Raw genomic sequence first — 142063 nt, forward strand, 5'->3', positions numbered from 1 at the left:
TGTTATTCAAAGTTCACTCTTTCTACAGTTAGAGTCGAACTGCTATAACATTCTTTTTCTACGAGCAAGAGAATAACACAAATTCAATTCTCTTTGACGGTTAAAGATCGAACTATTACAATAACTTGATCTAGGGATTACGTGTCAATTTTTGATTGGCTGGAATTAAAAAATTGACCTAAATATTATTATTTTAAAATAAAATGAATTATCTCAAAAATAATAAATAAATAAATAAGTCAATGTGTTGAAGTATAATTTGTTCGAATAGAATATTATTACTTTTTCAATAAAAGCTTTTGACCGTTGCTTCTTTTTATTACTATTAAATTCGTTTTATCTTTTTATTATTTAAATGGTGACATGTCCTCATGTTATCCAACCATGCATTGCCACGTCATTAAATTGAATTATTTCACTGTTAGCTTTTTATTTTAGTTTTTGGAGTTTTTTCGGAAAAAAACAAACAAACTATTTTACACACCATAGAACAAAACCACTTAAATACAAAAATTATCACACTTGATTTTCATGAAATTTAAATATTTTGTGAATGTTCTATTTTGACAAACTTTCTTAATTTTTTAACCAATTTAAATTTTAAAAAAATCTTATTAAAATTATTTTCAAAATTTGACTTTGACTTAGTTTTTGTTTGTTTATTATTCTTTTCGTTGATATACATTCATTAAATGCATGATATTTCAAATTAATGTTTTTTTTTTCCAATAAAATTTCGGTTATTTTTTTCGCCTTCCAAGTTGAAAATCCATTACATCTCCATTGAGATCTCAAGTATATATATATATATATATGATAATATTTGTAATATTTTTAAAAAGGTAAAAAAAAGGTATCATATTTCATGGTTTGTTCTTTTGAAAAATACTCAATTGCTCATTTCAAGAAACACGTATTTTTATGCATATATCTCACCAAATTGTCTAATCATAATTTGTCGCAAAACAAATTCTTCTTACTTCTTTATTAAAACATTTTATTCATTTATTTTAATTTATATGTGTGTAATGAGAGTGATATATAAAGATTCCATGCAAAGTATTGATGTCTTTACAAATATACACTTGAAAATGAAAATTAACACGACATATATTTTATGGTGTCTAAGACAACATATTGTACAAATTATCATGTTCGTGCACTTGTATGGTATCAAACATACCTTGTTTTCTTTTTTGAATGAGCCCTTTTTCGATTCTTGCTTTCATCTATGAGAGGAAGAAGTTTGATTTTTTGTATAATAGCATGTATAAAATTATTCAAGATAATGTTGAACTCTTCTTCATCAACAACATTCTCCATCAACAACTTCACGATAGGAATATAATAGCATGTATAAAATTATTTATTATATGTTAAGAAATTACTATTTAGAAAAGAACTCGAAACGAAATTACACTCTTCTCTCAACTAGTTTAAGTAAAACGTCTGGAAAGTCATACTATATATATTTATAGTGAGATGTCACACAAATAAACCATTGGAAAATTCTCACCAATAGCCAAAACTTCCATACTTTATATACAAAACCAAATGTATGTACATTCCAATTGGATCAATGATTTTTAAAAGAATGTGACTATTATAATTAAAGGAAAAGCTTTCGAATCTACGTTGTCATCTTCACACAATTTTAAATTTAAGACAAACCAAAAGAGCAATAGAGAAATTACCTTGAGTCCCATAGAAAGGAGGAAGCACAAATTACAAGGATGATTTGGAGGAAACAGGCTGAGATGTATCAGATTGCAATGATACTTGAGAGCTTGTGTTGGTTGAGTAAGTATAGGAAACAGGGTTTTCATTGGGAGCTGTGAGAGCATAGTACATAGGCACAGGCATTTGTGTTGGGAGTTTAGGCAAAGGGGCCTCGAAGTTCAGCACTTGAATTGCTTGCCTTATGGAAGCTCTTAGGTTATGATTTGGGTGTGCACACCATAGCCCCACAGTCATTAAACGCACCATTTCTTCTTGATTGAATTCTCCATTCAATGCCTTATCAACTCCTTCAAGAAGTCTTCCTTGTCCATACAATCCCCAAACCCAACTCACCAAACTAATCTTTTCTTCTTCTTCTTCATTGTGTTCCACTGCTTTTCTCCCACAGGCTATCTCCAATGCCACCACCCCAAAACTAAACACATCTGATTCCTTACTCGCTTTGTTCATGAGGAGGGACTCTGGAGCTAGGTAGCCCATCGTGCCTGCTACAATTGTTGTTGGCGAGCGGAGACCATGGTCAACAAGTCTGGCTAAACCGAAATCGCCAACTTTCGCGTTGAAGTTTGAGTCTAACATCACATTGCTTGATTTGATATCTCTGTGGACAACGCATTGTTCCCATTCCTCGTGGAGGTAGAGCAAGGCAGAGGCTATTCCTTGGGCTATCCTATATCTTACAGGCCAAGAGAGGCGTAATTTCTTCCCAAACAAATGGGAATCTAAGCTTCCATTCTGCATGTACTCATAAACGAGTACGAAATGGCCGCGTTCGTGACTGTATCCGACAAGTTGAACAAGATTTCGATGTCGCAAACGGCTTATAATGTTGACTTCAGAGATGTACTCCTTTTTTCCTTGCTTGGAAGTGCTTGATATCTTCTTTGCTGCTATTTCCATGTTTAGTTCTGTCACAAAGCCTTTGTAAACACCACCAAAACCCCCTTGTCCAAGCTTTCCATCTTGAGAAAAATTGTTGGTTGCTTTGACAAGTTCCTTATAAGCAAATCTCTTTGGTCCTGTTCCTTTGATGAACTCTTCTTCATCAACAACATTCTCCACCATGCTAATTTCCTCATCACCAAAATCATCATCATCATCACCACCATCTCCGTCTTCTTTTTCTCTCTGTTTCCTCTTTGTTCTTCTCCACCAAACAACAAATAAGAATCCAGACAGAAAAGTCAAGCCAACCAATCCAATAACCAGACCCACAATCCACAATTTGGATTTACCCTCAACAATTCCAGTTACAACAATCAAATCCAAACTCGATGTGAAGTTCCAACTTCTAATTGCTTGAATTGGGATTGACTGACCTGTTGATGCAGAAAAGCCAACGATCACTCTAGCCGGAAGAAATTCCTTCAAATCAATCGGAACATCAGTAAGATTCAACGTAATCGACTCATTTGGAACCTGAGGATCTTTCAGCGTAACATCCAATCTCCCCAATGTTCCATTGTAAGTGATTCGAGCACCCAAAATATCTCCAGAAACCATTGTATTACTCCAAGTACGATTAGCGATGGAGACGATGGAATTCACGTCCACACCAACATGATTATCGCTAGGATCCCATGGATCTTTAAAGATATCGAACTCAATGGCGACGACCTGATTCGACGGATCTCCGTCGTTGGATTGATTGAACAACCCTAGCCATCCGCCGCTGGAATTCAAAGGAGGCGATGCGGAATCCTCGGAAGCTATGAAGAAGGCAATTCCACCGGCAGAGGCGTTCGAGATCCGCCCGTTAGGAAACGAGATCACAAACTCAAAATAAGTAGTGAAATCAGAAGATATGTTAGTAACTGGATCCCATAGTTGAATCGGCTCAGAGAAGTACGCTCTTCCCGTGCTGTTGAAGACGCTGCCGCCAATCTGGTTGTCCGTTAGCCGGAGAGAAGGATGATCGAAAACTACGCTTCTTGAGGCACTGTTGACGAAACTGATATTGGAGGAATCGGGGAAAGAAGAGAAGGAGAAATTGGTGGAGCTGCAACAATGGAAGGAAGTGAAAAGAAAGTAGAACAACAAGAAACAAAAACTAAAACGGGAATTTGAAGATTCAGAACACATATTATGGAACCTGAAACAAACAAAAATGGGAAGAAAGGGTAGATGAAGTAGAATTTTACCAGAAGAGGGTGTTGGATTTGTAGATTTACGCATGTTCTTGACAGCAACCTACCGGATTTGTCCATGGCCTATTGAGAACACCAAAAGCGACCCAGTCAAGAAGATTGATTGAATCGTCAAGACGTCAAAGATTTGGACCTTTTTGAATTTTCTTCGGCCTTTTGAGTTTCGTCATTCATATTTCATTCTTTGCAGCTTTGGCGCGTCTTTATGAGCGCGACAGTCCCTAAGTTCTAAGTATGGAAGTTGGCTGGACGGTTTTGGATAAAGGAAAACCGACCATGGATGTCAGTGGATCGGCGGTTTGGTTTTCTCGGTTCATTTTGGTCGGTTCAGTTTATTTAATATTTAAATAATATTTCTATTACATATATATATATATATATATATATATATCTTATTATTATTTTTAGGTTCGGTCAAGTTTAGTTGGTTTTGATCGGTTTTTTGAAACTTTTTAATTAAACCACCGACCGTATTTTTAATAAAATCGATCATCGAGTGTCGGCTTGGTCGATTTCGATCGCTTGAATCAGTTTTTTAGGTGTTGATACTCATCCTTAGGTGTAAATAAAGGGATCGAAAATGATAGTAAATACCATGATTTAAGAAAATAAATTAAAAATATAAGACCACCATAAAATATTTGTAATAATAGTAAATGTTGATTAAGCAACTAATAAAATTTTTTAAAATGCCAAATTTGTTATGTTGTGGTTATCATTGATAAAAGTTATTCTAAGGTACTAAAATCTAAATTTTGTAATTCTAATGTTTAAAATAGATTACATTGGTGATATCAATATTATTACTTGGGGAGATATCAACGAAATCAGTAATAAATCTAATGATATCAATTATATTTGTATATGAGTTAAATAACTTAGGTAGATATTAGTGATATCCGTGTATTAGTAATATCATTTATTTTTTACATTCTTGATAAAACTTAGCTAGATATCAATAATATAAGTTAGGTAGCTATCAACGAATATTTGTATATTAACAATATTGATGATAAAACTTATAGACATAATAGACTTATATCATTAATAAGACTCGAAGATAGAATTTCATACCTAAGATGTGTATTTAATTAATTTCCATCCATTCAAGTTAAACTTTGAGTTTTGACTTGGTTACTTATTTTAGATTAATTTTGGCAGATTGAAGTTTTATTATTGGAGTTGGTTAGGTGTTGTTTTCCATCGATTTGAAATTTCTAGATTTCTAAATGAGTTATATTGAAGTTAATTTGATCGTTTGTGGTTAATTTTCAATTTTGGATGAATATAATTAAGAAAGTTTGGAACAACGAGGGCTCGAAAAGAGTTTGTTCGTAGGGAACGTAAAATATTTAGTTGCTTGAAATTATCGATGTTCAACATTCTTAGATAACCATATTTATTTTGTAGGTATGTTTTGAAAAATATCTAAGAATATTAGGATATATGTGTTTTTTTTTTTTTTTTTTTCTGAAAAGGTTTTTACTTGAGGGTTTATTAAATTTACATAAATTTTCAAGAATATTTTTACGACTTTGTCAAATATCCAACACCCTACATTTTCGACTATGATTGTTAAGGCCACGAACTTTTGTCACTACCCAATAATTTTGATATGGACTTTTGCAAAAATAGCAAAAAAAACTTTATGAAAATAGAGTCCATGTTACTACATTTTTTAAATTACAAAAGTAACAAATTTAAAAATGGATAAACCTATGATAACCCTCCGACAATCTAAATTGTCATCATATTTGTCATGTTCGCAATAAGCAAAAAAGAGGTGCTATGAGTTATTTTTTTCTAAATTTTTTTGTCATCTTATGCAATTTCCCTTATGTATTATGTTGAGGAATGTCGTTCCTCTAAAGAGTATTAACTTGTTAGGTCATTCCCACCTTTGAGAAAGTGTGAATATAAAATGACGGTTGATAATCCACTATCGTATGTATATATATGATGTCATTTCATAACCGATATTCAAAGCTAAAATTGTTGTAGTGGTATCGTTCATGCACAATTTGATCATCACTCAACAGATTATTCATCTAAAAAAACAAAAGGAGAATAATACTTTGATGATATAAATAAATATTTTGAAGATGCTTAAGTCTCGGTGTATTTTTAAAATGAAAAATATTCCAATCTCTACAAACAAAGATATGTCATTATCATTTAGTTAAACTCATTTTTAGCCTGACGAACCCACCTTACTCCTCTTCAATCGTATCGAACCTCTCTAATCTAAACGATAACCAATGAGCTTCATCATTGGAAGTTGGATTAATTAGTCCCAACAATGCTGAGTCATGTCCTTGTAAGCATACACCCAATTCTATTTGTTAGAGATTCTCTTTTAGGTTAAAGGATATAACATTAATTTAAATATTATGTTTTTTCTTTATTGAAATATTAATTTGTTAATCATTTCTGTTTTTCCATTTTTTTATTGTTCTCTCTCAATATTTTTTCCTATAGATTTCAATTTTTCTTTTTTATTGATACATGTTAATTCTTAAGAAGTTTCAAAATAGAAAAACTTAATTTGTGAGTTTAAATAGACTTAAAAGAAACCAATAATATTTATAAAATCAATTTTTAAAAACTAAAAATTAAAAATCTATCAAACTTATAAATACTTTTTATGATTTAAAATAACAAAATTTTGGAAATTAAACAAATCAACTTTTACTAGTATTCTTACTTTAATTTAACTAATAGTTCACATAATCCATCCATTTAAAATCAATTTTAATATATAAAAAATTATATCTAAAAGGGTAGAAAATAAATGTGAAATAAATTTACATCATCACTTAAAAAGTAACTTTAACAATTTTAAAATTACTTTCGATATAAACAATTAGGATAAAATTTAAAAACCTAATTAATAGCTAATTATACAAATTATCGTAAATTTTTGTAAATTTTCTTGTTTGAGAAATTTTATGATTTAAAATAAATTTTCTAATTATAATCAAGGAGAATAGTAAAAAAAATAAAAAATTTGATAATAGAATATAAATTTTTTTATTATATTTTTAAATATTTTAATTTATTTTATTATATTTGAAAATTTCATCTTATCAAATCCTCAAATTCTTTATTTATTTATTTAGCAAAGCTCACCAAACAACAAAAGCACGCTACTTAATAATTATCCAATAATAACACTAATATAAAGTTTCCACCGTTAGATCCCTCAAAACTTACATCATCAACCAGATCAAAACCATCCAACGGATCAAAATGAAATGGGACCCACCGCTCGTGTTTAACCAAAACATTGTCCAGTCCAGCTTTTGCTTCTAAACAGTCAAATCTCTCCGTAGCGCTTTGTGTAAGAGTGTGATCATCTTCTTCAATCGGCGCCGGAGAAAAATGTTGCAGTCTTCGATTTGGCGAGGTAAGATTCTTTGATTGTGTAGATTTTTGTTTTCTTATTTCTGAATATTTTTTTTTCAATGGAAGTTGCTTGTTGATTATGTTCTGATCATGTTGCAGTGAAAAAATTGAGTGTTCTGAGGCCTCAGATCTTTGCTCTTGGAAATTTTCGTTTCTCCACTTTTGCTGAACCGTCTTCAAAGCCTAATCCTCCGGTAAGGATGCGGTTGTTTGTTGGGAGACTTCATTTCGTTTTGTCAGCTAATCTTCTTTTGGCGGTTGAGCGCTTGAGAGGCTAGTGTTTTTGGATGCTAAGCACGTTGCATTATTTTTGTTTCTTTATTTCTTTAATTAGGTGATTTCTTGAGCATTTGGTTTGAACGAGGAACTCTGCTTCCGTTTTTTTGGATTCTGAGTTATGCTTTGCTTTCTACTGTCCACAACTTTGCTTACTTATTTCGTTTGTAATTAATTATTGAAGAGAATCGCATTCGCTGCTTTAATTTCTGATATCGAGGAGGAATTCTTTGGGATGGTCTTCTTAACTTGTTAGGGGGTGTTTGGCTCAACCAAGGAGTTGGGGGAACTCTACTCATTCTTTCATCCAAGGAGTTTGTGGTCCATGACTATAAAACATCAATTTTATGCCATATTAAGTTCATAACTTCATTCCTTGCCAAATGTAGTTTGTCTGTCAAGTCATCATGAAAATATTATATTTGATGCAAGTGCATGCTTGTTTTATAGAGCATTTTTACGGAAAGCTGATGTATACTTCATCTACACATGCCTTTCTTCATCTATAATCTTTAACCATCCGTTGATAGAATTCCATCTTTCATCTATTTTATCAACTTAAACGGATTCAGGATTGTCAATTGTGGCATTTTCTTATAATGTTTATCTCTAGATTGTGTATTTCCCTCTTTGATTTTATCTCTTTTATCCTTTTGTTTTGTACCAGAGGGTTCCGAATCTCATAGGAGGGACTTTTGTTGATTCTCAATCCTCAGCATTTATAGATGTCATAAACCCAGTGAGTTACCAGCTCATATGTCCTCTTTTCTATTTCCGATTTGTGAAAGTTGAGTTCCTTTTGGTATGGGTAAGAAAATGTGACTTTTGTCTTTAGGCAACGCAAGAAGTTGTTTCTCAAGTTCCATTGACCACAAAGGATGAATTTAAAGCTGCAGTGTCTGCAGCAAAGCAGGCTTTTCCTGCATGGCGTAATACTCCAGTTACAACTCGGCAACGAATTATGTTCAAGCTTCAAGAACTTATTAGGCGAGATATAGTAAGTTTTTAGGACATTTTTTTCCCATTTAATGGAATATTCTAAATTCACTATAAAAATGGATTTTCCCCATCATTTCAGGACAAACTTGCTCTAAATATTACCACGGAACAAGGAAAAACATTAAAGGACGCGCATGGAGATGTATTCCGTGGGCTAGGTTATTATCCTTTAGTTCCTTCCTCTCCCTGTCTATGTTTGTGTTTGTGAGATGGAAAATTTGTTTTATTGTTGACCTGAGCAGAATATTTATTAGCAAGTTGAAATGGCCTATCTTATGTAGAGGTTGTGGAACATGCATGTGGAATGGCATCTCTGCAAATGGGGGAGTATGTCTCTAATGTGTCACATGGAATTGATACCTATAGCATCAGAGAGCCTCTTGGTGTTTGTGCTGGGATTTGTCCGTTCAATTTTCCAGCAATGATCCCCCTTTGGGTTAGCCTGTTATCCTTCACTGTCAATCCCAGTGGTCATAATTTCAGCAGTGGAGAACTAGTTTGTTTTCTATGAAATTTTTTTATCCCCCAAAAAATTTTAGAACTCTTTTCATCTTTCCATCCAGATATTATCCCTCCAAATAGCCTTTACTTTGTTTTCTTTTCTTATGATATTAGACTGACATCTCCTTTGGATAATCCTCTGCAGATGTTCCCAATTGCTGTTACATGTGGAAATACCTTTGTTTTGAAGCCTTCAGAAAAAGATCCTGGTGATCATTGTTTTTTAATTATTCCCCAAATCACTTTAATATGAACTTGTTTATTTACTGTTTCCATTTAACACAGTCACTCATACACAGAAACATATATATATATATATATATATAGGATTTATTAGTATTGAGTTTTTTTTATATATACTGAATAGTAAATAGCTTTAACCTAGTGGGGATCTCTTTGAGATTTATGGTTGGCTTGGGGACACGCTCGCACACATTGACTGAATAGTGAATAGCTGCCTTAAGTTTAAATGTAATTTTGCTAGTTAATTGAAGCATATCATAGTGGAGATCATCTCCATTTCTACAGTTTTGTTATATTTGAAAGATGTAAATTATTCCTGTCATTTCAGTGATGTTTAAACTTCAAACTTTCCTGCTTTTTCAGGGGCTTCTATAATCCTTGCAGAGTTAGCAATGGAGGCTGGATTGCCTAATGGTGTCCTAAATGTGGTTCATGGTACTAATGTGAGTTCTTTATCTATCTTCTTGTAGGGTTGTTGGGTGGCAAGGCTAATATTGACACCTTGATTGATCTATCTACTAATAAATCCTAGATGTGCAAGTGAAATCAAGGAAAATATATATTTATTCTGCTATTGTTTTTAGCATTTTTATTTTCTCACGTGGTATTCTAAAGTGTTTGCAAGCTTACAACTCTATTGCTAGATGCGGGAACATACCCATTAGATTTAATTGCTATCTTAAATGTGTTGGCTGTCAGTTGATCTGCTTGCAGCTTCAATAAAATGTTATTTTAATTGTTGTGATTTTTCTTCAGGATGTTGTTAATGCCATCTGTGATGATGAAGATATAAAAGCAATATCATTCGTCGGTTCAAACATTGTAAGTTATTTTAAATTCTTAACTGAAATAACTTATACTTCACAGAGTGAGAAATTTCAATACATTCCAGACTCATTTCTACAACTGGTTCTTGCTGCAACATACTAAGATTCCATCATAGGATAGTAAGGGCCTTTTCCCTTTCTGTTTTGAGAACCAGAATTATTAATTTGGACATTTCTTCATGTTGTCTGGAGTTTTTCAAGATATTTATTTGATGGAACATCCTACTACAGTTGAACCTCACCATTCTTTTACCTTCTGCCGTGGTTCAAAGTGCTTTGACTTTAGGTTTGTGGTTCTAGCTTATTGGTTGCAGTATTAAGTTTAGATTTGGACAGTGTTGAGCAATTGCGTCTATTGATTTTCTTTCTTGTCCTTTGGGAAGTTCTCTTTGGAAAAAATATAGAACCGTTGCTATTGAGCACAAACCAGAGACTGGCCGGCTTTCATCCCTAGGTTTTTTAGTTTTTTTTACTATTTCTCCTATTTTTTATTCTGAACTTCTTGGTGTAGTATATAATTTTTACTTTGTTTTGTAATGGATTCTTTTCAACTAATGCCAATTGGAGCAGTTTATATAATCATTTTTGGTATGGGATTTTCCCTTTATCTTATTTAATCTTCACTTATAAGCAAAAAATGTTTGTTCCTTTCAAAAAAGGAAAAGAAAAATTGCCAACTTGCGCATAACTCCGTCGATTTTGGCATATACCTTCGACCAACAGGTCAAGGTTGGATTCTCTTAACTCCGCATGTTCTTGAGCTAAAAGGAAAGTAAGAATAAGTAAATAAGTAAATAAAAGGAATTGCAACATGTTTGGTCTGCAAGGTAAATCAACCTACCGTATTGACTGAATTTTACTTTTGTTTTTTAATCATCTTTTAATGTGAAAGGCGGGCATGCATATATATTCAAGGGGATCAGCTAAAGGAAAACGTGTTCAGGCAAGTAAATCCAAGCTCAAATTTTTGGATACTTTTACAAGTCTTCTTGTTTCTGAAACTCTTCTAATTGTTTGAGTGACTGTTTATGATTGTTTCAGTCCAATATGGGTGCAAAAAACCATGCCATTGTCTTGCCTGATGCTGGCATAGATGCTACTTTGAATGCTTTGGTTGCTGCTGGTTTTGGTGCTGCTGGACAAAGATGCATGGCACTTAGTACAGTTGTCTTTGTTGGAGACTCCAAGTTGTGGTATTCTTCCTATTCTTGGAATTTTGAAATTATTTAAGCGTACATCACCTCTATTCATATAGCTTTTATGTTCATGTTTCTATGGGTAAAGTTGAGTTCTTTTTCATTTGGAATCTTACTATTTTGAATTCATATAATGCTGTTTGTATCTTGAATGTTGTTAACTTCTTTCAGTCATGAGCGATTGCATAGACTTTTAATGGTTAGGAAAATTCTGAGGCAACTAAAATTGTTGATCTTATACAGCCTGAACGGTAGAGTTTTCTTTTGGGAAACTTCATAACTAATATTCTCTTCTTCCAATTATTAATTCAAGTTGCGAGTAATCTTTAGCATTATGAGATTCAATGGTTTGGGATCATCAAATTTGTGTTCTATGTAACCGTCATGGGTTAATCTAGTGATAAAAAGAACAGTCTCAATAAAATGTCTAAGAGGTCGATGATTCAATCCATGATGGTCACCTACCTAGGAATTAATTTCTTAAGAGTTTCCTTGACATCTAAATGTTGTAGAGTCAAACAAGTTTTCTTGTGAGATTAGTCGAGGTGCACGTAAGTTGGCTTGATACTTGTGGATATTAAAATTTTTGTGGATATTAAAAAAAATTGTGTTCAATGTGGAATTTCAACAAATGTTTATCAAAATATATGGTGAATATCATTTGGATAAGGTACAAACTTCCAGAATTGAATGTGCACACACTCTCATATCTCTTTGTACTTCTTGATATTAGCAGATACCATAGCAAATTACATGGTTTCGGTACTTTGGGATATAGTTGTCCTGTGTCTGTTCCAAAAATACTTTTAGATTGCAGCCAGCCATAGTACTTGTTTATCGCAAATGAATCATAAAACCTTTTCCAGGGAGGATAAACTTGTAGAACGTGCCAAAGCTCTAAAAGTAAACTCTGGAACAGAACCTGATGCAGATCTTGGTCCAGTAATTAGCAAGCAGGTACTTATCATTTTTTTGCCCTACATTTTAAACTTCTATTTTTCATATATCATTATGCCCTTGAATGTCCCTCGGTGGTATCTATGTGAAACTTAAAATATTTCTTTGTTTCACAGGCAAAGGATAGGATTCACAGATTGGTTCAATCTGGCATTGATAGTGGAGCCAGACTACTGCTAGATGGGAGAAATATAGTGGTATCTTGTTACTTTTCATGTTGCAGTACATTTTCCCTTTTTCCTGCAGTTACATGGTAGATGTGGCATAATGTATCTACGCTCCATATGCTCCCTGCAAGTGGCATCATAATATGCTAGCTTCTTGAGGCGTAATTGATTTTTGTTGCTATGCAAAATGTAGTCAAGTGAATAAAGAGATTTAGTAGGCAGAGATGGTAGTTCCAAAATTGAAGGTCCTAAGAAGATAAACTCCAATCTATTGTTTATCCAGGGAATAGCCGAGGGAAGAATCATAGAGCTTCCCACCTCACCTAACTCTTGAAATGCAGCTAACGTTAGGGGCTGAAAGATATGTTGAACTTCGATAATTCAGTTGAATTATCTTTCAATAGTTTCTCTACACATTCTTATCTCTTACAATTGTTCCTTTACATGCACATTATCTTTCGTAACTTCTTCACGAAAGTACACTCACTGGGGTGGTAACATTGCAATCATTGCTATATTAACATGATGAAACATAATGAAACAAAGAAGATTTTCTGGACTAATATCCCTGGGGTGGTAACATTGCAAAGAATAAAGATTTCAACAAAAATGTAGATGAACGTTCCCTAAGCATGTTGTCTCTCTTTGACACAATTCAGATTGCTGAAATAAGAACAATGGGTTTTTCTCTATGGATTTTCTGATGATATATAATCCCCTTTCGAAGTAGTGTTATAACAGACTCAATGTTATACCATATCTGCATCACGTTGATAGTTATTCATGATTGTAATTTAGGTTCCTGGATACGAGCATGGAAATTTTATTGGCCCTACTATCTTAACAGATGTGACACCGGACATGGAGTGCTACAAGGTAATTCTTATATCTTATTATGAGTGAAACATGTATTATAACCATGAATGTCAGACTAAACTTGGAAAATTTATTATCTTGCCCTTTCTAGGAAGAAATATTTGGCCCAGTTCTGCTTTGCATGCAGGTATGCTTTTCATATTATTATCATCATTATCTGTCCGATTCTTCTATCCATTCATAAAAGAGGTCGTTCCATTTAATGCTTTATTGTTCCATCAGGCTGAAAGTTTAGAAGACGCCATTAGCATCGTTAATGGAAATAGGTACTGATTATTTGTTGTTCCCTTTATTATCATAGCAACTACTCCTTTCTCCATTGCCTTACGATCTTTAGGAAAAATCATGTTTGGATAGGTATGGCAATGGAGCTTCCATATTCACCACATCTGGGATAGCCGCGAGGAAGTTTCAAACGGATATTGAAGCTGGACAGGTAACAGTAACACTTAACATTAGAAAGAAAATGATTCTTTTTCCTATACACACACACACACGTACATACAAAGGCCGAATTAAATAATTCCTAGCCAACCCCTCCCTAATCTTTCAAGAGACTTTTGCCAACCCACCCCCGAATAAATAAAATGAGTTTTCAGTAAAGTTTTTATCTAGAGCTTCAAGCCCTTTACTTTGGAGGGTATCTTCAAACATTTTAGCTCTTATCATGCATTCTTAGAGGACAAGAAAATACTATTATTTTAACATAGATTTGCATGCTAGTCATGTTCCTCGAGAATGCAAAAGAAAGTATATCCGGAGAGGATGTATGTTGGTTAACATTTTGCCTCTGTGATTATCATGTAAACTAAATAATCTCAATACTCCCATTCTATTTTAAGGAATAGAAGCCAATAGCATCTGCAATTGCTTGGCTATCTCTAATTTATATATGAAATACGTCTCAAAATTACTTTTGAATCTTTGATACGAATTAGGTTGGGATCAACGTTCCAATTCCAGTTCCCTTGCCTTTCTTCTCGTTCACGGGCTCCAAGGCATCTTTTGCTGGGGATCTCAACTTTTATGGTAAGTTTTTGGTTTAAACTCATTTCTGTTCCTGATTTTTTTACATTCTTTTCTTCTTCTTTAGTCCTTATATCACGAAATACTCGAACTTTCGTACATATTACTTCCATGCTCAATACCAAAGTGGATTCATATGGCATCAAAAGATAAAAATAGAATAGTTGAAAGAACGATAAAAAAAAAAAAAAAAAAAAAAAAATAATGAAATAAATGAGTATATGTACAAGGCTTATCGGTTAATCCATGATGGTCACTTACTTAGGACATCCAAATGATATAAGTTAGGCAACGGTGTCGTTGGATAAATGTATGGAGGGTGGCATGGCTAGATTTTTGTTTTGGTTATCGGGATTAAGAGATTGTGTGTTTGTGGAAACAGGGAAGGCAGGGGTGAACTTCTTCACACAGATAAAAACAGTGACACAACAATGGAAAGACTCAACTGGAGGGAGTGCAATCAATCTTGCAATGCCAACCTCTTTGAAGTCATAGGTCACACCCTCTTTCCTTTAACTTCTTGTAATTACTCTCAATAAATCTTTATGCGCCTTATTTTCAGTTCATATAAATAAAATTAAATACTTTTCCTTTTCTTTTGGTTCTTTCTGTTTGATTTGAGTTGAAAAGGGAGGAAGGAAGTACTCGAGTAGTTCTCCACATTTTTAAAATAATATATATCGGAAAATTGTTTTGAATGGCAAAGCTTTGGGAGAAAATTTATAAATATATAAGATGATAGATTCAAATAGATATCTGTCGTTGCCTATCACTCTTTTAGTGCTGCCAAATTTAAAAGGATAATTATATTGGGTAGCATTGTTAGGGATAATAATTAAAATGTATAACAACATTTTTAAAACCTTGCAAATATAACAAAGTCTATCTCACTCTTATGATCTATTAGTGTATTATAGTTTTTATTATTGATAGACTCTAATAGACTTTGCTATATTTGTAATTTTTTAAAAATGTTGCTATATATATGCTAATCATTTGAATCTAATTGCTATATTTACAATTGTCTCTCCGAAAAAAGTGTTAATATGAATAGCTCAACTAGTACCCGATTGGAGGTTTGAATTCTCACTTCTCGAGGTCAATAATAATAATATTATTACTATTACTATTTTAAGGAATATATTATATGTATCACATTTTTATATTGTTGATGCTAAATTTTGGTAAAAAAAATACATCTAACCTCCACGTGACAATAATGGCAATAATAGTCGGGAAAGAATTTAAATGTTTTAGTTTTTTCATACGAAGCAATAATGGTGTACATACCGAAGATTTTACTATAGGGTTTGTATTAAAATCTACTCTAGATAAGATCAAATATTATCTTATTTATTTTGATTTTTGGTTTTGTGGGTGAAGTCAAAATCCACCCATCATAACACATAGTATATATTGATTTATTTACTAATGTTTAATCACTTTTATAAAAAGATCAATAACATATTCATATATACACCTTGGATGAGGATTAAAATATTTATGAATCCAAGTTAAGTTAAGGAGTGCATTATGACCTTGCCATCATTGTCTTCTCATGTCTTTCAAACTCAACCCTTATAAATTATGAATTTCATGTTAATATAACTAAAGAGATTGAATAATTAATATTTTTAAGTATTTCTTTTTATGTGAGGAAGATGTGAGAGAGATCATCTAATTTTTCAATTAGATGAGTAATTTCTTGATTAGGTTAATCATGTCTTAATTGACTAAAAAAAAAGGACAAATTGCAAAAGGTTACCCTTGAAGTATGGTGGTAGTTACAATTACATTATTGAACTTTCAATAACAACAATTTGAATCACTAACCTCCTAAAAGTGTTAATATTGGATCCACAAAATGATGAAAATTAAATCCTCAAAAAAGTATAATTTATTAGATTTTGTAAGTTTGAGAGTTTAATTTTAGAATTTGGATAAGTTTAAAGGTTCCATTTTGAAAGTTTAAGAGTATAATTGCAAATAACATTGTGTGATATAGGAACAGTTTTTGCAATAAGTTCGATGAAAACACAAGATTCATGAGGAAAACTTATATATTGACCCATTGCCATGTTTTTTTTGTGTAAAAACATTACATGCCTTTTGATTTATAAAATAATAATAAATTTATAGACAATAAAAATCTATTGAATATATATATATATATATATAGATGGTTGAAATATATGGTTTATGACTAAAATAGTATACTTTTTTGTAGGAAAAATTTAGGTAAAGATAAACTAGTTGTTAAAGATTGATTCCTAACATTTTTCTAACTTAGACATCTTTGTTTGAATTAAATTTATTTTCTTATTTTCTCAATTTCTTACTTCTAGTTTCCATTTTTTTTAAGTGGTAAAAAGGTTTTCTGATAGAAACTTATCTGATAAATATATGTTTGTAGACTTTACCTAATCTATATCTTATATTTATTGTATAAAAGGGGCTAAGGTGGAGAAGCATTTGGTTTCCTTCTTTTTTTTTTTTTTTTTTTTTTTTTTGCCCCTTTTACTTATAAAATCATTTGGTTAGAAATTATATGTTGTAATTTTAGGTTTAAATCAAATACTAAAACAACCTTTTAAATATGTCATCATTTATATGACTAACCTTATATTATATTTTGTCATGTCAATCAATCTATCATATAGCAAATATTCGCTATATACTAATTATATATCAGTTGCATATAATTTGATATATACCGTACCCCTTGTCGAGAATTACCTACATCTACCTAACTACGCTTAGGACCCATAACAAATTTACATTTGGGAGAGAGTTTCTTGTCTCATAATGAAATTCAAACCCCGGTTAGGAAGTTGATTGGTATAAATATATAAGAACTTTATAAGGGACTTGCAAATTAGAATGCCCGCATGATTTGAGAGTCGGTTGAGGCATTTTATAAGGAGTCGTCATGTTTTGGTGTAATCTCAAATTACCACCTCATGGGCATATAGGATTACTTTAATTCTAGACATCTTCGTTCTTGTTTCGAACGATTAGTTTTCGAAATTTTCTACTATCATACATTAGTAGAATTACCGATTTTACCGATAACCCTAATTACAATATAATTTAGCCACCAAATTTATTTGTTCTTTTTTGTCTCATCACTTTTTCATAGAACTCTAGTGTGTGTATTTGTGAGCAATGTATTTTTCACATAATTCCATTTCTTACTTCTTCTCCATTTTGCATTCTCTTATACTTCACTTTTTTTTTCTACCCTTTCACAAGATGTTGTCTATGATATTTATGTTGAGATCTTCTTTGAAATTGAAGGTCTCAATTGTCTTCCCTATGAAATTCATATGGACAATATTGTGAAATTATTTACATCTAAAACATTTTCGTGTACCTACCATATCTATATTTTCTTGACATTTGTAAAATTTATATTCCTACGGAACAAATATGGTTATCCAAAGATGTTCGACTTTTCTATAAATTCAGTTATATCTATAATTCTGCCCATCCAAAAATGTTATAATATAATAATTGTTAGTGAGAGTGGTAAATCTATCTTTCAATCCTCTCTAGATCTAGGTTCGAGTCTAGATTATAACCATCCCCATTTCGATTGGTTGGAAATTCGTTGATATCAAAAAACCGTTACTATATATATACAATATATTTTCTCAACCCAAGTATTTATTTACAATATTCATTTTTAAGTTGACGGGCACACGTGCCCTACCCCTTAAACCCAAGTATCATAGATATGTCAGTAACTTAGGTAAGTTTTTGGGTTAAATTATATATAAAAAAATGCCTCTAGACTTTGTAGTTTCTGTAAATAATATTCTTAAGTTTTGGTTAGTGTAAATTTTGAAACATTGAGAGTATTTGAACATTTTTAAGTTTAATAGTATTTATGAAATTTTCAATAGTTGAGAGATTTTTTTAAAACAAAATTTTAACCGTTTTCATCCAAAACTAAAGGCAACGATATTTTTGAACTTTTTTTTTCAGTTTAAAAATATTTTTTAAACTTTTCAAAGTTTTAATAGTTTAAAAATATTTTCAGTAGTTTAGAGATTTTTTAAAATAAATTTTTAACAGTTTTCATTCAAAACTAACGATAATGATATTTTTGAACCTTTTCGACTACGTGATATTTTCTTTTTTTACAATTTAGTCTAAGTATTTGTTATGAATGTTGTTTACATGTGTTAATAAAGTATAAAATATATTAAATAAGGCACTAATTAAAAGACCAACTTTCACTATCTAACAAAAATAACTAAACAAATTACCAATTGGATGAGAACACAAAGGAGTGCAAATAAAGCTCAATTATATTATATTCTAAATAGTTTTTTTCCACTATAAAATGTCAAATATTCCAAACAACTTTGTCTTTTTTACTATTATTTTGAAAACATTTCAAATGTGAATAACATTATATCATATAACTAAAAAAAAAAAAATGAAAGACCCATTAACCTTACCTCTAATTTAACATTTTATTACATAAATGATAAAATTTTATTTTCTATTAGTGACAGATTGTAATAGCGACTTATAGAGACATTTATGACTTTAGTTTTTAAGATTATAATAAACAAAAAAGTTTAGGTAATCAATGTAATTGAATAATCTAAATAGTTTAATTAATTCGCATTGTGAATCCTATCAAGACCCCATTTTTAAAATTGCTTTTGAATTTCTTCTTTCATGTATAGTTTGGTTTGATGCACTTTTTGTTTCTTCGTATATCATTTCTTATTTTGAGGTCCAAAGGGAATATTAATCGATGGGATTCTCTATTTTTTAAAGGTATATGATGCCGACCCTTTTATTAATTCACATCCATATTTGAGTTATTGAATTCGGTTCATATTGAATAATCAAAATTATAACTAGACACGATAAAGAGTATACTGAGTGTATATATCTACTCGTAATAATTAGTTGGATCATACGAAAGTTGAATTTTTTTTAAAACTATTTCGTAGGTTAACGAAGATGTGAAGGTTAAATATTTATCATGACGAACATATTATAGGATCACTAACAAATTTTATAATAATGAATAATAATTAACATGCCTCTCCTGATGTATAACCTAAACGACGATATGATAAAATAAATATTATATTAATGTAATTTCTTAGTCAATGTCCAATTTAAATGTAAGTGTGTATTTTTACAAACAAAAACACACACATATATAATCTTTAAATGTGATGTTGAAGGCATACACATATATATAATCATAATATGTGGCCATAAATAAAGTAATTAAAAGAATAATGGATGTGTGACTCAATGTTTAATTATTAATATGACTTTTTAAAAGTGTAATCAAACATAACAATATCATTCATTATACTCAATCTTCTTGGAGTAATATTCTATGACACAAAAAGAAAAATTATGCATAGATATGTTGTATATATTTGAAAGCATGCATTATAAGACCAATCAATAAGAAAGTCTTGATTAATCTCCATGCATTTTATTTATTAAAATAGAAATTAAATCAAATTTAAAAAGCACCCAATTAAAAAGAAAATGGTATTGTTATTGCTTTTGTGAGATAGTCTCCACATTCAATAAAGTTTCAATAAGAAGTTTTATTATGTGTATACACTCCAACTTTTGTCCATTCAATGGTTGTCTCCCATTACCACAAACTTCTTGTTTCATTTCCTTAATAAAATTTAGTGATGTTGCATCCGATGATAAAAAAAATTTAGAAAAGAAACGGTTCATAGCATATCTTTTTTGCATATTGCAAATATGACAAATAATTAGATATATCATAGAGTTATTCACTTTTAAATTTGTTATTTTGCAATTTAAAAAATGTAATGACATGAGTCCTATTATCGTAAAGTTTTTTTTTTTTGCTAATTAATTAACAAGATTTAAGTTTAAGTTTCCAAAAAAAAAAAAGAAAAGAAAATTAATTGCTTTTTAGGTATACTTAATTATTTAGTCTAAATGTATAACTTTTCCTCTAAGTGTTGTTTGAGTGTGTAATTATGTCCTTAATTTTGTTAAAAGATTCATTATTTTATGGTACGTAGATATCATAATATTATTTTTGGGTCTAATATTTTAGATTTCTATGCTATTTTAATTTAATTTAAATCTTTTGAATATAGTTCATATATATTTTTATACTAAACTACAAATATAGTTCTTTTGAAAAGATTAATTTTTACCCATATATAATATTTGTTAAAATACACATATTTATTATGTGTAAGCTTAAAAGTCAAGATTATTAACATTCAATAATAATTGTTTTAAGTTAATGAAGCTCATGAAAGAAGACTTAAGGCACATTCTTTGACTCTAATATAATGGCAAAAATTAATTAATATCAAAGCCTAATCCCATCGCAGAACCAGAAATTTTGAACGACCAATCACAAATTTTTACGTTATTTAACATCAAAATACCAATAATTGAATTTGGGACTAATTAAAAGTTGACGTACATGTGTCCGAAATTGTGAAATTGAAGACATAAATTGGTCAGTTCTAATGATGTCATATGTTTTCATCATAACCGTAGGATCAAGTTAACTATTTTGGTTTAATGAAATATTATTTATTTCCTGAAATTCAATTGAGTAAAAAAATAAGCTTAATTTAGTATAAATGCTAATTATCACTCAAATCTATATGATTGAGCATAAGTCTGATATATGGACCAACAAAAGCCCAAGACTATAAGGCCATTAGAGGATTCTAGTTTTGAAAGAGACAAGATTTTTTACTCCAGGTATAGAGAGAATTCTCCTAAAAACCACTAACTTACCGTAAGATTGAGGTTCATTTGAAGATACAAGCTTTCTTCCCAGACTCAAACTTTAAAAGCATCACATGTTCCGCTTTCTCGAATCAAGCGTAGACATTCAACCGAAAGAGAGTTAGAGGATCAAATGCTAGCGAATGAACCACATCCATCATAATCAACATCAATACAAGTTCAACTTCACGAATCACATTTCTTCGGAAACCTCGTGTGAACACCCATCTCAATAAAAAAAATTAAAATGTATAATTATATTTTATTAACGCTATGATAATGAATATTCATTATGTTATATTATTAGTCATCTATTAGACTAAATTTCAAAGCTTAAACTAAGGTCACATTTACCAGTTCATAATCAAAATAAGTGTACGTAAGTAGCGTTGCAGTCACAAAACGATATTATCTTATTATTTTTTATCACGTTTACTTATATATAGTTTACCGTTTCTAATACCTTTGTCGTTAATTGATGTCCAATCCTAACGAACAGTAATGCTAACAGAAACGTCATACAATAAACATGATCATTGATTCATAATTATATTATTATAATAGTATTAGGCAGTTGATCTCATGTAATTTTCAAAAACACAATGAGATTAATCACCCCTCCAATACTCCTTAATCAATTTGCATGTTTCATAATAAATTTGAAAGTGAGTTCCATTGTATCAATACACGACAATAACCATAAATGGAATCAAACGAGATCTAATATTTTTAACGCCGAGTAGGTATAACTAAAAATAATAATATTTTTTTTTTTAAAAAAAGGAATGGAATACCCTTTGAAAACCAATAATATAAAGGAGAGGGGGAAGGATTTAAAAAGGTAAGTAGTGATGATTGAGTGTGACACAAGAAGAAAGAAAAGAAGAAGAAGAGAGATTGAGTGATTGGAAAACCAATTTGATATTGGGCAAATCGTGTAAAGCACTTTGCCAATAAAAATGGCTAACAGTTAAGGATTTGGCAAATGAAATTAGTTGTTTTTGGTGAAAAAAAAAAAAAAAGAAAGAAAAAAAGAAAGAGAGTTGTGTTGAATTACTATAAACTTAATTTTGTTAAAGATGATGAATCATATTCATCCCATGATTCAAATCTTGCCAACAATACAACCACATCCATTTTCTAACTTTTTTTTCTTCTTCAGAAAGAAGAAGAACATTATTTTTCGGTATAACGAATGATACTTGGAGACAGTTATTATAGCTTTTAGGTTTTTCTTGTTTTTAGCTGAGCATTTGAATTTTTAAATAAATTTAAAAAAACAAAGAAAGGTATTAAGTATTTTGCTCGATAATTGTTTGATTTTTTTTTAACCTTTTAGACACAAAACTTTTAATTTAAATAGCTTTGCAATCCATGGAAGACTTCATGGATATATGTTCTTAATTTCAATCATCAAATAATATATATTTTCTAATTTCACAAGGAAGAAAAATGACTTTTGTATAATTATATATTACTTAATTTAATTGTTAATCAACAATATCTTGGAGTTGAATCATCACCAAATCAATATATAAATTAAAGTTTATAAGGTCATATAGAGATATTCTTTTAAATTTTGACCATATTTCTTTTATAATCTTTTTTTTTATATATATATATATATATATAATTATTTTTGTTCATATATTTATAATTAATTTTCATGAAATTAATAAGCAAAGAAGTGAAGGAATTAAAAAGAGAAGGAAGTAAATAAATAAATAAATAAGATGTTGTGAATTATTTAACTTTAGGTTATAAATTTATTCACTTTCTTCTTATATACATACATTGTGTTAGGGGACAAATTATTACATTTAAAGCTACCCAAAAATATTATGAAAAATTAAAGTTTGTGTATATGTTATATATATATATCTATATACTTTTATGCATTAATTTCTTTTAAATACTATTTTAATGAGGGAGGAAATTAAAGTTTGTGTATATATATTTCATATAGTTTCTTTTCTTTTTAAAGGTGTGGTCGTGTGAATCTAAATTCAATTCGGTTGATAAGTTATTGGTTACCGATTCAAAAGTTAATTCATACTAGCATGTATAATTTAGAGTACTCGATAATTAAATGTACAACAACATTTATTTGCAAAATAACACTCTTCTACTTTATTGATAAACGTACTTTTATTAGACTTTTATTATTGATACTTCTGTAGTAGTGGTATAGTCTATCACTAATTGACTTCGACTTCGGTATTTACACTTTGCTATATCTATAAATTTTGATAGCTGCTATCAGTGATAACTTTTTATTTACCACCATTAACACTCTATTTTATTACTGATAATCCTAGCTGTGGTAAAGTCTATCGTTGATTGTCTTCGAATCCTGTATTTAAATTTTGCTATATATCTACAATAATTTTTCTTTTATTTATGCTATATTTATCTATACTTTTGGTTTTATTTGACCCGATCGTTATATTTGCAAATGTTTATGAATTTAATTTTTTTTTTATATAAATCAATGTGTAATACAATTTATTTTTCTTTACTATTTTTATTGAAAAGAAAGAAAAGGAAAACTATAGCCTTTTGGTAAATCCTCACCAAAAGGTGAATATTCCCAAATATAATTATTGATAGAGAGTTAACTAAACCCACTATTTAGAATCTTTCCATTCAAACCAAAGTTAGGATTCTACAAATAATATGTTTTCAAAATTATTCTTTTTCCTTATTAATTGCACTATGTGTAGGTTAGAAATTTAACCCTTTTTTTTTTAACTTAAAAGTAAATTGTCTAACAGTTTTGTTAAAAAAAAAAACCATAAATAATTAATATATATTAATGTTATGACTCAACTAAAATAACTTAAAGTTAAAACATTCATTTATTGGTTGAAATATTTATGAATTAGAAGAGTTCCGATATTGATATTAAAGATTATTTATCAACGTTTAGTACGTTTTATAAATACCCATAAAATGTATTTAAATTTTGATTAGTTACCAATATAAACTATAATTAATTTTTTCCGAATAAGAAAAACATAAATTCTTAGTGATCAACCACGTGTCTTTAACTATAATTGAGTTATGCTAAAAAATTAACATTTTCGATAATGTATAAATATTAAGAATAAGACGTTAACTTGAACATTATCTTCAATTTGTTTCATAAAATTTAGAATTATTATTGATTTGAATATTATCATTGAATTTCATTCTACGGATATAATACATATTTTAAGGTCAAGTTGGTGTGCAATCTAAAAATATTTCATTGAAAATAAATGCCAATGTATTTATTTCATATAATTTTTTTTTGTTAAAAATAGAAAAATAGCTATATATATATATATATATATATATATATATATACACACAAAAGTCTTTAAAATATCAACAAATATAACAAAATTTTATTGTTTAATCCATCGGTATTTTATCACTAATAATAGACAACAATATTTGGATATATATCTACAAATATTTTGGTTCAATAATAAAAGCGAGATACACTAATGACATAAAAAACACTCATTTATAATTTGTCCTATTTATCCTACAAAATCCAAGTAATACTTATTCAACCCAACACGACACACATTCACCTCAAAAACCCTAATTCTGGATGATCATCAACACAACACAAGATTGGAGGTTTTCTTTTCCTTTTTTTTTTTTTAAAAAAAAACTATAAACTCAAATAGATAATTACCAAGCAAATGAAAGTTGTAAATATTGAAAAAATAGCTGTGTGGGAAAAAGCAAAAAAAAAAAATAATAATAATAATAATCTCTAAATTAACAATAATAATGTGTGGCAAAATGGTAAAAACCCCAAAAACCACATGCCCTTTTGGGTAACTTCTCCATATAAAAATACAACCCTTTCTCCATTCCCACCCTTAAAGCATGCAAGAAATTTTGTAAAAAAAAACAATCCTTAAAAAACCTCTCTTTCTCTCTCTCTCTCTCTCCCTCTCTAAAATCCTAGAGAGAGAAACCTCGGCGGCCGGAAAAAATGGTGGGAAAGCGATTTGCCGTACTTCTGTGTGCGGAGGATCCAGAGTACGTCAAGAAGAAATACGGAGGGTATTTTGGGGTTTTCGCTAAAATGTTGGGTGAAGAAGGCGAAATTTGGGACTCGTATAGAGTCACCGCCGGCCATTTCCCCGACGACGCCGATATCGGGATTTACGACGGTTTCGTCGTCACCGGAAGTTGTAGCGACGCCCATTCTAACGACCCTTGGATCTGTCAGCTCCTTCTTTTGTTAAAGAAGTTGAACGCCTTGAAGAAGAAAGTCCTCGGAATTTGCTTCGGCCATCAGGTACGTCGTCGTAAAATCGTTACAACTCTATTAGCTTTTTGTGTTATGACTATAAATTCTTTGTCATTAATGATATATATTATTAAATGCTGCCTCCTCCTCCTCCTCATCATCATCATCATCATCATCATTGATGAACAATTAGTGGTTGAAAAATCGAAGATATGAATTTATTATAAGAATAAGAAGATCAAGCTGTTTTTCAATATATATTAATGTGTTTGCATGAAATTTGAGTTATACTTTCTTTGATTCTTTAATGTATAGTTCTCGTTCTTTAGTTGAAAAATAAAAAAAACAAAGAAATTGTTAGGAATTAGAATGAAAATAGAAAGGTAGAGTTTGATGAATTTGGTAATGGTTATTTTATTTATTGAAAGAAACAAAGGGAACAGAAATAAAAATGGAAAAAAGGAAATTAGTGGGCGACAAGGGAATCTTGTGGATGAAAATTATTTTATTTACTTTGAAGAAAACAAAAAAACTAAAAAAACAAAACAAAACAAAACAAAAAAAAAAAAAACCAAAAATGGATTGTGCCGTTTGTTTCCTCATATGTTTTGGTCGCACACTTTTCTCCCTTTTAATTATTATCTATATTGATTTAAATTATAATTATATTAATTTGACTTTATTTAAATAAAATATAATAGAGAATTTAAATTGATACAATTATAAAATTTTCGAATTTAAAATTTAAAAAAATATAACCTCAAATCAATTAAGTTTGAATTTATATATAACCGATATCTTCCCTACTATTTTTTAATCTTCCATGTAAAGTTGATTTGAAAATTCAATTTTAGTTTATGGGTTCATAATTACTATGGAATTAAATCAAAAGAATGTAAGAATGATTCTCAATTGACTAGAATGTTAGAAATATTGTAAGATTTAAATATTTAATTTGTTTTTGTTTGAATGGGAGAAAACTAGTATTAGTCAATATTCTTGTGAAATGAATTACAAATTTTTAAAAATATGTATATATTATGAGTGTTTTGTTGGAGTTTAGTTTCCAAATTGATCAAGTTAGAATGTTCAAAATGAAAACTATTATTATCATTATTAGTGATACTATTGAAAAATTATAAAATAAGATGGTCAATAAATAATAAATCAAAGTAATTAATTTTTTGCAACGTCATTAAATTTTTATTAATGTCATTATTAATATACTGTTTTTTACCTTATAAAAGAATTCCAATGATTTTTTTTTCTTTTTTTTCCCCACTTCTTATGTATTGTATATTACCATAATTATATTAATTTTCAAAAACTTTATATTTTAAAAATATTAGATATTATTGTTTGAGTAAAATCATGTTATTTTTAAGGAAAAAGATTTAGGGTTTGTCTATGATCATTTGCTTTTTGAAGCCTCAAATTTTCTCTTAGGTGGAAAATCAAATAAGTTTATATAAAATTACCTTTAAATTTCCAATTTGGTGCAAAATTAATTAGGTAATTTTAACAGCTTTTAAACCCTAAAAATTCTAAAGAAAAAAAAAAGGTCTGAAATAAATAATATTTTAAAATTTCATTCTTCGCTTTTTTATATTATTTCGTTTAATTTCTTATTAACATTTATTTGTCTAAGAATTTTAAAATAACTTTATTTAAAAAAAAAAGTTGCAATCTAAAATCATATAAAGTCTCAAACAATTATTACCTTACAATAATTGTAAGCTTAATCAAAAAACACTTTGGTATGATCATTCAAATTTAAAATTATTTTTTTTAAGAAGTGGAATATTTACAAAGGAAGAATGACAAATTTACACAAAACTCCATGTAAAATAAAAAAAGAGATATTGTTTGATAAAGACATTGAAAAAGAGTAGTGGAAAATTAATTGGAAAAATAGTAGAAATGAATAGACATAAACCATGTGGGTGGATCATGGGTCATTTCCCCAATGAGAGTAGGTGTACCTTTTTTTGAACACATTACATGCACAATATATATATATATATATATATATACCTAAGCTAAAATCTTCACCAATAAAAATAGAGTATTTAATTCCCTCTTTACAAAAGCATTTAATTAGGTATTTATTCATAATTTATTGTTAAATGGTCACATGCAGAAAGAGACTTTTCTCTCTTTTTTTTTTTTAGCACAAGAAAAAGTGACTTAAACTATATATATATATATAATGAATTATTCTCATGAATATATATATTGAAAAATTTTAATTGAGCTATGTATGATCTTCACTTTAAATTATTTAATTTTGTTTTTGTTTTATTTTTTATGTATCAATCGGGGTATAAAATTAAAAGATTATTTATTTATTTATTTATTTATTTTATTGTTTTTTTAAATTAAAGGATTATTATTATTACTATGTCTTTTACTTTATTTGACCATATATGAAGATTAGGGTGGTAAATCAAACATATATATCCGTTTTGAGATTGATAATATACATACATACACACACACACACATATATATATATCGATTGAGCTACATTCTAATAAATTTTTTATATTTTAAAAAATAAAAAATGAAAAAAATTACTTTGACAAAAGAAAATACCAAAATTGAAACATAAAAAGAAATAGTAACAAAAAAATAAAAGTTAAATTTATTGGATTTTATTATTATTATTTTAGGATAATAACAATTTTATTCTTTACTTCTGTAATGAATTAATTGACTGAAACTTTATGCCAAAATTGAATTTGAAGAGATAGAATTAGTATGTTTATCAATTTTGAGTTGGCTTTTTAAAAATCTTTTGAAGTTTTTTTTTTTCTTTTTGAAAATACTTATGTCATTGACTCCTTTGTTTGGTTTAAGTTAGGTGAATTTTGTACTTTATATTCCAATAGTAATAATGTAATTTTCTTTTTCTATGGTTGAATTTCAAGTTTTCAAGCATTATATTGATAACCTTTCATAAATATAAAATCTCATCCGACTAAGCACGTGCCCAAGGACACTACTTTATCCCCAAAGACAAAACATGGTGGAAATTAGTTGGCATGACGTGTTTCCTCTTGTGTATATATATTAAATTTCGTAGATAATAATCAAGTGTATAACAGTATTTTAAAAAAAAAATAACAAATATAGCAAAATCTATTCACGTTAATAGACTTCTATTATTGATAAATCTCATATCTTCGAAGTTGTTAGATATACTAATATTTTTATTCATATTTCTAACTGTTTTATAAAATAAATTTTTAAATAAGCAAGTAGAAAATTGAAGAAAAAAAATATCATAAAAGGTATTTATAGCCCAAGGGGTTTGTTTGGGTCATGCATGCTACTTCAAGGTTAGGTTATATCTATTGAAACCTTGATAACAATTTAAATTCTCTAAACCCTACTAGTGTATCGATTTATATTATTCATAACATTTCGATTGGTTAAGACATATATCGTGAAAGATTTGAGTTTTTTATGATTCCGTTTCAGGGCTTTTTAGGGTAATAAGAAAAAGAATAAAGCAAAGAAAAGCCAATTTTGGGTGCCATCCAATTTGTGTTTTCATATTCATTTCCTTGTCATCCAATATCTCTTGGTTTATATATAGTTATATTTTTTTTAAGAAGGTGTAATCCAATTCATATAAGCTTTAAGTTGTCTTATTGGTAAGTTTTGTATGTTTAGATTTGGAGGTTATTTCTCTTTTCTTAAATATATATATATATATATATATATATACACACACACACTAATGTTTAAAAGAGATTTAATCATCATAATAATTAACAATTAATGTCATTAACCATGTTTAGATTTCTTTTCCATTTTAAATTTTGTAGTAGTTCTAGATCTAGTAAAAACAACCCATTTAAAATACTTTTACGGTTAAAATATCCTTTTGATACGTTTTTAATTCACTATAATATTAGTTTATTGTTCACTTTTCATTATTTATTATTGTTATATTTGTTATCTATAACGATTTTATTGTAAAATTTTGAAAATATATTCAAAAATTTTATTTTCTTGAATGAACGCAATCATGTGTTTTTATCAAATATCATTAAACATGAAACTTAAAGAAATAAAATATTAGAAAATATAAGAATTAGTATGAAATATGAAAATACAATATGGTTACTAAAATTAATTAATCAAAGGTAATTTCATGAAACTAAAATGTAATTTTGACCACTTTTTATCTTATGTTATTTGTGTAAATTCTTAAAAAATGTAATAACGTAGAGTTGATGACTGTCGTGCGTAGGTTTTGTGTCGTGCATTAGGGGGAAAGACGGGTAGGGCAATCTCAGGATGGGACATTGGAATCAGGGCCATACACGTGTCACAATCCAACTCAAAAGCCTTATCATCGTTAAAGATCCCATCAACACTATCGATAATCGAATGTCATCGAGATGAGGTACGTATATTTGTTAAGTAAACTCGGTCGCACATTAAAATTTCTCAGCTTGATGATTCAGTACGGTGTGATGTACGAAAAATTCTACAGGTCCGGGAACTTCCGTTAAAGGCTGAAGTGATCGGATGGTCAGAAAAGACTAGAATCGAAATGTTCAAGTATGGAGACCACATGATGGGCATCCAAGGCCATCCTGAGTACACCATGGACATTCTTTTGCACCTCATTGATCGTCTTGTACAACATAATCTCATCACGGTATGTCCACGTTCCGATCGTTTTGATATAAGTTTTATAGATTTATGGATTATTGACACATATTATTATTCTAAATATTCGGTTCTTGAAGGAGCTAGTTTACCTTCTTGTTAATTACTTAGTTAGAGGAAGTGGAGTTGCCAAGTATAAAAAAGTTGGAAAACCTAGAGAAAGTTCGTTTAATTGTAAGATTGACCTAGAAATTAAAATGTTATGAAATTGAAGTTTCTTAAACCGTGGGCCACAAACTTTTCAAACAAATAAGTGAACGTAGGACTTATGAGTTTAGTTTTCAAGATTACAAGTTTAGTTTCTATTTAATTTGGTCTCTAAGTTTTAAATGGTTAGTTTTGGTTTTTAGTTTTCTAACTTTAGTCTTTAGGTTTCGAAAGATTCATCCTAGAATTGAGTTTTGTTTTCACTTGTTTTTAAGTATCAAGATTTACACTTCTAACTTCGATTCTTCGCTAAAATACTCATTTTTCTTATTTATTTAATGTTTATTTAGGTTGATCAATTTTAAATAACTACAAGAATAGTAATGAATTAAGTTATTTTTCATTTTTCACCGCTTAACTTTGAAACTCCACTTAATGGGCACAAAACACGAATTTAGAACAAACATTAATAATGAAACCTAACGATGTAATTATAAATATTGTTTTTGTATAGGAAACATATGCCAAAGAGTTGAAGGTTAAAGTGGAAGAAGGAGAACCAGAGAGAGAGGCATGGAAGAAGCTATGCATTAACTTCCTCAAAGGAACATCTCATGATATAAATAATAACAATAATAATATCATAACATTTTAGATATATTAAAGAGATCAGAAGAAGAGAGTAGAGAGTATGTATATAAGAAATATACATTAAAAGCAGATTGAATAATAGGAAGGGGCAGGCAAATAATTTATTGCACTTCAATGGATTTATATTTTTTTGTTTTTTTTCTTATTTAGGATTTAAGAATTAAATGTTGGGACTTTAATTTAAAACTTTGTTTTAGGGTTTTTATTTCCAATTATCAAACTTATCCTATGATCCACACATTTGTGAAATGGGAAGCTAAGCTTAGGTTTTTCATTTCTCAATTTTATATACTTAATTCCCTTCTTTTATCAATTGATCAAAGTTTGTTTAAATTTTCAAATTAAGAATTGCATCGTAGCAAACCAAGAGATAATGACACTAATGATGATTGAATTTCATTAATTTCTTATTCTTGTTTCTTTTATTTCTTCTACATTGTGATAGAACATCCATATAGCTTTGAATTTTCTATCACAAAGTATGGTGAGATTGAATTGTCCAAATTATATGCCCATTGGTTGTGTTCATTTCATTTCAAACTTGGCAAGTTTTCTCAATTTCAACGAGTTGGTTACTAAAATTTAGATATTGCAATTTGATTAATGTATAAGAATGTATAGTTAAGGTTACATCTTAAAAAATACTCTGAAATTAGAAAATTATTTTGATCACGCTTAAAAATTGTTGAATGACGATTGATAGGTAGAATAAAATTTGAAAAAAAAATCCATATTAGGAATACGGAGGAAGTCATATGTGATCAAATAGAAATTTTTTTTTGAAGATAATCGTATGTTTATGAAAAAGACGATGATAATAGGTTTATAAAAAAAGATAATTATATATTTATAAGAATAGTCGTAAGTATAACGATTATATTGAAAATAATTAAATATATAGTAATATTTTTTAAGAAATTGTAATATATAATAAAATCTATAAGGATAAGAAGTGATAGAAATCTATATCAATTATGTTTGGGCTCTGTGGGCTTATTAAATTAGAGTTGGGAGAAATTGGGCCTAAAGATGGGCTGAAATTTTGGTGTTTGACTCAGTCAACTCGGTTTTCTTTTTCGTCTCTGTCTCTTTCTCTCGCCCCCGTCTCCTTCCTCTTCACTCACCCCAGCGCCGCAGTAACGTCCACACCGGATAACAACTGTCGCCGGTAAGTCTACCGTCTCTTCCAGTCGTTCTCTCTCTATTTAACTGTCTAATGCCCGCCGCTGATTTTGGTTTTGTGTGAGAGTTCTGTAAGTTTCATAGAAGTTTGTTATAGCATTTTTGAGAAACTGCTACAGAAATCCCAAGTTTGTTATAGCGTTGTTGTTGAAGATCTCTGATTCCTCTTGTTGAACATTTCGTCAACATTTTCTAAGCCTTGGTAAGTTGTGAAGGTCAGTCTTTTATTCCCTTCTTCTCTTCGTTAGCGTTTCTCTTGTTCATAACTCTTAGTTCCTGATTTATTCTCGTATTTATGGTGCCCAAATCCATTGGCTTCGTGTACCCATTTCTTTCTAATCGGATCACCTCATCTTTCTTCACTATTTCTTCCCTTTTAACCTATTCAACACAACGAAATCTGAATTCTGAATCTGTTTGTGGTCGTCCTCATGATGCAGTTATCAATGCTTCTCTTCAATCTCCACAATTAGAACAATCCCTTGATAGTTTTAAACTAATGGTCCTTAAAGGTCATTCTCCGAGTTCATACTCTTTCAATAATGTATTGGATTTACTTGCTAAATCAGGGAATCTGGATAGAACTTGGTGGTTTTTCACTGAATATTTGGGGAGGACTCAGTTTGACGTGTATAGTTTCGGGATTACGATTAAAGCCTTTTGTGAAAATGGCAACGTAAGTAAAGGCTTTGAGCTTTTGGCTCAAATGGAGACGATGGGCGTGTCTCCTAATGTTTTTATATACACTATCTTGATTGAAGCTTGTTGCAAAAATGGTGATATTGATCAAGCTAAAGTAATGTTTTCTAGGATGGATGACCTTGGTTTGGCTGCTGACCAATATATTTATACAGTCATGATCAATGGATTTTTCAAGAAAGGTTACAAGAAGGATGGTTTTGAGCTTTATGAGAAGATGAAGCTCATGGGGGTACTTCCCAATTTATATACTTACAACAGTCTCATTACTGAATATTGTAGGGATGGAAAATTGAGCCTTGCATTTAAGTTGTTTGATGAAATATCTAAAAGAGGGGTGGCATGTAATGCAGTCACGTACAATATTCTAATAGGTGGGTTATGTCGCAAGGGACAAGTGTTGAAAGCTGAAGGACTGTTAGAACGTATGAAACGAGCTGATATAAATCCAACTACTAGAACATTTAACCTGTTGATGGATGGGTTGTGTAACACTGGAAAGTTGGACAAGGCCTTAAGTTATCTCGATAAACTGAAGTTGATTGGTCAATCTCCAACTCTAGTGACCTACAATATTTTAATTTCAGGTTTCTCTAAAGTAGGAAATTCTTCTGTAGTTTCAGAGTTAGTGAGGGAGATGGAGGACAGAGGTATTTCTCCCTCGAAAGTGACGTATACGATTTTGATGGATGCGTTTGTTCGATCCGATGATATAGAGAAAGCCTATGAGATGTTTCATCTCATGAAGAGAATTGGTTTGGTCCCGGATCAGCATACCTATGGTGTCCTAATCCATGGTTTGTGTATAAGAGGTAATATGGTTGAGGCATCAAAACTATACAAATCAGTGGTAGAGATGCATCTAGAGCCTAATGATGTTATCTATAATACAATGATAAATGGGTACTGCAAAGAGTGCAACTCCTACAAGGCTTTAAAGTTTCTTGAAGAGATGGTTAAAAATGGAGGAACTCCAAATGTGGCTAGTTACATTTCCACCATTCAAGTCCTCTGCAAGGATGGGAAGTCCATTGAGGCGAAACGGTTACTTAAAGAAATGACTGAAGCCGGTTTGAAGCCGCCGGAATCTCTCCGTAGTAAAGTTGGTTAAGCCAAATCTTGTGCATAAAAATTAAAAATAAGAACAAAGGCATTTTAACTGCAACAAAAGGGATGTAGAAGTTAATGATGCTACTCTAGGAAAATCGTGGTGCGTTGAATGAGAAGTTAAAAGGTTCGTTATGTGACCATTCACTTCTTTAAAATTAATTCTATTTTTTTCCATGTGAAAAGCATTTTGCTTGATGTGTTTAATGTGACCTTCGAAATTGTTGAAAAGTAATATATACTAATGATATTTAAGGTTTATACTAAAATAAATACTTCTAATACACTAAGGGGCTAAGAAAAGGACTACATTTGGGGCAAGGAACAGGGGGAAGGAATAGGTTTATTCCCCCCTATTCCTTCCTATTCCTTCTCTTTCTTCCCCTCAACCCATCTCAATCTTCCTCTTAATCTTTCTCTCCTTTCTTCCCAATCCCCCTCACTTCGTGTGCTTTCTCCTTCCTTCCACTCCATCCATTCGCTCATCTCCTTCCTTCCTCTCCATTCGGCCACTCATCTCCTTCCTTCTTCTCAATCTCCCTTCCTTTTCTCTACAACCGAACAAGCCTTTCTCCCATTTCCTCTCATGAACTCCTTGCAATTCAGCCTACACCATCTCAGCTCTCGAACACATACGTTTTGAAATCTATATACCATCTTGTGGACCATTAGCAAGTTCCCCTTATAGTAGCTCCAAATGGATCCAATCAAACTCGTCGCCTTTTTGAATGCTTTGACAATCGCCCAACGTTAGATGCTACTGTCGTTGGTGGCACTCTTGAATGTCCACAAGAAGAAGCACGACATGTAGACATTCGAGATGTTCGACCTCATTTGCGACGCTATGGATTGTGCGAATGACTAGTCCAAGGCCATTGCGAAATGACCGGATAGAGCTAGTTAGAAGGAGGACATTGTGCGGCAGGAAGTCATTACACAACTACAGCCTATTTCGGGCCTCAATGTGGAGGACCTCGCGAAATGTATGATGGTAGTGATAGAGAAAATGTCGCACATGAAAACCTTTTTGTACATACCCGATGAGCTTAAGTCCGCATACTGTAGAGTCATTCTTCACGATAACCCATTATTGTCTGTCTGCTTCCATTGCATAACCCTTTTGTGTTTTGGTATCCCTTGCTTTTTATTTTTTCTTACTTTGCATTATTATGATCTACGATGCAATTGGCGTTCATCATTTAACTGAATTCAGAAAGAAAAAAAAACATTTGTTCCTTGCATTCCATTTCATTTCAATGCTATTACGTTGGTTGCAGTTTTTTGAAATCAATTGTTAATGATACGCAATTTTTCGATATTGCATTTGTAGCATCAATTAATTTTTTGGCCCGAAAAGTTTGCGTGCAAAACGTTCAAAATTGACATCGTTTTTAAGAAAGCAAATGGAACATGTGATAAAAATTTTACAAAAAGTTATGAACACTCGACAAGGTAATTTACTTAAAGTAGTATAGGACTAGTATCTTTATTTTTTATAGATCATGTCATTGAATCTATGCACCTTCTCAAAGGTTGGGTCTATAATCTCATTTAAATGGGTAGTTTTAAACAATAAGTTGACTTATTTGGGCCAACTAGATAAATAGTTTACTTTATAAAAACAGGAAATTTTATTTTAATTATAAAAATGGCAAAAACGAAAAAATGGAATAATAAATGGTTACAAGTCCTAAATGTCACTGCTCTAGTACAAACGACATTTTCTAAAATACAATTATTGTGAAAAACATAAATAGTTTAATACAAGATTCAACTAATAAAAAGGAATAAATAGCTAAACGTTAATTAAAGATAAAAGATTCAATTAGGACATCATTTGTTTAATAAATATAAACATTTATTGGATGTAAAGGTTAGGATATAACTAATTTGGTATATGGATAGAGATTCATACAGTAAAGATTTGGTTTAATATTCTACCTCAAACAAATTTCATATTCAATAAGATCCTCGAGTTTGAAAAATATGCATATCGAGCGATTTATACATTCAAAACATAGCGAAAATCATAACATACCACATAATCAGGGACAAAACGGAAATAAAAAATCCAAGAATTTTTGCTATGAAACTTATTAATTCAGCTTTTTTTTCCCCCAAATTATGGGATTCAATCCAATTCCCTAAATCATATTAGGTTGAATTTTGTTTGGGCTCTTTGGTCATTGATATTGGGAGAAATTGGGCCTAAAGATAGCCTAAAAGTTTTGGTGTTTGACCAAGTCAACTAGGTTAAAAAAAAAACCAAAAAGTAATTAAAGTTTTCCTTGTTCAGCCGCCACCGCCACCCCCCCCCCCCCCCCCCCCGTGCGCGCTCTCTTTCTTCTTCACCGCACTCCAGCACCGCCGCAACCTCCTCTACCGGACGAAGACGACGATTGCCGCCGAACGATGCCGGTAGGTCTTCTGTCTCTTCTATTCCTTTTATCTCTCTCTCTCTGTAACTCCATGGGATAAACTAGGTGTGGAGTTTGCAATTTCCGTCTGAACTCCCTCTTTAGAGCCAAACAACCCTAGGTGATACATGTCAAATAAATGTTGGATGTACTTATGTTTGCAATTCATGTTAGATTTATCTTTAACTTAAATTATACCGAAAAAATCAAAATTTAGATACAAAAAAATTTCTCATTTTTAATAAGAGGCTAAAGTGAGAGTGTAACAAGAAGAATGGTTTTATTATACAAGTGTCCTTCAAAACTAGTGAATGATCTGGACAAATAAGTGTTCTTGTATGAAATTGAAGGATGAGTTGAGGATATGAGGTTTTCCCCCTTTTTTTGGATAAGAAACATTTCATTGCTGGATGAAATATCCAAAGCAGGAGAGAGTCATGATAGACACATAGAAACCTGAGAAAGGAGTAGAAGAAAACCCCAGTAATAATAAGAGATGAACAATAGAGGAGGGGGAGGCCATGCATAAAGGTTAGCAAGTATTCATCAATCCTGGAAACAAGAACTGACAAAAATATGAAGAGCCTATTGGATGCTACATATGATAGGGTTTAGGGTTCCCCCCCCCCCCCCCCCCCCCCCCCCCCCCCCCCCCCCCCCCCCCCCTTCAAGTTTTAGTTCTATTAGTAGCTTGATTAAGATTGGTAAGCGAGCAAGAAAGTATAGGGTTCAAGAGCCTATTTGATGTTACATATTATAGGACCAAATTAGTATGATACTGTTTTGAATTGATACAGGACATAATACTAGATTTTGATCTCATTTTTCCTCAAACTGCAAAGCTTATTACTAACTTTTTCTTTTTCATCTTTCGATTATGTATAGTTCCGTTTGTTATTTTTATGGCAAAATATTCTATAATATTCAAAGTGAGGAGTAAGAATTTAAAATATTCTATGGTTATGTGATATGTGCTATGCGATTACCATGTTCATGAAACTTTCTTGAATTTAAAATATTCTATGGTTATGTGATATGTGCTATGCGATTACCATGTTCATGAAACTTTCTTGAATGAGGAGTTGCAATCAATAAAAGTCATCTCACGTTATCTATGTGTAAAGTAAAGCCCTTATGCTCGTCATAATCTAAGATGATTTTGTTGATCTATCTTCACATATATATTTCTTTTAATTAGTGATATCAATACTCTGCAATAAGCATTACTTTTCATATAAAAAACGTTTTCCATCCATAAATTTGTTATTTGAATTTTGATGATTGTTCCCTTTACTTTCCAGGATTGATGAATGGGTAGATCCTTGGGAAGAAGCTTTGGCTGGCTATTGAGGAATGTATGTGCGTAATCTTTCTTTGCATCTATATCCCTATGCTTTGGCTGTTTGGCTGTTGTGCTTTCTTTTGTTTTGATTTTTCAATCCTGGAAGGTAGAGAGAGGCTTTTTTTTCTTTCTTATTTTTATTTTGATTTGATTCTTTTTACGTTTTTCTTTTTAAAAATATAGTTTCAATTTTTGATTTGATAAGGGGATTTATGGGTTTTCTTATTTTTGTTAGTTTTTGTTTCTGCTACTAGTCTACTCTACTAAAGTTTTTAATTAGCCAAGCAGATAATTGCTATTTCAGATTGATCACTTTATCATATCTTACTCCTGGCAAAAACTCTTGAGAATTCTTCACAAAGATGGTATTTTATTACAGAATTAGGTTATGCCTTTTTATTTTTTATTTTTGGGTTTCTTTGTGTGTTATTACAAAAAGATAGAAGTGAACTGAAAGTCGTGAAGTTCTAGAAATTGAATAGAAGGTTTGAACATGCCATGTTTTTTTGTTGGTATTGTGCTAATGTCAACAGTGTTCTTGTTATGGGTTCAACCTCCCTAAGGCCTTTAATGGATATAAGGATATAAGAAACTCCCAATACAAATGTGTTCACTTAAGAGAATATCTTGTTTTCAAGACATTTCCATTGATATAATGAAACGAGTCTAATACTAAAAAAGACGAGAAAAATTGCGCTTCTAAATAGTAAGGAAAATAACCACTTAAGGGGCGTTTGACCCTAGGACTATGGGGGAGTGGAGTGGGTTATGTTTGGCCTTAGGACTATAGGTTTTCCACAATCCTTCCTTTCTCTCTTTTTCACTATTCCACTACTTCCCTGACCCTTCTCACTCCTTCCCCAATCCTCCCCCCAAACACATACTATCATAACACTACTATCATAAACCTTTCCCCAAACGCATACTATCATAACACTAGGATTATTATAATACTAGGAGTATTATAACACTAACCATTCCATAAATCAATCCTTCTCCCAAACGCCCCCTTGGGATTTAGGAAGCATGCCTTTTTTTTTTTTTTGTAATTTTTTTAAATGTAGTTTTTTTCTTAATTATTTTTTTCTTCTTTTTGAGTCATTTGCCTTGAATATAACTCTTTTTAGTTTTTGCTATCGGACATGACTTGCTCCAGTTTGGAGTAATTGACAAAATAAGGTGAAATCTTTTTTGAATATGAAATTGAATTTTTGCAGTTCAGCAATTAATTGCCTTTTAGGCGATGGGGAGTAGTGATGGAGGAGGAGAAGATCTGCGGAAGCAAATGACAGAGCTGAGCAAAACCCTAAAAGAAGGAGAAAGGATTCTAGCACCAACAAGAAGACCCGATGGTACTCTTCGAAAACCCATTAAGATTAGGGCCGGCTATGTTCCACAAGAAGAAGTCGCCATTTACCAGTCCAAAGGGGCTCTGGTATGTGTGCCTCATGCACATTATCTTATTTCCATCTTTTCCTGCTCTCTGTTGTTTTTCTTTCTGTTTTTCCTTTCTTTTGTATTGAGCTATAGTTTCTTGCCCTTTGTGCCTTGCTCATGAAAATTCATACTAGAAAAATGAAATCGTCCTTTGAGTTGCTGTTGTGTTAATTTTTACTTTGGTGTGTTGTAAAGGACGAAGCTAAGGGCAAAAAGTGCAATACAGTAGCCCATGACATTAGACAATCATTTCATTTGAGGAAATACATAAAAGTAAAATAAATAATGTATGTACATGAATCGTGATGGAATAGTACTGTGAAAAATGAAAATTATGAGATAATGGAAGTTTAAAGTCCTTTTAGGAAAATATTACCTCACACATGGGTTGGAGGATTCTGAACCCATGATACCGGTGTAATAAGTGCCTTTTTAACAATTCAATCAAAGATATGAGCATTTTTATGCCATAAATTTCTTATATCTTTAATGAAAAAGGAACTATAGAGATTGTACATACCTCTTGTTGACTCAATATAACTTAAGTCTACAATCACATCTCTTGAGCTGCCTCTTGTTAATTAGGCACCCTTGATAGGAGGCCTATACATCATACAGGACTCATTGGAATCCTTGCATCATCCACAATTCGATATACAAATTGAAATGAGGCAAATCACACTCATTGGTGTGCCTAGGTTGCTCTCATTGACTTTTTTTCTTTTGTTGCTTAAACTTAATCTTGGGGTGTGCTCTTTTGTGCAGTCTTTGGGGAAGAGGAACGATAGGACCTTTAGACAAGTTGAGAGGGACTTTAACAACATATGGCCCCTGATATGTTCAATGTTTATCTTAGAATGCTGTGTCACCTTTTTTTTTAATAATTACTAGTTAGGTCTCATTCTTCTTAATTAGATCCCTTTTCGCTAGTAGGGCTACGTGAGAAACCAAACCAACAATTTTAAAGGTCAATTTTTTTCTCCGGCAAAATGATGATGATTGGCTGATAAAATTTAAACAAAAGAGATTTTATTTTATGTTCTGGAAAATTGATGATTCGAGTGAAAGGCATCAATTTCATTCTATTATTTTTCTGCTAGTAAGTTTAATTCCTATATTAGTGTATCCTAGAAGTCATCATTGTGGTATACATTGGGATTACTTTTTTTTCTGTGTGCTACAGTGGAAAAAGGAGATGGCATCCCACGATGGACCTCCTGGCTATGATCCTCCGGCAACAGATGTAAAAACCAAGACCAAGTCAGCTAAGCGAAATGAGAGAAAGAAAGAGAAGCGACTGCAGGTTTGTCATCCACTTTGATGGGATGGATATTTTATGTTTTTTATGACAGTTCAAATATTGTGGGGATTTTTTTTTTGAAGAGCTTAATGGGAGTTCATTTTTTGTTTCTTTTCCCTGGGTAATATGGTGAACTGAATTTTAGAATCTCAGTTGTGTGTCATTAAATAGTCAGATGGTGAAACTCATTCAAATGACATATAGCTGCGATGATTAGGCTCAAGTAACTATGGCAACTTCTGGTAATAGAGTTTTCAGAAATTGAGTGGAGTTGTCGCATATAGTCTAAAGGTTCTAGAGTTTAATTTTAGTCCTACAATCTAATTGATGATAGTTTTCAAATAGGATTCTCTAAGTTTTCCCGTGAATAATTTTTTTGGGAGGATCATAAATTGAAAATTGCCATTAGTGTCCATATGCAATAAAATGTAGGACAAAATATAGGTAAATATATAAGAAACTAATTTTTTATCTCTTTCTTTTCTATTTACAACCATGGTTGTGACTTTAATTGTCCAATTATCCCTTGGGGAATAAGATCACCCGTATTCAAATCGGCATGCTTTTCGATCTGAATAGTTGGTTTAGCTGTTGTAGCCTAAGTGACTAAAGGAGAGTGCTCTCCAATAAGTCTATCTCAAATCTATATTATGAATCAAAATGGTAATGAATATATGAGAGCAATTGGTGAACAAAGGAAAGTATTAAAAATGATGAAAAGATACTAAATGGAATTTATCAAAAGGTAATATTTAATCAGCCACTAGTCCTACTACATCAATAGTTAGAAAGATATTTTATCTGCATCTTTGGATTTTACCGTATGCAACTTAACCTTGTTATTTTTAGAAAGGCATCTTATAACATAAAATTTGACGGGTTTAGTTTATATTTTTTATATTTATGCTGGTTCTAACTTGACCATGATTTAGAGTTTAAGTATAGCTGTGTATTTATTTTCTAACAAACAGCTGTTCATTTTTTCACTTTCCTTTTTCAGCAGGCAGCTCATGAAAAGGACAAAGTCTTGGAACAAGTGGTTGTTGAAGAGATCACTGAAGCAAAGGAAGCATACGTAGATAATAGGTTGGAATCCATCCAGTCATTAAGTTCCCAGATGAATGAACTTGCTGTTTCTACCAATCTGAAAGTTGAAAGCCCTTCTTCTGAGCCGATTGATGATCCACAGTTGCCTTCCAGTGACCTTGACAAGAGAATTAGAGCAACTAAAAAGAAGGTGAGGACAAATTTGCCATGATAGACTCTTGCTAATCATCTTTGCTTCAAAGTCTCGTGAAAATTTGTCAATCCATTGCATGCACATATATGTTTTATAATATTGGAATTATGTTCAAAGTTGATTTCCTTAAAAAGGTGTCGTGTACATTAGGTTTCATAGAATGCATCCAGGCAACAGTTTTCATATGAATCATATCACATACTGATTTCAGAGCTAATATCATACTCTTTGAACAACTTTTTGCATAGATGTACCTGATATAGTTAGTTCTTTTATGATATTAAAGTCTCTCTAGGGGACATGACTTGACAAAGGGCCAACAGGTCCTGAGTTCAATCTGTAGTGGTCATCTCCCTTGGATTCAATATATTATGAATTTTCTTGATACCTAAATATTGTAAGGTCAGTGAGTTTCCTTCCACATGGTTCTTAGCAATCTCTCTCATAATAACTGTTCTATTCTTTTATGCCCTTAAGTTGGGTCTGCCACTGAAATTTTTTGTTATCTCCATGAAATCCATTGCGTACCCTCCCATATAAATTCTAGTCATGCTTCAACCTCATATAATAAGTTCTCAGTCTGCTTTCCTCTTGCATCTCCCCACTTCAAGGTCTTGTTACCAAAGTTGATAGACCCTAAAAATTGAAGAGGTGGAAACAGTCCCCAACGAATGATTAGGTTTCAAAAGTCCAACATTGACTTGAAATTCTCTCTGATCCCTTCCTAGTTGTGTAAGTATTAGTTCTAGTTTTACAGAGAATAGTACAGGAAGAATATATTATTTAACTGCTAAATTAGTTACCGCCCCTCAGACTAGAGTTGGGGTTTGGGATAACTTTTCAGACAGTTATCGTAGTCATTCTGGTGGTTGTTTGTTGCTTCTAGAGATGTAGAAGTGCTTCAGCTTTTTTATATGTCGTTGAATAAAAAGCTCCGGTTCCTTTAAAAGAAAAATGCTCCCTCTAAAAGCACATTATGTTAGAATTGACGAAGTTACTTTTGTTAATGTAATAAAGAAACATGAAAAATCTGAGCTCAAAATCTTAAGGATGACATCATTACAACATTTTCACTGAGCCTAATGGATCTTCCTCCTAGTCCTAGCATGGTTAGGAAAAAATCTAGTTGTAAGATTCAAAAGCCTATAATGTTTTTTGTACTTGGTACAAGTACAACTTGTTTAAGAGATTCATCTGTTCTTGCACTATTAGTACTCAGTGCCAAAGCCTTATAAGCCAGCATCTTCTAACTCAACTGATTATGTAAACTTCTTTTAATGAATTATGGGTACCTTTGTTGTGAGATGAAAGTTTTTTTCTTAACATTTGCAAGTTTGTTTAGTCCGTCTAATGCATTACATCATCTTTTTGATAATTTTCCTTGCATCGTTCTCCTGTTTGGATATGCAGATTCGAATGGCAGAAGCTCAGTTGCAAAAAACACCACTTCAAGATATGAAGCCGGAGCAGGCGAACAAGTTATCGAAACTAGAAACTTGGCGCTCCGAACTAATGCTTCTAGAAGAACAAAGGCTAAAACTAAATTCTTCATCATGAATGAGAATGGGCTGCAGGCAGCATCATTGTTCACTTTATTTAATCCTTTATGTTGAGAGAAAAAAAAGAAACCGAAATTGCTGCAACCAAAAGGATTTCGATTTGCACTTTCGAAAGTCTTAATCACCTGTAAAACTCTACTCGTGTGTGTGTAATTGCATTTTATTCAAACGCTTTGGCAGCAACCGTTTGAACTGTAGATAGTTCTGATACGTTGATTTTCTTTTCCCTCTGACATGATTTATTTATGTGATCTCCAATCATAACGATGAACCAAATACTTTGGCTTATCGGATTTAGAAATATATTAATGAGTTTTATTTTATTATTTTATTTCTCTTCAATTTTGTTTTGAAGAACAAATTAATTTTTACATTTGAAGAACTGTGGCCATTTTGCAATTTGAAATTTGAGTTTCCATTGTTGTTTCTATAGATGTTAACAAAAATTTCAAGAAAATGTGTAGTAAATCTTGAACGGTCAATGGAATTTATTTAAATTAATAAATAACAATATTCTTTTAAAAAATTGTAAAAAATGATAAATTAAAAACAAAATATTTATAAAATATAGTAAAATTTCAGATATATTTTTGCATAGATAGTAATAGAAAACCTATCTGTTTAATTAATAATTAGAACTTTATTTTCTCAAGTTTCTTAATAGAGTAAAGAATAATTCACTTTAAGAGACAGAAGACTTTAAATATGTTTTTTTCAAATAAATTTCTATTGCAGTGAGTACTGATAAAATCACTGCTCGTTTCAACCACCACTCAATCTTCTTATGCCTCCATCGATTAATTTTCCTTATAATATCATTGTTGGTTAGAACTAGAAGACTTTCATCACTGTATGTAGTGTGTAAACATGGAAGTATTTCAAAATTCCTCATTATATGCAAAGTTGGAAACAATCCTGCATTGCATTGGTGGGATAGGACAACAGCTCAATATTTAGTTACACAAAGATCACCTCAAAATATCAATTACAAAAGTTTGGGCTATAACTCGTATCTCCAAACATACAAAACCCCTCGATAAAATATGATGTAGAGCAGCAGAGTTAAAGATATAAAGTGAACGGAGGGAGAAAAGAAAAGGGAAAATTACAATTGATGAACTATAGGAGCTCCAAAATTAGACATTGATTCCAAAATCTGACCAATTTCACTGGCAGTATATTTTTACAATCAGCTGATTTTCCAAAAAATGGAGAGTTCATCTGCTCCCTATTTATTCTAATGGCAGCTTCATAAATAATGCAATCTAACACTAAAGTATATCAAGATAGACAGGAAGTTGTGTAGAGGAAAAGATGTTAATATCTTGGATAATTCTGGATGGTAAAACTCCAAGACTTGGTAGCAGTAAATCAAATATATTGCCTTCATTCGGTAATGATTGGAATCTTATGCACATTGGAAGTCTTACAGATTAGTAGGCGGATAATTTCCTGGGGTTTAGGAGAATCCATTTCCGTTAGAATCAGCATTAGGATGGAATGTAGACAAGAGCTCCCCTGAATGAGACGACTTACGGGATTTCAGATGCCTTGGAGAAGCAGAATATGAATCACCGGAACTGGATGTAGAATACATTGATGATGTTGGCAGTCCATGGATCCTCGGTAGTCCCGTTGGATCGGCACCCACATTGTATCCCTTTTCAACGGTTTCAGTCTCCAGAGGTAATTCATCCAATGTCTGCAATCATTGGAAAAATGATATTTTCTTAGAATTTCATGCATGCTAATGTCATGATTTAACAGCAAACTGATGATTAGGAATAAAATTTAATTCAATGGGAACCATGACAGAACCCTCAATAAAATTTGTTAGTTGGTCATCGATCTTCTCAGTGGTTTACTGTCTGGTGACTCCTAGCTTTTTTGTTCTATGAACAATTTTCATCAAATTATGATGATTAGGAATCCATCTGTCTAGAATCTAGATGCTTTATGACATGTGATCATATATCATTCTTTTTCCTTTTTCCTTCATCTTTTGCCCTTTTATTTATCTACTCTTATAGAACTCATCATCCAAATGGTTATTTTATTATTATATGTTATTTCAAGGCTGAAGAGTTTCCATCATGAACGATCTCTCGTCATATCAAGATGAAAGCACCACCACTTATCATGTGGCCAGGAAAACCATACCCGAAAAGCCTGCTGAAGTACGCGGAGAGTTTCCCTAGTACGCTTTCTCTTCATTGCCACTTCATCTGGCTCCTGTAACATTTCTTCAAACAGGTTCTCTCTGTTTTACAACATTACATCAGAAAAAGAAACATAATTTAGAATATCAAAAAGTTCAAAAAGATACAAGGTCACGAGCACCCAAAAGCAGAATCAGGATGGTAGAAGAATGATACATACCGGTAAAGTTTTTTGATGAATACATTGTGCAGATCTCGTTTGGCGTGGACTACCTGAATCAGAATAACCAAAATATAAGCAATAAATATGATCCTATTCAGTTGTCCTCTCAAAACATGGTCTTGGACTCGCACTAAAAAACAAGGAAAAAAACAGGAAGAAACTGAATATACATCATTAGGCAGGTGGTATTGCAAAACACATATGAAACTTGTCTAATCAACTAGGTCCTGATGAGCTTACCCAGTCGGCCTACCTCAAAAGGATTGTAGTTTGAAAGGGGAGAATATAACTTTCGTAAGTTGATTGGTTGGATTGTAGGGCTGTTAAGTTAGATGGTCAGTTGTTTGATAGACTTGTGCTTACACATCAATAAATGCTGCGTTTGCAGCATTAGAAAAAGAAGAATCTCCCTATTCTTCTCAAGCTCATTGGTCTGCAACATATGCGAAAAACTAACCTACAGTGAGATCTATAATGTCTCCAAACAAGGATTAAAAGCTTCCTCCATGAGCTCTCTATCTAAACTTAAACCTCAACTAAGTTGGCGTATCTGTAAAATACTGAAGTTGGCACCAGATATCAACAAAAGGATACTGCCAAAGCAAATAAGCATATCCTCCACCACCCGCTTACAAAGAATACACTTCTAGGGGAGAAGGCACGAGGCTGAACTCTGAGGTACGAAGTATAGTCTTTTGTTCATCAACTCTAGTTGTGAGGACATGCTGAAGAATCTTTTCAAGTGGGTAATCGCAGCAAATAAGAATCTAAAAAGTGACAAAAAATGCTATTTTATCACGTAATATCTTCCATTGTTCAACCATGAGAAAAACTTGTCCCAGCTCTTGTGGGAGGTATGGATGGAAAGTATCCAAGGAATATTTTTAATATTTTAAATCATTTTATTTTCTTCAACAAAATGGCATGTTAGTCAATTCACATCAACAAATCATAGTCCAACCGCTGTTAAAAGGTAAATAAGAGACCATTTAGAATCACTTTACAAATCACGAGGGACAAAATTGTTTCCTCTAAAATCTCATGGACCAAATACATAACCATCCAAACTTCAAGGACCAAAAGTGCATTTTGCCATAAAGAAATAATTCCTCCATATTGTCTACATTACTGACTCAATCAAATGTCTTTCCTAGAAGTGTGGGAGGAACTGAGGTTTAATGTGTCTTTGTAGGCGTCGTATACTCAGAATTTTTGTAATTATCAACATCACATCATTCTTTTAGATTAGAGGCATTTCCTATAGTTGAGGTCTCGTTTCGTGGGTTCATCTGTTTTATGTCCACATATATTCTTTCATTGATCTCAATGAAAGTTCGGTTACTCAAAATAATAATAAGAATAATAACAAAATAAAATAAAAATGTTGTATACTATAGGGTATTCGCTCAAGGGAGAAACACCACAATCTTTTAGTAAACAGGGTTTTGTTGTCGACCCTTAAAATTTTCATTTCTAACCCTACCAAGGTTCACCGGCTTCCCCACCACATCCAAGCTTACAGGGCGTGCTCCTTTCCCCTTCTCCACCCTTTAGAGCTTAGCTTTTCAAACATGGCAGGACAGCCCATACCAATTTGCTTCCATGTTTGGGTTGGTTGTTCTACTTGTGTCTTCACAGGACCTGTTTAGGGAGGATCTCTATCAATTTGGTGTAAGTTGACAAACCTAGGGAGAAATTGCAGGTTGAAAGAAACAAGCAAGAGAGCGGATAGCCATGGAATAGAACCTTGGTCAAACTCACAGCAGAGGCAAAAAAGGATTACAAAAGAGAGGAAACCTAGCATCATGGCATTGACAATGACAGATTATCACCCGGTAAACTGGAATCATTGTTGCACAGTGAAGGTTCATCACAGAACTTTAAAGGTGGAAGGGAAAGAAAATAACCCTCGTTCAAAAAAGGGAGGAGAAACGTCGAAGGTCAAAGAAGTCATAATAGAACAGTTGAAGTTTAAGGTGGACATGCTCCTATCAGGGATCACATACTGACATTGATTCTAGTGCATTAATATAAACATGTCAATTATCAACTTGATTCTAATACCTAAGGTAACTAGTTAATTGTATTTATTCTTGATGATGATAATGAATTAATATGACAAAAGATTTAGAAATTTTCACTTCCCACCAACATAAACATGTCTATTATCAACTTGATTAAAGAGATACGATACTTTGTTTTCTTTTTCTTTTTTAAATATATAACAACTTTCATTAAGAAAGAAGCAATACAATTCTTTGTTTGACTAACAAGAGGAAAAAGATGCTATTTAATGATTTTTTTTTTCTTGAACAAGAGAGAACATTTCATTGACTAAATGAAAAACAATTAATGCTCAAAGAAACAAACTCGACAAGAGTGAAAAAGAGAACACAATTAAACACACCAACCACTATAAAGCACCAGAAAGAACAACATATAGAAAAGAACTCCCACAATGAGAAACACGGAGTGAACTGAACAAAAGAAACGAACAAAGTGAGTCTAAAAGACCAATCTCATTACAACAGGCGGTACTCTAAAAACTGAACCAAAGACTACTGAGAACCAATAGCTTTGGAAACTAAGCGGAGAAAGCTCAAAGAGCCCCCAACTAAATAGAACGACCACAAATAATTTTAATAAATTTATAACAAAAAAGCAAACAGTTCTATTTCTCATGGCTTGCGGTAATTAATTGAAGAAAAATATGACTTGAACTGGAGGTATTAATAAAGATTTTAACTTACTAGGAAGTTCATGATCGCCTTGGGTACATAGTCCTGTATATTCTTCCTAACGATGTCATAGTAGGATCTCAATAGCAGTTTAGTTATAGCAATTTCCATAGCCTCCTGCTCCGTAAGGTTTTCTGAGGGCCTCAAGACAGCTGGTGGCTAAAACAATGTGAAATATGTCAGACAGCTGGTGGCTAAAGCTACAAAACTCGATACAGTTGATTATGGTATTACGACTAACCTCTCTCAAGTGGATCATTGAGAAAGATTGCTCCACACCATGCAAAGGCTCGCCAAATGATTTTTTTGATGAATTTTCTTTAACTGGAGCATGGCCATCACTGCTAGTACTGCCAAAAATAGCTGAAATACCCCAAGTGGAATTCCCTGTGCTTCCAGAAACGGAAGGATGCAATCACATTGATGTTAATGACAAAAGTTCATACACATTAATCAGAAAAATGTAGAAAGTAGTTAATGGATCAATCAACAATTAAATGCACATTGATAAAAGTAAAGTTGTAATGACCCGACTTTTCGAGATCCCTAACTGAGGTTATTACTACCATACATGAAATTTTAAACCAACACCAATTGACCGTTTAGACTCAAAATAAAGATTTTCCAAACAAACAAGAGTTCACTGAAATAGTCTAAGGAGCTCTAACACAGTTTATTTTAGGATCCCTAAAACATTGATGAAAAATAAAATAGTTAAATTTAATGCTAATAAACTCATCAGTTTGTTTTTAAACATCCAAAACGTCCTGAAAACATGACATGAAGCGGAAGTGTTAACACTAATCCCATATTGGTGTCTCGTTAAAGGTATTTGTAATTATGAGATATTGTTATATAAATACAATTAGGAGTACTTTACAAACACCATTAAGGGGACACCAATCAAGAGTACCTTTTACATCCTCGTTGGTCTTTTACAGCATCTCATTTCCGCTCATTTTGTAATAGCTCTATTTTAATTGTAATTCTCTGTTTTCTATAACCAACCCCCCCCCCCCCCCCCCCCCAAAAAAAAAAAAAAGAAAAAAGAAAAAGAAGGAAAATATGTGATATTACCAGGAGCAACTTTTTCACCTTCTGCCACTGGACGAACAGGCTGTTAATCATTTAAAAAAAGGTGATAAGAACACTGGGCAATTAACTCTCAGTTTACCAATATTATATCGAACAGAAAAACAATGGGAAAACAAGTAATCAAGGAAATTGACTGGAATACATTGTCCCCACTAATTTACAATATTTGCTACCTGATCCGCTACAATGCCGTTTACTTGCCTTGCCAGAATCCCAACAGTTTTCAAACTTCTCTCTGATGATGTGGCCTTATCAAACTCTATACTATCCTAATCAACATAAAAATTAGTAATTAGTGTTAAACATCCATCAAGAACTACCCTGGAAAGAGAACATGTAACCCTTTTTTTTAAATAGAGAACAAGAAACTGTATTTGCTAGAATGTCGGAGAAAGATGTAATAATAGATGGATTCAGTTAGGGTTAAGGGTCACAGTTTTATTGATGCACTGACGTTGAATCAGAATTTCTTGATATCTACCAATGTTTTTACACCAAACAAAGAGGAAATCAATCTCTTCCAACTGACGATATTGGGATCCTATTACAGCTGACCAAACCATTGCCTTAGAGGCCCCATTTACTGAGATGGAGATTTGGCATGCTATTTCTAACCTTGGTAATAATAAATCACCAGGCCCACATGGTTTCACCTCAGAATTCTTTAAAAAGAGACCAACGTCTGGACCATGAGGAGAAGAGAAGAGTTATTGTGATGCAAAGTCACACTGTTGAAAATACAAGGCCGGTTGTTCAAGCAATCCAAGGGACCGCAGGTCCATATTGCAAAGCAATAAGAGCTTATCCACAATAAAGATACTTATGTGGTTGGAAATGAGGCTTCTACATCCTTCAGCAACGATACTTGGACTGGAAATTCTCCATTTAAAGTTGCTTGTCCCAGATTCTATGCTCTTACTAGACATAAGGATGCTTCTATTGCACAGTGCTGAAATTCTGATTATAAGGATGGGACCTTGAGCTACGACGAAATCTTAATCCTTGAATGGGCTAATCTTTACTCTTTACTTGTTGCCCCTCGAAGTACCGCTGATGCTGACAAATGGAGGTGGAATCTGGATTGCAGCTGGCAGTTTACTGCCAAGTCCCTGACTCATCACCTTGCTTCCAATGCCTGCACAATCAGTTCGCTCCTCTTTATAAAAATATTTGGAAGGGTCCAACCCATAGGAAGTTTCGCTTCTTCCTATGGGAGGTCTGTCATGGTAGCATAAACACTGTTGACGTTCTTGTTAAAAAGGGTACTTGGATTGCTTCGGCCCCTAATTGGTGGGTCCTTTGACGTCAGAGTAATGAGATAGTCATGCACTTGATGGTTTTATGTGACTACGCTCAATCTTTTTGGAGGAGAATCTTATCATATTAAACTAGAACTTGATCATCCGAAATGATCCTCTCCTCCTTAATATGCTCCTCCAAGTTGAGATGTCCAAATGCACTTCTTGACCCTTGGTTATTGCTCATAGTATAATCCTCTTGTACTATGAGCTTCTGTCTCATTATTAATATATTAGTAAAGAGGCTATCTCCTTTTCAGAAAAAAAGTATGCACATCATTGGCCACCGTTCAAAGATAAGAAGATCGCCTGGGCTTTCATCGTCAACCAGGGTTTTCCCTGGCTCATTTGGAATGAATACAATCATCACATTTTTTAGGATACGGAATTGGATTTCACATCCTTTCTTGATCTCTTGTAATATACATCCTTTCTAAACTATTTTTCAGGTTTCACTCCTTGCCAGTTATGATTTGTTGCCTCCCTTTTCATGAGCTTATTTCAACTTGTTTCTTCACAAATTATGTGTTATAAAACAGAAATTTTCCAGATGGGTTTATAGGTTGCTTTTGCTAAAATGGTTGAACAAAATCAATCTTGGTGGCAAGCATGTATAGAGTTCTGTTGGCTGTAAATAAACTAATTATCTGTAAGCTTATAAATGATTTTATTTTATTCTCAGTATTATTCTTTCCATTTATGCACTAAGCCCTTTATATAGAATACGTATCTTACAAATATATGATTAGAATACAAATATTTTACTTCATTCAAATTCACATGATTTCAAAGTCCATAAAGCCCAATCCGGTATTCGGTCCACTAAAAAGAAATTGAGATCCGGTCAAGATTGGTGAACCCAAAAGAGACACTAGCTTGAGGCAACATGTTGAGATGTTGAGAATCCAACATTGGATAGGATGTAAAATCCGATTTTTCAGGATAAGGATTCAGATTTCACATTCTTTCTAAACTACTCGTTTGTCCTCTTATGCTATAAAGTGTTTAGGTGTATTTGTTAAGTGCATGTTCCCAGTCACTTTCGATCAAAATTAGACCATAGAGTTATTAATGTATTTTCTTGGGTTATGCTTCCAACAAAATGAGGTACAAATGTTTTGATCCTCAAACAAAAAAAACTTTATGGGATGTGTCGTTTTTGGAAAACCAACCTTTTTCACCCAAAACTGTCTTCAGGGGAGAATACATCAAATTCAGAAGATGGTAAGTTTTGGAATGTAGATGTATGTCTCTTCCAAATGTTATTTGTCGTAATCATACTAGTTCTTCAATGCCAAGCATAAAATCTTCTAACACACGGGGAAAATTACTACAAAAAGATTCCACTAATCTGAATCCTAAGTTTAAGTTTTATGCTAGAAAAAGATCCAATCAATTGAGCAAGGACCAAATAGCTGACTTGTGACAAATCCAAACTCATAATCCGAGGGATGATTCTGAAACTCCAGGTAACCAACCTTCTACTCTTGTTTCTCCTGTTGTCATTGAATATACCTTGTCTAATGTGGCTCCAAACCACTATTTTGTTATTTATTTTGATTAGATTAGGATTAGTTTCGTTGGTTTAGTGGGATTAGGATTAGTTTCTTTGATTAATTAGGATTCAGCAATCGTATATTTGTTTAATTCTAATTTGGTTCTTGTATTGTAATGAAGTCGTTGCTTTTGTTTCTGTCTCTTAATGTTTTTAGTCATGTGCTGGTTGTATTTTGCTTATTTACGTATTTGCTCTAAATTTGTGTAATTTTGTCGATCTATGTCCAAATATGATGAGAGCGAAAAGAGAGTGTTAACCTAGTTGAGATGTCCGAGTGCATTTGTTGATCCTTAGGGCTTAGATCTAGCCTCTTTATTGTAATTTATCTCTTCGTATTGTCTATTCATTATCTTAATAAAGAGACTTGTTTCCTTTTTTGAAAAGGGAGGACCAAGATTAGTTTGCTTTCTGATTCTCTAGAAATAGAGAATTTGTCCTCTTGTATTGGTAACTTTTGATTCATAATTAAGACTTTGATTTAATTATTGGAGATCTCTCCTTTTATTCTTTAGGCTAAAGCACTCTTTTCACTATATCAATCAAAAAGTTATGTTTTCTTCTAAATAAAAAAGTGACTTAAAATCCACTCTTTTTACGTTCTTTTATTTGATTCTTATTTTTTTTGTGCTACAAACTACAAAACATTAAATGTTTTTCTCAAATTTCTTTATTACATCAACCTATTACCTAGTTTTATATATTTTTTTAACCAAGAGAACTTTTCATGATTTCAATGAAAAAAAATATCAGCTCAAGTGATACAAACTCCACGAATGAGTGATATAAGGAAAAAGGGTAACAACGTAACAATTTTTGTGCCAATTACAAAAAGAAGAATTGAAAGAGCAGTAGAGCCCAAGGTTCCTAAATATTGTCCATAATATTGCAAGTTCAAGGTTCCTTAAAAGTAAATTTTCCATAAAGAAAGTGCTTTTTATTATATACATGTGTGATGTGTGTATATATATGCATGTGTGAACAGGAAAGATAACCATTCATCTCCTTTACCTTCTGTCTGGAAATAGGCAGGGAAACCCTAGAGGACTTCACTTGTTGCAATGCAATCTCAACAGCCTTGCTTCCACCAATAAAATTTGGATGTGAAGTGTTTATGTAGTTCATCTACAAATACAAATACGATATGATATTGAGATCAAACATTCTATAAGAATAAGGAGCTGAAACAGGTAAATAAACAACTAACAACTACTAAGACGGGCTCCTATATATTGGCGCTGAAAGGCCACAAAAATAATTATGTTGAAGTATTAAAATAATTGAATGTTTACCTTCGCTCGTTAGTTTAAGCTTTTGGGTTTATTGGTTTTTAACAATTATTTTCACACAAACTTTGTTCAAGAAACATAAATCAATGTCTATTGACGAAATGTCATCCAACAGAGGGACATATTCTTTTTTTAATAACAAACTCAAAGACAACAACTATGACACTTCATTTGTCTTAACCGTCACATAAAGCAGGAAAACAAAATAAGAGGGGTAAATTTCACCAAATTCTTCATTATCAATATAAAATGATTTGAGAACATTGTGTTGGCCATATTAGGATTTGCCGAGGGTGTTTCGGGGTTGGCCACTTGGTTGTTTCTAGTATTTTGTCCTCCTTTGTATCTAAGTATTGTACTCTGAGCAATAGTCTCATTTCATTATATCAGTGAAGAGGTTTTGTTTCGTTGAGAAAAGAAAAATTGTTCGTATGCTTGCTAATGTAGAGCACCAAAAAATCAAACATAGATGTCATACCTCCATATCAATAATATGCCCAATAATGATCTCTGAGGGTTCAAGACCTTCTCGTAAAAAATTGCTCATAACTTCATCCATGCGCTTCCTTAAGACAGGAAATCTTTGTAGTTCATTTACCATGCAACGATGGCTAATCTGAAGATAGCTCAACCAAATATTAAGAAATTATAAGCAAGCAATATGATAAGCAGCACAAAACAAAACACTAAACAATAATAAACAAGTAAAATCCCACCTTTATTAGTTCATCATATATGAACCTTGCACACTGAAGGCTTGGATCTAATAAGCGAGCTATTTGCTTGCGAATAAGAACTTCAAAAGGAACCTACACATATTGAAAGATGAAATAAACATCAAATTGGGATAAACCTCCTCCATAATATGTTATCACTAAATTCTATCAAGCATGGATGATGTACTAGGATCAGGGTAAATTAGACTATCTTAGTCAAATCCTTATGGGGCCTTTCGTTTAAGGCTTTAAAGACGGCCAGAAATTAAGGATTTTGGGAATATTGCTGAGAATAAAGAATGACCATATTTAGTTGTGCATGGGAATGTTATCAAAAGTTTTATATTTAGTTGTGTATAGAATATTATCAGAAGTTTTATGGAACAAATTATCTTTGTATTTAATCTATAAAAATCAATCATGAAACCTCTATAAATTTTTAATAGATTAATTGATAAACAATAAATTCAGTTCAAAGTTTTGAGCAAAATTAATTATTTAATAATCAAATAATAATATTAATTAGATTATTAATTACAATTATTTGTAAAATGAATAATTTATAATTAAGTTACATGATTACATAATTTACTATTTAATGAATTTATATAATTATGATTTATTAATATTATTTATTTATTTGTTTTTTTTTTTTTTTGAAAAGAAAGCCTCTTTATTAATATATTAATCATGAGATAGAAGCTCATAGTACAAGAGGATTATACAATGAGCATATAAACCAAAGATCAGGAGATGCATCTGGACATTTCAACTAGGTTGACATCCCCTTAGCACCTTCATCATATCCAAACAAGCTAGAATAAATAAAAACAAATATAAGGTACTAAATCTTGTCAGGTGGGGGCACCCAATGTGAGAAGAACTTAAAAACATGCAGAAAATGATGAGTTATTAATTTAGATTATTAAAGCATAGAGTAAAACGATAACTATGAGCAACATAGAAGTGGAAAACAAAAGGTACCATAACCTACTTCGGGAACAAATAAAGCAGATTTAGGACCAGTTGCATTCTGGATAGCAGTTCGGATGTCAAGATCAGTCAAGTCCTCACAAGGATCTACTTCCTGCGGAATAACATTTCACCATATCAATGAGAATTATCACTCCCCACTACTTTGACAGCATTAATTGCATGAAGAAAAAGAAAAGAAATACAACTAAAAAATCAAGCAGAAAATCTGCACACAGAATAAACTTTTCTTGTTTGGTTCACTCATTTTAATTGTTGCATCTAGGAGATGGAGAAAAGATGGACATAAGATATGTTACTTGACTAAATCCCCCTCCCCCTCCCCCTCCCCCACAGCTCTCTCCTCTCTCCTATTCTGGGACTCCAACTGTCACCTTCTTTTCCAACTGCTTCTCCGTCGAGTATCCGACATTCATCTCTTGCTTATCCTCCATGGTTTACTTGATATGATGAAGTCAGCCTTTTCTTTATTTCTCTTCACTTCATCTTCGATTTGTGTGCTGCTTTCTCAATTCATGAGGGTGGAAGTAGGTAGTTGCAAGATACAAAAAGATCTCATTCCTCTCTAGGTGTTGAATCTGTATTGGGACTTCTATAGGTACAGATGAACGAAAGCTGATTAAACGAACAAGCTTTGCCCTCTCTGGCTGGCTGAAGCTCCCTCTTCAACAAGAAAACAGCTGTCAGCAAGACCCTTACACATGTTTATTTCTTGCAGCAGCAGCAAGTTTTCATTTACTTTTCTCTCATACCGCATCAATCGCATGGTCACAGTGCAATGCACCATAAAGATCTGCCAAGCATCTACTTCGACTCACATTGAGCAAATTATAGTGTCTATTGTCAAAATGCTGATCGAAATATTTTTCTTCATAGAATCTTTTTCTACAATATCCACACTTCTAGTCATTTAAAATCTAAATGGCCCTTGTGCTGTTCTTGATCTCTGAACATGTCATTATCAGGGTGAAGCCTTCACTTAGTCAAAATCTCATATTTCTTTTTTTTTTCCACAAAGGGCATTAGATACTCCTCAATTACTTTCCACACCACTCTACTCCTTTCACTCGAGATTAATAACTCTTTTTGAATTTTGGTCGAAGCTGGCAATTTTTTTCTTTAAGAAGCTTGTTTCCATTTCAAAAAAAAAAAAAAAAGAACACTTCCCACAAGCAGTTGCCAACTCTGTTGTCAACCCAAATTAACTAGTTCGAAAGCTCCTTAGTAGATTTACTTCAGCAGCAGCTTTGCCATTTTATCCATAAAAAAGATAAGAATGAAGATGGAGACACTCTTTTGTCAAAGGTTCATTCTTCATTTGGTCTCCCACAGGGGGTAGACAGTCTCTACTTGTGCCAATGGGTCCATGCTCCATTGAAAAAGGAAGGGCTGGCATTCTGGGAAAGACTAGGTAAATTTTTGAAGACTAATCGTATTATCAAAGATGCCATCTTTATCTCTGGACATAGCCGACTCATTCTCTTCATCAACATAAGAGTTATGCTCAAGTAGTTGCTGGTTCATTTCAAACACTCACTTGATGGGTCCTTCACTTTCAATCGGTAAACCAACTAAAGAAAAAGTGAAGATAGGGTCTTATTGAATTCGTAAAGAAGCTAAGGTCTTCTTTTAGTAAGAAACATAACTTTCGGCATCACACATAGCACTAGACAAGGAGGGGGAGATGAGGATCATACAAAAAATTACAAAGAAGAAGCCCAACTAGTATAAATTTGGGTTAGGCTATAATTACAAAAAAAAAGTTAGAAGTGGAGGATACTCCTAAGAAAGTTGCTATTAGTTTCTTGATCCAGAGAGATTCTAGAGTGTCTTTCAAACCACAACCACCAAAGTTGGGCGAAGATCCCATTGAACCAAAGGGGATTTTTGTGGGCCTTCCATCAACTGTGGAAGAGCATCTAAAGTTTTCTAGGGCCTTGCATTTTAATTTTTGAACAACCTAAACAGTCTCCCCAACAATCAATAGCAAAGGGATAGAAGAAAAAAAGGTGCATCAAAGACTTCTCACTGTTTTACAAACACACCAATTAGGAGAGAGAGCACAACTCTACATTTTACAAGTGTTTAACCTTCAAAAGTGGAGATCCGCAAAAACAAACTTGACTTTTGTTCTTCTCAAAAACCTTGACTTTTGTTGAATATAGAAAATATTCTCCCATTAAATTCAGCAATTCTTACCTTTTCCAATTTTACCTTTTCTGTAAAAAAAATTCCTTATTTTCCTTTCTGACCGTTGTTCATATTTCCTTGAATAATTCTTTTCCCTTATTTTTGGATAAGAAACATGTATATTCATATAACAAAAGAGAACAACCTAAGGGCAAGGGACAAGAGGGCCCTCCCCAAACGAAACTAAAAAATGATGGTCTTCCAAATGTTGAAAATCATAGAAAGGCTATAAATTACAAAAGTGTTTGGTGTAATTCGTACTCTACTAAGAAACTGTGTGTTGCAGCACAGTCCAAAAAGAATCAAAAGAATTATAGCTATCTTCAAAAGTTCTACTATTCCTTTATTTCCAAATGCACGACAAAAGGGACCGGGTAGCACATCTCCATAAAATGTTTCCTTTCAGGCTATAACCTCTAATGTTGAGCCCTTCAATCAACCAACTATCAACCTTACTAGGAAGACAAAGCTCCAAATCAAAAATTCTAAACAAAGTATTCCAAGCTTTCCTAGTAAAGAGACAATGCAAAAATAAGTGGTCCAGGGTCTCCTCTTCTTTGAAACAAAGGCAGCACATCGAGGGGCTGAGCATTGTGTGCTGGAATTTTTTTTGGAGTTTCTTGTGGGTGTTAGAACTTCTATAGGCGAGCAACCATAAGAAGAATTTCACCTTTTTTGGGATTTTAGTCTTTCATATGCGACGAATCAAAGGAACAGCAATGGAGGGGGAACTCTTGGTTAAATTAAGAAAAATAGACTTCGTAGTAAAGCTGCCATTAACGTTAGGAGTCCATTTAAGATTATCATCACCATCTGAGGGGGCCCAAGAATGAAGAATTTCCAGAATTGAGGTCACATTGTCAAGCTCGTTATCGAGCACATTTCTTCTTAGGCCCAAGTTCCACGAATGAGTAATATTACACCAACAATCAGCCACAAAAGCATCCTTGTTCAATGACAAAGGAAAACAAGTTAGGAAATTTTTCTACGAGTGGTTCCACACCACACCAAACATCCTTCCAAAATCTGACTTTGGTTCCTTTTCCCAACAAAAAAGCCGAGAATTTAAAGACGGTCTCCTTGTGCTTCAAAATACCAGCCCATAAACTATAAGACCTTCCCCCAGTTCGGACCTTTGACCACCCATTCTCCTTTAAGCCATAAATGGCCACAATTAAGCACCTCTCCTTTAAGCCATAAATGGCCACAATTAAGCACCTCCATAAAGAGGCTTCTTCCTTACTAAACCTCCAAAGCCATTTAGTGAGAAGAGTGTTGTTCTTTTGCCTAAACGAGCCAATCCCAAGGCCATCATAACAGATCGGGCGAGAAGTACAGTCCCATTTGACAAGTTGGGCAACCGAATTAGTAGACCCTCATATTCAGACAAAATTCCTAATCATCTTTTCCAATCTATTGATAACACCAACTGAAGCTTGAGCAAGGGAAAATAAATAACAAGGAAGGCTGTTGAGAACTGATTGCATAAGAGTTAACCTGCGCCCTTTGGATAGGGACACATTCTCCACCTATCGATTTTATATTTGAATCGCTCTGTAAGGGCGTTCCACATCGCTTTTCTATTACGAACCCCTCCAATAGAAAAGCCCAAGTAGTTAAAGGGGAGATTATCAACCGAGCACCTCAAAGAATTAGCATAAGAAGCCAAGTCATCACTGTTAAGGTTAATACCGATTAAAGACGTTTTGGAGTTGTTAAGGGATAAACCAGCTCCCCAAGAAAGATATTAATCACCTTCCACCATGACTCAAAATTTCCATCCTCCCAAGAAGAAAAAAGAAGAGTATCATATGCGTACTGAAGGGGGGTTAAATCTCTGCCAAGCTCTCAAAATGGATGCCTTTTATGATCCTTTTCTCATTACAATAGTGAATAAGGCACCTTAGAGCATCTCCCATGATCGTAAAAAGAAAATGGGCAAGAGGATCACCCTGACAAATACCCCTTTTAGCAAAAATCTTTCCTCTAGGCCCACCATTGGCAATAATCGAGAAGTTAGTCGTCGATATACAGCCCCAAATCCATCTCCTCCATCTCTTACCAAAGCCTTTAAGTTCCATGGCCATATCAAGAAAAGACCAGTCCACCTTGTCATAGGCTTTCTCCAGATCGAGCTTCAAAAGAACGCCTTTTCTACCTTTTAAAGACCATTCATCAACAGCCTTAGAACCAATCAAAATAGCATTAAGAATTTGCCTCCCCTCCACAAAGGCCATTTAAGAATCATTAATTATTGAGGGACGAATATTTTTAAGTCTTGTTGTAAGCACCTTAGAAATAACTTTATACAAGGATGTAGCTAAGCTTATAGGTCTGAAATCACTCACAAGGGCCACCACTTTCTTTTTGGGATGAGGCAAACATAAGTCTCGTTACATCTTCTATTAATGATTCTGTTTTGAAAAAAATCTTGGAACACCCTTACTAGATTGGACTTCAGAATTTCCAAGATTTTTTACAAAACTCTCCAGTCATGCCATCAGGGTCGAGGGATTTAAGACAACTCATCCCGAAGACAGCTTCTCTAATCTCTTTTTCAGTAAAGGGGGCCTCAAGTAAGCTAGAATTCTGCAAGCTAAGGTATTTGTATGGAAAATAAGAAAATATTTTCAGTAATTAGAAAATACATAACTTTCTTAGCACAACAGGCCTTTGAAATATGATCAGATTTTTGCCTTTTCAAAGCTATTTGCTTCACAATGAGCTTGGGAGAGAATTTGAATTTGGATCTGCATGCAGTGCTTTGACCATGTTTTCCCATAGCAAAATTCTCTCCCAAGCATTACAACCTAGAAACAATCATCAACAAATTCAAATTCACCACTTCTTCATATTTTCTTATCCATAGAGAATAGAAAGCACTGCTTCAACCTTTTGAAATCTCGTTGACTAGAATCCCAATCCCACTTTTTGCATTCAAATTCTTCAACTTCATAGAAAGTTTTTATGTCTTGATTTCAAAACTAGCAGTTGCACCATACAGGTTTGAAATCATTTTCCTAACAAAGTTTTTATGTCTTGATTTCAAAACTTGCAGTTGCACCATACAGATTTGAAATCATTTTCTTTGTATTCTTCAATTTTCTCAACAAGTAAAATTCATCATTAGGTTTGCCATGTGAAAATGTCAGTGACAGCCGGAGCAAGCAGCTCATCCAATCAAACGAACCAAAAAAGGAAAATTACACTATGACTAAGTACGAGCCTGATAATTTCGTATTGATTATTCCATGAAAAAGCACTAATGGGGACTCAAACGATGGAACTTCACAACTTAGAAAATGAAGCCACAAGTACCTCTAAACTTTTCACGAAGATTGATTGAAAAATATAGTGAATACGAGTTCCACCAGTGAGTTCAGATGTTGACATTTCTTCATTCTTCCCATCAACCATTGATGAAAATGCTGTTTCCAACAACAAACATATAGTTCAAATCTACTTAAGTAGAAAATAGCAAGAATTATAAATGACACCACTTGCATGATTCCACGTGGAAAGGAAAGAGAAATGAAGCAACACTTACCTTCACAATATTTTGATAAAATGTTCAGAAGAAGAGCACCTTGACCAGCCTAATATTAACAAGAAGTAAACAATTATGAAACCAGTAGCAAACATCAAGCAGACTGAACTTTTAACCAAACAAAAGTAGCAATCGCAAAATAGTATAGAAGCCAGGGAGACTTTTAGTTTCCTCAATACAGGTAGAGAAAGTTGTCAGAGAAAAACGCAACAAATGGAGTGAATTTGCTGGAGAATTGCATGCATTAACATCAATAACACCATGGGACACTTCATAAGACTCAGAACACAATGTGAGACCTTCAGTAGTTCATTGTGAATAATAGATGGAAGAACCTCAAACAACAAGAAATACTTTTTGACTGTAAAAATTCTCAACCATAAAAATAATCTTTAGCCATCAAATATACCTTTGACTCCGTGATTTCTCCATAACTGGCATGCTCCTTGGCAGCTGAAACTAGTGCAGAGCTTATGCGTGACTTTAACCCAGGTAGAATTGCATTTATATGTTGCACTAAAATCTGCAAAAAGTTATTATAAAATCAAATTAAAAATAAATTCATAGAATTGGATCCGAACTTGAAAAGTTTAAACTAAGTAGCCAATAGCAGGCAGACTAAATTTGAAAGTCAATCAAATTGAAGGAGAATGTTGGAGGGAGAGACGGAGATAAAAGCTGGTAGGTCACACCTATATGCTAGTACCTCATTTAGAAGCAAATATAAGTACACATCTAAATACCCCATTTTAATACCTGGTTCAACTTCTTTGCCAACTGAGGAACACCACATCGATCAGCCAGACTATCATATACCTGAGTAACAGCTAAACCATAAATAAAATATGTTCAAGAATCCTACTCCATTGCATTAACAAGGGAATAGCATGATCATACTGGATGGCTGCGGAAAAATTTCTCCTCAGCTATAAGTGCATCTTTAATACTCCGGTTGAGTAAGATATCCTGGTTTAGAAATGAAAGCAACAAATCAAATCAGACCATTGCAATAAAGTGTGCATCTAAATGATTATAAAATGAAATATTGTTGAATTGCCATTATACTTTTAGATAATAGATGTGTGTTATGTATATATTTATAGTTTATTTCCATAAGATTTTTTTCCATTATTGGAAGATGGTCTCTCTTCTATATAACAAGACCTCCGATTTGCTATATAAATAGAGAGAAATATAATGATATTTTCTTACCCAAATTCAAGTTGGTATCAGAGAAGGTGGTCTCTAAAACCCTTAAAAAATCCTAGCTACCTTAAGTCTTTTTAACATTGAAGAAGACTTTGAATTTGATTCTTGTAATCATAGAAGAAATTAAAAAAAAAATCATCCCAAAATGAAGTAATATGATCATCGATTATCATTGTTCCTTCATGGCTTTTTAAGACTTAAAAATAAAGATACATTATCTTTCACACACACATAAATATTTTTAAAAGAAAAAATCAGACAAACTTGACTACTAGTTTGTGAAATTTAGCTTTGAGCATTAATCTCTTTTCATTAAATCAATAAAAAATACTGTTTCTTGTTTACGAGAAATCAACAAGTTCATATTAAAAAAGATCAAGAACTTCAAAAATTAAGCATCATTTGCAAGAGTTTGCATTCTTGTCAAGTTTATAATTACCTCCTGACTTCGATTCACAACACCAAAGTAGCCAAGCCGCAATGGAATCACTTTTCCATACAAAAGATTACGTGCATCAGTGCCTCTATCCATTATGTCTAGCTGCAATTATGAGGAAGAGAACCATCAAAAACTGACTTCATCTGCAAAGTAGACTTATACCTAGTAAACTTAAGAAGCACCTTTGTGATTATCCCAATCGTTCTAAGACCTGAAAACACGTGAAATGTGTTAGTTAAAAGGGAATAAAGTACTAACTCATGGACTAAATGCTGTGAAATAACTTACCATCAGGATCAGCATTTCCAGCAATCTGAAGAGCATCTGAATTGGCCAAATCAGAATTTGCTGGTGTAACGGCAAGAATCAAACAACTTGGAACTTTAATGTATGACATAATCATTGTACGAATGCGAGCTTCAATATCAGAAGGTTGATCTCCAACTGGAACTTTGGTTATACCAGGAAGATCAACCAGAGTTATATCAAGAACATTTGGTGAAAAGATCTTCAAACGAATTTGCTTGTCTGAGACACCTTTATTTCCACCAGCCTCCCGATCAGTCTCAGCCTACAGCATAAAAGAGGACACATTGCAAGTTGGAGATCGTTATTATGCTTCAACATACTTTAAATGCAAAGTCATGTGACTCACTCAGCAGATAGCTAGAGAGAGAAAGATTGTTTTGTTTTTTTACCGAGAAATGAAACTTTACATTAAGTGAATGAAAAGTGATTCTAAGATACAAACTCCAAAAGGAAGAAAAGATAATAATAATTTAAATGATAATAAAAAAATAATAATAAAGGGTATTTGAAAGTTATTTACACAAGGAATTAGAAAGTATCAATAAAGTAAACATTAAGTGAAATTAAATAACAAGGTATCTTCCATACCGAAAAAAAAAAAAAAACTAACAAAGTATCGATAAAGTAAACATAAGGAATTAGAAATTTAAAACTATACAGAAACAATGAAAACAGTCTAGTTAAAAGGGAATAAAGCGCTGCAAACTTCTTGGAGAGAAACAATAAAGACAGTCCAGTTGTAATAGCTACCCTAAATAGGAAGCCCTGTGAACTTCTTTGAGAGATGTTGTATTAACATCTATCAAACATACAGAGGAGAACATTAAGTATGCTCCAAAAGGTCGGACCAAGGAAGGCACAAATAGGTTCCCCAACTGACATTAATTAGAATAGAGGAAAGTAACAAAACTGAAATGGGGTCTACAAGAAAATTAATAATGACTTGGGATGTGTTTGGGATTGTTTTTGACAGCGTAAAAGTAAATAAGTAAAAATCTGAATCATTTTGAGTGTTTGGCAAGGTTGATTCTTGATTGTGAATGAATTTGTTAAAAGCATTTTTTCAAACACGCTGTATTTCTCACACTTCTTAAAATCAATTCCCTACTACCTTCAAAATAAGATTCTCATAGAATATGCGGTTACTTCCTAACAAGTTTTAAATTTTCAATTTTATCCTTTATAAATTAAATTGGAATCAAAGGGTGTTCCATGATAAATCCTTTGTTTGGTTGGATCACTTTGAAGTTGCCCGTAAGAATGACTCATCGTGGTGTTCCTTCTCCAAGCCTTTCAAAAGCTACAGCATTCAAGAAATCTACTCAAATCGGGGAGTTTTTATCTTCCCAGCTTAATTTACATGTTGAGTTTAATCTTCTTTTTCACTTTTGTTTAGGTCTTTTGTATGCTCTTTGTTGAAACCTTTGCAAGGCTAGTGATTTATAGTCTTTTAGTCCTTTTTGTGATGGCTGAATTTACAAGCCTCGGCATGATTTTTTATGTTATGTCTAGAAGTATATGATGAGGGTGCTAAGGGGGTGTCAACCTAGATGAGATGTTTGGGGGCACCTGCTGATTTTATGTATGCTCTTTGTATAACCCTTATGTACTTAAAGCATTAGTCTCTTTCATTTTACATATATATATGAATGAAGAGACTTGTTTCCTTCTCAAAAAATTAAAATGAATTTGATTTTGTGGATTCCTAGCCCATTGGAGGGATTCTCGTGCAATTCATTTTTTTGTAGTCTAATTGATCCTTACCCCTTAGGTGAGTACGAAATTACTTGGCAAGTTTAACATAAAGAGTAAACGTTGTGGATTGGCTTGCAAAGAAGATGCCCTTATTAGTTGTTTTGTTTCATTATATTCTCCATCGAAAGGGGGAGAATGATTAGGATCACATTCTTTGAAAGTTTGAGTTCTCGATAATTTTGAGTTCTTGAGAGCTCATCAAAGGGATAATAGTGATATGATTGGGGAGTTTCGATTCCATCTGCCCCTTTATGATAAAGGTCATTTTCTTTTGCCTATCAGTGCATTTGCAATTATGCGGGATCTTTGGGGTGAGTGAAATAATCGAGTGTTAAGAGGATCGAAAAGGGACCTTGGTGATATTTTCTTCCTTATTAATTCCAAAGACCTTTGGGTCACATTGCATTTTTTTCAGAGCTTGTCTTTTTATTTCATTGTTAAGGATTTGTAATATTTTGGGTCTAGAACTTTGAAAGGATTTGCTGTATAACATCTTCCAGTGACCCCTCGACCAACTGCTGAGTCTTTTGAGAAGCTTCCTCTTCCATGTTGAATGATCCAATTTCAACAAATCAGGCCTTGGATCGGGCACACTTTGATACCAATTTGGTGCACTCTTAACTTCCAAAGAACACCTCAATTCTGAAATTAACTTCAAATGAAAGCCAATAGCCATATTTATAAGCTAAATGAAGAAAGTTACATTCTAAAGTAACCCAGATAACCGAAAGGAAACAGAAATTTACAAGCTGAAGTTAATGCTCATCTTATTGCCTGGCATGTGACATTCTAAGAAGTAATGCAGCATAGACTACGAAAATTATCTCATTTCGGGTTAATAATACTCAAAGCCAGAAATGATATTTCGCACATTTGCAACTCTAGGCTTTAAATGCACAAAAAATTCAAACAAAGAAAGAAGACAACAGCTAAGAAACACAAGCCTTACACGAATTTCCCTTCGAATTTCAGAAAAGTCGTAGAATTTCTTCCCGGTTATGTGCAAGAACTCCCCATACTCCTCCTCAGACTTAGTCTGCACAAGCTGAAGCACCAATGGCCGCCGCGTGCAGATATCAGAACCCCTCGGCAAGAAATCGCGACCAACGAGAGCTTCTAGTACGCTGGACTTGCCACTGCTCTGACTACCAACGACAGCAACTTGAGGGAGCTCAATGGTGGATTGGCTACCCAACTGAGAGAAAATGTCCTGAAGCTTGTTCACTATTGGGATGACGGAGTTGCCCAACGGAGAGACGACATCAGTGGAGGAAGACGATGGAGAAGGAGGCACTTGCTCGTTGGCCATGGACAACGATGGATCGGGGGAATGATCGATGAGAGGTAGGATTGGATGAAGAAGAGATTAGTGGGTCTGTGGGAAGGTAGCGGCGGAGGGAATCAACGACGGTGGATGAAGAAGGCGGTGGTGGACATAAAATCAGGCCCCCCCTCCAAATTTTGGCGAACAAGCTTTAGTCTTTATTTCTTTAATTCCAAATCATATTTTTTGTTTAGGTTTTTCTTTTCATATAACAACACATGTGGATCATTTTAGAGTTATTATTTGTGAATTAACAGTTCATCAAATGCCTAATAATTAAATCAAACTTAAATTCAAATCCTAACAACTAATATTTCTTTACACAATTATTATTCAAAATCAAAACAATCAAATTATATTAATTATTAAAAGTTTGAATTATATGGATTTCAATTTTGATGAACCAAAAGCGTATCCATTGTGTTTATACCCTATTTCAACATGATGAACCATAATACATAAACATAATACAAACCAATATGTTGTATGCAAAATATCTGTTAAGTATTCTCAGAAGACAAAAAGTAAGATGTAGCCTAGGGGTGATCATGGGTCAAATTCGGTTGGTTTTGTGTAAAAGCCCGGGTCGAAAATCGATCTAGTTGGTTCATACTAAGGAAAATCGACAACGATGTTCAGCGGGTTGGTTTCGGTCGGTTTTGTGAAACATTTTAATTAAACCAACCACCGACTAGAATTTTAATAAAACCAACCATCAAGTCTCGATTTGGTCGATTTCAGTATCAATTTTTGGATGTCGATACTCACCCCGAATGTAGCCTAAATAATCTCATTGAATAATCTTTTAAACGTATTAGGTTTGGGGACATTTCTAACTCAATCCATATTTTCGAGTTGATTGGATTGACAACTTAAAGAAAACCAAAATTTTAATCCCAACCGTTGGATAGTTCGAGTTGTCGGATTACAAAAAAATTAATCTAAAATACTTGATTTAATTATCAAATTACCCATTTTACATCTCCCTTTCAAAAAGAAAATTCATCATCAAGTTTTTTTTAAAAAAAATGGAACCAATATCACTTATTTGTCACGAAGCTTTAATTTCTTTTATCTAATGTGAATAATAGCCATGGTTTATTCCATGAAGTCAAGTTGAAGTCCACCATGCACTCTCTTCATTTCTGTATAAAAACTTCACCAAAATAAGACTTTTTAGTCTTTATTCTCATAAGAACTCATACTTAGCTTCCTCTGTTATAACTCATTTAAGTTTTTTCTTTTGCTATATTTTGTTTTATTGTTTTGCTATTTTTTAAAACGTCCCTTTAAATTTTTATTTACTTTATCTCTTTTTCTTTTTTTTCTTTTTTCTTTTTTTTTGTTTTCCATTATGTATGTCTTTTATTTAGGTATCTTTTTAACGAAACAATGCTTTAAATAATAAAACTCTTGAAAAAATATTTTGAAATACGGCAAAATGTCATGAGTTATTGATGATAGATATAAACAATTAGATAATGAAATTTTGTTATATTTACGGACAATTTGATATATTTTGCGATATTTGAAAATATTATTTTTAGTATATGTTATTCATCTAAACTTATAGGCTCCTAATATTATACTACTTGTGTAAACTTCTTTTTTGCAAAGCTAATATATTGTTAAAGGGAAAGAGAGATCTAATAGCTAAGGGTTAAAAGACGCACAAACAAAACTACAACTCAAACATTTTAGCTTAAAAAAGAAACACCACAACGTACAACTTAAGCAAACAAGTTTCAAGGAGAACAATTCACATGGTTAAGTTCCCAAGCACTTAGAACGACACATAAAAACCTCAATATGAATATCTATACTAATCGCATGAGGAGAACTCACGTGAGTACCATGACACATCTATCATGCTTATCTCAGATATGGTAAATAACAACATACCAAACAACACTTTGAACTTTATGCCTCAATTGTTTACCTCAATTTGCTAAAATGACAAATCCAATATAATTGAGTTCAAGATCTTAGAACAAAATTTTACAAGAGCACCGACCTCACAACAACATATCCTTCAAGGTTGGCATTACTTAAAGAACACTTCAAATAACAAATGATGCCTAGATTCCAAACCAATTGCACACAAAATACAATCCCTGAGGATATCAAACACCATTGCCTAACCTGATCACATATATGCAATCGATCAATTTCGTATAGCAAGCTAAGAAATGAAGACATGCCTAGGAATATTACCCTCAAATTAGGAGTCGAGCTCGAGACACCACAAGATACGTAGGACGTAAAACTCCCAAGCACTAGCAATCGAAAACACACAAGATTGATGAGATATTCGTATAACACAAATCAGTCCTCCCAACCTCTAGACTAGGTGTGAGCATGATAAACTGGAAAACTAAGCCAACCGACCAAACCGAAGTTAGTCGATCAAAAAATGAAAGGGGTCGGTGGAAGTTGGTTTGGAAAAGTTTCAAATAGAGAATTTCCAAAAGGTATTTTTAAGTGTTAAATCAATCCAACCGACCTAAAAAATGCTGAATGACCGATCCTTACTCATTGATGTTGAAATTGATTTGAAACTTTACGAAAGCTACGATTAGGGTTAGTTTACTGAATCTACGATCAAGTCGTAGGCTTGATTTTAGGCGCTTGTCATATCAGTCGTTGTTTATTAGTGGGCCGCATAAGGCCCAAAAGCATTAAGTAAAAACCTTGACTCAATCCTCATTTCCATCTCCATAGCCGAAAAAGTCAACAATGAAGACAAAACAAAGCAAAATCCAATTACCATTAAAACAAAAACATTCAAAACTTTCGGTGACCTACTTTCTTAAACCGCTCCTTCCGACCTGCCGCCTGATTTTTCAACATTTCAACTCCTCGGTTCTTCAAATCCGCCATGGATTTCCTCTCCTCCAGAAAGCTCCTCTCCTCCGATGACGAAGACGATGACCTCAAGAAATTATGCAAAGACTGCTTCGATTACTCTTCCTATTCTTGCCCTTCCTATTGCCTTGAAAAATGCAAGAATTACTGCTATATCCATATTCCAATCCCACCACCGGACGCTGATGATATCAATCAGACTTCCTCCACTAAATCGCCTCACAAACTCTCCAACCTGGTTACCTCCACCATCGCCCTTCTCTCCTTCACCTTCCTCCTCGTCCTCTGCTACGCCATCTACGCCCGTTTCTACTCCGGCCGCCGTAGACGGATTCGCCTCCCCGATCCCCCACCGCCTGAGACCCATCACCAACATGAGTTTCTGGATGAAGAACAGGGCCCTGTTTTAGATCATCCCATTTGGTACATCCGCACCATCGGCCTCCCGCCGGCCGTAATCGACGCCATCGCCGTCTGTAAGTTTAAATCCGGTGAGGGTTTGATTGATGGAACAGAGTGCTCTGTTTGTTTGAGTGAATTTGAAGAGGATGAAACCTTGAGGCTTTTGCCCAAGTGTAGCCATGCTTTTCATCTCCCATGTATCGATACTTGGCTTCGATCTCATACCAATTGCCCCATGTGCCGTGCTCCTGTTGTAGCTCAGTCCAGCGCCGCCGCCGCTTCTCCGCCACCGCCACGGCCTCCGGCGGAAACCCAGATAGGGGAATTGCAAAGGGAAGAGGGAGATGGAGCCAATTTGGGGGAAAGTTCTGCTAGAAATGAAGAAGAACAAGAACAACAACATGAAGAAGAAGAAACCCATTTTGCTGATGAAGATTTAGAAGAAAGAAGCAGTGATATTCAGCCAGTGAGAAGATCTGTATCTTTAGATTCTTTATCAGCTCTTAGAATCAGCTCAGTTTTTGCTAATGTTAATGAAAAATTGGATTCTGATGCTGAAACAATACAGAGAAAGGGGAAGAAATCATCACAAGGGAGAGGCTATTCTTCTACTTCTTCTATGAACAGGTCAGTTTCTTGTAGTGGGAAGTTTCTAATGAGAAGCTCCACTCAGATAAATACTGAAACTAATTACAGTTGAGCTGTTTTTGTTTTTCTTCTTCTTTTTGTGATATCTCTGAAGATGGAGATGTCTATACAAACAAACTCTCAGAAAGCTGAGAGGTTTCAAAGGTTGTTCTTGTTTTTGTCAAATACAGATGATATAAAAGATCAATGGTATATATACATACAAAACATACAAAGTTGAAATATGTTTCTTGTGAAATGTTCTGACTCTGGATGTTGCGATTACTTTACAACTCTATCATGCTTTCTCAATTACATGATTATAAGCAGAGTAAATCAATATTATTATTCAACAGAACTTAACTAAGACGATTTTTGTTTGTTTTTAGTTACTGAGTAAGTAAATCTTGGCATGAAATCATCAAATTTCTCAATAATCTTTTGTTAATATCTTAATTTATATACGTTTTTGGTAGTTTGATTATGTTTTTAGAGATCTCGAAATGTGCCATTTTGGTCTTTTTTCATTCAGTATTCCGAGTGATTGGTTCGTTCATTCGTTGGGATTCAATCAAACCCCTCAAATTGTACCAATTACCGTAGAGGGGAAGGCCACTCTAATCTTGAGAATGAGTACTTGCTATCTTTTCTTGATATAAAAGATAAAGGTTGAAACTTATGGTTTAAATAATCTCTATTTATATGGTACAGACAAACAAGATAATACTTCTTGGGTTTTAATTTGTTCTAACCGTTTGTCTTGTGATGTTCGTTTGCTCTACTTAGTACTAGTTTGTTTATGAATTTTATCACCTTCTTAAATGCTCATTTCTGCCTGTAATGAATGGAGATAATATGAAAAATATTTTGTCTCGTGTGATGTATTACTCAAAAGACAACTAAGTATATATCAAATGCAAGTGTAGGTTATCCAGACCGCAAGTCATCACATAAACATGCTATTGAAGAAGCTTCACCACTTCCACAACCATAATGTTTATAATGTCTTTGTACTCCAAAATGGCTAATAATATTGTTAGGTAGCATGGTTTTCTCTATGCTAAGTTAAGGTATATATCAAACATCACATGGTTGCGTCAACCATTTTGTTTCAATTAGTTTCCGAAGGAAAATCATTTGGGAATTGTTTGGCCTTTCAACTTAAATTGGTGTTACATAACTTGACTACAATAGTGAATATTATTGAAGTTCACATTTATCGAGAAACTTCGAGAACATTTGAACTTTATCCAACAATAATTCATCCACACAAACTTTTTAACCTCTAACATATTAATTTTAGACTTCATAACTCAACTCAGTGTCCAAATATAGAAAAGTGACCACCAATACAGAAAAATTAAAATTGCAGAGAAAGAAGATTAACCACCAATACAAAAGCATAAAAAGGTCTATAATTCATGATACAAAAATTATTTAGGTATATCATGAACTACTCTCATCTTTATTTAGTCCATCCAATGTTCAATTACACGTTTCGTGTTTTTTTCTTATGATCGAGGACGATGATGCATGAAAATAATTGCAATAAAGACTATACTTAACTATGACTTATTTCATCTTGGACCATCCAAAATTGAGCTTCTAGGAAGTTTCCTGTCTTAGTTCATGATTGACATGTTGCCACCTAACTTAAGGAAAAAGAAAACAAGAAGAAAATGAAAATTGGAGATGTGCCCAACCTGGCAGCCAAACTAATGTCATTTGGCAAACAAGTTTCACAATGACATAGAACTATGGGATCGTTTTGATAAAAAAACAGTAAAAACAACTCCCTTCCAATGGCTTCTTGATAAATATTTTAAGACAGATAAAATGAAAAAGGATTTTTTTAATAAAAAAAATGCTTTAAAATGTCATAGATGATCAGTCTATCAGTGTCTCTAACTAATAGAACGTGCTCCTATGGTGGTATGAACATGTTCCTATATTTGTACATGTTTTGATTTCTTTTGCTATATTTGAAACATTTTTTTATTACAATATAATTATAGCTACGAGGGATCGAACATTCCAACTTTAGAATATGAGGTCATGGCAATCATCGTTGGGGTTAAACTCACAAGGACATTTGTACGTGTTCTTAGCAACAACATATTTTAAAATAATGGAGTTCATGTTCCTTCCAAAATCATAAAATGCAAAGAAATACATTGACTTTACTTTCTCTTTTGCAAAGATAATTTATAAGTATAAGGAAGGAGAATCGTACCTTTAGCTTTGAGGTTGATAATAGAAATATTATGATAGTTGAGTTATGTTTGTGTTAAATGCATTGGCGTTTACGATTGAATCAAAATCATAAATTTTTTACACAAATCTTAAAATTTCAAATATTTATCTATGGGTTATTCCACAATGTCCTCCCAACTTTTGAATATTTGAGTAGAAAGTTTTTCATGAATAAAATGAAAAGAAAGAAAATTGGATTCAAGTAAGTAGTTGTGCCTTTTGGAATGGTAAAAAGCATGGAAAATGTGTCAAAAGCTCTCTTTTCCATTTATTATATATTGAATACAATATCTTAGAAGAACACTTTATCAAATATTTTGACCATTTATTCAAGCAGGTAGTAAAGTTTTTTTTTTTTTTTTGTTAATTGTGTCTTGCTATTTGTTTCTTTAGGACTACGTGTAATATTTTTAAATATAGCAAAATAAATCAAAATATTTTTAAAATATAGTACATAACATTTCGTCTATTAGTATTTATTATTGATAGAATATAAATATTTGTTATATTTTATAAATATTTTCAGCAATTTTGTCATTTAAAATAATTTCCCTAACATACACAATAGAAAACACATATTTTATAAGTTTCCACTAAATTGGTCGTAAGAAAATGTATAGAAGTAATACATTATTCCTTGAACTTTAATTTGCAATGATTTAGTCTTTATTTTCGTAGTCTACATTTTTTTTTCGGAGGTTACTCATTAGAATGCCACCAAACAAATTGTGCAAGCCTAGGAACATTTGTCATGCAATGAGCTTCACATGATGACGCTATAAGCATGGTATTTAAGCGATGTCCTAAATACGGTATGATGGGTTGACAAGGTCGATGAAAAGAACCCTTGATACCTACTCATATTTTTGAAAATGCATCAAAGATAGTATCTAGTCTAATCCCAAACGATGCGACATTTTAACGTTGCAACAGGACAACATATGTGCTTCGAACAATACTGTAAAATGCCTTCGGTTTGCAAGACAACTTGGAGCTATGTTTTCTAATACTAAATTTTTTCATGATTCTTGTTATAGTGTGAGTGTAAACTTTGTTAAAGAGAATGAAAATAAGTTTGAAAATAACCTTTAAGTTAAAATGTTTTTTAAACAAATAAAACACTTGTTTAGGAGCCTTTCATTAGGGTTTTTATTACGTATATTAGATCAATCTTTTCTTTATTTAATTTTATGATATTTTATATGATAATGCATGCATTACGTTGCATTCAGTCTGATAATCTAAAATGCTCTTAGTTCAATTGTTAGAATGCGAGTCTACAAAACTTGACGTTGTAGGTTCAAATTTTATTGAGCATATTTGAATGGACGACTCATGCCTTTACATGATGTTACTTTACCATTGTATTAAAATGCATGTTTGATCCAAGATATGAATAAGTTACTAGTCACAACGAGGCTAATTTATACAATAATTATTATAAGTTATAAACAATAAGACACGTAACATGATTATATCTTATCCATATGAAATAAAATGATTGACACAAGGAAGAGCACTTGTTATTTGTTGGTTATTAGATGCATATGAAAAACAATTAGACACAATTTCAACTTGAGGGAAAATTCATCTTCATAGCAATTCAATAATCGAAACGCAAGGGGCCAAAGTTCCTTAATCGCACTCGAGAAAGGTGCTTTAATCGGGTTGGATGGTTTCTCGCGATCGAGAGGAGAAAGGTTTAACCCATTTAAAGTATTCGTTGAGGTATGTTCACTAGAATTAGGGATGGAACCCCTTACATGGTAATTCTCCTAATCACTAGAGTAAAGGTTTAGTCCATTTAAAGTTTCCATCGAGCTCGAGTTAGAGCATCGTAATCGGATTGGATAGATACTTGTGAGCTCAAGTGAGGTATGCAAAAGGTTAAAAACCCCTAAGGATGGGTCATTCAAAACCCTTTGTTGTAGTGAAAAAAACATACAAACGAGTCGCCGATTCAAAAGTAAGCAAAACGGAGATCGGGTCACCCAAATTGTAGGATCCATTTCCATGGCTTCTCGCACTCTCTTCCTCGCCTTCAGCCGGTAAGTATAGCTGTTCTTTCTTTCAATGCAATCTCCGTATCATCTTCTTCATTATTTGAGAATTTTTGTGTAAATTGATCTGAACCTAGAAAACTCAGGAATAGAGGCTTCTTAAATCAAAGTTTCAAATCGATCCCAGTCTTCAATGAAGCCAATATTTCGAACTATTGCTCTCATGGAGCTTTGAGGAGTGAATCTTTTGATGACTCAGTGAATTCTGAAGAATTCAATGACTTGAAAAGCAGAATATTTCAGCTCAGATTGCCCAAGCGAAGTGCTATACGTGTTCTTGAGAGATGGACGAGTGAGGGCAACCAAGTTACGATCACTGAGCTTCGGAACATCTCCAAAGAACTCAGAAAGATTCAGCGGTATAAGCACGCTCTTGAGGTATTGTTTTATCTGTTTTCTTTTTGTTTCTTACAATTCTCTATTAAAGAGAAAAGTTTTCTGTGGTTTTCTTAACTGTTGTTGCGGTAACACTCGAAGAGATCTAATCAAACGTGCAACCCTATGTAAATAAACAAAGATACAAGTGAAAGTAGACAAATGCTTCGAAAATTTTTAGTCAAATAAGGAATGGAGAGGCGGCCTTCTAAAATCTAATTCAAAAAGGAAAAAAAAGAGAGTGAAATTTAACTAATGTACTTGTGATCTGTATGTTTACTGTCGAGGGAACTTGTATTTGTAGTTTTTAATTATAGTATAGTTGGTTAATTCTTATTGAGTGAAGTATACTCTCTAACCTTATTTTTAACATTAGAACAAGAAGATTTGTATCTACGGACCAAGATGTTTGAGCCTTCAAATCAAACATATGGAATTTGCTAGAAACAATGTTCATGTAATTCAAACATGGACCCCTTTTTAGGTGCTTTCTTTTGCTCAAAAGTCAAAACCCTTGGCTTTCAGTGTTGTCCCAATACAACTAATGATGACTTGAAACAAGTGATGCACGGAATTCCTTTAAGAGAATAGAAAGAAAAGAAAAAGAAAAGAACAAAGGAATTATTTTGCCAGACCCATGCTATGTCAAGAATGATAATTTTTGGGTGAGGATTGCTGTATTAACTTCTTAATGGAGCTGTCTTTGTGAAATCCTTATTAATTTTTGTTATTGACGCTATTAGGATGCTTTTTTGTTAGCTTCTAGTTCTAGATCATTTTCTAGTTGTTCCAACCGTTTGTACGTTTTCAACACACGCATGTTGTTGATGAACACGAAGACAAAGACAAGATGATGGAAGGAAACACTTCAGTAAGGATGCTTCTAAACTCACCCTTTGTAGGCATTTGAGTTTCTCACTAAATTGGATCATTGTCAATGAAAGCATGAAATTGTAGGCAGAAAGGTTCGGCTTCATATATGTCTGAGGGAGAGTCTGATAGGGGTAAATATATTATCAGAAAAACTTATATGATATTATGAACTTGATACTGGTTGAATGGAGCTGGTCCCGTACTTTGAATGGTTTAGCAGCTAGATGACCAGATGAAGGAGAAGAGACTTATGCAATGCTTAGACGAAGTTTATACTTTATTTTGCTCTTTCTAAAGAGTGTCAAGAGCGGAGAGAAAGATCCCAGGGGACAAGTGGCAGGACGGCCAATATGTTGTTTTGATGAATTTGCTGAGCTGGCACTGTTAGCATGGAGCAAAATTTGGAGTTTCTAGATTTTGGAGGGACTAGAACTATCGGATAGCTTTGGGTTTTGCAGCAGTAAGTGTTAGTCTCAGAGTGATAAGACCCATCCTTTGCCTTCGAACAGTGCTACTCTTTCAGTCTTGTCCTTTATGCAGCATAAAGAGGAGAGAAATTCAACAACTGATAGACTCAACAAATGTTTTGTAACGAGAAGAATGCAAAAGGTATATATATGGTCAATATGAGAAACAGAAAGTGGTGATGCATAAAAATGTTTTGTTGAAAAGAAAAGGAGTAATTTCCCCGTTGGGGGTCTTCCTTAATCCTTAAAGAATACAATTCACGTATTCTGAGGTGAGGGCAATTAAATGTTTGAAGAATTTTAGAAGTGTTCTAGTTCCTTCAAACAATACTTGGCTGCGTAAAATTATTAATGATGTAATTATATGCTAATAATGAGGAAGAAAGCGTCAAGTTGCAGTGTACTACAAGGGGAGTTGAATTTTATGATTGCCGAAATCTTTCTTATTTTTCGTTTGAGAAAAAGGATAAGGAAGTTGTTAGAAAGGTCTCTATCGTTTTGTTTGGCTCATAATCTGTAGAACACTGATCAGGGGATTGATTTTACGTCTTCTTCTCTATTTACAATGAACTGACAATCTGTCTACATTACATTAAATTTTCCGCATAATTCACTGCCAATACTATTTTCTTTCTTACAGATTTTAGAATGGATGGTAACTCATAATAAGTCTGATTTATCTGATTCCGACTTTGCAATCCGCATTGACTTAATGACCAAAGTATTTGGCGTCGATGCTGCCGAACGATACTTTGAAGGTCTGCCTATTGATGCCAAAACTTGTGAGACTTATACTGCTCTCCTTCACTCTTTTGCTGGGTCCAAATTGACTGACAAAGCTGAAACTCTCTATGAAAAGATAAAGGAGTCAGATATACCTCTAACAGCCCTTCCATTCAACGAGATGATGACTTTGTACACGTCGAATGGGCAAGTAGAAAAAGTATCCTCAATCGTTGATGACCTGAAACAAAAGATGGTTCATCCTGACATTTTCACTTATAATCTCTGGATCAGTTCTCTAGCTGCAGCTTTGAACATCGATGGTGTTAAACAGATTCTCAACGAGATGAATCATAACCCCAATTCAAATGAAAATTGGGTGCGATATATTGAACTCGTCAACATATACATTAAGTCAGCTAATCTATTGCATTCAGGGTCGAACTCTGTAGTTGAGTCTGCGAGTGGCATTTCTCAGCGAGAATGGATTACATATGACCTCCTCATAATCTTGTATGCTGGTCTGGGAAACAAAGACAGAATCGATCAAATTTGGAGATCATTAAGGATGACAAAGCAAAAAATGAAGAGCAGAAATTATATTTGCATTGTATCTTGTTACCTGATGCTTGATGATTTGAAGGAAATTGGTGAAGTTATTGATCAATGGAAACAATCAACTACAACAGATTTTGATATTTCTTCTTGTAATAGGCTTGTAAATGCATTTGTTGAAGCTGGCTTGAATGAGAAAGCCAACAGCTTTGTAAATGTTTTGATTCAGAAGAACTGTGACCCCACAGTAGCTTAGTGGTGGAAAGTAGAGGTTTAAATTCATAATCTAGTTCATCTCATTTTGATTAAATCCAAGTTTCATATACTTTGTTTTTAATTTTTCAAATTTCAAATCTCTGTCTTGGTCTTTATAGTTTGTGTCACACTTAAACTTCTTCTCAACGTGTGTCTTTAAGTTCATTTCATTTCTTTCTCTTTTGTAAGAACCGACTATTTAGTCCTTATTTGCAGGAATCTAACACATCTTATATACAAGAGGGCGATTATTTAATGCATACTAATATTTCTAAGATTAAGTTTGCGAACGTCTTCTCATGGTTTAATATCGGACAAAAGCTAAAATGGTATTTTTTTCGATAAAGTTCACCAAGATGAAGTTTACACACACAATTAAGATTCTATTTTAATTTTAAAATCATGTTTGTAAAGTTACTTGGTGTGAGTGTTATATATAATTATGATGTTATTTTACGTTTCTTGATGGATTATTTTAGTGGTTCGACTTGAGGTTCTTATTTATTTTATCAAATATAAAATGTAAAAAAAAAAAAATTCTTTTATCAAACAAAACCTAAATAATTAATTTTTTTTAATCCAACCCTATTTCCTTTCCAAATTTACTTCACATATCATATCATATAAAAAAAAACGAATAAATGTGAAAGAATAATTATTAAAAAGCATCACAAATATGCACAATAACATTCATGTTAATGCCATTGAAACTCTTATATTCTTATACACATCATTATATTCACACCCACCCACACAAAGAAATAAAATAACTATTTGAATGTAGCATAAATGAAAATTTAGACATATTTTTCAAAAGAGAAGTAGAAGAAAAAAGGACATTAAAGTCACATGGCAATGTCTAATTAAGCTCCCAAATATAGATAATAGGTCAACAATTATCCCATCATTTATTGCCCTAGAAGACCCAATTGATGTAACTTTATATTATCTCTTCTATGCTTGCAAACTCCAAAGACATTGATTGTTTCCTTTGAAATTTGTCTCAATAAATAATTTATGAATTGACATTTCAAATTTGTGAAAGTAGTGACCAAATTAATTGTGATGTATATTTGAGACCTATTTATTCTTATCGACGAGAAAACGATTCCTTTGTTCGGAAATGGATGTCACACAAATAAATAATTTGTAAATACTTTTTGGATTACCATTGATGATGTTAAAATTAAAGTCATTTTTATAACTTTTTTTTGGCTGATATCCAATAAAATTACTGTATTGACACGTTGTGTTAACGTGTTAAAGCTCTTGTTGTCAAGTCTAGCTTTTATTTTAAGCTTATTTGCTTTAGTATAGCGAAAAATTTTACATATTTATAAATTTTGAAAATTCTATTTTCTCACTTTTAACGTTGTTTAATGTATTCAAATCAATAATCAAACTTTAGAATCTTGTTTTTCATTCTCGTTCTCTTGCTCTCATTTCTAGCTTGTACTTCCCTATATATTGTGGATTTTTTTTACATGTTTCAAACTATTCAAACATTTATTTTTTTTATTGTAATTTTTTTTTGTGTTTGAATCAAGGTCAAAATATAGGAAGTTGAGAAGATTTCAGCTTCTATTATTTCTTTCGAGAATACATCTTCACTAGTAAAGTTATGTTTAGACAGACAACGATGATATATATCTTAACGAGTAATGTACATATATGTCTTAGCTTTTGTGACATTATTTCCATAACTCTTCAACTTAATTGAGTGGTTGTGACTTGAGCAAGTTGAGTGAGAAGGACAACTCTCTCTCTCTCTCTCTCGCCCCTAACCATGTCAAGCATGTAAGGTTTTGGCAGCCAAAGTGGGAAAACAACACAAAACCCTTATTCCAATTATCTCTAGCCGTTGTTACGGTCAGAGTAATTTAGAGTTTAGAGTTTAGGGTTTCGGTTGTGACGACTAAACAATCTCTTATTCAACTTCTTTACAAGCGCATTTAGAAGTTGGATCGATATAAGAAGATTTTGACATGATCAGCCTCTTTCACTTTTGTCCTCGTTGCAAAAAAGAAAAGAAGCAAAGTTCATAGAAGATAAGCACAAGGAATAAAATACACAAATGGATTGCAAATTCAATAGTCAATATGTATATCAATTGCAGAGTTATTCAATAGATTACAAATAAGAAAAAACTACACTGTTGTATCTTAATAACTCATTTTCTGTAGTGGTCGTAACTGCAGTAATAATCAAATGAAAGAAATGAGCTTGAAGTTCTGTAATTCTAATCCTTTTTACTTCAACTTTAATTTCTAAAAACTCTCTCCCATGTCTTCTTTTTCCATCAATGACAACCCTCTTTCTCCAGTAGTATTTGACATAATTGGTGACATCCATGACAATAAGCAGAGTTACTTTCTTCTTCCTTCAATAATGCAGTGATTACTTTTATTGTTGTATCTTATAATGAAGTTGTGGAGTCTATCTTGAGATATGTAATAAAAGTCGTGCAATCTAACTGAGGAATGAAGGATGGATAATTTAGTTGTGGTTAGGGGTGACATATTAAATTCTAGAGAAATAAAAAGGTTTACACAACTTCCATTTAAAGTTCATATATTGTATTTCTTGTTCGTTAACTACCTTAGCACAAAAAAATACCCAAAGAAATGGAGGAAGATCAAATTTTAACGCAGACGGAAGCAAACAATATGTCCATGGCGGATCAGGGGAGAAGACCCAGAAAGAAAGATCCAATGACATTGCATACTGTAGAATTCCCCGTGAGCAATATCAATCCAATTCCAACAACTGTCCAAGCCGACATTTCAACCAGCATAAATCCAACCAACCCATGTGGAAATTCTTCTTTTTGACTTCATATCTCTGTTTTTTTTTTTTCCATCCCCACTTTGATAATTCGTTGTTTCCCCTCAAGCTAAATTTTCAACTGAAACTTTTCAGAGTTTTCTCCCTTTCAATCATGTGGGAATCTGAATCTGAATCTGTTAGAGAACGTGGGTATGGCGATGGACTCCTCAGTCCAACCAAACATAGCCTCAAGACCGATGGGTTTGAGCTTAGAGGCCGTTCATGGTTAATTCTTCTTTAGAAACTGCTTTTTCCTTTTTGAATTTTTTTTTTCTCTTTGGATATTCACATGTTGCCTTTATGGGTGTAGTGAACATCAAATGTATGTTGAAATGGCTGTGCCAAATTTGAACCGAGTTCTCATGCAGGGTTTTGAGTTTTATGGTTTGTTTTGCTTAGGCATGTTGGAACTGATATTCCGAGTGATCTTCTTGTTCAAGTTGAAGACGTGGATTTCCATTTACACAAGGTAGCACATTTCCTTTTATTTTTATTTTTCGGTTTAGAGCCTATGTGTTTTTGGAGATGAGTTTTTTGACCATTTGTTTGTTTTGATTTGTTGTTTTTTCCTCATTCTTGTTGGAAAGTGTCTTCTCTTTTCTCGAAGTGGGAAGATGACAAGACTTGCGTATGAATCAAGGGATCCAGATTTGAGCAAGATTGTTATCAAAGACCTTCCGGGGGGGACTGAGGCGTTTCTATTAGCAGCGAAGTTCTGCTATGGCATCCCTCTTGATCTAACCGCGGCCAATATCTCTGGCCTAAGATGTGCTGCCGAGTACCTTGAAATGACAGAAGATTATGAGGAAGGGAACCTCATATTCAAAACCGAAGCGTTTTTAAGCTATGTTGTTCTATCATCTTGGAGCGACTCGATTCTAGTGTTGAAAAGCTGCGAGAATCTTTCACCGTGGGCAGAGAATCTTCAAATAGTTAGAAGATGTAGTGACTCCATAGCTTGGAAGGCCTGTGCCAATCCAAAAGGAGTGAGATGGAGTTACACTGGGAAGCCTCAGGACATTCAAAGTCCAAAATGGAACGAGATGAAGGAGCCGATCCCAGGTGGAAGCCATACCGTTCCTGTGGATTGGTGGTTCGAAGACGTATCAATTCTGAGAATTGATCACTTTGTGCGAGTTATCACTGCTATAAAGGTGAAAGGGATGGGATATGAACAGATTGGAGCTGCAATAATGTACTATGCATGTAAATGGCTTCCAGGTTTAGTTAATCATGAGAATGGAGAAGGCACAGAGGCCACAAACTGTAGCAATGGCAGTGGCAGTAGCAGAAAGTACAATTGGAATGGTGACCTTCATATGGTTGTGGTAAATCCGAAGAACAAAATCTCAACGATTCAGGTGAAAGAAAGGAGAATGATTATTGAGAGTCTGATCAGCATACTTCCACCACAGAAGGACAGTGTTTCATGTAGCTTTCTTCTACAACTTCTAAGCATGGCAAATGTTTTGAAGGTTGCTCCTGCTTTAGTTACTGAACTCGAGAAAAGGGTGGGGATGCAATTTGAACAGGCCACCCTCAAAGACCTTCTCATTCCTTCTTATAACACATCTGAGACCATGTATGATGTTGATCTTGTTCAGAGGCTTTTAGAACATTTCCTGATTCAAGAACTAACCGAAGATTCAAGTCCCAGCTGTCAATCCTTTTCGGGAAAAGATGCATTAGAAGCATCTCAAACTACTGCAAGTTCGGACCAAAATGCGAAGATGCGAGTGGCAAGGCTTGTTGATAGCTATCTCACAGAGGTGGCTAGAGATAGAAATCTTTCTTTGACAAAGTTTCAAGTCCTGGCTGAGGCTCTTCCCGAATCGGCAAGATCATGTGATGACGGACTTTATCGAGCAGTCGATTCATATCTTAAGGTAAGTTGAATGTAATCTTTTTAATCTATTTGCTTGATCAAGTTTCATTTTTTACCGACTTCTGTTTTGGTTAATTCCATTCATTGGTGTTTTTAATTGTCATTTGTCCCCAAAGAAAGGGATTTTGAAGCAAATATGCATATATAATTTCAACTGCATAACATTTGGCGTGAAACAATAAAAGACTTGGATACATTAGAAATCCTTATAAACTTATAAAGGGGATTATGTAAGGAAAGGTTTCGTTAAAGAACTGCATCAAGTTCATTCGACTATGGATCCCCATTAACTTTCTTCTTTTTACTTATTTCTTGTTAAACAAAATCAACAGGCACATCCAACGCTATCCGAGCACGAAAGGAAACGGTTGTGCCGGGTGATGGACTGCCAAAAGCTGTCTGTTGATGCCTGTATGCACGCTGCACAAAACGAACGACTCCCATTACGCGTTGTCGTTCAAGTTCTCTTCTCTGAGCAAATAAAGATAAACAATGCCATAGCCAACAACACAATCAAAGAAGCTGGCGACTCACGATTTCAACCAATCGCCTCAAGCAGAAAAACACTACTTGAAGGGACACCTCAATCATTCCAAGAAGGATGGACAGCCGCAAAAAAAGATATAAACACACTGAAGTTCGAACTTGATACTGTGAATATAAAATACTTAGAGCTCCAAAACAATTTGGAGACTTTGCAGAGGCATTTTGAGAAGATCCTAAAGCAGAAACAAACATCATCATGGAGCAGTGGATGGAAGAAACTAAGTAAACTGACAAAGATGAATGCCATGGAAAACCAAGATTTGGTTGATCAAGTTCCAACAACAGGAGAGAAGGCTAGAAAGACAAATAGAAGGTGGAGAAACTCAATATCATGAAAAGGAAATTCAATAGTAGGAGGCAACAGTACAATATTGAGGATCTTACCTTTTCTGCTTGGTGAAGGGTGGAATTATTGGAAAGTTGTGGCATTTTTCAGGCTTTTATGTGAAATGGTAATTTTATTGTAAGGATGTACAACTATCATTATCTTTTTATTACCACTTCAATAAATCAAAATCTAAACCAAGTTTTCGTCTCATAACTAAAGTTTGTATTTGGTTTGAGATTTCGACTAAAAATTCATATCTTTCTTTTAAGAACAGTGCCAACTATAATAAGATATAATTAAAAAGAGGTACAAACATAAACTTCGAAAACTAAAAACGGAATGATTTTTAAATAGGATAGTAGTTTTGTTTTGTGTTTGGCCAATGGCCATGAATTCAGTTATGACCTAAAACATATGGATGTTAGTTTGCCATCCATGTTCTTCCAAAGTTGTGATCTTAAAATAACATATCAAACTTAGAAGATTCTTGTCTATAAAGTGATGGAAGAGAACCAATATGATACGTGTTTTCTTAGATTACACATGTTTTGTTTATTCAATATACATCATTCAATCTCATTTTCCATTTATCTATTTAGAATTGGTTTTGTATCTATATTTCATTATATTTGTAGCCATTCTTTTTAGTGTGTATAGTCATATTGTTTTTTTCTATATATGACAAACTTTTTAATTTTTTAGTACAATGTCAAATCGTAACTATAATCGATCTAATATATTTTTTTTATCAGTTTGAACTTTTCATAATATTTATAGAGTATGTGACAAGCACTAGATCGACGCGTAGGTTTTCTCTTTTGTAAACCACACGTTCTTTCTCTATTAAAACAAATTCATTCCTTATACTGTCATGTATGCTTTTTCTTTGCTCAACTTTTGGCATCAAATTTAGTGTCTGCTTGTGGGCTGGGAAGAAAGTTGTATAATGGTAAAACCTACAAACCTTACGAATATGAATAAAAGGGAGGAGGAAAGGAAAGGATCTAATCAAGACTGCCACCTACGGAGGACTAAAAAATAAATACCTTGAATGAGTTATTATCTGACTCGACTAACTACAAATCTACTAATAAGCAGAACCCTTCTTATGCAGTGGTCCATGTGAAGCATTAATACATAGTCAATGCTAGAGGGAAATAAAAGCTCCTTTGGATAAGTATATGTGGGAGAAACAAAGTCTTATATATGTATTGGATTTTATGCCTAAACTAAACAACATGTTATTTTATCTTAATGTCTTCAATTTAATTTGCATATAACTATATCCAATAAATTAAAATATGGAGCTATTTGCATGTGTAGAAAAAATGGTGAGTATGGACTTGGGTGTAGCCTAAACTAAACTAAACTAAGTACATTGCTCTTATGATTTAAAATAATTAATTAGATGAGATGTGAATAGTTAATTACCTTTTAAAAGCTAATAAATAAATTATTCTAAACATATTTGAATAGTGATATATGGATAATTTGTTTTATTAAAAATGTAACTTGTAAATTTCAAATGGATCCTAAATACTTTGCTGACATTTTCAAACATAGGCATAATATTTTAGCAAAAGTTCAGATTTTATCAACGATAAACATTATGATAAATATTTTTAATAGTTTTAGTGTAAATAATTTTCTTAATAATAATGAGTAAAAGAGAAAGAAAACGATGAATTTATTATGGAGAATAAAGAATGGAACACCCAAGTGTGGTTGTTAGTACAAGGAGTAATGAAAGTGTTAGGATAAATGTCAATGTCCCACTAAAAGCCTTTGAAGAGTGAGCATTGTTGGAGACAATGGTAGATGGTCACAGTGTGCCCAATTCCAAATTTCCTTAAACACTTATTTGGATAATGAGAGGTGTGGCTGCAAAAATCTCAATCAACTTCCAAAAAGAAAAGCCTTTTTGGTTCATCACTTTGCTTTGGAGTTGTGTCAAAAACATTCGACCTTGACAGGAAAGTATTATGTTTTCTTTTGCTTTGTTTTTCTTCTTCTTTTTCGGTTTTATGAGTTAGTAGGGTTTGTATCTTAAGTACGTAGTTGATTAAGGATAGTAAACAATTGTGAGGATGAGAGATCGAACCTCTCACTTTATAATGAAATGTCATGCCAATTATAAGTTAAGTTCACACGCTTTTATTTTTTGACGAAGAAACTTTTAAGTTATAAATTCATGGATCCAGACAACATCAATTTTAATTGAACTCAAAACATGTTTTGAGTTTTAACCCCATCTTATTTTTCTTGTTTCACAAGTCATTAACTTTTTGGAATTTTTTTTGTAGATGACAATAATAATAATAACAATAATATTATTATGTTGAAAGTAATATTTACAAAATATATTAACATTTCAAATTTTATCAACGATAAACTTCTATTAGTGTCTATTGCATTGATAGAAGCCTATAAGCGATAGAATTGATTTCTTTTTTCGTATTTGTATCTTTTCAAATTTTTTAAATGAAAATGTTAGAAATCAATGAGAGTATTATAGATATTTGAACTTGATTTTATGTAATATTGTAAGTTATTAAGCTATTCATGAAAAAAAAGAATGGTACATTTAGGTCATTCTTGCTTACTATTAGTGTAGGAAATCTTTTTTTTTAAGTAAAATATAAAAAATATCTAATTAAGTGTCCAAATTTATGTGTATGAAAGTTTAGGGTATAATGATACTTTCCTTATCTTTTATTGTCCATCATCCTCATGCCATTTGCCCTAAATTATTAAATTAAGGCAACAAGGTTACTCAATGTGAAATGAAAAGAGAATGATATCAAAAGTTTGTTGGCCCTATCTTAAAAGTTCTCACAATTTTCATCTTTTTCTTCATAAAGTAATTCTCAATTCCAACCAGAAAACAGTTAAAAGTAAAGATATTGATCCATCTTGAAAAGACAATCATCTTTTCTTTGTAATACTTCAATCATCCAATACACTCAAAGCCACAATGTTGACAAACATTGAAACTTAAGGATCAAAGTAATTAGATTAGATCCTCCATCCCTACCATTATTATACTAAAAACAAAGACTATTACAAGTGGTAAAATGTACTGGCGAGTCCTAATCATTTTGTAAGAGAAGAATGGAATTAGAGTGGTTAGAAATGCTACCAACTTTAGTTAGCTTCAAGTGGGGGCATCTTCATACCTAATCGGTTTTGTAGGCAAAGGTGTAGATTCTACATATCCATTAATCACATCGTGATTTCAATCTTGTCGATAGAGACCACGTAGTCCTCGGAAATTAATGGGTCTAGTTCTTAATCTAAAAGTCTTTGTGGAGGCATGCTAGCATGCTTGACATTTGGCAAGAACGAGATTGATGTATACACACATACACACCCATGCTATGAAACAGTGCCACTGGAAAAATTTTCTATACTACGATGGTATGCAGTAATTGTCAATCATGTTACCAATATTTGAAAGTGATGTAGATTCCACATGCATAAAAGAATTGTCTAAAAGCACAAAGTTATTGTGTGAATCCAAGAAACATCCATTTCTGTAGTACTAGAAAATTTTCTTTTGTTCAATTGTATTTGCACGAGAAAGTCTTAGTGCACGTCTGAGCTCATCATGTGGAGCAGCTAATCATGATTGTAGTGAGGAACCACCCTTGCAGTAATCTAGATCAAGTATGAAGAAAACTTTCTATCTTCATTTCAGCTATGCAACAGAAGTGGGAGGTGCAATTATCATTGTTACATAGAAGTGGGAGGGGCAATAAAAGCAAACCAGAAAGGTTTAAACAAAAAAAAATATACAAAGAAAACTTATGGAAAGGAAAGATAAAAAAATATAAAAAAAAAAACAGCTAAAAAAGAGTGGAATAGAAAACAAGAATGCAGAATTCATCCACCAATTATTCATCATCTTCAAACTCAAACAGACCATTAGAAACAACAAATCTAAAAAACAAAAGCAGAGTACAGGGGAAATTCTCACGAGCAGAACCAGAGGCCACCACCCCCACTCTACCTTCACAAATTTTCTCTGTACAAAAAGCAATCACTTCCCACTTTGCAACAAAAAAACAAGCTTACCTTTACGGCATCATTGATTAAAGCGCAACTCCAGCTCAGCTCCTACCATATTCATCATGAAACACATTGCAGTACTCTCACAATTTGTTGCACCTGAATCACTTTTCCAATACTTTTCATTATCTGCATTTTGTTTTTTTCTTATCCATACAATGTAAAGAGAAGGCAAAAGCATGATATAGAGAATGCAGGTGGAGAGTTTAGTGGAGGGTGGGGCCTAAGTAACCAAATGCGCATGCACTAAATTCATGGGGTTTCTCCATGAAAAAGAGGGGTCCCTCAAAAATACAACAAATACCTCCACTGTCACCTTCCAAGTAGTCAAATCCCAGTGATTCCTTTAATCTTTAGTGCCCCAAAAGCAAATAGATAACAATCATTTCTGGTCAACATTACCCATTTTGTCTTTCAATGGCAACAAGCAAAGACCAGTATCTGCATATTGCACTTAAATTCCTTTAGTAGCCCATTACGTACAGTCCCATAATGTCCATAGGGTCCCATTACCATATTGATTTTCAAATACAACAATCATTCTGTAAAGAAATCTTTGCTTACCACCTTTTTCTCCCATCCTGATATCCTTGACCGACATCACGGTGAGGGAGTGTGGCAGCAGCTAGACCCATAGCTTTTGCTTTAAACTTTAGAGACTTCAAGTAGTCTATAGCTTCATCAATGACCAACATTGGGTGCTTGCCCTCAGCACCAGGGACCATGGTTTCAAGAAGTTTCAAAGTCTCTCGTAACTTGTCTTTTTTTGATGAAAAATTGGAATCCATTAGATGTCCTTGGCTATCGCCACCACTGTAGCTTGACTTCATATCAACTCTATAGTTGTTAAGTGCATCTACTTTCACTGAAACGGGAGCTTCTGACAATTTCTTGTGCCCACCATCTACCATTCTCTGCCTTTTTCTGGGGCCATCGGAACTAGCAACTTCCTCATTCATTTCCTCAATTTGTTTATCATAAAGTTCCTTAATCAGCGGTGGAGAATGACCAGTGCTAGTTACTTCATCATCACTGATATAGTGATTGTCATCATCTGAATAAAGCAAGGCGTTTATTTCATCTGTGTCTTCATGCATCTCACTCTCCTCACCAGCAATTCCATTTTTCAAAGGATCTTTGTGAAATAAATAATTTTTTAAATCAATATCCCCAGCAGCATCTTCTTCATCATCATTTAAGCCATGACTACAATTCTTTGCACTAATTGAGATGGGAATCTGAGCAGTATCAGAACTATACATTACACTTGTTTGATTTCCAGTCTGATCAAAGATGATGAATTCCCTCTTAGAAAACTCAGTATTTGAATCAGGTATGGTCATTCGCCCAAATCCCAAAGATGAATCAAACTGTTTCTCCACAAGGCCTGGAAGTGCATTGGAATGCATGGTCCCGAAATAAGATGGAAAGCTATGTAGCAACCCGTTCCCATACTTCTGTTCCCAATTCAAACCACCATGATGAATAGATGATCCCCAAAATTCCGTTTGTGCAGAAGAGACATTAGTGTCTGGGTTCAGACATTGCAACCTGAACTTTAGCAACTCATTCATGCAATTTAAATTGGGCAGGTTCCCAGCAGAATGCCCAGGCTGAGGCCAGGAATCTCCAGTCTTAACCATCCAACAAAAAACAATCGCCTAATGTTGACAATGAAAAGAAAAAAACAAATTTTCAGAAAGCAACCAAAAAATTAAAAAAAGATTGCTCGAGATCATTTCAGCTGTGGTAAATAGGCAAGACTGGCAAAACCTACCACAAGATGTGAATATATCTCTGATTTCCCCTGTTCAATTACTCGCTGATTCTTTCAGAAACAAATAATTAAAAAAGAACAAAAGAGAAAAATTTCAGCTCAAGTTTATTGCAAAAATCACTAATTGATCTACGTGACAGGTTTGAGCAAATGACGGAAGTACTCAGCCTGGAAAAAAAAAACCACAGGAAGGTTAACCATATAGTTCCAGGAGTCAATGATATTCAGTACCGAAATTAATTGACCATTTATAGGGTTTAGAAACCAAGCTGTGGATACCTGGCAATTCTGCAAAGGTTGAAAACATGCTATCACTTTAACAATAATTGTTGGCTTCCCAGCAATCCCATTTTCATGTTTCAATGCCCGAAATCGTGTTTGACTCGCTGCTTGGCACACCATAACTACTTTTAACCCTTTACTATAATGAAGGATGAAAAATGATGTGAGACAGAAGGGACTACACAATGAAACAAAGGCCAAGTAGGTTTGTCAAAGTTCAGAGCACACCAACCAGCAAACATAACACGGGAACTGAACAAAAGTAGAAAATCGGAAAAATCTTAAGCAAACTAAGATGAAAAATAGCTTGGAATCCTTAAATTGGAATATAGAACTAAAGCCTAAGACAGAACTAAGAAGTTAAACTGGCTTCAGCTAATGTATATATCAGAAGCAATGATAAAAAAGTGATTGGATCCCATGGTTAGATGATATGAAGCAGATAAGAACTGAAATAGGAAAGGTTCAATGGGAGGAGAAATGATTTATAATATAACCCAACAACATATTTTCAGGCGCACAACTTTATGAAACACGTCGACAGTAGAACTCGACCAAGGCATATTTTTTCTTCCAATATAGTTCTTTTTATCCCCCAGTACTTGTTTACAGTCACTTCCCCTAATTTACCTGCAAAATAACAAGATCGCGATCGAGTTTTCAGCAATCAAACCTCCACCACAAAATTACTAACCAATAAAATTTAAAATACATAAAAAGAAACAAGAAGCTAGCTATATCCAAGCATATGAGATGAAGCATGAATAGTCTCAATCTCTGAGCTAAACATCATAACCATTTGCAGCTCTACAGACACAAAGGAAGAGAATTCTCAAGCATATCCTCCCTCTTGCCCCTCCAAAAACTACGGAATAAATGTTACAATCCCAACAGTAGAGAACATTGATGGAAACATGTACTCCCTCTTGCGCAGGAATGAGAATACATGTTCTCATTTTCACAAAGGGAAAAGTAAAAGCTTTCTAAATTCCCAATTCAATAGAAAAATAAAGCAAGAATGGCCACCCCAAAATTTCCTTTCCCAAAAATAAATTACTATTTGCAGGTCCGGGACAACAAAACCAAAAGAATCAAAGAAAACACAGAATCACAACATCGATATATCCCAAGATCGCAAAAGATAAATCGAACCCATTAATAATGCAGCCACTCCAAACAACCTCCCCATTATTCCATGGAAGAAAAATCAAAGAACCCATTAAGCAAAAGAAGGAAAGAAGACAGTGAGAGGAAGAAAAAAGACAAAAAGCAAGCATAGAATTAAAAGGGGAACTGGAAAAAAAACCGAAAGAATTAATCAGGAGCTCACCTTTTAGCAGAATGGTGTGAAGATGGGGAGGGGAAAGAAAAGTTTTTTAGAAAGACAAAGGGAAAGTGGGAAGGGGAAAGGGTGAGGAAAGAGGGAACTGTAGAGGAACAGTGAAGAATAGGAAGAGGGAATGCACGCTTAACGTCCAGAGATCGAAGACCGATAAAAGGATGTCAAGTCAACATTATGGACAAATCCAAATTACTCTTTTGCCCATTCCTTTTCTAATTTTCTCACACTTTCTTTTTCTTTTTGGAAAAAATACTTTTTCTTTTGGAAAAAAAAAAAATCATTCTCCTTTTATTTATTTTCAAATATATCAAAAGTAATAAAAATATCAAAGGGTGATCAACCTTCCATTCGAGTCAGTTTTCTATCAAACTCACTTCGATAAACCACAAGTTGGTATAAGAATGGCTGAACCGACTCCGTCCACCAATCCCAACAAAATCCAACTCCGAACCGATTCGAATGGTCGGTTTTTTTGTTGGAGCAGAATTTTCTTTTTTAATGATTTTTAAAAATGCTTCATATCAATTGTTAGTTTTTTTAATTAGAATTAACCTACAACCTGCTATATTTAAAAGAATAAATGATCATATAAAAAAATAAAAGATTTTAAGTACAAAAACCCATAAAGTTCAACGATCTTTGCTTTTGTATTAAAAGGCAGAAGTAAGGCAATAAAAGAAAAAGTTGCTTTTCTATGTTAAAAAGCAAAGTTGGAATTGAAAAGAGAAAGTAGAAAGGAAATTTGGTAGCACCTTCCACACTGGCAAATCACAACACTCATTTTCCATAAGAACATAAACCCCATTGTGTTAACATCTTCAAATGGGATTCAAAGCCTCAACGGAAGACAATCCTGTTTCTCTCTCTCTTTTTTTTTTTCTTTCTTTCTTTTTCTATAGCCCCAACCATTCCCCTCCCCACTCCGATTTCAATTCCTAAAACGCTTCTTCTGACGAATTTAACAATCTGATTGGGGGTACAAAATCGACAAACAAAAATGGGTTTTTCGGTTCCAAATAGGGTTTCCAACTGGGCTGCGCCGGGCCGAGGGAGCCGCTCGTCCCCGCCCATCACCGCCATATGGAGGCAGGGACGGAGGTGGGGATTCCCCATTTCCTAAAACAAAACTACAATTTTGTGTTTATTAAAAATGTGGGCGTAGATTGAGCTATCTATATTTTTGGACTTAGATTGGGCACTTTGGTTGGGCTTACATTGGCCTCAATCTTCTTCCGATGTAACCAAATTAACTATTACATTTTAGTATAATTATAATAGGTAGCAATTTTTAGAATAATTATTGAGTATGTAATAATATTTTTAAAAAATTATAAATATAGCAAAGTCTATCGGTGATAGAGTTCTATTATTGATAGACTCTTAAGGTTTATCAGTGATAGATCAACATTTGTTACATAGTCTATCAGTGATAGACTTCTGATAAATTTTATAGATTTTGACAGATTTTGTTATATTTGCAATTTTTTAAAAATGTTGCTATATACTTCATTATTTTGAATATAATTGTTATATTTGCAACTATCCTTATATTTTAAAATGAACTAAAATATTTACCGACATATAGTAAAATTTTGGATTCTATTAATGATAGATATTGATTGACTTTTATTAATGTCTATCAATATGATTGAAAGAAGAATATTAGTGTCTATCAATGTCTATAATTGATAGAATCTGAAATTTTGTTATATTTTATAAGAATTTTGTTAAATTTACCATTTTTGACAATTTTCCTTAAAATAATTAAATATATAGTAACATTTTATAAAAAATTGCACATATTACAAAATCTATCGGAATCTATTGATGATATAAGTCTATCACTTATAAAAAATGTTGGTCAATTAGTGATAGAAGTTTATTACCGATAAACTTTGTTATATTTGTAAATTTTAAAAAATATTGAGATACATAGTTAACAATTATTCTAAAAAATGTTATCCATTATAATTACTTTAAAATCATTATAAAATATAAACAAAAAAAAATTAAGAGAACCGTTAAAGAATTAGATAGATTTTGCTATATTTCGTAAATAATTTTAATTTTTTACTATATTTGAAAATATCCATGAACGTTCCTAGATATAAAAACCCAAGAATATCAATGGAAATCCTCTTTCTATTAGACAAGATAATAAAGAACAGTACTCATCAAAAGTCATATATATAGTTCAAACAGAACTAGTGAAAGGAGCAGAAAATGATTTAGAAAAACCACATACACCCATTAATGGAAATTAATTAGTTGCTTCAAAATTAATTAATTAATTAACAAATCTTACTGATTTCCAATATGCTATACTTAAGAAAAAGCTTGGTTTTCCTATGTATATGTATGTATACAAATGTCTCTAATAGTGTATACTATACAATATAATAGTGGCCATAATTGCAAAAAGCTAAGAAAAAAGTTTGGTTTTCCTTCCATGTTCTTTCATTATTAACCCCATAAAAAGCAGCTGCACCATATCATCAAAAAGTAGGTTAAGAAAAAGGAAAACTAAAAATCTCTCCCATTTTACTTTAAGACATTGTTAGCCCCCACCTAATGTCTGTAAAAAACAAAACTTGATATGATGTGAGTAAAAACCAAAAAGAAAAACAAAAACTTGCATTGCAAGTAGAATTATGATATATACAACAACTGCGCATGATTTGTAAGCTAATTTGCAATTACTACATTTTGCTGTGCACTGATCTTTTTAATCTTTACACCAATCATAATCACCACCTGTAACGTGGGTGGCCCTCGTGGAAGATAAAAGCAGATTCAATGAGTTTTTGCTTTAATTTTAATTTGCTGCTGCTGTAATATGCTCTACCAAAAAGCATGCAAGTTTTTTCTTCCTTATTTTTTTGGTTGTGTGTTTATTATTATTTACTTTCATTATTATGTATATGAATGGAAGAATGTAGGTAGTGTTTTATTCAATGAGCTACGTTTGATTGATATTACTACGTACACCACCATATGGCCATGCACCGTCGTCTCTACCGCTGTCCTCTGTCATGATCACACCATTTCCTGATATATGCTGAGATTCATCCTTTGTAAGTGTTTTTCTTTCTCTTCAACTCTAATTTCTTTCCCTTTCTCTCTCTTTTTCTCCTTTTCTTTTGTCTCTTCTCATTTTCTAGAGCCACCCTCCATGCACCGGCCGGCCTCCATCATGGTCTCAGTACTCTTCTTAACACATTCTAAGTTTCTTTATTTTCTTCTCACTCTCTATTTTTGTTGGAGATGATCAGCAACTTAGTTGAATTGTATATCTTGTTGCAAAACCATTTAAAAGTATACAACTATCATTTTGATTCTCAAAACCAACTTAAGTTGCACATAGTTTTACTTATGTGTTATCTAAGTCTAGTAAATCAGATATAAAGCATGTGTTTTCATCGATTAGTGACTACTACATGAATGTATCATGAGTATATCTAACATCCATTGAATATTTCTCGTGTAGCAGTAGTATATATATATATAATAAGATATAAGACATAAGTGTATTAAACAGTGTATTATGTTAAAGTATATAACAACACTAACTAGAATTTTCTAGAGATATTAAATGAGTAAATTAAAATTCTAGAATTATGTAAACCAAAGAAGAAACCTAAAAATATCTTAGATTTTTTTAGGACAGAATTCTCATAAGAATCAGAGAGAAATATCTAGAATTATGTAAATAAATTTCTAGAATATGTAGAACTCTCGAGAACTCCTTTGACTTGGACTCCAAGGTATTGATGCCTATAAATAGAGGTATGATCCTCGTTTGTGAACCAAGCAAAATCAAAGCAAGTAAGCAAAGTGAGGAAGAGAGAAGGAAAATTAGTAAGAAACTTTGAGTGAAAGTGAGTGAGCAATGTTCTTTCTAAAAATGTCAATTATTTATAAATTGTATTAATAAAACTTTCTTTCTTCCAAGTGAGTGTCTCTTTATTTAGTGTCAATTTCTTCAACAATATCAACGGTATATTCAAAGAAAGTTTTTACAAATGAGGATCATATATTTGGAATGTTTATTGATGTTAGTTATACTATCAGCCGTGTAGACGATCATTTTTACTAGCTCCCCCCACACATTAACTATTGTGTATTAGTAGTATATTTAACATCAATATCATCAGTATATTCAAAGTGCAATATAATAGTAATATTATATATCTAATATTCATCAGTGTCCAATTGATAACTTAATTTGAAGTAAAAATTAAAACTGCCAAGTGCATCAACAATATGTTGTACTTTAAAAAACGAGTATCAACAATCAACATATCTCATAAAGACATAAATATATCAGATATTAATAAGTAAATACTCGTAGGTAAGACATGAGGGCACCAAGGGTATAACTAATCTAAAAACCTAGTTTATCGATATTTTCTATTTTTGAAAAAATTCGTTTGAAAAGAAAAATTATAAAATATAAAATATTTACCAAAATATTTACACTTCATAGAAAAATCAATTGTAATAAAATTTATCTTTTAGTGATTTTGTTCTATAGAGACAGTTTGTCAATATTTTCTATTTTTTAAAAAACCTCTTTTAACAACTACAAAAATTTAGTTCTAATTTTAAAAAGTTTTCCAGAATTATGAAAAAATGGTAAAAATAAACTAAAAAAATATATCTTTTTCTATATATATTTTTTCTTTTAAAAAACTAGATTTCTAGAACATGAAGTTCTGATTCAGATCTAATAATTAATTAAAGTATAGAGAGTGATTATTGGATGGGAAATTAAAATTAGGAAATGGATAAGATTGAATCACTTTGACTCTTTTAGATAATATTTCCCACCTCACTTGTTCTCTTTAAAAGACATAACTAATTAGGGAATATTATTTCATTTTTGGCCTTTATATATTCTTCATAATGGAAAGAGAACAAATATTCTTGCAAAATAGAATCAATCAATTTGGTATATATATATATATATATAAATAATGTTGGGAATATTAATTAATTATTTAATTTTATGCTTTTGCCATTTTATACAAATAAAAGAACAACTTGTGTATATATATGCAAGATTAAGATCGTTGTTACTAAGTTTAAAATATCTTTTTTATATATATTAGTTGTCGTGTAAATCTACGTGAAAGATGCTGTATAATTAAATGATATCTTTTCGTTTTTAATCACATTAATTTCTATCGTATTTTAATGATGCAACAAGAGAGAATAACTCTCTGTATGGTGCTTTTGGAATAAATTTCAAAATCTAACGGTAAAATTAAAACGCTTCAAAATCTAATGACACATGAAAGAACATGAATTAATATCAAGCATTGTTTGAAAGAATTCAATGATTATTTTTTCCCAAATAAATTTTGAGAAAATTATGTTTGGTTTGAGATGTAGAAACAAGACATATAATGTTTTATTGGTTTTGTTCATTAAACGTATGTTGTTTAAAATGTCTATCTGATGGGAGATGTTCGAGTGTATGTACGTAACAATTTGTCCAAGTTGAGTTTGTGGATGAAAGAATGGATATATGTATAGAATCAAAGAAGAGAATTAACAAAAGTGCTTATTCACATTTAATTTATGGATTTTGATAGAAGTCATTTTCTAAAAGCACATGGAGATGTCATTTTTTTTTCTCTTCTTCTTTTTTGTTTCCATCTTTAATTATAATAAAAACAAATGTGTAGTGTCATTTTCGAAGTTTTTGGGTTGATATATGTAATTGGATTCATATACTTCAACGAGTCCATTTTCACTTTCATGTTGATAGGGATATATATATATATATATATATATATATGGAAAAATAGAATTGAAAATAAGAGAACTTTGGCATATTGTTTTGGGAAGTCTAACTAAATTATATTATCTTAGTCCCTTTTTGAAAACGATTTGTTTTTTTGTTTTTTTTTTTTTGAATTAAAACTAAGCTTATAAACACTAATTCGATTTATCGAATCAAATTTATATTTTGTTGTCAATATTTTAAGATTGCAGTTTTAACTCCAAAGCGAGAATTTGTAAACTAAAAAGAATTAGAACCCATTTGGTAACAATTTGAGAGTTGTTTGATACCCATTTCAATCTTTAGAAATGTAATACATGTTGATGGGTTTAATTTTAAAAAAACTAGAAATAAAAAACCGAAAGGTTATCAAAGGGACCATAGATTTCAAGAACTTGTTTTTATTGTTAGAAATTATAATAGAATAAAAAAATTTACGAGTAAACGAGTGTGAGAAAACAAACTAATTTTCAAAAATTAAAAATAAGAAATATAATGGTTGTTGAACGGAGTCTCAAAATGATTTGTTAAAAAAAAATATTTTTTAAAAAATTAATATATGATTACAAAAAAACTAAAATGCTTCGTATCTATCAATGGATTTGAGGGGACTAAGGTTTCATATCAAAACCGTCGACAATAAAAAGAATAACTTATCTATCTCATAAGAAATGCGAGTCATGGTTTTTCAACGTCAGACTTTCAACATCTCAATACATCATCGTCTCCAACCATTATTTTAAATTTTTTTAGTTCATAATATTTTATAGTTATCATTCATAGTAATATAATACTAATACAGAAGCACATTCAGTATATAATGAATCAAACAAACTTGTAATAAAACACTTTAAACAAAAACAATTCTCACTGACATTAGAATTTTATTGCAAATAGCGAGTGTTTTTTTCTGATCTCAAAAGTGTCGAAATGAAACCGATTTAATTTTTAAAAGACATATTCTTAATTAAGTTAATGGAAACAAATTCTAAAAGACATGTCGATCGAACAAAGGAGAAAACTATAACTGAAAAGTTGAAAGTGAAATCTTATTGATTGAACAAGATAAAGGTTATGTTTTCTCGGAGCTTGATTCTATTTGTAGAGTTAAACTACGAGTTTTTCGTAGTTCTTCGAAAAATGTGAAAACTAAAACTTTAAAAAACATAGAACTTAAAACAAGGCCGTGACCAAACCAAACCCTCACAGAATATAATTTTCTTTTTAACAATATTCTACTTGAATCTTTTCGGTTTCCGAATAATTTTGAAAAATAAAAGCAATATTTTAGAACCATCGATTAAAACATACAACTCATTTAATTAAGCATCAACCCCTAATCTCTTAGGAGCGATAAATTCAAACTTTTCTCTTAATTATTTCACATATATATATATATTTTGCATTTTTCACATTATGAATAAATTCAAAATATAAATCTAAAAACTAAGTTGATTGGATGATTAATTGTTTGATTGAACACAAAGATCCATAGTTTTTGAATAACATAGAGAAGAGAATTTTACATAGAAAGTATATATATACTTCTTTTTCCTTTTTTTGTTTATTTTACCAATGGCATTTCACACCATAAGCTTTGTAGATTGAATTATACAAAGAGGGGATGGAAATGTCATGCAACCCCATGCATACAAGGCATGAAAGATATAAGCTTAAGCTTCCTTATAATCAAACGGCCAGAAGCCTCCCATACAATAGCCTCATATTTACCCTCAATTTTTTCTTCTTTAATTACCTCGAGGATAAGACGATATTTTATACCTCCCATCTCCTCTTTAATCCAACAACTTAGCAACCGTTTGTATTGAGACCTTGCCATTTTTTCCTTCTCGAACTCTCTCACGGCGAATTTCGCGACTTCTTGCACGTAAGGGTCTTCGATAGCGCGAATCGATATCCATTCGGATTGATGATCACCCTTCGTATCCTTTGACGTCACATGGAGGATGGGATCATGTTGACCGATGTTGGCAAGCACGGTAGAAATCATTGTGATATCTAACTTGATTTAGTTATTGGTGTGTGTGTATTATGGACAAAAGGTTTAGTTTGTGATGATTTTGGTTCTTGTAGCTGTTTGATATTTATAGAAGTGTGTATCAATAATGGTGAGATGTCTTCTAAATGGTGTAGTTCTAGAGCCTTTGTGAGATTGATACCTATTGGGAGGAATGGAGCACCACCCAATTCCAAAGAATTCTTTTTGATATAATAATTATTGGGAAGAAAGGAATTTTGATAACTAGTTGAGTGGGGAATATGATTCTTGGACCATATCCTATTAAAGTTTGAAAGGAAAAACAAAGTGAAAATTTCCCTGCTGGTGGACCAAAAAGAGATGGTACTTTTTATTATAATTATTACTATTATTTTATGTATCATATATATGTTTTGTTTATGTTATCCTTTGATCTTTGTGGTTTCTTTTAAGATTTTGTTTTTGTTGGAGTTCAAATTTGTTTGTTAGGGTAATTAATTTAAAGATATTAAACTCTTGCTTTGAACACATGATTGTTTGTGTTGGTTTGTTTAGTTAATTTAATTAAAGACTTTTTCTCCCTATTGCAATCATCTTTTGTGCATATAATTAAATTGTATATGTGCTTAATTAATTATATAATGTAAACTTAGATTAAAACATCATTTGAATGAGTAATTGTAAATTTTGAGACAGAAAGTTTCAATGATGTTGTTTTAGAAGTTAGTATAGGAAGGAACTTAATATACCTTGTTGGCATGTCTTTAGAAATCGAATACAGATGTTAAGTAGTTTTAACTTAGAGCTTGAGAACTAATTGCTATATCAACGACAGATTTAGAAATTTTGTTGACGAGGGGTTTTATATTCTAAGAATTAATTGTGCTATATATACTAGCGTGACAAAAAGAAACTTAAACTTTTTAATTTCGGTTGACTTTGGTGTTTGTAATAATTAATTGCATGTTTGGTATACAATTTAGTAGAGAGGTTATGACTAAATTATATTTAGATATATATAAAAAAATTCTTAACATTTTAGTTTGGGTAAAAATTATATCTCTCTTAATTTTCAAAAAGTCTTAAACTATTTATACTAAAAAGAAAAAAACTATTGAAAGCGAAATTTATTATGTTTGAATTTTCTATGAAATGTGAATAGTTTTTTTTTTTCTATTTTTACAATTTTCTTGAAAAATACTCGTCGGAAAAGTTGTTCTTTAAATATTATTTATTTAAAAAAAATTGAAAACGTAAAATTGTTAGTTTTTTCAAAAACCAATCTTGTTTTTTTTTGTTTTTTGTTTTAAATGCAAGCATCTTAGTGGTTAGGCACATGTCTGATACTCTACCATCTTGGTATCGATCTCTATGACGATAGATAAGACATATTTGGTCGAGGATCCGTAAAGAAACAAGAAACAACAAATATTAAATGAAAACATAGTTGTATTTCATTTTTTAATTAAACATATATATATATGTTTGGCCGTAGAATTCATAAGTTGAATTTTAATTTAAACAATTTGTAGACTAGTTAAAAAAATTGTATAATTATAATCTACACGAAGAAGTCGAAATTTAGGTCTAATTACGACTCACGATTAGAATTTATCCACTTCTATGATTCGATAAAAACTTCCTAAATAGATATCATCACATAATGGTGAGTCAGAACTAACATAGCAGTAGTTATCCCTTTCAATGCATTTCATCACAGCAGCCTAATCCTTGTCAACAAATCCTCTAATAGAAAAGAAAAGTTTGGTGAAAATTAAAAAGAGATTCTTGTGGAGAGGATGAAGGAGATGTGAAAGAACATCCCCTCAAAGGAAGAATATATAATAAAGGAGAAGCTCTTATATGAGAGGCATTATGCATTGTGATAATGATGATCATAAAAAGGGCATCAGTTCCTTGGTTGGCAATAATCAATTAAAAAAGTGGGCAAAGTAGAAATTCAATTACACCTCTCTCTCCTTCTACAAGTTCAGATCATGATACTTGAAAGTGGTTGAAAGTTAGTGTATGGGAATATAAACATGCATGGCATCACAAACAAAGAGTTTTTCAAATGTCTGTGTGTGTGTATTGGTGGGGAATTTGGGGATAAATAGATTCTTTTGATGTCTGTGGGGTTTTGGAACCTTTTAATTGAAGGTGAAAACTCATAAAGCAAGAAGTCAACTAATGAATGGATGATGTATGAAAGAATAATCTTAGCAATAGTATTAATTATATTTTTTTCTATATGAAAATTCTAGCAAATTAGAATTAGAAACTCTTCAAAGATAAGAGGGTTCTTAAATTTTTAAGTACTAAAATCTCTAAATCAACTTGATTTCAACCTAAGGATTGGGTTAGTCGTGGATTGACAAATAGCCCATGGAATCAAATATATTTAGAAAAAAAAAAAAGAAGCTAATTTGTTATCCAAGATTCGGACACTCTACTGGGACATAGGGATGATCGATCTCATGTGAGTGTTCTTAGCATGCAAGAAAATAAGAATTGCAAAATTCAAATCTGCTTAAACTTGAAAGAAACACAAATGACAAATTTGAGTACATATCATAAAACGACTTAACTCAACACAATTTAAAAGGCAAAGCTTTAAATAGTCTAACAAGAAAAATTGTTATCCAAGATTCGGACGACACTCTACTGGGATATGGTGATGATCGATCTTATATGAGTGTTCTTAGCATGCAAGAACATAAGAATTGCAAAATTCAAGTATGCTTAGACCTGAAAGAAACACAAATGACAAATTTGAGTACATAATATAAAACGACTTTAACTCAACAACTTAAAAGGCAAAGCTTTAAATAGTCTTAACAATAAAAACCCTAGTGCATCATAGTAAAATGAACAAAAGTACCCTATTTTAAAATGTTATAAAAAGGATAAGATTGAAAATTGCTAAAACCACATCAAAATTATTAAATATGAAACCTAAATAATAATTTGATATCGAGGCAATTAATTGTATGATCATTTATGTTAGTGTACATTAGGATTTGTTAACTTTAGTCTGTATACTTTCGAATGTAAAAGTTTAGTTCTTGTACTTTCAAAAAATCTTAAATCTAATTTGAATGAAAAAAATTAAGATTTTAGAGAAGAGACACGGGATACAAAATTTGGCCTCAAACTAAAATCTGTCCCATCTTTTAAAACATAATTTTTTTTTTTACTCACACTCATGTCATTCCTAGTGTGTGAAATTACAAAAACGGATCGTCGTTTTGTACGTGGATTAAGATTTCACTCTCTTGCTCCACTCGTTCCTTTGGATTTAGGTTTTTTTTAAGTTCATTGCTCCCTCTATTTTCTCTCCCAATTTCTCACCCTCTTGCTCTCGCTCCTCTTGGTTCTCTCTCATTCATTTGGGTTTAGGATTTTTAGTTAGTCAATCTTTCTATTTCCTCTCACTCTTCTCATTCTTTTTGGGTTGATTTTTCTTGCAGTACCTCTCTTCACACATTGATCCCTCAATGCTCCATAGTAGCAAAAGCCCATAGGCATGCACAATAATAATAAGGCCACATATTTTGATATAATTTCTGAGATGATGACTCAAGCAAAAGTTCAAAAAACTTAAGGTTTGTGTAATAAAAAAATTAATCGTTTTTTAAAAAATTAATTCTTAGCCAATTTTAGTAGACAACCAAAGTGAATATATTTTTGTCTTTTTATTGTATTCTACAACAAATTTTGTTCCATTCAAAATTTGAAATTTGGATTTAGAATTCGCGTTTGACTGTGAATTTTAGAAGTGCATGTAATAATATATTTCATGTTCATAGTTTAAAAAAAAAACTTTTAGAGAAAACGACAATTTATTATTTTTAAAATTAAGTAACCAACCACATTTTGATAGTTTCTCTTTTATTTTTTGGTTTTTTCTTTTTTGAAAACACAAAAACAAAAATGAATAACAAAGACCTTTTGAAGTTTAAAAAAGTGGGGGGATAATTCATTTAATATCCAAAATCTTGGTTTAGACTATACAATATAATAAAGCCCAGATTTTAGTGAAATTGAGTAAATAAATAATAATAATAATAATAATAATAATAATAATAATAATAATAATAATAATAATTTTTATGTTGGAGAAATTATAGATAATAAAATTTTTAGAAATTAAAGTCAACAATAAAATAGGGTGAGGACTAAAATTAAAAATTATTGAAAAGTGTAGGGACAAAAGTTGCAAATGATATGTCTAAATTTCTACAATCTTTCATGTGTTCATTAATTTCGTGGATGAATTGATATTTCCATTATAGTATTGGAAAATTGTTGAAATACTAAAACCATAATTTAAATAAAATATAACTAATGATATACGTATATTAACAAATTTGTTCTTGTTTTTATCATCATTTTGAACGTATATTAACAAACATTACAAGATATATGGTATACTATGACACTTTTCATTACAACCCCAAATTTAAGAGAGAAGAAAAAAAAATGTCACAAAATATTAAAATTCACGTTTTTTTTAGGGGAAAAAATGCTGTTTTAGTAAATTTTCTATGATAGTTATTTGTTGTCATAAAAGGTAAAAGCATTAAAAAAATTATTTAAATAAAATTTAATAAAAGACATGCTTCTGTTTTTCCCCAAATTTTCAAACCTCACAAATACCCATTCTCAACGTCTCTAAACACCGTTCAAAGATTCGAACATCCACCTCCCCAAACGCTGTCGTCTGTCATCAGCAATCGTTGCCCACCGTCCATCCCTGGAACTCCTCAGGTCGTTTCCTCTTATCCCATAGAAAGTAGTACGTCACATATATAATAGGTTTTGTTGTTTTTTATTGTTGACTTTTCTAAAACTTTTATTGTTGACTCTTCCAAAATTTTAGTCCCTCATCCTATTTTCTTGTGGTGTGGGAGATTTTAACTTGGAAACTTGGTTCTTAGCACATATAGGTATCAATTGAACTAAATCCTTTAGGATAGATTGTTGTAGATTGTTGTTGTAGTAATTGGTTGTGGTGTACGTGTTTTCAAAATTAAGTTTATAAACATTACTCACATTCATTAGTTTCTATATTTGGTTGTCTACGTTTCATAGCTACTTTCAAAATTAAATCCAAATTTGGAAAACTACAAAAAAAAAAAAAAAGTTTTCACATAATTTTTTTAAAAATTGGCTAAGAATTTAAAGATGAAAACTATGAGTAAAAAATGGGTAGAAAACAGACCCAAAATTGTCAAAGAAGATATTTTGAAATTCATTATTAAATGAAAAAAAATATCTTCATAATGAAGAATGAAGAATAATAAAAAAAAAACTTTATTAGGAAACTTATGCTTTTTTTTAGTGCCTATATTTGATTCTTTTTAACTTTGGCTAAGATACCCATCATTCATTTCTTCTTACATAAATTCTACTCAGCACTTTTGGTGATTTGATTGGAAAATTATGTTAATAATTTTTATATTTCTCTCATCACAATCAACCTAAACCCTTCATTTCCAAATATTTAATTATAAATAATAGAGGATTTTGTAAAACAAAATTACTTTTATATAAATTGGTTACTTTTATATAAATACATTCTTGTGCTGGGTTCGGTCTTAGGCTTCTATTGGAAGTCCTAAGCCTCCGCTTATGTCGTTTCTTTCAAAAAAAAAAAAATGTTAGGGAGACTTCCTAACTTTGAATTCATCAATTCTATACTAATTTTTTCTTTTTTAGTACAATGTGAGAGCTATAAAAAATAGTTTAATTAAAAATAGTATTTTCTGACAACGCAAAAAAAAGGGAAAAATGTGGGCAAAGATATGATGTGTCGACCTAGTCTTCATTGCATGGGCACATCTTAGTTTTGGATTTGGATTTGAAATTGAAGTTAAAATATGATGACTGTGCTAAAAGAGTATATGATGATAGAGTGTGGTGCTGGAATAGCTCAGTTGGTTAGAGCATGTGGCTGTTAACCACAAGGTCGGAGGTTCAAGCCCTCCTTCTAGCGTTATAATGTTCTTTTTTTTTTTTTTTTGTGAGAATGAATGAAAACACAAAGTTAAAATATGATGACGGTGCTAAGAGAGTATCAATTTAGTAGGGACATTTTATTCGGCTGTTCCACGTACTTCTCATGATACTTTTTAAAAATTTGAATCAAACTCCCATCCCCATAGAGACAATGCATAGCAATTACACTACTGACTACTAAAAAAAAAGGATCTTTTACAAAGTGGAGAAACTCAATTGAAAGCTGCATTAGGGTTAGGGTTAGTTAGGGTTAGGGTTAGTTAGGGTTGGGGTTAGTTAGGGTTGGGGTTAGTTAGGGTTAGTTGGGGTTAGACATCTTTTTAAGTATTAACTTTGGTTTAATTTAATTAAGAACAAAATTTATGTCGATTATATCGATGAATCATATTCTCTATCGCCCTTCATCCACCACACAACTTTTTGTCGTTGCTTTTTAAATTTGATCATCAATAATCATATTCTCTTGAATCTACATTATATCAACGTCTATTCAATACAACCCATTTTAATATACCAAATTCTTTTAAATCTCAACTCTTTATTTTTCTAAAATCCTAACTTTTTTTCTTTCAATAATGGGTCTATTAATAATACAACTTGCTATAATATATCAACAAAATTCTTTTTAATCTCAACTCTTCAAATCTTGCTAAGATAAGATTTATATCTTTTTAATCTCAACCCTTTCATTCTTCTTAGATATAAATCTCAACCCTTTCATTCTTCTTTGTATATGATAAGAATATTTGTTTTGATACAAGATTTATTAATACAATCCATCATAATATACCACAAATATATATTAGAAAAAAGCATACTTTCAATTACAATATTTAGGATTTATTAAAAGTAGAGGGACTAAAATTATTCAACTATTGAAAATCCATGAACTAAAATATGAACTGAAATACAAAATGTAATATTGGACAAAAAAGATACCTAAAATCTTATTTATAAAAACCGTAAACAATTTATTAATTATCTAGTATATATGAATTGTAGTGACTAAGAAAATAAATATTTTCAAATGATAATATAATGTTCCTTTCTATTTAGTGATATACAACAATACATATGGATAGATGTCCATCATCCGCTATCATAAACAATGATATGATAAATGTTTATTAGTGTTTATTACTAATAGACAGTTTTGATATATTTGTAAGAAAAATACTTAGATACATCTTGTGTAATACCTATCTTTGTGTATTCTGCCAAATTGTCACAATCATAACTTACCACGTAGAATGTACCCAAGAACCAGAACCAAAGAGAAGGGACATTACAATTATATCAAGTAGATGTGCATCCTAAATTAATTTTAAATGTTCTAACTCTTTTTTTAAGACAAAATTATTTGACTGCATTTATATCAGTGGGCGTGAGAAACTCGCATGTACGTAGGACTTGATGTTTGCATTGGTGTGATGTCAAGTTGAGTAAAACTCTCAATACTTAAGTAGTACAAGAAATATATTTATCAAGCTGATCAACTAAACATAGAGAGAAGTACTTGCGTTCTTCCTCTTTGAGATTCATGTCAATATGAGACTATTTATAAAACTTTTCCTTTTAATACTCGCTTGGAGTTACTTGTGTAGTGTCGGTGGTGTTGAAATGGGTGTGGTTTCTCGAAGTTGCAAATTAAAGTGTCAATGTCAAGCCTAACTCAATAATTTCTCCTTTATTTTGAAATTCCACGAGTTCCAAAACTCAAAGATTCGATGACTTTTTCTTTTAGGATCTATTCAAGTCTCTGTTTTTCTCATTGGACTTGGGCTTTGGACGTACTTTTCCTATAAGATTCAACTACATGCAGAGACGACTCCTATATATATCCAACCATTTAGTAAAAGGATAGAGCCATCTCGATATTTCTTCATACACAAAAGTTTACAATGAGTTGTGAAGCGATTGTCAATCATGAGATAAAGGATATGAGAAGAAGGGGTTTGAGTGCAGGATCACATGGACACCACAATTCGATCCCCACGTTGTACATCCATCTGTGAAAGAAACTGCAGAGTGAAGAATACAGTAAGAAATATAAAAAGAATTGGAAATGCAAGCGAGTTCAACAAGTTTGGTACTCAATGATGGACAATAATCAAGCTCAATATCGTTTCTTTCTAAGAGCAAGATGATCAAGTTCCTCAAGGAGATGAGAAAATTTATGAAGCTGTTGTGTGTTAGAAGTTCAATCAATTTATGATTTTCCTCTTCACTTTACAAGAATTAATCTCATACTTTTCATTCCATACTTCAATTACTGATCTAACTTTCTCTTCTACTTCTACAATTTAACAATGCTCTTTACAATCACTTATGACGATGTAGTTAGAACTGTAGTGGTGTTGACTATATATATTTGTTCATGACTCCTAGCTAGATGACATCATATGAATTTTAGTGTTGATCTTGCCAACCCAACCATATTATATATACTTATAAATTGAACAAAATATTAAAGCGATGGAATTTAGTTTTAAATGAAAACTTCATCGAATTTAGAGACTTAGAACATTCTTTTGGTGTCGCGACGATGTTTTGATAACATTAAAAATAAATATGTGTTACCAAACATCAAGATATATATGAGAAACTCAAAAATCGAGGGATTGATCAGAGCAAAATAGATATTTCACATCTTCAAAAACGTCAAAAACAATATTTATTACGCCTTCCTACTATATGGCATTGTGAGATAGAAAGACATTTCAAAAAAAGAATGAGTGAATCGTTTGTCTTACAAGCATTTTGGATTTTCATCCAAAGTAAAGCATCTTAACTATCGTATTTGTTTTGTGGTATTGTAAGATGCCTTGACATCTGAAAATTTTTTTAGCATACTAAAATGCGTGGAAAAAGGGCAATTAAAGAGCTTTGGATATACCTCCTGAAACATGAGTTTTTCATATCCCGAGTTAAGAGCATCTCCATTTTACATTTTTGTCCTTTTTTATTTTCTACATATATATATATATATATATATATATATATATTAATCTTCATTTGCATTATATAACTAAAATAAAGACCAACTGTTTATATCAATTTTTATATAAACGGTTGGTCTTTACTTTATATATATCATAATTCTTATTATTTTAACAAGATATTCAAATTCAAATTTCAATTCAAATTAATAACTATTTTATAAAAATCTTAACGTATGATATATTATTTTTTGTTGAGAAAAATAACATATAAAAATAATATAAATTTTATTAAGGAGTATTTGTAAAAATAACAAAAAGAAGTATGATAATAGAGTCTATGTCACTATATTTTTTAAATTACAAAAGTAACAAATTTAAAAGCGGATAACCTCTTACAGCCCTTCGATAGCCGCCTGATAGTCATTTGGTATCATTAATTACTTGTCATATTTGTCATATTTGCAATATGCAAAAAAGAGGTGATATATATGAACTATTTTTTTCTAAAAAAAATTCATCCGATGCAATTTCCCCTTCTAATATTAATTCAAAAAGAAATTTAAATTCATAAAAACAAATATGTTGTTATAAGAATCCTAAGAGCATTTTTTAAATCTTATGTAAATTTAAGATATTTTAAGTAGAAATCTTGCCTACGAAATATCTAAAGACCGACATCTATCATTCCAAATATCTAAGACCAACATCTAATTTTTTCTTTTTTAGTACAATGTGAGAGCGCTATATATATATATAAAAGAGATTTTAATTTCCGACTTTCCAAAGAAAAAATAAATGACGATTATCGTTGATAACACTAAAAGAATTTTGGTTTCTGCTGACAGGTTTTTCTGGCAACGCAAAAAGAAAAAAAAAACGTGGATAAAGATATGATGCGCCGACATAGTTTTCATTGCGTGGGCACATCCTAGTTTTGGATTTGGATTTGAAATTAAAGTTAAAATATGATGACTGTGCTAAGAGAATATATGGTGATAAAGTGTAGTGTAAGGTCAAAGGTTCAAGCCCTCCTTCTAGCGTTAGAATGTTTTTTTTTTTTTTTTTTTTTTGAGAATGAATGGAAACACAAAGTTAACACACAATCCACTCTTACTAAAACTTACAATATTGTTATACATTTTAACGTATAACAATATTGATAGAAAGATATTTCAACAAAAGAACGAGGGATCGTTTGTTTCACGGACATCTGGATTTTCATCGAGAGTGAAGCATCTAAACTATCGTATTTGTTTTGTGATATTGTAAGATGCCCTTGACATTTGAAAATTTTCGAGCATACTAAAATGCTTGAAGAAAGGGCATCTAGAGAGCTTTGGATGCCCTCTTGAAACATGAGTTTTTCATATCCGAGTAAAAAGCATCTCCATTTTACATTTTTGTCCTTTTTTATTTTACGTATATATATTAATCTTCATTTACATTATTAATATCATAATTCTTATTATTTTAACAAGATAATCAAATTCAAATTTTAATTCAAATTAATATCTATTTTATAAAAATCTTAAAGTATGATATATTATTTTTTTTAGAAAAATAACATATAAAAATAATATAAATTTTATTAAGGGCCATTTGTAAAAATAACAAAAAAATTATGATAATAGAGCTCATGTCACTACTTTTTTTAAATTGCAAAAGTAACAAATTTAAAAGCGGATAACCTCTAAAAGCTCTTCGATAGCCGTTTGATAATCATCTGATATCATTAATTATTTGTCATATTTGTCATATTCGCAATATGCAAAAAAGAGGTGCTATGAGCTGTTTTTTTCTAATTTTTTTTTGTATGCAATTTTCCCTTTTAATATGAATTCAAAAACAAATTTAAGTTGATAAAAACAAATATGTTGTTATAAGTTCAAATTATATTTAGTTAATTATAATTTACTAAAGAATCCTAAGATCATTTTTTAAATCTTATGTAAATTTAAGATATTTTAAGTAGAAATCCTACCTACGAAATATCTAAAGACCGACGTCTATCATTCCAAACATCTAATACCGACACCTATCATTCCAAACATCTAAGATTTCGATTATCTACATTTATAAAAAAAAATTGTCCTAAATATCTGCAACCTTTGAAGGAAAAATAAAAATCAAATTTTACATATGGTTATCTCAAAGAATCATATTCTATAGCCCCCTTTATCAATTGCTTTTAATTTTAAAAGCACATCATGAGGTTTTTTTTTTTTTTTTTTCTTTTTTTGAGGCGATCAAAGGAATCATATTCTAATTGGTGTTATGTTCGACATCCAATAATACAACCCCATTCATCATATCACAAAAGTCTTTAAGTTTTGTGTACAAAACATTAATTTACTTGCATCTTTTACGAGTACAACAAAATTTCATTGTTTATTAACAACAGACGTGTTGAAAAATATCTATTAACGTCTATCCGTGTCTGCTAATTATAAATGATAATAGTCTATAAAATGAGACTTTTTTTTGTCATTGACATAATCACTCGGTCTACATACATAAAATAATTTTAATTGTTATAATTTATTATTGATAAACGAAAATTACAGGTATAATATCTTTTTGGAATCTATAGAAGTTTGTTTAATTTAGTCCTTATGCTTACAAATGTCCGATTTGAGTCTATATCCATTCAATAAATCTTAAATTTAGTCTTCAATATATATATACATTTTAAAAAAAGTTGATTTATTTATTAGCATTTTAACAATATAAATCTTATTATCATTTTTAAATATAGTAAAATAAATTAAATATTTATAACATATAGCAAAATTTTATATTTTATCGTTGATATACATTGATAGACGTTGATATATGTTTTCATCAGTGATAGACACGGATAAACTTATATTATTGTCTATCACTATAACTGATGGAAGCATATATCAAAGTCTATCAATGTATATCAATGATAGAATATGAAATTTTGCTATATTTTGTAAATATTTTGTCAAATTTACTATTTTTGACAATTCTCCTAAATTTTATTATTATTTTCTTCAATTTTGATAAAAGTTTATTATGCATATATAGCTAATTTAAGGTTAGTAATAATTCAAGGATGCTAAAATTGGAAAATTGAAAATACAGAGTCCAAAATTAAATAACTCCGAGTATATATACCAAAGAGATATTTTAAATGTGAAAAAATAGTCAAAAAAATAATAAAATGGACAAAATATTTATATTTCATAGAAAAATCAACTGTAATAAATATTTATTTTCTTCTATAAAGCATAAATAATTTTTTTTTATTATTTTTTAAAAAACTATTTACATGTGAATGAAGAAGATCCACGTAGACTTAATATACAACCTGAATTACACCCAAGTATTTCTCATTCTCTCTTTACAATATTCGCATATTAAATCCTCCATATACGTCCTAATACTATATATCATTCTCCTATAAATATCGAACAACTAGATGAACAAAAATATTAAAGCCATACACACACACACACAAAAGTACTTACTGATTGCTAAACATGAGATAAAGGAATGTGAAAAGAAGAGTAATATGAGTATCACATGGACACCAATTCCCAACCTTGAAGAACCTCATGTGCAGGAGGTTGCAAAGTTTGGAGTTGAAGAGTACAATAAGATATACAAAAAGCATTGGAAATTAAAGCAAATTCAACAAGGTTGGTACTCATTGATCGACTATAATCAAACTCAATATCGTTTCCTTTTAGAACAAGATCAAGTTCCTCAAGGTGATGAGAAAATTTACGAAGCTATTGTGTCAGTACAGGCAACATATCAGCCTCCTTATCAAGTAATCAAGACTCTTTTACTTTTTATCCCATACTTCAACTATTCATCATCTAATTAAAAACTCTAAATCCACTTTATATGATGCAGATGTAGTGAAGTTTGATTATATATTATGTTTATGTTATGTAGTACTTATGAATAAAAGCCATTCAAGTAATTGCTTTTTCTCTTTGTAAGCTTTTGTTTCAATAGTGTACGAGAAAAAGTTTAGAATAATTCGGTTCCTACGATTTATAATTAGAATTCGGGTTCGATAAAAAAAAAAAACGTATAAAAAATCTACAATTTTTTAGAAGTAGTAGTTTAGAATCAAACATAAAATTTCTCTTATAATTTGCATCATATATTCCAAAACCAATTGTCTTCTCTTTTTTTTTCTCAATACTCTTCGTTCTTTGTTTGAAGCTAAAGTCCTACGGTTTTTTACTATTTCAAAAATAAAAGATAAGAAAAAAAAAAACATTAAACAGAATTTAAGCTTGGAATATATTTTAATTTCATGGGTAAGTTGGAAGGGAAATTAGTTTTTGAATGAACTTTAATTGATTGTTTTAGCTTTTGTTATGGTTAGGGTTTGACTAAGAAATTTCAACCAATCACAAGTTGACATAATAACAAATTTGGGATAAGGAGAGCACGGCCAATCAAATTGTGCCATTTGGCAAAAAAAAAGGCTCGTCAACTCATATTTATTAAGATAAATTAGGTCAAACCTAAATTAATTTAAGTCCAAATACAAAAGTTATGATCATATAAATAGAGGAGGTCACCCTTCATTTCATATATTCAAACAGAGATCTAAAAATTAGAATTATATTTAGAGAATTCACAAAGTGGTATTCTTTGAATTAAATTTCCTTCATCAAAATCTCACGTGTATAGACAGATTTACCGAAATAAGCTAAGTAAATTAGATAACTCTCACATACATAAATTAGAGAAATAGAATGTCTAAAGAAAGAGATAAATGCTTAAGAGATGGTTTACCCAAGGCCAATAGGATCCACATCCGATCAAGAGTCACCCACGATCTTAGAAGATCGATTAGGTTGGATCGACTAAGATCATTAAAGACCTTTGCATGACCCATGAAGGACTTTTGCAAGATACGATGAAGGACCTAGTAGTTCCAATGTAGGACCTCTACATAATTATCCATAAACGATCTTAGAGATCTATGGAGAACCATTGCAAGAGCCATGGAGGGGACCTAATGAAAAACCTCTCCAAGATCTATCGGTTATGAATTGTGCAGGCATCAAATTATTAATTAAAATTTTTTAAATAATTCTATGTAATTTTAGTATTTTTCTAATTTTATCCTTTTTAATGAATATTAAGTAGGGGTAATCTAGTTTTTTTTCTCTTTTATGATGAAAGATTGTTTAACCAGATTGTGATGAATTAAATTTTAACCTTTGTGCTTGTTTCGAGTTTTTTGAATTTGCAATTTTGTGTTGGAAGTGTTCGAGGCTTTGGCTTGAGAACTTTCTTGTCTCAAGATATTTGATATCAAGCAATCCTTGTCTAGCCCAAAAAAGAATTTCTAATTCCAATTGGTAAGGATTTCATATCATTTGAATCTTTCTCTTACGCCAAATAATAGTTACAGAACGATAATTAGTGAATCAATTTCTTTACCAATTAGTATAAGATAAATATATGATAACAATTAATATTAAATACCAATCAGATATTAATAAGTATTGAATAGAAATTAGTATTTAACAACAATTATATAACAATTATTCTCAAATAGCAATCATTATCATTAATAGTTGCCATCAAACAAAAATCGATATCAATAACAATCCATATATTACGATCAAGATTAAGAAAAATCAAATAACAATCAATATCATTTAGTAATTACTAATTAGTATATTTAACAACTAGTATCAAATAATCATACAACAATCAAACAAACAATTGATATTATAATTGAAATAAGATAAGAAATAGAGATCTAACAATAATACAACAAAAAATTAATCTAAGAATTTTGCCAATTTTAATTGTGAGAGATAGGGGTGACCATGGGTCAGTTTCGGTTGGTTTTGTACAAAAGTCTGGGTCGAAAACCGACCTAGCAAGTTCATACTAAGGGAAATCGACAACGATGTTCAACGGGTTGGTTTCGGTCGGTTTTGTGAAACATTTTAATTAAACCAACCATCGACCGGATTTTTAATAAAATCGACCATTTGGTCTCGATTTGGTCGTGTCGTTCTGATCAATTTTCGGGTGTCGATACTAACCCCTAGTGAGAGACATTTTTGTTCATTGGGGATGGGAAGTTGAGCTTTATAATTTTGTCATTTTTGCAAAATCAACAAACATGTGCTATAGGTCTAATTTTAACCCTTTAATTTGACATTTCTACCCTTTGGAATATCCTTTTGACTTAAAACTGAAAACACTGCTCTGACACGGACCCTGTCATGGTGAAGGCCTAAATAAAGCAAAGCCCTTTTGTCTTTCACGACAACGCACGCTCATCGTACTCAAACCGCTCAATACCAATCTCGCAAATAGCAATGCGTATTAAATCTCCCAATTTCTCCTCGACCCTTTCCCCATCCAAAACAATCAAAACGAAAGAAAAAAAAAAAAAAACTTCACAAATCTCCTCATCTTCTTCCTCCGCTCCGGTCGGATCCATGGTGTTTCAGCCGTAATAAGCAATGCGTCATCGTTGATCCGATCTGGGTCGGTGATGAATCTAAAGAAAATAGCCATGGAGTTTGAAAGAATTCGAGATTTGTTGCTCATTTGGTGCGGAATCCGAAGCCTTCGAGTAGCTCTCGTGGGTGGAAATCACACCGCTGCCAGGTTTTGCTCTCGCTAGAATCGCTTTTCTCACTCCTTATCTAACCCCACCTCAAATTTCCTCTTCTTCTTCATCTCATCTTCAACTTTTAGCATCTGGGTATTTCCCTAATTATCAAACCATTCCACATTCACCCACGAATTTTCCATTGAAATCATGGATTTGGCTCGTTTCAATCGACCCAATACCCATGCATTTGACAATATCAGCTGGAATTCTAAGACCCATTTGGTTATTAACTTTCCCAATACTCGAATTCTTCGTGTGATTTCTTATTCGTCGTTTTTCGCTATGGTTATTCTCACGTTTCCTTGTATTGTGTCCATTCTTGGGCAAGAAAGTGGGTCATCTGAGTTTTTTTCTGTATCAGACATGGTTGATTCTATGAAATTGGATTTGTTTTTTCGTGATTTGGGTCATGAAGGTTTTTCCAAGAACGGCCATAAGGTTCTCATTTTGAGCTCTGCTGAAACAAAGGGCTTGATTCAGATACGTGTGTTGGATGGTGATGAACACAAACTTAATATTGTTGTGGACTCTGATTTTGATCGGACTGGGTTGTTTTCTGACGATTCTTTTGATTTTGTGTTATCTTGGGACTTTATGGACTCTGATTTCATTGATAGAATTCTGAAAACAGGTGGCATTGTGGCTTTTCCACTCATTAATAACAATGACCCATCAAATCATTTTGAGAAGAAACCAAATTACAAACCTATGTTTCTCAATAGATACACCTCCATTATTGTTGCAATGGAGAAGACAGCCTTGGCTGATAACCTAGTTTATGCTTCAGCTTCAAGAAGACGTCTCTTAAAATCCTCATTGCCAACTACAAATGCAGCTTTGAGAGACCTTGAGGATGTGACCAAACCAAACAAACTTGGGAGGAAAATCAATTACCTTCCCGACGTTTTTAAACTTGAAGAAGAATCTTCAAGCAGTGTCACGTCAAGAAATGCTGTCTGAGGTTATTGTTGGAGTAGAAGAATGAATGGTGTGAGAAGAAGAGGAAAAGAGAGGTTATGGGGGATTGTTGAATGTTGATGTGTTTGTATGTCAAAGTTTGAAAGATGAGGGAGTGGGGAGTGTATTTAATGGTGGGGTTAAAAGGGAGAGTGTTTTTTCTTCTGTAATTGTGTAATGTGGTAGAAAAGCTAGTGCTATGCTTCCTGATGTGGTTTTAAGAAGTTCAGCAATGGTGGATGTTTTCTGTTTGTTTGTTTTTGTTTTTGTGTCATATATATTTGGCTTTGGCATACACATTTGCTTCTTACAAAATATAGAATATTGTTTTATGGGATAATACAATAATTCACGCTTTGAAAATGTTTCACGTTATCTTCGTGTTTTCAAATATAACAAAATAAACCGAAATATTTTCAAATATGACAAAATTTTACTTTCCACCCGCGATAGATCCAGAAACAGTGGTCTATTCCTGGAAACATTTTTATTTTCAGCAATTTTGTCATTTGATACAATTTTCCTATATTTGCATGTATTTTTCTAACACCTATCCAATAAATGACCCACAACTGAGCAACGAAAAGTTTGTTCATATTTCAAACCACACATCCAAATATTTTAAACATATAATATACTTATAAAGCTTGGTGTCCCTCCCTCTTTGGACATTAGCTTCGTTTTTCGAAATTGTCGTCGTGCTTGACCATTGGGTCTTTGTCTACGAGGAGACATGGTAAAAGAGTAATAACAAATTATTTCAACAATAACAAGCATTCATCTTTTCTTCCTCCATGTCGTGATCCTAAATTTCAATATCCATCTTTAACTTAAACGACTTGAAATGTTTACTCTAGATAAGTCATTTGAAAATTTAAATTTGAATAGTTTAGAAGATTCAAAAGTTGAGTTAAAAGTAGATGATCTGCATCGAAATTATTTAGATCCAACCCCAATTTAAAACTTCTATTTAGAAGCATATTTTTCATATTGCTAGTAATTTACTCCGTTGACCTTAGATAATAGATGAAAACACCAAATAACTCGATGCTCCAACACATGTACACCTTTAGTTGTGCGATGCATTTTACTTTTAAACGATGTATATTTGTAAAAGAAAAGGGAAGGAAGAAGAAGAACAAACAAAGAAGATATACAATGTATCGATGGTTTGAAACGTCATGTAAACCTATTATTAAAAAATTTAAAAACTACAAAGATACATTTTAAAATTTAGAAACCAAAACACACTCGAAGAAAAATTCAAAATATTTAACAAACTAAAATATTTATAAATTATTGATATAAAAATTTATCATTTATAAAATATAATTATAGAATATGAAAAGTTTATAATATTTTTGACTTTTGGATTCTCTAAGGAGAAAAGAAAAAGAAAGAATTCGGGTGTGGTTAATCCAATCATTATTAACCAAAGGTACTTAGAACCCTAAGGCCTCAACACAAAGCAGAGGGAGAGATTTAGAACCACAAAGCAAAAATGGGAGTAGAGAAAGAGTTGCTGAGATCTGGAACCGGTCCCAAACCCACCGCCGGACAGTTGGTCACCGTCCACTGCACCGGCTTCGGTCTGTCTTCTTCCTTTACCCATTTCTTTCTTCAACAAAACCCTAACCTCGAAATGTTTAATATCTTTGCTTTCTTTGGTTGCCATAAAATATGCATGTGAAAACAATGTTTGGGTCTGTAATCGCCTTTCGTTTTACTTCACACTTTCAACTACATCGCCATTTCTTTACTCTTTCTTTCGTTGTTTATTTAGGATTGCCAATCCAGTCGAATCATCCAGCCTTTTTTTTTTTCAATTGGGTCTATCTAGTGTTTTTGATCCTCACGATGATGAGCCGTGATATTTAATTCTCATTGATGGGTTACTCTCTTTTCTCTGATTTTGTACTCATACTGCTCATCCCTATGTGGATCTCTCTGTGCATTTAATTTCTTAAAAGGCTTTTAAGTATTAAACCATCTCCAACATTGAACTCAAGCAAAATGTTTACTGATTGATCTTGTATGCATAGCTACTATTATGTTATTACATTTGAAGTACTGAAAGCTGATATGGTTATGTAAGACTTGTTTCTTTCTTTCTTTCTTTTTTTACTCAAACTGCTCATCAAGATGTTTATCTCATTTTCCTTCGTTTTCCTCACTGTTGAATTTCTTCTGCAGGAAAGAATGGCAATTTGTCTGAGAAATTTTGGAGGTAGGTTGTTTTCCTGTCCTCATTGTATTAAATGTGCATGCCCATGCACAATTTGTTCATTGATGTATAATTTTCTTTTATCTAGCACAAAGGACCCTGGACAGAAGCCTTTCTCATTTAAAATTGGTCAAGGCGCAGTTATAAAAGGTACTTGTCCTGTATATTCTCTTAGGAGTTGCTTAAAAAAATAGAACATTTTTGCATTCAATTATCAATCAAACGCTTATTTTAGTTTTTGAACTATTTCTTTTCCTCCAACTATGAAAGTTTATCCTTTTTGGGGTCATTTTTTTTCCTTCCAAATTCATCTTTGGAAATATCAGGGACAAAGTTGAAAAATGATATATACGTTTGGGACAAAATTATCTTTAGCAGTGTTTCTTCAATCGAAATTAAGATTGATCTGATTGGCCGATTGTTGGAAGAACTATGTTTATAAATTGTAGATGCTCGGTAACTCATAGTCTTATCTGCAAAAAGCATATAGGTGATTTGTGTGAACACTTTAAAACCTACACCACCATTACTGGATGTAAGTTATCTACCTTTGCAATAGTGAGGTGACAAACTTAGAACTGAGAACTAAATCAAGCATTTTAAATATTTAGCATGGGTTAATAAAGTAATGATTTTTCAGGGTCAATGTGAGAGTTGATCAATAATGAGAAGGCATAAAGTGGTTTCAAAAAACTTCAACTCTCCTTTCAATTATATTCTTTCTCCATTGACGTATCAGCAGTTCATCATTTGTTTATTTTGTTCTGTTTTTTAATTAAGAATGTATTTACTTGCAGCATTGTATGGCTCAGCAGGTCACTCTGCAAAAGTTGGCTTACCTGTTTTTATCTTTTACCCAACATATGATTTAGGTTTCATGTTACAAGTTTTAGAGTTAAGACAACCTATAGACTTCTGCCAAACCTCATTGTATCTACTTTTTATACAAGGATGTTTTGAAAACTGTGTTAAAATTTACTACTGCTTGAAAATGTTATTAGACCACTAAAACACTTCATAAATTGAATGTTTCTTGGTTAATAGGACTTTGTTGGCTATTTGAATGTTTGTTTTGAATATTGATTTGAATTGAATCTTTGATTGAAATTCCGTAGGTTGGGATGAAGGTGTGCTTGGCATGCAAGTAGGAGAAGTTGCTCGTCTCCGGGTAAAATATTCAGCTCTATCTCCTTGCCATTCTAAATGATAAAACGCTTTTAACACAACTATAATTTGTTATCACTGTTCTAATTTTTATGTAAGCTTAAACATGCGTTACACATCCAGTTGGTTTTTACATTATGTTGCATTTAGTTTTGCTTCAGCCACTGCGATATGTTTTACTTCTGTATGATTTGGCCAAAACAGTTCTACTTGAGCCTTAAGCAACTTGGTAAAGTTGGAATGGTTTTAAGAATGTCCACTTCTGAACATTAGAAGTAGCTATATGTATCTTTTTAGGATGTAAGATGTAGCTATATGTATTTCTCTTTGTAATTAGATAATTTAGGCCCAACTTGGGTAACCATTTGGTTTTTGAAAAGTGAGCCTATTTTTTCTTAACTTTTTACCATGATCTACATCTTGAGTTGAATTTTTAACAAAATTCCAAAAATGAAAACAAGTTATTATTTTATAAGAAATGAGAGAATTCATTGAAGAACAAAAGGGAACAGGGCAAGGGGTTGAGAAGACCCCTCCCCAAGGCACTAGTTAAGAAAAGCCTTTCGATTGTTAAAAATCATCAAAATATTATAATTACAAAAGAATTTGGTATGATTAGTGCACCACCAAGAGGTTGTATGTTGAACAACAGTCCAAAAGGAATCAAAAGAGGCATACTTAGCTTCAAAAACTCTACTATTCCTATCCTTCCAGAGGCACCACAAAAGAGCCCTTGAAGCACATCTCCAAAGAATTTTTTCCTTTACCCCCAAGGGCAAGACCATCAAGCAACCAGTCATCAATTACCAAACGGGGCTCAAATGATCACCATACAAGCCGTAATGTGCTGCCCATTAAAACTCCCAAAATCAAGCATGTAATTTCAACTTATTTTTGAAGTAGCCATTTCCCTACTCGATCCAAATGCCCTCCTCATCGAAAGTATATTATTCTCTTACAACTCTTTTGGACTCGTGATTATGGCCGTGTGATAGATCACCACTACTTCTACCCTTCCTGATAATATCTACCATTTTAAACTTCATATTCTATCTCGACTAACGTTAGCACTTATGTGATTACTTCCTGCAGCAATTATTTCGGTTATGGTTTCTGTGCTGTCTAGAACTTTTTTTTTTTATTTTTGTAATCTCATTGAAAGCCATGAGTTTCAGGCATCTATTTATGTTATATACTATAATCCATGTTTTTATCTTTAACACTTTTTTTCCCTTGTTGAATGATGATTGAACAGTGCTCTCCAGACTATGCTTATGGCCCTAGTGGATTCCCTGCATGGGGCATACAACCAAATTCAGTCTTAGTTTTTGAAATTGAAGTTCTGAGTGCTCAGTGATCATCTCTTTTTAAATTGCAAATGTAGTTTGTTATGAGAAGCTTTGATTTTTCTGTGTTTTTCTTGATGAATAATTGCCATCTATTCGAACATGTTATGTATGTTTAATTTTAAGCAAGTTATGATCCTCTTGGTTATGAAGCTGTATTTGGTTTTGGCCTTTATTATAACTTCTATTATGACTACATTAACAAGAAGAATTGTTGTGCCTTAATAATAGTAAGGTTTTGTTTTGTTTTGTATTTTTTCCTTTCGTTTCATACTACTCAATCACAAAAAAGTTTTAGACCTCTATTGTTAACCATTTTATTTATTATTATTATTATTAGTTTTTCAAATAAACCTTATTTTCTCCCATTTTTTTTTAAGTAAAAGAATGGAATATTTAGTCAAATTCTAGAAAAGAAAAGAAAACAGTTTTTAATTTTTAAGACTTGAATCAGTTTCCCAAAAATTGGTACAAAGTATATTCCAGATGTAGAGGTAAAATGAGTGTTTGAAGTTTTAATTTTTATAATTTGAAATTTTTTTACACATAAATGTTAAACTATTTATAGAAATAAATAAATGAAAAATACCGATAGAAAGTCTCTATCAACCTCTATTGATAATAGACCGATTCATTATTAGTATTGACAAAATTTCAAACCACGTAAGAATTGAGAGCAACTAAAACAAAATATAGACTTTTGAGTAACATTAGATGGATTTATTTAAGGGTTTCTAGTAACTATGACAAGATAATTAGGTTCGAAAAATCAGGCTTATTAAAAAAAAACACCCATGCACGTGGTATACCTAGAACTATAATAACCCACTCTATGTTTGGTCAAACATCCTCCAAAAATGTGTTTCACGCCATTTGACTAAATTAGTGTTGATAAATATCAACTTATTTACAAAAATATCACATTATTTTATTTAGCCAAAGGTCATTAGACATATCTACCATTAATTAAATTAAAAACCTTTAATATTTTGTAATTTTCAACATTTACATATATATGTGTATCAGATGTATCAGGTATATCAAGCATATCAAATGAGTATTGGTGTACTATCATATGTATTAAGTATATATCGGGTGTATCACTTGGGTTAAACTTGTTTTTGTTTTTCTTTTTTGCCATACTTACAAAATAAAAGAAAATGTGTGAATCCTAAACTCAAATTGCTGGACAAAATTTTCAACCAGGTACTACATAAATCTTTTGTTAATTATTCTTTTGATACATAGAGTATCTTATTAATATTTTGAAAAAATATTTCAAAAGCTTATTTGCTATAGTTCTGACAGCTTAGAAGGTGAATGTGTTCGATTGGAGCAATCATAACTTTCACCCGTGATATTTTTCAAACAAAATTAACATTCGAAGAGAGTGTACACTTCATACCTTATAAATATTCGGGTTTAAATTTATACAACTATTAATGGAGAGTTAATTGGATACAATTCCTAAAGAAGTTTAGGGACATAGTTAATCACAAATCCACAAGAATACCAAAAGACATAATAATAATAATCAATCACAGAAGGGGGAGAGAGAGAGATCAAGTGTAAAGGGATAGGTTTGCACACAACTATATATTAAATTCTTATTCCATAATAATATGATAATATATCATTATTTCCACACAAATAAACAGGAAAAAGTGACACAGACACAAATGCATGGAATCAAATGTGCACTTTCACACCCTGTTTTTGAGGATTACATATTAAGAGTCAGCTCTTCCTCTTGAGCTTCCATTGAAAACTTAGAGAAAAAGAGAAAACTAAACAGAAGTCCCATTATTTTTCATCCATAACAATACCACCAAATAACCCACATAGAAAGAGAGCTAGGGAGAGAAGAGAGAGTGTTTATCAGAGAATTAAGCTCAGTTTCTGGTCAAGGAGAAGGATTAGATGGTGGAGAGAAAAATGGGAAGTTGGGAAAGATGGAAGAAGGAGTATTCGGGCCAAAAAATGTAAGTGGAGGAGGCAATCTGAATTCAGGGTAAAATGGTGGCACATTGAAATCCGGGAGCTCCGGAAAATCTGAAGCCAAGAGCTTACGAGATACGATAGTGGAGGAGGAGGAGGAAGAGGAAGAAGAAGAACTCAAGCTTGAAAGAAGCAATGTGGCAACAAAAGCAACGAGAAGAGTAAAACGAGCCATTGTTTAGAATAATAATGGTAATGTGGTTTGAGTTAGAAGTTGGATTATTTGAGGTTTTATATAGATGAATAGTGTGGGCCATCTTTTAAGTACATTAACAAGTATTATTAGTTAAAAGCTAGGTTACAAAATCAACGATTAAACATTGTGAAGAATGTAAAGATTAACACATATATAATGGTTATTTACTAACCGTTAGTAAAGAGAAATTGAGATTCGATTATGATTTTTGGTCTCATTAGATTGGTATGATTCATGCATGCAAAGTTTGGAGGAGTTACTTCCATCTAAATTAGAGGTGGGTTTTATTGTAGAGGGGATCTTTTTATTTATGCCTATTGTAAATGTAGTCAAATTTGGTTGTTTAAAATGGTTGAGGTTGGAGAATTATGTAATAAATAATAGAAGGTCCAGAAGGTTGTAGCTATTAAGCTAGCTGCTTTTATGTGTGGGTAATGAATGTGTTTAGGAATTGTATAGAAATAAATGAGTAGCTAGATACGTTTTTTTCTTGGCATTAGAGATTGAAATTATTATATAAGATGATATACTTGAAAATTATTCGAGGGTTATCTAAGTCAAAGACGCAAAAAGGTCAGTATGATGTAATCAAGTTTAAGGAAAACTGAAGGGTGATATGGTGGAAAAACGTGCCCCAAATAAAGGTTGGTACGTTCTCAAATATTGATCAACCAATCTCATGAATATATATAAATTAGGAAATAAATAAGTTTGGCTTGGTTTGGCATTTGCAATCTCAAGCAACAAATTGTAACATCCCAAATGTTTAAATAATTCATTTGAATTAATTTTATCATATATATATATTACATTAAACAATACAATAATCAGTGATGGTATGTCACACACTAAAAGAAGTACTCATTCATATATAGTATATGTTTTATAAGAAGACATCATATAACTGTATCGACATGCTGATAGGAAAAGAAAAACAACACGCCATAACACGTATCAGAAATCATACAACTAAAGAGAAAGTTACATAACAAAAGAAAAAAGAAAAGAGAACAATTCATTTTCTAGTGCTTTGGATGAATATGTGCTATTCAAGGGTTTGATGTGGTCGTGTGGGGTGGGTTAAATGAAGGGAAAGGCATGTCTTTTGGAAGAGTAGGAAAAACTGGTTTTGGGAGAGGTGATAATTCAGGTAATTTAGGGAGTTCTGGTTTAGGAACATTTGGTAATTCAGGTAATTTTGGGAGTTCTGGTTTAAGCACATTTGACAATTCAGGTAATTTTGGGAGTTCTGGTTTAAGTCCATTTGGCAATTTAGGTGATTTTGGGAGTTCAGATTGTGGTGGATTTGAAACTTCAGACAACTTAGGAAGATCAAACTTAGGCACACTTGGAACTTGAGGAATTTTGGAGAGATCGAGATTAGGTACTTTTGGTAATTCAGGCAACTTTGGGAGTTCAGGCTTTGACAATGCAGGAAGTTTAGGCTTTTCCAAAGGTGGAAGATGAGGCAATGGAGGTAACTCAAACTTTGGTAGTGGAGGAAGCTCAGGTTTTGCCAAAGTGGGTATTTCAGACTTTGGAAGTTCTTCAGGTACCGTAGGTAATGGCGTCTCCAAAAGATGCCTTGCACTTGCTGTCATGATAAAGAAATCAAAGCTCATCATTATCATAAGAACACCAAATATGAGGTGCGATGCAAAGGTTGAGTAGCGATGAGTAGACATTGAATTCAAGAAAACACAACAAAAAGCAATAGCAAAATCTATATAGATAATGGATCTTGAAATGAAGTTGATTAGATCAATTACGTGAGCTTTGATGGTATCCATTTGTGACATATAGAAGTATTCATAGGTAAAAGAAAAAGGGTATAAAGAAGATATGATTGGAACAAAAAACTAAAAAGTGTTAGTTCAACTTTCCCACCTATTTACTTTCTCTAAAAGGCAATAATGTGTGGCATTGTGTATTAATATAATATAATATTAAAATATTTAGAGAATTGAATTAAAAATATAATATCATATAGTATAATATAATATATAATAATCAAATGTATTGAGAGAATTCAAATTTGTATATACATGTCTAAGCTATGTGTTGCAATATCTCATCCTATATCTATTTAGGCTCTAATGTCCTCCAATGATTTGTTTTATTTATGTAATGTTAAACTAACTTAAAATATATTTTAGTTTCTATGTTCCTTTATTTAAGTTTAGTTTATACAACTTTTTATTATTTTTTTTGGGGGTTGGTATACCCATTATATGATGAAACCTAACATATTTTTTTCAAGCAAATATACCAAATATGAGTTTGTGTTACAAAATATATAGTGATAATAATTTAATTAGCAAGATTAATTTGGCCAACCAACTCATATATATATGCTAGAGAATGTAATTTAAATTGAATATAATGATGTTATTACATTTGTTGGATAACCAAACAACATTTGACCTAATGGAGATATATGGGTGAAAAGCTTAAGAAAAATAAATATTTGATTAATTAATTACCTAATAATATTAAATTAATTATACTTTATAATTAATTTATTACAATGAATACTTTTTAATTAAGCTCCAACATGTGTAAAACTAATTAATACCCTTAAACTAGTTAAGGAATATGATTCTTTTGATAATATATATGTAAATATATGAGGTAGGTAGGAAAGTTGAACTAACACTATTTTTCTTCCTATCCTTTCTTTCTCCAAATCATATATGCTTTTCTAATTAACACTACATGTCTTTTTATATATAAAAGCTTTACATGGTCTTCAAAATGCTATGACCAAATCAAGTTCATTATATTCCTAATCAATAATCTCTTCTCGTGTGGTAATCTTAGTGAAAGTTCGATGGCAACTCTTCGCTTCTCAACTTTGGTATTTCCTGTGATACTTGGTGTTTTTATGTTGATGAATTTTGATCTTTCGATCATGACAGTGAATGCGAGGTATCTTTTGGAAACTTCATTACCTGAAGAGCTTCCAAAACCAGAAATACCTTCTTTGCCAAACCTCGAGCTACCTCCACTGCCAAAGGTTGAGTTACCTCCACTGCCTCATCTTCCACCCTTGGAAAAGCCGAAATTACCTGAACTCCCAAAGTTGCCAGAATTACCAAAATTACCTAACCTTGACCACTCAAAAATTTCAAAAGATTCAAGCTTGCCTAAACTATCCGAAGTTTCAGAACTGCCAAAACCTGAACTCCCTAAATTACCTGAATTGCCAAATTTTCCTAAACCCGAAGTTCCAAAATTGCCAGAATTACCAAACGTGCCCAAACCAGAACTTCCTAAGCTGCCTGAATTGCCACCCCTCTCAAAGCCAGTGTTGCCCTCCCTTCCTAAGGACATACCTTTCCCTTCATTTAACTCGCCCCATGCCACCACAACGAATCCTTGAATACCATATTTGATCTACAAAGTTAGAATTAAATATACATTTACATACAACATTGAAAACCATGTTCTATCTTGTTCCTTCCTAATTAATTGTCGTTTCTAGTCAGTCTGAGATTACTTTTTATGTATGGTTTGTTCCTATTAATTATATCAGTGTGTCCTTATAGTTACATGATGTTGTCTTGTAGACTTATATTATGAACAAAAACATATTTTCATCTATGATATATATGTTGTAATGTTGTTTCTATAAATGTAGTAGAACTTCTCCAAATGGTTACATGCATGGGTAAGTTTAATAGCTGAGGTATATAAAAGTCCAAATTATTTACTTGTAGTGACAGTAGCATACTGAGATTAACTACAAGGACATGCAATCCAATGGAATTATATGACTACTTCAATATAAAGAAAATTTTAATTTATTAATGACTAAAAAAACAATCCTTTTTCCATACATTATTAATTAAAAGAGAAATGATAAAATGAGAGGAAAGTATACAACTAGTTTAAAGTAAGATGTCCTAGCCATCCTAGTAACAACAAATAAGTGTAAACAACGAATCGATCAAGAGACGCATAAATTCATAGTTTGATAATCCAATTCAATGACGAAGAAATTATATGACTGAAAAAGATAAATTTCCTATTATGAAAAAATGAAGCATTTTTACAACAACTTTACACTTATTTGGAAAAAGTTAGATTCTAACACATTATAGTGACACATGCATAAAGTCTAACTTATTTGATCACCCAAAAAATTTATAGTGAAATGAAAAGATAATTATAAAATAATATAAATATAGGTTTTTTTTTTTTTTTTTTTAAGTTTTTCAAATTCAATTTCTCTAGAAATTAAAATTTCGAGTTAAAAATAAAGCTCAAAATTGAAATAATAATAATAATAATAATAATAATAACAAATCAACAAAAACCCTCATACTTTAATTTGTAAAAAATGATCTTCACATGTGAAAACTATAGAATTGTATCATATGTGACTAACGGAGCTAATTCAAATGAAAGTTGAAATTTTCTTAAAATGTCCAAATTTCTGTCACAATAAGAAACATGTCGAAATATTCTTGAAATATTCTTGAAATATTCTGAATCTTGAAATTTCTTGAAATTCCATCAAAATGGGGAAAACAATTCCCCTTGTTGAAATTTCAAAGCCTTCTTCGAAATCTATTAAAATTTCAAGATTGAGATGGGAAAAATTTTCTATAATGGATATAAATTCAATCAAAGAAATAATTACTCCCTAAGATGTTACTCAACTCTCTAAGAAACATTTTAAAACAATTTAAGTACAAAATAATTAAGTAGGGTTAAATTACTAACTTTTTACAACATTTTTCTATCACGAGAACTTAGAATATAAAACGACATTGTGTTGTGAGAAAATGGTCATTAATATTTAGTTTGATGGTTCCACCAATGCAACCTACCCTTTTCAAGACCAACCAACCAAAATATACAAATCCGCACCCTACAAGAAATCTAGTCTTTAGCAACGCACAAAATTTATCGCTAACAATTTTTTTTCGTTGCAAAACGACGGTTTTAAATGGCAAAAACAAATCATCACATCATTTCGTTGCTAAAGCCAAGACGGTGAAAGGTTTTACGATGCTCTAAACGTAACTATCGCATGATATAAAGAATCCAAAATTAAAATGAAAAAAAGAAAAGAAAAAGGAAACATCTACTGATAATAATTTGGCCAACAAACTTCATATAACTTAAGAATAAGTTATTAGCATTATCTATTTGTTTGGTAAGCAAACCACATTTGACTCAATTGAAGACATTGGTGAAAATCTTGAGCCAAAAATGTCAAAGAAGGAAAAAGAAATAGTAATTACATAATATTGAAATTTATTATTTGAACACTAAACTCCAAATTAAAAGGTACAATATTTGATCACTTAAATTTTATGAAGTTATTTGATTAAATTTATTTGGACATTTTTATGGTTTTTTTTTCCTTTTAGTTTCTTGATTTTGTTTATGGATAATAAACTATTGTTTTTCTCATCTTTTAGAAGTACTTAGATAACTATTACTTATTTTTACTAATATATGGTTTGTTATTGGTAAAATTAAATAATGTATATATATATATATATATACATACACACAAATGTATATAGAGAGGCTTTAACTTTTGTTGCAACTAACTAATTTTAATTCTTTTTTATTTGGTTTTTTATTTCTAATTTTTAAGAATTTTATTTTTGCAAGAAATGCAACTGAAATGTGTAGGTGTGAAAGTTGAACTAACACTTCCTCTACCATTATTTTCATCTCTTCTTTTTTACCTATAAATACCTCTACATGTTACATATTGAGATCATCAAACACTTATCTAATCAAATCAACTTCATTTTGTGTTATTATTAATTCCTTAGTCCATTGTTTTCGATTCCAATGGCTACTCATCGCTTATCAACACTTAAAGCTCCTTTGATACTTGGCGTTCTTATGGTGATGAGCTTTGATTTTCTTATCATGTCAGTGAGCGCGAGACATCTCTTGGAGACGCCATTACCTCATGTACCTGAAGAGCTTCCAAAACCTGAAATACCCACTTTGCCAAAGCCAGAGCTTCCTCCACTACCAAAAGTTGAGTTACCTCCATTGCCCCATCTTCCGCCCCTAGAAAAGCCTAAAGTTCCTGAATTGCCAAAGCCTGAACTTCCAAAGTTACCTGAATTACCAAAAGTACCCAACTTTGATCACTCCAAAGTTCCTGAAGTTCCAACCATACCTAAGTTTGATCTTCCTAAACTTGCTGAAGTTTCAGATCATCTACCAAAACCCGAACTCCCAAAATTACCTGAATTACCAAGTGTACCAAAACCAGAACTCCCTAAATTGCCTGAATTACCAAATATTCCTAAACCAGAACTTCCTAAATTACCCGAATTGCCACCACTTCCAAAACCAGTTTTGCCTACTCTTCCAAAGGACATACCTTTCCCTTCATTTAACCCACCCCACACAACCACAACTAGTCCTTGAACACCATACTGAATCATGCATGTCTAAAAGAACACAGCTGATTTTACAATCATACACACTTAATGTTTTTCTTAAATTTTCCCTTTGTGTACGAGATTTTTATGTTTGCTATTGTTTTCTTTTTCTATCAGTGTACTGTGTGTTCGTATCTATACGTTGTTGTCTTCTCGACATATAGAAACATTACATTATGAATAAATATATATTTTAGTGTGCTATCAGTTTTTGTTGGTTTTTCTTTAATATATAAGTGTGTAACAGTTCATGAAGTTTGTCAATGCTAAGTTGTTCTTCATGGCTTAAAATTGACTGCTGAAACGGGATTTATACCTACAAAAAAAAAAAAAAAAATCATCTATCACATAATTATTTGAAGGAAAAGTGATTTTGACCAAAGAAAAAGCGACCCAGAAATACACCCTTAAAGGTGAAATCTGAATTCTCAAACTGATCTGGTGAGAGCAACTCATATTTGAAGTCTAGGTTAAGTTCTCTGATGGTGTTATATGGGGAAGAAAGGCTTCAATATATCCACCGTCTGTTAAGGTAGACCATATATTAGTGAGCCCATTTTTTCCTTTTTTCCAAGGGCTCATTCTTTCATTATTTTGGCTCTCTATCCTTCTCGAAATATGGTTTGTAAGTCTGTATTGCCAACTCGATATTGCTCATTTTCTTGCGGGGCGGGCTATGAGATCGAAATAGTGTAAGAGGGATTTAGGACTCTGTCTCCTTGGCTTTCTCGATCGCAGTTACAAGCTTCATCGACATCAATAATTATTAACGAAGTTATTATATTCCATTGAAAAAAAATTTGAAAATCTTTTTACTGTAATAACATTTGAAATATAAAGAATATCAGTCTATCTATGCTAAACTGCGACCGACTACTATCTGTATCTATCATGCAATACACATAGATACAAATAATAGTCTATCGTAGATACATTGTGATATTATGTTATATTTGTAAATATTTTCAACAGTTTTGTCATTTAATATAATTTCTTACGATCATTTTCAAATATAGCAAAGTTAACGAAGTTCTCGTTAACCTATTTAAGTTTAATTTTTTCCCTAGACGTGAAAATAGTTTGAACTTTTTTTTTCTATTCATAACGATTTCTCCTTTTAAAGCTCATTTTTATTTAAATTCATAAAAACAATTTAAAATAAAATTCGAAAATATTTTCTAAACTACTTTGAGTGATTGTCAAACAATTTAACTTTTTTCAAAATGACTTGCTTTCAAAATTTAAGACTTGAAAAATTAAACAACATATCCTTATTCTAATCTTAAAGATTTTTTTTTAAATAGCAAAGTAAAATATTTGCATATATAGAAAACTTTTACTTTATATCTACGATAGACGACAGGAGACCGAAATGTATTGTAAACAAGGGTTTAATAACGACACTCACAATGAATTAAATCATTCACATTTAGCACCTAATAATTATAGTAATTGACTAATTAAGAGGGCACTTATATTGAATTATATTGGGAGTATCTCTTAATTAATTACTACAACCTTTTAGGTGCTTGAAAGGCTATTTATGGTATGATCCAAAATGCAACAAATTCAAGCAAATTTAATTTTAGTAATTGTGCTTGCAAGACTACACATATTCATTCGACCTAATTTATTGCATAATAATTCATATACCTCCTCACTTAATCCTACCTTATTTATCATTCTTTTTTCTTTTTCTCACTTTCTCTCTCTCTCTATATATATTTTTACCAAATGCACTCTTTTTCAAATGGTAAATTACTGATCTTTTGGTTTGATTCAGGTGCCAATCTTCAGCAAGATAATTCAATAATCAAGCACTGGCAATCTGCAACAACAATAACTCAAAATAATGATGATGATAACAGAAGAAAAAGTAAGGCTGTTAGTTAACACAGTTTACAAATTAAAATTTGGGTTTGGATGTATAATTATTAGACCTGCACCAGTTGATATGAGATGACAGCTTGAGATTTATATTTTGACTGATAGAGAAAAGATAATAAAACAGCAATCTTTTATAATATTACCAAAACAATAGTTTATGGTTTAAACCACTATGTAGTTGTATACCTTAATTAAGCTCTTAAATATTTTATGTTTAATCTTAAATACAGTAAGGATAGTTGATTCTGATGGTTGTTTGATTCGACGTGTCGTTGATCAACATTGGTTGAGAAGTTGAAGTCGAGGGTTATTGATTCAAGCCGAGCTCAAGTGATCTTTGTTGTAACTCAAGATAGTGTGTATCAAAAAGATAATTAAGTTGTGTACTTGTAATCCTTTTAAACTCTAGTGGACGTTTCTTCTCAATGGGACATAGTCTCTCAGACGGAAGTGTGTTGCACCAAACTGGGTTAACTAGTTGCTTGTGTCAATTCTTCTTTCTTGTCTCTTTACTTTGTTAAAACACCTGACGTGTTTGACTTTTGGTCCATCATTGTTCTCTTGAATAATTATCCTCTTCGTATTTCAATTTCATTATTTGTTGTTTTCAGTTTTTGGAAATTAAGTCTACTTTCTCTCTATTGTTTACAATGATCTACATCTTTCTAGATTACGATAGTTGAATTTTGAACCAAATACTAAAAACAAAATCAATGTTTAGAAATTTTGGGCTGCTGAAATTATTCTTCAAAATAACCTCTCTCTCATGCCCCAAATCCCTTCCTCCTTATTTTCCATCTCTTTCTCTCTCTCGGCTTCATCATTCATCAGGTCCCACAACCTGATTCGGAATCTAAAGAATAGTAGGTCAATTCTAATGGTTCGATCGAGTTCGTGTAAAGAATTTCGAGTAAATGGAGTTTCAAAGGTAAAATTTGACCTAATCTAATTAAGTTTACTTTAGGGTTTCAACATGTTAATCATAGCAATAATTAGGGTATTATTTCAATCCGTTTTTCAATGCGCATGCCTAATTTTCTATCAGTATAGACTTAATTAAAAAACAAATCATTACCAAACGGGATCTTAGGTTTTGGTTTTTTATTTTATAAAAATTAAGTCTATATATAAACACTTCTTTTACATTTAAGTAATCGACTTTTTACTTAGGTTTTCAAAAACCAAGTCAAATCTTGAAAACTAACAAAAAATAAAAAATAGTTTTAAAATTTTGTTTTAATTTTTGAACTTTGACTAAGATTTCAAATCTTATCCTTGAGAAAGACGTAAACTATGGTAAAAAAAAATAAAAAAAGGGGGAAACTATAGACTAGAATTTTAAAAAAAATCAAAAAACGAAAACGAAATTGTTAGCAAGAGTGCCCAAGAAAATATCTATCAACAATATACTTTTGGAATTTATTTCACATAAGCACTCGTAGGTGTCATTTTCAAAATAAATTCATAATTAGGTATGAAAATTCAACCGAGAGAAAAACTATGATCTTGTTTAATAACTATTTTGCTCCACAAATTTTTAACCATGGTTTTTCATTTTTTTCTAAGTAAATATTTAAACGATTATCCAAATTCTAAAAACAAAAGCAATAGAAAGAAGCCTTTGTAGAACACATTTTTAAAAAACATAATCTGGTGTGGTTATCAAACGATATCTAAAATATGTATTTATACAAAAAAAAATGTTTTAGACCCAAATTAAGTGTTTAATTAATCAAAGTAGCTCATATATCTTACTCTCGTAGGATCCATTTCGATTGACTTTTACCGATACTAATAAACAATACATAATATATACCAAACAAATCCTCAAGAAAAAAGAAACAAAACAAAAGGAGAATTTTGGAATAGTTTGAAAATTAAACTAACCCCAATTTGAGAGAAGTGTCAGAGCTGTCATAATCTTGAGAAGGGTTATTTGATGAAGTTGAATTGTTCCCTACAGACTCAGAAGAATTCCCTTGTATGTTCTGCATTATTATTTGTTCTCCCATTTTCTCCACCTCCTACCACAGACAACAAAACTCCAATCATTTTCCTTTTCTTACAAACACTAAAAAGAAACAAATTAACATGATTTGTAAAACTCACAAGCTCGTTCAATCTCTTATTTTCTTCTATCAGCAAATCAACCTGAATATTCAAATTGTAATGTACTCAGACCATTGCAAATGCATGCCATGACAAAAATAGCTGTTTTAATCATAGTTAGTGTTAAGGGTAAGATTAGACCGAAACTGAACCCAAAGATCTGAAAGGAAATCTTTTTGTTTGTCAACAATATAACAGTAAGTCAATTCTCGCTCTCAAATCTTAAAACTTCTACACTTTTTCACGCCGGTCAAGCTCTTCCGCCTTTAAACAATTTTACTATCGTTGTCAAGTGATGGTCAGACTCTTTTTCTTGTCCAAAGTTTAGCATCAACAAAATGCATGCATGAGATTTCTCTACCAAGTACTTTATAAACCTTGGTTTTGCTAAATATATTTATACCATTAATATACACATTATATTGAAAAGTATCTCAGCGCTGATTCAATTCTAACAATAGCAATGAATTACAACAGCCACAGAGCATAAGAAATTTAAAATTAATTAATGTATTCAAGTAGGTTGGTTGAAGTAACATAGATATTGACAGTTACTTCTCCATGATCCAAAGTTAAATTGTTTTACTAGTAACAAAATGATGCATAAATAGAAAAACATACCAACTTAAAAAACATTCAGAACCTCCTAAAAACATAATGCAAATCTTAGTTCAATTACAACTGAACAGAACAAAGATGCCTGTGATAATTCTAAATTTGGTAGCATGCAGCAAATATATATATGAAACCAAAATAGACAGTAATGGAAAGCAGACTGATAGAAAGAAAGAGTGGAATTGAAAAGTTTGTGAGATAATAGTAAGAAAAAAACAAAACTAAACAAAGAAACATAATCTTAAAGTAAAATCCTCTAACAATTTTTTACTGCAACAAACAATCAGAAAGTTTTTGGTAGAAAGTCTTAACAGGGACGTGCAAAACTGTTTACAAAAATATTTTGTGATTATTTTGCAGGCTATCCACCGTGGCGTCCCACCACAATTTGTCGTGTGATGTTTTTTTTTCTTCTTTTTCTTCTTTTTCTGTCGTGTGGTTCTGAGGAACTTGGCTCATAGAACTTCTAACACTAAGGGGGTTTAATCCCCCAAATTGCCTTCGATGGAGGGGCTATTATAATTGTTCTCAGGGATTATAACCAACATTCGTAAAACTATTTGAAAACTCTAAGTATCTATTGCGTTTACTATCTATTGTAACTATCTTCTCATTTAATTTGTAACCCATGCTAGAATAGTTTGCTCTTAAACACAAACAAAATAATAATGACTAGAAAAATCATATACTATAATAACCAAGTCAGCCTCTTACACAACTCCTGTTGAGTCTCCTCCTACACTTCAACGTATTACAATCACAGATCTTTGGAATCTTTGAAACGAGAGAAACAATACTACTTTTTAATGAAAAGTCTTTTTGTAGCAGAGCACAAATTTAGAATAACAGCGTCACCTTAACAGCCATTTGGTCTACAAGATTGGAACTTTTTACGAATTACAACTCTTCTATCATTACTCTTTAGATAATTTAACTGGATATGTTTGTGAAGAAGAAACAGGAGCTTAGCTTGGTAAATTTACAAATAGGATTTTTGCACTCTAAAGCCACTTGACCAGATAACAATGATTTTCAATCATCAAGTTTTCTAAAATTCATGTTTTAGGATATTGGGAGGTTAATCTTGTCTTTAGCTTGTTACATTATAGAAGAAAAATTGAAAACCAAAAGTTGTACCAAATGACTGACACAAGATCTGCACAAGATGAAGTTCCAATCAAAAGAAGCCAAACTAAAAGGAAAAAAGAAAGTTATATCAATAACAAACCCCAATAGTAAATGTAATCATGTTAGAAAGGGGTAAGAGAGGGAAAATAATTGTAGCAGCTCAGCAGGTATATTTTTTGTATTTAAGCAGTGGAAACACAGAAACCACCCTCTCAAACTAGTGGCTTCTTGGTCTCTGCTTTTTATAGACCTTCAAATATCTTATATTATTAACTCTGGTCATAAATCTATATGACTTTAGATTTAGTTTCAGTTAAAAGACATCATGCCATTAGAAATAGTTGTCTTCCTTTACATATCTGTGACTATTCCTTTATCTAGCCATAATCTGTATGGGATCAACTAACCATCCTCCCCTGAAATTAGGATGATTAAGTCTCTTCACAAACTGAGTTACACTTGATCACATTAACTTGAACGAAAGCTCAATCACAAAATTATCATGGGTAACCGCTCATAGATATCACCATGACTACAACTTTCAAAGCTCTCCACTTCTTTCTTCGACACTCGAGAATTTTACCCCCATGAAAAAGTGAGAGCATGACTCTGATACCACTTGTTAGGAACAATAAACCTCCAGATATCTCTACAATAGTAAGATATTATCCACTTTAGGCATATACCCTTACTTTGTTTTTTGTCTCAGAATATTGGGAATAGTTGTCTCCGACCTTATCTATTATCCATTGTATCTTTGATCACATCCCCAAGAAATGATTATATCTCCCTGTGGAATCCTTACAATAAGAGTTAAGGCGGATGGATGATCCAAAATAGAGGGTTTTGGTCCTTTGCCAACATCATGTTGACGTGAAATTATAAAAGTTGAAAATTGCATATACACGGATTGGCCTCTCGCTCTCACTCTTTCCTCTCTTGCTATATCTTTGTCACGCACTTCTCACTTTCTCGACCTTCTCTGTCTCTCTCACTCTCTCACTCACTTTTAATATCATCTCTTTCTCATTGTCTTCATTGTCTTGCTCTACTACATTTGACGTTCTGAGCAATGTTCTGATGGCTAATGACAACACCTATACAACGTTCCGAGGACCAATGGGTCGTGACAAATGGAGAATGGTCAGAGCGAATCGAGGAAGCCACTCACCATTACAACAATATTTAGATTGAGTTACATGAAAACCAAACGTCTAAAGGAAGCAAATTCTACACTAAAAGAGAAAAAGTCAAGATCCTCAACTGTATTCCTATGGATGATATAATAATATGACTATAAAGTAAGACCAGTTCTTCAAAACACGATCTCAAGTGTTAATTGAGTACCTTCTTCAATTATACTTAAACAATATTTGTACCATCAAGCAAAAAAATAAAATCATATTCATGGGAGACAGCAAACAAAAAGTTGATAATGGCCACAAGCTCAACCATGTCTACATCTCTAAAGTTTTGTTCTTTTCTCTATCTTTGCTTTACTCTCGTATTGTTTCTTTTATCAAAGTATCATCTTTGGTGTTTGGGAATATGATGAAGGTGGCTAAGGATGTGTCAGCCTAATTAAGATGTCGGAGTGTGCCTATTCATCCTATCTGTCTCCTCTGGTATATTTGTTCAAAAAGAAATTTTTTCTTCAGACTACATATTTGCTTTGCTATGGTTAATTGAGGAGGTGCTACGAGTTCACTTTTTGATAAAGAATGTCAAAACTGTGTTATGCTAAGTTCTTTTTGATTGTGGGGTATCTAGATAGAGAGAAACAATAGAATTTGTAGAGAGGCCGTAGATAAACAAAGCCTATTTTGGCACAGTTTTGTGAGATCGGAGTCATTTTCATAGTTTGTTTTGGACCTTTTTTATGCCTTTGTTTTTCCTTCTGTATTTTTCCATGTAAATTTCGTTTATCAAAAAGAAAAACAAAATCATTTTCCATGGGGAATACTCAAAGTTAAATCTCAATCGTCAACGATGTCAATAGGTGATAATTATTGGTCAGATGTTGTGAGTGAAAGCAATTCTAAAAGGGTAATGGGCAGATAGCATAATCAGTTTGACTCGGTTCAGTTTAAAGTATCAACATGATTCACCATTATTAGTGAAATTCCAAGGTAATTGCAATGATAGAACAATGACAAATATAGCAAAGTCTATCAATGTGATAGACACGATTCTTACTAACAATATGATCTATTACAAATAGACTCTTGTTAGCCAGTGATATGATACTCTATCACTAATAGACTTAGGAGGTTGAATCTAACTATATCTAATTCTTTTTGGATCGTGCTTGTTACCATATTTTCATATTAATTAGTATATTATGAATTGTCAAGGCTAATTTAGAGGCTAGACTTAAAATTTTCTTATTAATTCTGCATTTTTTTTCTGTATATTTACTTTACTCCAATCATTTTTTCGTTCAAATTTCCCAAGAGAACATATACTTGAACTTTTAGTTTCTTTTTTCTTTTTATGGATGTAATAGAGAGAGGTATTGAGTTGGCACAGCACATGATGGTAAAATGACTTTTTATGCTCGTTTTGGCAGGTTAAAAACGACTCACAGTATATCAGAGCCTAAAGCTGAGTAAATTACAAAGGAACTCATGTTTTCTTTTAACAGAAAGTAACAAAGGAACTAACGTGAGTTTTCAAGTAGGAAAGGAATATAAGTTGTGTAGAAAATGGGATCTGTTGTGTTGAATAATTTCAAAAAATCCTCAACTCAAAAAAGAATTATTAAGAACACAGTTGTTAGTATCCGATAACAGTCTAATAAAAATATGGAAAAATATTGGTTTACACCTTTAAATTTTAGAGTTGTATCAATTATCCTTGCAAAAATGTCAGGCTAATCTTCTATGTATTGTTCCAATTTTTGAAGTGTATCAATTAACATCATCCATCAAACTTATTAGTTTGAAAGATATCGTGTGGGAAACATATATAATTGTTTCAATTAAAACTTTAGAATTATTTCGAACAAATCAATTTGGACTCTATACTAAAATTACATTTGAAAATCGTGCATGCATTCGATTCTTATACTTGTATAATCTTTTCAGATTGTCAAAATAGGAAAATGGGTGAGTAGTGTTGCAATCTCACGTGCATCGAAGTCGATTGCATCCCCAAGTTTGTCACATCAAGGACGATGACAATTTAAGTGGAGGACAGTGTCACTAAGAAAGTACACTGTGACCCACTGATACATAAAGTGTAGTAGATAGGAACAAGCGAGTGTTGACATGTTAAACAAAGATAGAGGGCTGAGAGAAGTATCGTGATGCGACCGAGGAGGAGGGTGCAACATCTAACACACCAAGATAAGTGGGTAAATATGTCAAGTTGAACATCGAGCAAGAAGATGAACATCAACATCATTGGTGGTGTTACTGACAAGAAGCTCGACGGGGACCAAATACGACTCCACCATGATCTCAAAAGAACTCTTAATTGTGATTCACTTATGAAATTTTTAAGCACTAGAAGAAATCTGGTCTTTAATGTCGGGTGGAAAAAATGAAAAATAAGCTTTAATGTCGGTTTTCAAAAAGCGGATGTTTAATGTCGGTTTTAAACCGACATTAAAGCTTTATCTTTAATGTCGGTTTAAAACCGACATTAAACATCATGTTTTTTAGAACCGACATTAAAGGTTTTTTTTTATTTTATTTTTTATTTTTTTAATTTTGTAAAAAGTTGAATTTTTCTCTCTCCTACTTTACTCTTTTCTCCTTTCTTCTCTACCAAACCCTAAACTTTACTCTTTTCTCCTTTCTTCTCTACCAAACCCTACGAAAGAAGGTTTTCTCTCAACATTTCTTCCCTTTCTTCCTTTCTCAATCTCATCACTTTCTAATCTCCCCTTGGCTTCCAGTCAAAACCTTCATATTCCCCACCTTCACCATCGCCGCCGTGAAATCCGCCTTCCAGAGGCTCCGACTACTCCGATAACGATATGAAAATTAGGGATGATAAGGTACCCAAATATTTTGTTTAGTTTCTTCCTTCCATGGCGCTAGTTAAATCTACTTTGACTTTCTTTTTCATATAAGTTTGGACAATACAGTTCTTCTAACCTATAATTGGATGGAACAGGAAATTGAGGCCACCGTTGTTGATGGAAACGGTACTGAAACAGGCCATATAATTGTAACAACCATTGGTGGAAAGAATGGCCAACCAAAGCAGGTGATTGTCAAAAAACTTATTCTCAAGACTACTGTTATTTAACGTCCTTTCTGACTCCTCTTTTAAAACTTGTTTGGAAGAAAAGGAAACAATATAAAGCTTCGCTGTTCAAAAAAGAGAGTACTACGTCCAAGGCTTTCAGGCGGAGATTTCTACGACTCACTCGCAATACCCTTTTGAGCCCATAAGTCTTTGATTGTTCACTTTCCGCTTCCATTTCAAGCTACAATTTTTCTGGTTTTCAAGGTTAGATTTCTTTTTCTCATTTCTTCATACCATTTTCTTCAAACTGTGTGGTTTTATCGATTTGTTTCAGTTCTTTTCAAATGCTCTGGATCTGACTGTTCCGTTACTTGGTTTATATATTGTTTGATTTTGAAGCTGGGGTTTCGATTTGGCATTCAATTATCCTTTCATTTTCTCAATGGGAAGGAATGAAGGAAAAAGAGAGCAAAAAAAAGTTGATGTTGCTTTTACTACCATTTTTCTTGTGCTTTTTAGCTTCTGGAGATAGATATTTGTTGATGTTCTGTTTTTTTCTTTTTTTTAGTTAGAACAAAAAAAAAAAAAAAAAAAAGTTGGGCCACAACTTTACATGGACAATCAAGTGTCGTTCTTTTTCTTTATTTGTCGTGTTTTATAGCTATAAGAAAACTGATGAATTACAAGTTGAAATATGTTTTCTAATACCTATTTTATGAATAATCTGGATAGCTAGTTTCCATCGTCACTGGTTTATCGTAGCCTTCTATCCATTTTGGTAGATTTTAACATGTATCAGGTTGCTGTGACTTTTATTATAGGATATGGGTAATGTTTGTAATTTCAAGGATTGGAACTTTTCTTTTATGTTGTTTATGTAGTATGGTTTGTGTTTTTGCAAGACTTTTGTGTTTCCTGAAGGAATCATCTGAATATCTTGTTCATCTTTATGGAATACACTTGTTGAACTTGGAGCAGTTGTCTTACTTGATTATATGTGTTACTTCATTAGAGTATATCTATTCTGACGCTTCGTGGCCTCTTTCTTTAATAGAGTCAGAAATGGCAGCAACATCAGCAACTAGTTTGTCAATTGGAGCAACTGCATCACTTAATACTAAGCTCAACTTGTTTTCCCAGTCAAAGTCTACTAGCCTAAGAATCAATTCACAAGAGAAGCTTCAGAGCTTCTGTGGCCTCAAGGCAGATTCATCCCTTCGTTGTGACTCAGAGTCGTCTTTCCTAGGGAAACAGAGCAGCGCTGCCCTATGGCGTCATCTTGCTCCTTCAGTACAAAGAGCGAACCTGAATTTATGCAAAAATCTTCAACCTCAAGCCTCTTACAAAGTTGCTGTTCTTGGAGCTGCTGGAGGAATAGGTCAGCCTCTGGCCTATAACCACTAAAGAGATTTAGAGTGTTTTTGGTTGATTTAGATATTTGATATCATTTAGATATTTGTACAATAGTGTTCTTTGAGCGTTCCGATATTATATGTAGATAACAATTGTTTTTGTCGTGCTTGATTGAATGTAGATAACTGTATATTTTTCCAGGTCATTTTCTACTAGAGGAGGATGATAAGTTTCTAGATAAGGTTTGAGCTACAGTTCAGGAAGAGGAATGTCAAGCCCTTGCTGCATTTGGTGCCTGTTTCCAATATTAATAATTGTTTGAAGAAGCATTTTCGAGACCTTTAAAATGTCGTGATTTTTGAATTTATATAATTATGTTTGGTTGCAGTTAATTTTACAAGCGTGTTTTCATTGTTGGTGGAATCAGACTTGAATAATATGAGATTTATGTGCTTTAAGATATGAATGGGATTTATTGTTGCTTTAAGATATGAATGAGATTTATGTGCAAGTGCTAATAGCATTTTCATTGTTGGTGGAATCAGACTTGAATAATATGGTTTCCTACGGAATATGACTTGTAGTTTCAAGTTTGTAGTTAATTTCACTTGTTGGATTCAATGTTGGTTTATAAAAAATGGACAATAATACAATAAATATAAATTTCTAAAAATGGACAAAAAACAAGCCTTTGATGTCGGTTTTAAACTGACATTATTGGCCTCTTTAATGTCGGTTTTAAAACGACATCATAGCCCAATCGACATTAAAGGGCTTCAATAACACTATCAAAGATGTCGGTTTAAAACCGACATTAAAGCCAAACCGACATTAAAGGGCTTCAATAACACTATCAAAGATGTCGGTTGAAAACCGACATTAAAGGCCTTTAATGTCGTTTTTAAACCGACATTAAAGAGGCCTTTAATGTCGTTTTTAAACCGACATTAAAGTCCAACCGACATTAAAGGCCTTTAATAACGCTCGCAAAGATGTCGGTTGTCAAGTGACATTAAAGCCCTTTAATGTCGGTTTTAAACCGACATTAAAGGTCAAATTTCTTGTAGTGAAGGGTCCAATTCATAAAATTATGAGTCTCATGAGATGTGTCTATCCCAAAACAACTTATTAGTGGATGGAAAAACTGATACACTTCCAAAATTCTTCATTTAAACGATACAATTATTAGTTAAAGAGTTTATAATGATACAACAGTTAATATTTAGGTGTAAATTGATATTGAAACACACTAAAAAAAAAAAAAAACTAAAAATATAATATTAGTCCACCTATATAATTCCATAAATGATTGAGACGATCCTTTGTTCTTTTAAAAGAAAAATTGCTATATAAATGTATTGCCAATATACATTTGCAACAATAAAACATGACCCAAAGCTAACAAGTGTAATAGAGTACTACAAATTTTAGAGTAAAAAAGCAATTAAGGCTCCAAAGAATACTTCAGAAAAAAAAAAAAAAGAAATTGCAAAATAAACCTTAGGTGAAATGAAATTGAATCTCAATTACAACATCTAAACCACTACTAAAATCACACACACTGAAATTAGGAACAAATTAAACATACAAAAAGGAAAATAATTAAACCGAATCTAACTTAAGTGAATGGATTATGAACGATATCAATACTTTTTAACATTCTCCTCATCCGTAGATTTGAATATTTGTGTGTATGAATGTTAATCAGGAGATAAAAGGACATTACAAAGGCTCGAACACAAAGCTTATGCTTCAATACCATATCAAAAGTACCACTAAATCTAAAAGCTTAAGTTTATAGTTGTAGTAAATTTAATTATATCAATTCTTCAATTACGTGGCGGTTTTATTTGAATCACAATTCGTACGAGTATTTCAAATTTGAGTATAGAGGAGGGGCATGTATTTAGGTTTAGGGTTTAAGGAGAGTTGAAGTATTGTAAGGTTCATATTTGATGTAACAAAGTATTCCTTGGGAAAATGGTGGGAAAAAAGGGTGGAAGGCTAGAGTCAATCAATTGAAGGAGAAGATAGTTTTATATGATAAAGATATTCAGAACCTCACCATCTATCTACACCTTGTTTATGAGGTCTTATGACTTCGTTTTTGTTTTCGTATCAATATTTCCTTAACCAATATGGGATTTTGCTTGTACCTAACAGTACTATAAAAGCCTATAACAGACTTTGTGGTTATTAACAAACCAGTGTGTCCTGCTCATGATTTTTTCTGTTCATTAAAAGTTGTTTGTAATGTTCATAAAGAGAATATATTATCTAAACAAAACTGAAATGGGTGTCTCTTTGGGTTTATTATTCTAAGATCGGATTCAACTTCTTGTTTTGGACCAAATATCAACATGAGCATCATCATGGATTTTGATTCCATATTAGATAGCATATGTTTCATCTCAAAAACCAACCGAGTATTACGAAGGGACGAAGAACTAATCTATATATCTTGAAAACTTAATCTAATGGTTCCAAAATAAATAAAATTTGAAGAGTTTAATTCATTAATGGGTTACCTTCCTTCCAATAACGCTGAGCAATTCAGAATTTTTTCC

General features: G+C 32.1%; 17 protein-coding genes across 38 annotated transcripts in view; 12 read left to right on the forward strand and 5 right to left on the reverse strand.

Annotated features, from left to right (window-relative positions):
• Positions 1-1094: 1094 nt before the first annotated feature.
• Positions 1095-4072, reverse strand: LOC103495369 (L-type lectin-domain containing receptor kinase IX.1-like). 2 transcript variants are annotated; one of them, XM_008456895.2, is made up of 2 exons: positions 1695-3874; positions 1095-1329 (listed from the first exon to the last, which is right to left on the reverse strand). In XM_008456895.2, the coding sequence occupies exon 1, from the start codon at positions 3820-3822 to the stop codon at positions 1726-1728; it is 2097 nt and encodes a 698-aa protein (XP_008455117.2). In that variant the 5' UTR covers positions 3823-3874; the 3' UTR covers positions 1095-1329; positions 1695-1725. The 2 variants fall into 2 exon arrangements, with proteins under 2 accessions (XP_008455117.2, XP_050939757.1); XM_051083800.1 differs by lacking the exon at positions 1095-1329 and adding an exon at positions 3882-4072 and having other exon boundaries at positions 1520-3739.
• A 3057-nt stretch (positions 4073-7129) lies between these two features.
• Positions 7130-14956, forward strand: LOC103495370 (methylmalonate-semialdehyde dehydrogenase [acylating], mitochondrial). Its single transcript, XM_008456896.3, has 19 exons — positions 7130-7293; positions 7392-7486; positions 8236-8307; positions 8404-8565; positions 8647-8725; positions 8849-9003; positions 9214-9277; positions 9675-9754; positions 10068-10133; positions 11031-11081; positions 11180-11331; positions 12201-12291; positions 12408-12488; positions 13257-13334; positions 13426-13461; positions 13557-13600; positions 13692-13770; positions 14273-14363; positions 14743-14956. Exons 1-19 carry the CDS (start codon positions 7269-7271, stop codon positions 14853-14855), a joined length of 1614 nt encoding a protein of 537 aa, XP_008455118.2. The 5' UTR covers positions 7130-7268; the 3' UTR covers positions 14856-14956.
• A 10064-nt stretch (positions 14957-25020) lies between these two features.
• On the forward strand, positions 25021-30988 carry LOC103495371 (gamma-glutamyl peptidase 5-like). Its single transcript, XM_008456898.3, has 4 exons — positions 25021-25443; positions 29657-29812; positions 29903-30070; positions 30743-30988. Exons 1-4 carry the CDS (start codon positions 25135-25137, stop codon positions 30881-30883), a joined length of 774 nt encoding a protein of 257 aa, XP_008455120.2. The 5' UTR covers positions 25021-25134; the 3' UTR covers positions 30884-30988.
• A 974-nt stretch (positions 30989-31962) lies between these two features.
• Positions 31963-43488, forward strand: LOC103495372 (partner of Y14 and mago). 12 transcript variants are annotated; one of them, XM_008456901.2, is made up of 6 exons: positions 31963-32047; positions 37586-37643; positions 38844-39061; positions 40247-40366; positions 41364-41600; positions 43014-43488. In XM_008456901.2, the coding sequence occupies exons 3-6, from the start codon at positions 38870-38872 to the stop codon at positions 43158-43160; spliced, it is 696 nt and encodes a 231-aa protein (XP_008455123.1). In that variant the 5' UTR covers positions 31963-32047; positions 37586-37643; positions 38844-38869; the 3' UTR covers positions 43161-43488. The 12 variants fall into 12 exon arrangements, with proteins under 12 accessions (XP_008455123.1, XP_008455124.1, XP_050939795.1 ...); XM_008456902.2 differs by having other exon boundaries at positions 31988-32047; positions 37586-37639; XM_051083838.1 differs by having other exon boundaries at positions 31988-32047; positions 37586-37639; positions 41367-41600.
• On the forward strand, positions 32006-35000 carry LOC103495373 (pentatricopeptide repeat-containing protein At4g11690). Its single transcript, XM_008456905.3, has one exon. It carries the CDS (start codon positions 32357-32359, stop codon positions 33869-33871), a length of 1515 nt encoding a protein of 504 aa, XP_008455127.2. The 5' UTR covers positions 32006-32356; the 3' UTR covers positions 33872-35000.
• A 762-nt stretch (positions 43489-44250) lies between the features above and the next one.
• Positions 44251-66198, reverse strand: LOC103495374 (dynamin-related protein 3A-like). 4 transcript variants are annotated; one of them, XM_008456907.3, is made up of 21 exons: positions 65627-66196; positions 62902-63184; positions 62796-62824; positions 62614-62715; positions 61863-61931; positions 61722-61781; positions 61375-61488; positions 60966-61014; positions 60737-60846; positions 55230-55322; positions 54236-54328; positions 53998-54135; positions 53242-53355; positions 49551-49646; positions 49360-49399; positions 48524-48669; positions 48295-48441; positions 45542-45594; positions 45323-45422; positions 44699-44864; positions 44251-44614 (listed from the first exon to the last, which is right to left on the reverse strand). In XM_008456907.3, the coding sequence occupies exons 1-21, from the start codon at positions 65984-65986 to the stop codon at positions 44589-44591; spliced, it is 2388 nt and encodes a 795-aa protein (XP_008455129.1). In that variant the 5' UTR covers positions 65987-66196; the 3' UTR covers positions 44251-44588. The 4 variants fall into 4 exon arrangements, 3 of the variants coding, with proteins under 3 accessions (XP_008455129.1, XP_008455128.1, XP_008455130.1); XM_008456906.3 differs by having other exon boundaries at positions 44251-44864; positions 65627-66195; XR_007820320.1 differs by lacking the exons at positions 44251-44614; positions 44699-44864 and adding an exon at positions 47028-47185 and having other exon boundaries at positions 45330-45422; positions 65627-66198.
• Positions 66199-68718: 2520 nt separating this feature from the next.
• LOC103495376 (E3 ubiquitin-protein ligase RING1-like) lies at positions 68719-71061 on the forward strand. The gene is made up of 2 exons (XM_008456909.3): positions 68719-69895; positions 70822-71061. Exons 1-2 carry the CDS (start codon positions 68880-68882, stop codon positions 70847-70849), a joined length of 1044 nt encoding a protein of 347 aa, XP_008455131.2. The 5' UTR covers positions 68719-68879; the 3' UTR covers positions 70850-71061.
• Positions 71062-73669: 2608 nt separating this feature from the next.
• On the forward strand, positions 73670-77511 carry LOC103495377 (pentatricopeptide repeat-containing protein At5g09450, mitochondrial). 2 transcript variants are annotated; one of them, XM_008456911.3, is made up of 3 exons: positions 73670-74196; positions 74295-74586; positions 76564-77511. In XM_008456911.3, exons 1-3 carry the CDS (start codon positions 74162-74164, stop codon positions 77455-77457), a joined length of 1221 nt encoding a protein of 406 aa, XP_008455133.2. In that variant the 5' UTR covers positions 73670-74161; the 3' UTR covers positions 77458-77511. The 2 variants fall into 2 exon arrangements, with proteins under 2 accessions (XP_008455133.2, XP_008455132.2); XM_008456910.3 differs by having other exon boundaries at positions 73789-74196; positions 74286-74586.
• Positions 77512-79730: 2219 nt separating this feature from the next.
• On the forward strand, positions 79731-83239 carry LOC103495378 (root phototropism protein 3). 2 transcript variants are annotated; one of them, XM_008456913.3, is made up of 5 exons: positions 79731-80267; positions 80376-80507; positions 80682-80751; positions 80870-82168; positions 82500-83239. In XM_008456913.3, exons 2-5 carry the CDS (start codon positions 80395-80397, stop codon positions 83046-83048), a joined length of 2031 nt encoding a protein of 676 aa, XP_008455135.2. In that variant the 5' UTR covers positions 79731-80267; positions 80376-80394; the 3' UTR covers positions 83049-83239. The 2 variants fall into 2 exon arrangements, with proteins under 2 accessions (XP_008455135.2, XP_008455134.2); XM_008456912.3 differs by having other exon boundaries at positions 79731-80507.
• Positions 83240-86873: 3634 nt separating this feature from the next.
• Positions 86874-90681, reverse strand: LOC103495379 (transcription factor bHLH143-like). Its single transcript, XM_008456914.3, has 4 exons — positions 90499-90681; positions 89166-89798; positions 88887-89054; positions 86874-88770 (listed from the first exon to the last, which is right to left on the reverse strand). Exon 4 carries the CDS (start codon positions 88750-88752, stop codon positions 87670-87672), a length of 1083 nt encoding a protein of 360 aa, XP_008455136.1. The 5' UTR covers positions 88753-88770; positions 88887-89054; positions 89166-89798; positions 90499-90681; the 3' UTR covers positions 86874-87669.
• A 23363-nt stretch (positions 90682-114044) lies between these two features.
• Positions 114045-114857, forward strand: LOC103495679 (uncharacterized). Its single transcript, XM_008457305.2, has one exon. It carries the CDS (start codon positions 114045-114047, stop codon positions 114855-114857), a length of 813 nt encoding a protein of 270 aa, XP_008455527.2.
• A 1369-nt stretch (positions 114858-116226) lies between these two features.
• LOC103495380 (peptidyl-prolyl cis-trans isomerase FKBP12) lies at positions 116227-119736 on the forward strand. Its single transcript, XM_008456915.3, has 5 exons — positions 116227-116443; positions 117048-117081; positions 117167-117228; positions 118194-118246; positions 119498-119736. The coding sequence occupies exons 1-5, from the start codon at positions 116356-116358 to the stop codon at positions 119597-119599; spliced, it is 339 nt and encodes a 112-aa protein (XP_008455137.1). The 5' UTR covers positions 116227-116355; the 3' UTR covers positions 119600-119736.
• A 3095-nt stretch (positions 119737-122831) lies between these two features.
• Positions 122832-123572, reverse strand: LOC103495381 (protein PELPK1-like). Its single transcript, XM_008456916.2, has one exon. The coding sequence runs from the start codon at positions 123570-123572 to the stop codon at positions 122832-122834; it is 741 nt and encodes a 246-aa protein (XP_008455138.2).
• A 980-nt stretch (positions 123573-124552) lies between these two features.
• Positions 124553-125417, forward strand: LOC103495680 (protein PELPK1-like). The gene has a single exon (XM_008457306.3). The coding sequence runs from the start codon at positions 124613-124615 to the stop codon at positions 125162-125164; it is 552 nt and encodes a 183-aa protein (XP_008455528.2). The 5' UTR covers positions 124553-124612; the 3' UTR covers positions 125165-125417.
• A 2105-nt stretch (positions 125418-127522) lies between these two features.
• On the forward strand, positions 127523-128411 carry LOC103495382 (protein PELPK1-like). The gene has a single exon (XM_008456917.3). The coding sequence runs from the start codon at positions 127600-127602 to the stop codon at positions 128191-128193; it is 594 nt and encodes a 197-aa protein (XP_008455139.2). The 5' UTR covers positions 127523-127599; the 3' UTR covers positions 128194-128411.
• A 1248-nt stretch (positions 128412-129659) lies between these two features.
• The window catches only part of LOC103495384 (MADS-box protein JOINTLESS-like), a 27677-nt gene continuing 15273 nt past the window's right edge, over positions 129660-142063 (reverse strand). The window contains exons 6-9 of one of the 2 annotated variants that reach the window (XM_008456918.3): positions 142025-142063; positions 132204-132245; positions 131982-132118; positions 129660-130035 (exon numbers count right to left, since the gene is read on the reverse strand). The exon at positions 142025-142063 is cut by the window's right edge and continues 3 nt beyond it. In XM_008456918.3, the coding sequence (XP_008455140.2) occupies positions 130014-130035; positions 131982-132118; positions 132204-132245; positions 142025-142063 (240 nt within the window). In that variant the 3' untranslated portion in view covers positions 129660-130013. The remainder of the gene's footprint in view (positions 130036-131981; positions 132119-132203; positions 132246-142024) is intronic. The other variant, XM_008456919.3, reaches the window with a different exon arrangement.
• On the forward strand, positions 137451-139987 carry LOC127149075 (malate dehydrogenase, chloroplastic-like). 4 transcript variants are annotated; one of them, XR_007820364.1, is made up of 5 exons: positions 137451-137949; positions 138069-138161; positions 138247-138407; positions 139198-139521; positions 139698-139987. XR_007820364.1 is itself a non-coding variant. In XM_051083905.1 (3 exons), exons 2-3 carry the CDS (start codon positions 139206-139208, stop codon positions 139742-139744), a joined length of 363 nt encoding a protein of 120 aa, XP_050939862.1. In that variant the 5' UTR covers positions 138812-138921; positions 139198-139205; the 3' UTR covers positions 139745-139987. The 4 variants fall into 4 exon arrangements, 2 of the variants coding, with proteins under 2 accessions (XP_050939862.1, XP_050939858.1); XR_007820365.1 differs by having other exon boundaries at positions 137690-137949; positions 138242-138407; XM_051083905.1 differs by lacking the exons at positions 137451-137949; positions 138069-138161; positions 138247-138407 and adding an exon at positions 138812-138921.

Source organism: Cucumis melo, chromosome 1, assembly GCF_025177605.1.
Source record: "Cucumis melo cultivar AY chromosome 1, USDA_Cmelo_AY_1.0, whole genome shotgun sequence".
Taxonomy (NCBI): Eukaryota; Viridiplantae; Streptophyta; class Magnoliopsida; order Cucurbitales; family Cucurbitaceae; genus Cucumis; species Cucumis melo.

What these genes read in the sequence shown, in the direction of transcription:
- LOC103495374 (XM_008456906.3), bottom strand. Translation starts at nt 65,986, where the DNA reads ATGGCCAACGAGCAAGTGCCTCCTTCTCCATCGTCTTCCTCCACTGAT. An exon ending in AAATTCGAAGGGAAATTCGT is followed by an intron (nt 63,185 to 65,626) that starts GTAAGGCTTGTG and finishes TTTATGCTGTAG; the next exon opens with GCTGAGACTGATCGGGAGGC. An exon ending in TGCCTATTTCCAGACAGAAG is followed by an intron (nt 49,647 to 53,241) that starts GTAAAGGAGATG and finishes TATGTTGATTAG; the next exon opens with GATAGTATAGAGTTTGATAA.
- LOC103495369 (XM_008456895.2), bottom strand. Translation starts at nt 3,822, where the DNA reads ATGTGTTCTGAATCTTCAAATTCCCGTTTTAGTTTTTGTTTCTTGTTG.
- LOC103495373 (XM_008456905.3), top strand. Translation starts at nt 32,357, where the DNA reads ATGGTGCCCAAATCCATTGGCTTCGTGTACCCATTTCTTTCTAATCGG.
- LOC103495370 (XM_008456896.3), top strand. Translation starts at nt 7,269, where the DNA reads ATGTTGCAGTCTTCGATTTGGCGAG. An exon ending in CTAAAGGAAAACGTGTTCAG is followed by an intron (nt 11,082 to 11,179) that starts GCAAGTAAATCC and finishes TGATTGTTTCAG; the next exon opens with TCCAATATGGGTGCAAAAAA. An exon ending in TAGATGGGAGAAATATAGTG is followed by an intron (nt 12,489 to 13,256) that starts GTATCTTGTTAC and finishes ATTGTAATTTAG; the next exon opens with GTTCCTGGATACGAGCATGG.
- LOC103495372 (XM_008456901.2), top strand. Translation starts at nt 38,870, where the DNA reads ATGGGGAGTAGTGATGGAGGAGGAGAAGATCTGCGGAAGCAAATGACA. An exon ending in ACCAGTCCAAAGGGGCTCTG is followed by an intron (nt 39,062 to 40,246) that starts GTATGTGTGCCT and finishes TGTGTGCTACAG; the next exon opens with TGGAAAAAGGAGATGGCATC. An exon ending in AGAAAGAGAAGCGACTGCAG is followed by an intron (nt 40,367 to 41,363) that starts GTTTGTCATCCA and finishes TTCCTTTTTCAG; the next exon opens with CAGGCAGCTCATGAAAAGGA.
- LOC103495371 (XM_008456898.3), top strand. Translation starts at nt 25,135, where the DNA reads ATGGTGGGAAAGCGATTTGCCGTACTTCTGTGTGCGGAGGATCCAGAG. An exon ending in GAATTTGCTTCGGCCATCAG is followed by an intron (nt 25,444 to 29,656) that starts GTACGTCGTCGT and finishes TGTCGTGCGTAG; the next exon opens with GTTTTGTGTCGTGCATTAGG. An exon ending in TCGAATGTCATCGAGATGAG is followed by an intron (nt 29,813 to 29,902) that starts GTACGTATATTT and finishes AAAATTCTACAG; the next exon opens with GTCCGGGAACTTCCGTTAAA.
- LOC103495381 (XM_008456916.2), bottom strand. Translation starts at nt 123,572, where the DNA reads ATGGATACCATCAAAGCTCACGTAATTGATCTAATCAACTTCATTTCA.
- LOC103495679 (XM_008457305.2), top strand. Translation starts at nt 114,045, where the DNA reads ATGGATTTGGCTCGTTTCAATCGACCCAATACCCATGCATTTGACAAT.
- LOC103495376 (XM_008456909.3), top strand. Translation starts at nt 68,880, where the DNA reads ATGGATTTCCTCTCCTCCAGAAAGCTCCTCTCCTCCGATGACGAAGAC. An exon ending in TCTACTTCTTCTATGAACAG is followed by an intron (nt 69,896 to 70,821) that starts GTCAGTTTCTTG and finishes ATGCAAGTGTAG; the next exon opens with GTTATCCAGACCGCAAGTCA.
- LOC103495379 (XM_008456914.3), bottom strand. Translation starts at nt 88,752, where the DNA reads ATGGTTAAGACTGGAGATTCCTGGCCTCAGCCTGGGCATTCTGCTGGG.
- LOC103495380 (XM_008456915.3), top strand. Translation starts at nt 116,356, where the DNA reads ATGGGAGTAGAGAAAGAGTTGCTGAGATCTGGAACCGGTCCCAAACCC. An exon ending in CGTCCACTGCACCGGCTTCG is followed by an intron (nt 116,444 to 117,047) that starts GTCTGTCTTCTT and finishes TTTCTTCTGCAG; the next exon opens with GAAAGAATGGCAATTTGTCT. An exon ending in TCAAGGCGCAGTTATAAAAG is followed by an intron (nt 117,229 to 118,193) that starts GTACTTGTCCTG and finishes GAAATTCCGTAG; the next exon opens with GTTGGGATGAAGGTGTGCTT.
- LOC103495680 (XM_008457306.3), top strand. Translation starts at nt 124,613, where the DNA reads ATGGCAACTCTTCGCTTCTCAACTTTGGTATTTCCTGTGATACTTGGT.
- LOC127149075 (XM_051083901.1), top strand. An exon ending in TGGAGCTGCTGGAGGAATAG is followed by an intron (nt 139,522 to 139,697) that starts GTCAGCCTCTGG and finishes ATATTTTTCCAG; the next exon opens with GTCATTTTCTACTAGAGGAG.
- LOC103495377 (XM_008456910.3), top strand. Translation starts at nt 74,162, where the DNA reads ATGGCTTCTCGCACTCTCTTCCTCGCCTTCAGCCG. An exon ending in CTCTTCCTCGCCTTCAGCCG is followed by an intron (nt 74,197 to 74,285) that starts GTAAGTATAGCT and finishes ATCTGAACCTAG; the next exon opens with AAAACTCAGGAATAGAGGCT. An exon ending in GGTATAAGCACGCTCTTGAG is followed by an intron (nt 74,587 to 76,563) that starts GTATTGTTTTAT and finishes TCTTTCTTACAG; the next exon opens with ATTTTAGAATGGATGGTAAC.
- LOC103495378 (XM_008456912.3), top strand. Translation starts at nt 80,266, where the DNA reads ATGTGGAAATTCTTCTTTTTGACTTCATATCTCTGTTTTTTTTTTTTC. An exon ending in GAGCTTAGAGGCCGTTCATG is followed by an intron (nt 80,508 to 80,681) that starts GTTAATTCTTCT and finishes TGTTTTGCTTAG; the next exon opens with GCATGTTGGAACTGATATTC. An exon ending in CAGTCGATTCATATCTTAAG is followed by an intron (nt 82,169 to 82,499) that starts GTAAGTTGAATG and finishes CAAAATCAACAG; the next exon opens with GCACATCCAACGCTATCCGA.
- LOC103495382 (XM_008456917.3), top strand. Translation starts at nt 127,600, where the DNA reads ATGGCTACTCATCGCTTATCAACACTTAAAGCTCCTTTGATACTTGGC.